General features: G+C 51.6%; 1 protein-coding gene across 3 annotated transcripts; it reads right to left on the bottom strand.

The window, feature by feature from the left end:
- Positions 1–30,318: 30,318 nt before the first annotated feature.
- SLC1A3 (solute carrier family 1 member 3) lies at positions 30,319–118,995 on the bottom strand. Of its 3 annotated transcripts, XM_007532046.3 has the most exons (9): positions 118,717–118,994; positions 85,393–85,530; positions 54,242–54,446; positions 52,077–52,119; positions 46,258–46,550; positions 42,865–43,098; positions 40,727–40,921; positions 35,227–35,361; positions 30,319–32,388 (listed from the first exon to the last, which is right to left on the bottom strand). In XM_007532046.3, the coding sequence occupies exons 1-9, from the start codon at positions 118,895–118,897 to the stop codon at positions 32,178–32,180; spliced, it is 1,635 nt and encodes a 544-aa protein (XP_007532108.1). In that variant the 5' UTR covers positions 118,898–118,994; the 3' UTR covers positions 30,319–32,177. The 3 variants fall into 3 exon arrangements, with proteins under 3 accessions (XP_007532108.1, XP_060046938.1, XP_060046937.1); XM_060190955.1 differs by lacking the exons at positions 85,393–85,530; positions 118,717–118,994 and adding an exon at positions 84,659–84,746; XM_060190954.1 differs by lacking the exons at positions 30,319–32,388; positions 35,227–35,361 and adding an exon at positions 39,134–39,255 and having other exon boundaries at positions 118,717–118,995.
- Between the last annotated feature and the right edge of the window lie 23,454 nt (positions 118,996–142,449).

Here is a 142,449-nt window from a genome sequence, read left to right as displayed (position 1 = left end):
CAGGACCTCGGTTTTGGAGCCACAAGGGAACCTGCAGGGTGACACAGGGTGGTCCCAAGATGCCCAGGTGGGTGGGTCTGTGCTTGCAGGTGTGCGGCCTGGGTCCCGAGCAGTGACGCTGTAGGCCAAGGGTCACTTTATGGCCAACTGCACATCACTACTGCCGATGCTTTAATCTGATTAGCGATTCAACATTGACTTACAAGATCACATGTCCGCAGGGGTAGAGCTCCACACTGTTCCCACCTCCAGAGCTCTGAATCCCAGCCCTCCGCCGCAGGCCACCGCAGTTCTCCTAAGGCTGCAGACTTGGGCTGTCGTCTCCACAGCTGTCTGTCTGCAGCTACATTAGCTGCCCCCTTTCTTCCAGGCCCAGTCCTCTCTTCCCCTCCTAGCCACTCATGGCCCCATCACCCCATCCCAATGTCCCTCCTTCCCCCTCCCTCTGCAGTTCCTGCTGGAGTCCCCCTATCCTCTCCCTCCTGTCACTGCTTCCCCACTGGGAGTGTGGATCAAGGTTATTGGGGGGAGCTGTGATCTGATCATTTGGGGCGAGTTCATATGACAACAATCAGGTCAGCCAGCAGTGAAGGGTGGTGCAGATCTTAGTCATTAAACACACCTTTAAACGCAGACTGAGAGGCGGGGAGACAGCCAAAACACTTTCAAGCCGGAGGCTCTGACGTCCCAGGTTCAATCCCCAGCACCACCAGAAGCCAGAGCAGTGCTCAGGTAAAAAAAAAAAAAAAAAGCCTTAGATGGAAAGGAGCCTGTCAGTGCTTCCCTCTAGATATTGGACGGCTTCTCATCAACACCCACATAGCTTTGATCCATCTGGAGTTGACTTTTGAGTGTGGTCAGACATGGTGGTTCATTTTTAGTCTTCTGTATGTTTTAAGCCATTTTTATCAACACCATTTGTTGAAGAGACTCTCTTTTTTTCATTTCATACTTTAGGCCCCCTTCTCAAATATTAGATGCCCATAGGTGTGGGAGAAATCTGTCCTCTTAATAATCATTCCATAAGGTTCTGATGCAGATGGTTACAGGAAGACAGTGGCACAAACACCACGACATCCTGATGTTTATGGAGGGCCCTTGTCCATCACCAGCTGTCACTGTCACTGTCCCCAGGGCCAGTGAGGAATTCTCTCTGAGTTTGGTGGAGCCGGACTGCTGCGACTGACAGATCCGGCCAGCCTTGATGGTGGTGTGAGTCTGGCATTTGTGTCTCAGGTCAACAAGTCCTGGTCTGGGAGAGCTGGAATCACACAGGGCAGCTGTTCCTCTCAGAAACACTCTGTTTTAGGCTGAGTTGCGACTCCAGAGCCTTCAGGATTTCCAGACAGCTGAAGGCAGGGCCAGAAAGGGGCCATCTTGCAGAAGACAGGTCCACTTCCCTGGGCTTTTCTTGAGGAGAGTAGATTTTTTTTTTTCTGACGAAGAACTTTATTCACAATGTCCAGAATTGTTAATACAAATGTGCATCAGTAGTAGAGTGGATAGACTGTAGAGCACAGAGTGGAGTAAGTCATAACAGTAAGAAATGTGGACCTTCCACAGGTCCAAACATGGGTAGGTCACACTGACCTGACAACAAAGCATGTGTGTGGAATGGTACCATTTATCAGGAAGTCAGATAACAGACAGCATTAAGCTACCATGGTAGATGTTAGATTCATAGATACCTGGAGTAAGGGTTATTTAAATTTTTTTATTAGTGATTTAATAATGATTAAAAAGATTGTAAGATTACAAGGGAATAATTCCATATGGTTTCCACCACCAGCATTCCCTGTCCCCTCCCCTCCACTGGAAGCTTCCCTGTTCTTTATCCCTCTGGAAGGATGGACCCAAATTCTTTATGGGGAGCAGAAGGTGGGAGTTCTGGCTTCTGTCGTTGCTTCTCCGCTGGACATGGGTGTTGGCAGGTGGACCCACACCCCCAGCCTGTGTCTGTCTGTCCCTGGTGGGGCAGGGCTCTGGGGAGGGGAGGCTCCAGGACACATGGGTAAGGGCGTCTGCCCAGGGAAGTCAGGGTGGTGTCATGGTGGCATCTGCAACTTGGAGGCTGAAAGGCAGTAAGATATAAGGCAGGAATTTTTAAAAATTTATTCTTTATTTAAGAAAGGATAAATTAACAAAACCATAGGGTAGGAGGGGTACAACTCCACACAATTCCCACCACCCAATCTCCATATCCCACCCCCTCCCCTGATAGCCTTCCCATTCTCTATCCCTCTGGGAGCATGGACCCAGGGTCATTGTGGGATGCAGAAGGTAGAAGGTCTGGCTTCTGTCATTGCTTCCCTGCTGAACATAGACGTTGACTGGTCGGTCCATACTCCCAGTCTGATAAGGCAGGAATTTTTTAAAAAAATAAATAGGAACCCAAAGATAGGAAAAGAGCAGATGAAACTAGGGGTCTTCATGTGGGAAGAAGCTAGGAAGTCTATTTTAGGTGTATTCCAAGGGGTCCCAGACTTAAGTAATTTTTGCCTGAGCCTGACAGCTCCCATGTGGATGGATTGAAAGTGTTGTCTGGGAAGATGGTGTCAGAGCTGAGAATAGAACTAGAAAGCTGGATTAGGCCAGAGAGAAGCTTCCAAACTTGACGAAAATTTATTAATACCATTAGCTATAAACCCCATCTGTCTGACCCAGGCCCATATCTATTCCTATTAGCACAGGAGCCTGTGTGTCCTCTGAGTCCCTGTCAGTCTGACTCACAGTCCATGGTCACAGCTGGAACATTCCAGGCTGCTCTCATGTCAGGACCCGTCTTCCTCGAGGGGCAGAGCAGGCTGGCCCAGAGAGTGGGGAGTCCCCGCCATGGCTGCTCTCCAGTGAGGACAAGGTCCTGGAGAAGCCACAGAGGGCTTGTTATGACATTCCTGACGGAGGTGAGAACCATCTTCTCTCTCCTTTCCCGCCTTCACTGTTCATTCTGCCTTTTCTCTCTCTTGTTGTCTGTGCTGAGTGGAGTTTCCACGTGAGGCCCCACAGCGGTGCTGACAGGAGCCAGAGCTGCCAGTAGCCTGCCTTTACCTCTGGAGAGGACTGAGTGAAGCACCCTGTACCCATTCCCCGACTCATTCCTCCAGCCAGCCCTCTGGGAGGCGGGCACAGCTGTAAGGAGCCCAGGCCGACATGGCGCGGAACAGCTCAGCGGCGTCCTTGGCAGCCCAACACAGTTACTGGTCTTCTCCGCCTTTCCTGCCTTAGCGCATGTTGGCCAACAGGATCTTGCCTGCAGAGAGGAACCAGCAAGCAGGCTGCGGCGGAAAGGGAGCCGCGCTTCATGTGTGCCTTTAAAAACCTTTATGCGTGGTGCCTGGGGCAAGTGAGGGCGCGGGAGGCTCCTGTTTCCAGCTGAGCTTTAACTGCTTCCCTGCCACCACAAAACAACGCTGGAGGCGGCCGGCCGGCCGGCAAGGGCTCCTTTTCTCCCGTCTTCCCTCCAGGGTTGTCACTGGGACTCGGTGCCAGAAGCACGAGTCCATTGCTCCTGGTGGCCGATTCTTGTTTAACTGGACAGGACAAAGAGAAACTGAGATGGGCGGGGAGAGAGAGGGAGGAGAGACAGAGACACCTGCAGACCCGCTTCGCCACTTGTGAGGCGTCCCCTGCAGGTGGGGAGCCGCGGGCTCGAACTGGGGTCCCTGCGTCCAGTACCGTGTGCCCGCCGCCCGGCCCCCTGCGAGGGCTCCCTGGCCCTGAGGAGGAAGCTCTCGGGTTTGGCAGAGTGCCAGCTTCTGAGGCGGCCTCTTCTGAAAGCTCAGCTCAGCCGCATGGCGGAAGCGCCAGGACCAAGTACTCCAGGGACAGGGGTTGCTGTGGCTTTTGTCTCTAGGGCTGAGCTGCTGAGCTGAATGAGGAGAGAAGCCTGTGGAGGCTGGGCTTGACTTTGGGTTCCTCTCCTCCCGCCTTGCTCAAGAGCGAGCTCTGTGCCTCACAGGCAAAGCCCACGGCTCCTTTCAGAGCCAGACTCCGGGGCCCTGGGGCTGGGCGGACGGTCCCCAGCGGGCAGCGATGGCACGGGGGACAGTCTTGCCTCAGACGGTGAGGCTCTTGCGTCAGCCGGCGAGGCTGGAACAACCACGGTTGAAAACTGAGGCGACAGGCCGGAAGGGGCCGTGCGGGGAGACGGGTCACTTGTGAGGGAGGACGGAAGGACGGTCAGAAACATCACCTTGAGGCGTGGAATTCAGGCGCCAGCCGCCAGGGGCCTGAGGCCTCTCATCTTTCCGGAGGCCGGACCTGCGAGGCCGGACTGGGCACTTGCGCAGGAGAGAGGTGGCGGCTCAGCCCGGGCCAGCTGCCCTCTGAGGGAGGTCTGGGCAGCAGCCGGGCCCTTCGCCGTGCTTCATTCCGCAAAGTGCCCTCACCAGCGTGAGCGTCCACAGCGAGGAACCGACCCCTGTTGGCCGGGGCAGGCGGCATCCTGGCTCTGCAGAGACTCTCATGCCCGAGGCCCCCAAGTCCCAGGTTCAGTCCCCGCACCACCATAAAGCCGAGCTGAGCAGGGCTCTGGTAACACACCAACAACGTAACTGCAGTAGCTCTCGGAGACAGGCATCTGTCCGCATACTGGTTATGGTTGTTGCTACTTTGCCACCAGGGTTATTGCTGGGCCTTGGTGCTTGCCCTACACACCCACCACTCCCGGTGGCTAGTGTTTTCCTTCGCGCAGTTGTTTTTCATATTTTTATTTCTGTATGTTAGGGCAGAGAGAACTTGAGAGGGGAGGGGAGAGAGAGAGGAGACACAGAGAGACACCTGCAGCCCTGCTTCCCTGCCTGAGAAGCTTCCCCTGCAGGTGGGGAGCCGGGACCCTACCCGGGTCCCTGCGCCTGGGGACGTGTCTGCTCAGCTGGTGTAAATCTTAATTTACCTGCCAGCAGATCTTAATTCCTGGACGTCGAACGTCTGCTTACTTTGAACAATTGTCTTCACAGGTGTGACTGAGTTGCTGATCTTGAGAGGGCGAGATCACCCTGGATTGTGCAGCGGGTCTGTCTGCACCACGGGGTAGTCACCGGGGGAGGGGAGCAGGGAGGCCTGCCCGGTAGGTCACAGAGAGGGCGGGAGTGCTTGGCCACCCGCCATGGCGCAGCAAGGGCTAGAGTCTGCTTTTGTTTTTGTTTGTGTTAGTGATTGTAAGGTTGCAGGGCCTAGCTCCACACCACGCCCACCTCCAAGTCCTGTGTCCTCACCGCCACAGTTCCCACAAGCCTCACAGTTTGCTGGCTCCTGTTTGGTTTGGATTTTTTTTTGGCAAGTTCATGTCAATCAGATCTCCAGATTCCACCTGTGAGTGAAACTCTCTGGTAAACTCTCCCATGAACAGGACTCTGCGGACCTCTTCATTCTGGTCCAGTGACACTTATTTAACTTTTTTTTTTGCATTCAGAATTTTAGGGACGGGTGGGGAAGAGAGCCTAATGGTTATGCAGAGAGACTCTCATGCCTGAGGCTCTGAAGTCCCAGGTTCAATCCCCCGCACCACCATAGGTGGAGCTGAGCAGGGCTTTGGTAAAAAGAAAAGAGCTGTAGGGAAATAATCCCACTGTCTTGTCTGAAAGTATGAAGTTTGCGGTAACGTCTCACAGAAGCCAGAAGCAAGTGACGCCGGACTAGCCCAAGCCTCGCAACCCAGAGCCTTCAGAGTGTAGACCTCTCTCTAGGGATAAGTGTCCCTAAGCCCTAGGGCTTAGAGGGGATGCAAGAAATTGGCAGCAAGGGGGCTGGGCAGTGGTGCACCCAGTTAAGTGCACATATTCCAGAGCTCAAGGACCTGGGTTCGAGCCCCTAGTCCCCACCTGCAGGAAAACTTCACAAGCGGTGAAGCAGGTTTGCAGGTCTCTCTCTCTCTCTCTGTCTCTCTGTCTCTCTCTCTCTCTGTCTCTCTCTCTCTTCCCCTCTCCCCTCTCATTTTCTCTCTGTCCTATCCAAGAAAAAAAATTAGAAAGAAAAAAAAAATTGCCAGGAGTGGTGGATTTGTGGTGCTGGCACTGAGCCCCATCAATAACCTTGGCTGCAAGAAGAAAGAAAGGAAGGAAGGAAGGAAGGAAGGAAGGAAGGAAGGAGGGAAGAAGTTCATTGGCAGTAAGGGTTTCCTCTGGGAGAGGCAGCGAAGGACTTAGACCCAAGGAAGACAGAGGCTGCTCACCAGACACACTCCTCCTCTGTTCGAATCTTCCCAAACACAGTGTATTCCTTTTTTATTATTTAAAAACATATTTATTTATTTCCTTCTGTTGCCCTTATTGTTTTATTGTTGTTGTTATTGATGTCATCATGTTGTAAGATAGGACAGAGAGAAATGGAGAGAGGAGGGGAAGACAGAGAGGGGGAGAGAAAGACAGACACCTGCAGACCTGCTTCACCACCTGTGAAGCGACTCCCCTGCAGGTGGGGAGCTGGAGGCTTGAACCGGGATCCTTATGCTGGTCCTTGTGCTTTGAGCCACCTGTGCTTAACCTGCTGCGCTACCGCCCAACTCCCTACAGTGTTTTTCTGTTTAAAATAAAAGATTGGTCTCAATTACAGACTAATTTCAGAATTAACAGGGAAACTGCAGAGACAGTTCAAGGAGCCTCACATCTTTACATCCAGCTTCTGACACTAGTGATAGCCTACAGTAGCATGGTGCATTGGACACAGCGATATTAACTAAAGTCTATGCTATTTGCATGTTGTTATTAATTAAAGTTTATGCTTTATTCAAAGGCCTTAACTTAAAAAATCTTTAAAAGCTTTATTATTGCATAGAGACAGAGATTTATTGAGAGAGGAGGAAAAGACAGACAGAGAGACACCACAGCCCTGCTTCATCACTCCTGAATCTTCCTCCCTGCAGGTGGGGACGAGGCTCAAACCCAGGTCCTTGTGCACCGTAATGTGGGCATTTAACCAGGTGCGCCACCGCCCGGCCCCAAAGGCCTTGCCTTTTTACCCGCAGTCATTTCCTGTCTGCCCAGAGCCCCATCGGGATGCCACACTGACTCAGTGGCCATGCCTGCACAGGGCCCTTTTGGCTAGCACAGTCGCTCAGACTTTGCTCGTTGTTGAGATCAGTAGCTGTGAGCAGTGCCAGTTAGGGGCCGGGCGGCAGCCGCCTGACTAGGTGCGCAGAGCGCCTTGCACGAGGACCTGGGCTCTAACGTTCAAGGTGCGTCTGCGACCCCTCAGCATCCCCACAGCATCTCTCCTGTTATGACCCTTGGGTCCTGGAACTCACAGTAAAGGGGTTTGCGATGCCCAGTTGCACTTCTTCTCTCCTACCCACTGAGGAGTGGGGCCACTTTTCATGTTTTACTTTTGCTGCACCAGCAGTTATTTCTTGACTTGAACCCACATTGGCTGCAATTTCTCCTTGTTGATAGTGCTTTCTTTGTCCACAGCTCCCGCTCCCACGCACCACGACTCACTCACCTACGGTTCCCCAAGCTCACAGGTCAGTCGGGACACTGGCTTCCTCCCGTGGTGACCAGCCTGGCGCCACCGACCACAGCTGACCGCCAGCACTTGAGGTGTGGCGAGTGTAGCCGAAGGACTGGGTTTTCCATTTAACTCACTTCAAAGAAAATCGATGAATTGGCTTAAGAAACCACTGGGGCAACAATTCAACTGGAGTTACCTTGAAACACCCACCACCTCTGGACAGCAGCTCTCCTTGAGTGGAAGCTCAGCCTATCGACAGGCTCGGTTTATTTTTGAAATTCTATTAATTAATATTGACTTAAATTATAAGATAATGGGCACAACTCCACACTGTTCCCACCACCAGAGCTCTGGTCCCCACCCTCCACTGGGAGCCGCAGCAGTTCTCCCAAGCTCACAGGTATGGACTGGCGGTTGTTTCTGCTTCTTCCATGACCCCATCTTCTCTTTGATCTAAGTACACCCACACCTGTCACTACTTCTGAATGTCCCTCCTCCCTCTTTCTTCTTCTCTCTCTGGGTCCTGATGGGGTTGGAGCTCAGAGCCCTCTGGTCATCGTCCCCTGACATTTCTCCCCCTCTGGGAGGAGGGACCCAAATTCTTTATGGGGAGCAGGAGGTGGGAGTTCTGGCTTCCGTCATGGCTTCTCTGCTGGACATGGGTGTTGGCAGGCGGATCCACACGCCAGCCTGGAACAGGTGTTTATAAACATTCACCAAGGAGTTTCTATTTTTTTATTTTTTTGCCTCCAGGTTATCGCTGAGGCTTGATGCCTGCACTATGAATCCACTGCTCCTGGAGGCCATTTTTTTCCATTTTTGTTGCCCATGTTGTTATTGTTTTTGTTACTGTTATTGTTGTTACTGCTGTTGTGGATAGGATAGAGAGAAATGGAGAGAGGAATGGAAGACAGAGAGGGGGAGAGAGAGACACCTGCAGACCTGCTTCGCCACTTGTGAAGCGACTCCTCTGTAGGTGGGAAGCCGGGGCTCAAACCGGGATCCTTGTGCTGGCCCTTGCACTTTGCGCCACCTGCGCTTAACCCGCTGTGCCGCCGCCTGACCCCCGAGGTGTGTTCTTGAGCGCAGAGACAGGTGCAGTGGAAAGCCTTCAGATTCATTTTCAGGCGGCCACTGCTCACAGCTGTTCTCCAGCAAGTAGTCATGCAGCCCCCTCACAGACCAAGCATGTGGACTCCACCTGCTGCCCCCGGGCCGTAGCGGCCCCACAGCAGCTCACACCTGTGGGGCAAACAGAGCAGCCCAGGAAGTGGCCTGGGGGGTGAACTGACCTAACATCCCTCCCAAAGCACTGAGTTGCTAGCTGGGGAAAAACCAAGGAACTTCTCCTCCCCTCCTCCCCCCCTTCTCTCTCTCTTTTATCATTCCTGTCAAATTTAATTTTCTTGTTTTCTTTTCCTGCAACTCCAGGAACTGTCATGGTGCATGGCTGGGAGCCCAGTGTGTGATTTCATCTGGGGCAGTTGGGGAACTGACGGCTTCTCCCCCGGGCCAGGCACAGCTGGGTGGCTCTCACACCTGAGACAAGGTCTGTCCTCCTCCAACTTACCAGAAAGACAGAAGCTCACCAGCCCCACTCGAGATCCCTGGAGTCAGTCATTTTCCACTTTTTGTGTCTCTGTTATTGAATCTGTGTGGCGAGGAAGATGGTGTCAGAGTTGAGAAAAGGGCCAGAAAATTGGATTTTGGCAGAGAGTAGCTCCCAATCTTGAAAACAAAAGCTCTGAATGAAATGAACTGTGCACCTCAGAAGTGTGAAGCAGATCCGCTTGTAGGGAGGGAGATGGGTCGTCTGTCCACGAGGGCTTTGGCGTTTCCAATTCAATGAGAAACCAGCAGTGTTGAATATTCCCCCTAAGTTTTAGGTTTAAGGCGAGCGGGCAAAACTGGTGTGTCTTAGAACCAAGCTGTCAGGATTCCAACTCCAGTTGTATTTAAAGGAATTTAACCTTAGTTGTTTCATCTGCACAGTGGGAAAATGACAACAGTTATTGCAATCTTTTAAAAGTTTTTATCTTTACTTATTTAATAGAGACAACCAGACATTGAGAGGAAGGGGGAGACGCAGAGGGAGAGAGATAGAGAGACGCCTGCAGCCCTGCTTCACTACTTGCAAAGCTTTCTCCCTGCAGGTGGGGAGCAGGGACTTGAACCTGGGTCCTTGTGCCCTGTATCATGTGCACTCAACCAGGTGCACCACCACCCGGCCCCATAACTATTATGATATTTTAAAAATATTTACTTATTGAGAGAGGAAGCATTTGAGAACAGGGTGCCACTCCAGCACACGTGATGCTGAGGCCAGAACCTGGGAGCCAGGGCGTGGAAGCTGCTTTGAAGATCTTAATAAAGATGAAATGAGATGTCAGCAATCTATCAGGAGCTTGACACAAAGTATCTCGGGTATTTTAGTTTTAATATTTATTATTGGATAGAGACAGAGAGAATCTGAGAGGGAGATAGAGAGGGAGAGAAACAGGGAGACACCTGCAGCCCTGCTTCAAAACTTGTGAAGCTTTCCCCCTGCAGGTGGGGTCCAGGGGCTTGAACCCGGGTCCTTGCACACTGTAATGTGTGCGCTCAGTCAGATATGTCACTGCACGGCCTGAGTATTTCACTAGACTCCCAGCACCTCCTTGCCCTCACCAGTAGCATAGAGACAGATGGTCGTAGCCACAGAACTGATGTGACATGGGCGGAGGGTAGATAGCATAATGGTTATGCAAACAGACTCTCATGCCTGAGATTCCAGTGTCCCTGGTTCAACCCCCCACACCACCATAAGCCAGAACTGAACAGTGTTCTGGTAAACTAACTAACTAACTAACTAACTAAATAAATAAATACCAACAAAAAACCTGATGTGATTTGACTTGATCACGTGGCCTCTGGAGCATTCCTTGATTCACCTTAAAATCCTCCTGCACAGAGTAAACTCTTCAAGAAACTTTATCACTATTTCCCTGTTGAGCAAAAGCCAGGCCAACAAAGATAGGAGTGAAGTAAGTTTCCCGGGCTTGAGGGATGACCCGCCAGGGCCTTAGCTACGCTGACGGGATGGGAGAGAGAAGCACTGTTTTCTGATGCTGTGCCTGGAACTGAGCCCCAAAGGTTAAGCAGACAAGATACTCCTGGGGCCAGGCGGCCATATACCTGGTTGAGTGCACATCTTATCATGTGCAAGGACCTGGGTTCGAGCTCTCCGTCCCCACCTGCAGGGGGAAAGCTTTGCGAGTGGTGAAGCAGGGCTGCAGGCATCTCTCTGTCTCTCCTCTATCTCCCCTTCCTCTCAATTTCTCTTTGTCTCTATCTAGTAAATAAATAAATATAATTAAAAATAATTACTAGAAAGGAGGATGAGGAGAAGGGGAAAAAACAGGAGAAGAAGAAAGAGAAGGAGGAGGAGGAGGAGGAGAAAGCAAGGTCCTTGTGCACAGTAACGTGAGCACTTAACCAGGTGTGTCACCACCCAGTGCCTGGCACTCAGGTATTTTCTACTAATTCTGCCCTACCCTGTCCCCCCCCCCCCCATCCTATCCATAGCCGGGCTCGGCAGCGTGGTGGCCGGGAACCTAGCAGCACTCCCCGTGACAGTGCAGACACAGCTGTTGTAGGTGAGGTGCCGAGTCTGTGTGCAGGGCCTGCTCAGAACTCATCTCTGTGGTTAGCGCTGCCTGGGGGAACACCTGCCCCAGATAAGCATCGAGACTCAAACTGCCCGTTGCCACAGCGAGCCACAGACGTTCTGAACCTCGACCTTCTGGGGTGAGCACCGGGCTTGGCACATAAGCCTTTGGTGTGTGCCTCCCTCTGTCCTGGGGTTTCACCTCCTCTGCAGCAGAGAGACTTCACCATGGCTACATGCGGGCATTCGGCCCGGAGAGGAGCCACACAAAACCAGGAATCGCTGCCGAGTCTGCCGCGGAAGCGTCGTACGCTCACGTGTAGCCCGTCCAGCCCGGCGCCTTCCGGAGGCTGGGGAGGAGGCGCTTGTCTGGGGCTCCCTGGCCTGACTCCCATGCTGCCCACCACCACGAGAACGCCCTTACTTATTCAGTGACGGCTCCTTGCTAGCACCTGTGCGTGACTGGCAAGAAGCAGTTGCTCTAAGCTTTGCAGAGTCAGTGATAAGCAAGTGTGGCACCAGTGGGCCAGACACAGTTTGGAGAGATTCAGTCAGGGTGCTGGGGACAGCTGGGAGGCCGACGTTTAAAATCCCAAGGTAGCAAATACTCACAGAAGGATAGGACAAGACAGGACAGAAGGACAGGACAGGACAGAAGGACAGGACAGAAGGATAGGACAGGACAGAAGGATAGGACAGGACAGAAGGACAGGACAGGACAGAAGGACAGGACAGAGGGATAGGACAGGACAGAAGGACAGGACAGGACAGAAGGACAGGACAGGACAGAAGGACAGGACAGGACAGAAGGACAGGACAGAAGGATAGGACAGGACAGAAGGATAGGACAGGACAGAAGGACAGGACAGGACAGAAGGACAGGACAGAAGGATAGGACAGAAGAACAGGACAGAAGGACAGGACAGGACAGAAGGACAGGACAGGACAGAAGAACAGGACAGGACAGAAGGACAGGACAAGACAGAAGGACAGGACAGGACAGAAGGACAGGCAAGTACGTGTTGATGGGCTGACCCGCAGAGACAAGCTGGGACCTGGGCGGCAGTGGGCAGGTCAGGAAGAGGAGGGCGCAGGCTTCTGCCTCCCAGGGGCTCGACGTCGCAGGCTCCGTGCGTGGAGTCAGGAGGAGGGGCAGAGGGGACCTCTCGCAAGGATGGAGTGAAGTCATAACTTGCAGCGAAGAGTGAAGAGAAGGGAGGTGCAGGCTCCCCCGAGGCTCAGGAACACAGCCCCAGACCCCAGGGAGGCTGCAGGCTGCATCCGACGGGAGGGGCTGGTCAGAGGGGCACCGTCTCCCCGTGACAACTGCCGGCCCACTCAGTCCTGCCGGAGACTCAGATGGCCTCCCACAGCAGGGCTCACAGAAAGGGGACACACAGCGAGACTTGGCCCAGCTGTGCTGGCTGCACTGAAGCCAAGGGCTCTGGGAGGAAGGCAGGGCGGGCTGTGGTGGGAGCAGAGCTGAGGGCGGGTGTTCTGCAGACCTGTCATGGAGAGGTGAGACTTCTCAGCCCTCTGCTCAGTTTCTGCCTCTATCATATATATATGATTTTTTATTTTATAGTATAGAAATAAATGGAGATGGAGATGGAAGGAGAGATAGTGAGGGGGAGAGACAGAGACACCTGCAGCCCTGCTCCATCACTCATGCAGGTGGGGGGCAGGGGCTTGAACCTGGGTCCTTGCATGAGTAAAGTGTGAGTCACCGCCCAGCTCCCAAGCAGGTGTGCCACTCAGCCCCTGAAAGATAAAACTCAAAAAATATTAAAAATTTTCTGTTGTTATTTTTAAAGGTACTTACTTATAATATACTCTTGTTTCTTACACACATCATTGTGTTATAAACTATTGCCCCCATTCCCTTGAAACATTACGGTTGTTTTTTCCTCAGGAGACTTCAGAGCTTCACGAACTTCAGAGGCTATCTGCTGCCCTCCTGTGGCAAGCTCTCCCACTTCAGAAACAGTCACTTCTGAGCCCCGTGAAAACGAAAGCGATGCTAGCACATGCAGGGGGACAGAGTCAGTCCATGGCAGCCACCAGCCAGTCTGCAGCCGCATTTACGACGGACCAGTTATGTCACACCCAGCAGCTGCCCACAGGGCTGCAGGAGCCTGGAGGCCTGGCTGGAGGAGGAGGTGAGCTTCTCAGGACAGGAGTCGGGTCTGCAGGTCTGACTGGAAACAGGGGCTCCTGTCTCCGGGTTCCAGCTCGGGTCACCCCGTTGCTGCTACCAGCTTCTTTGCAGCTTGGAGCTGAGGCAGGGAGAGCTGGGAGCGTCTGCGCTGAGACCCGGGGAGGCAGAATCCGCACCCACTGCCCCTTCCTTCCAAGCAGTGCTGCTGAGGACTGGTGCCATCCCTGTTGGGCAGAAAACGAGTGCAGATGCCGCCTCACTCCTATGTCCAGGTTTCCCTTGACCTCTGTGGGGAGAGCGGGGCGGTGACTCGCACTTTACTCATGCAAGGACCCAGGTTCAAGCCCCTGCTCCCCACCTGCATGAGCGATGGAGCAGGGCTGCGGGTGTCTCTGTCTCTCCCCCTCTCTATCTCTCCTTCCATCTCCATCTCAACTTATTTCTATACTATAAAATAAAAAATCATATATATATATATGATAGAGACAGAAATGGAGAGGGAAGGGGGAGATAGAGAGGTAGAGAGACACAGAGACACCTGCAGCCCCACTTCACTACTTGAGAAGCTTTCTCCCTGCAGGTGGGGACCAGGGGCTTGAACCCGGGTCCTTGTGCACGGTAATGTGTGTGCCCAAGCAGGTGTGCCACTCAGCCCCTGAAAGATAAAATTCAAAAAATACTTAATTTTTTCTGTTGTTATTTTTGCAGGTATTTATTTATAATATACTTTTGTTTCTTACACACATTATTTATTGAGAGAGAAGGAATATTTCCTTTGTTTTTACTCGCAGCCTCCCCTGTACTGAAAGGCAGCTCTTACCTGAGAGAAGTGAGCAGCCTTGGTTCCGGCAGGACCCTCAGGAGCCCAAAGCCAGGCATGGCCCCGCCACGGGGCTGAGCTGTCCACCTCCTCTGTGCCAGCTTCTCCGTGAGCCTTTGGTCTTCCTGCGTGCGAGGCTGTGGAGAGGACCCAGCTGACCAGGCAGCGTGAGCTGGGTACCACAGTCTCCCAGGAGGCGTGAGTGAAGGTGATGCAGGAGTACACCAGACAGAAGAGCCCAGGGTAGTTTGGGTCTCACTGTCAAATTCATCTCAGGAAAGTAAAGCAACTCACCACGGACATGAAAGATCAGTTTCTGAGAAAGTACTGGGGCAAAACTCCACTCAGCGAAGAATTGTTTCAAAGATTCTGTGGCCACTAGGCCTCAAATAATAATAATAATGATGCCCCTGGGTTATCGCTGGGGCCCGGTGCTGGCACTACGAATCCACCGCTCCCAGCGGCCACCTTTTTCATGTTTTTTCTTTTTCTTTTTATCTGACAGGACAGAGAGAGGTTGAGAGGGGAGGGGGAGCTAGAGAGGGGGAGAGAGAGAGACACCTGCAGCCCTGCTTCACTGCTTGTGAAGCTTCCCCCTCCAGGTGGGGAGCCGGGACTGGAACCTGGGTCCTTGCGCCCGGTGACGTGAACTCAAGCAGGTGTAGCAAAGCCTGGCCGCCATCATAATAGTTATTATAATTACTTAATCTCTTCGTGGAAAACGCTGAAGTTACTTTTCTCTTTGCTTTCCGGCCTGCTCACCTAGCCAAGGGTACGCACCTGTCTTGCTAAATTAGGAGGATTACAGCAAAAAGACGTTGATAGGATTCAGCTTCTGGCGCTCCAAACGGATCTGATTTCAAGGCGGTAGACTCGAGAGCCATCACTGTGAAGAGAAGTTTTCTAAATCCTCGTTTTACTCCTTGTCTTACTGAGTCTCAGGACTGGCACACCAGGGCGTGGCGTTTCCACTGGGTGATCCAAACCAGGCAAAAACTTGGATGGGCCAGCAGGGCGAGCTGGGGTCAGGCAGGGGTACACCCAGTTAAACGCACATAGTACAGGGCACAAGGACCCCGGTTGGAGCCCCCGGTCCCCACCTGCAGAGGGAAGCTTCATGAGTGGTGAAGCAGGGCTGCAGGAGTCTCTCTGTCTGTCTCCCTCTCTGTCTCCTCCGTTCTTGATTTCTCTCTGTCCTGTCAAAAAAAAAGAAAAGAAAAAAAAAAAGAGGAAATAGCCTCCAGGAACAGTGGATTTGTAGTGCAGGCACCAATACCCAGCAGTAACCCTGGGAACAGACACAAACAAACAAAACAACACCAAAGTAGTAATAATAATACTAGTAACACACGGATGGCAGAAACCCCTGTCTTCCAGGCTGGGGTGACAGGAAGGAGAGGGGAGTCTGTAAGGGAAATATTTTCTCTTTTGTCTGAGTGGACAGAGGCAGCTGGAACTGGGGAGGCAGCAGTCCGCCTGCCACCCTCCCCTCTGCTGTTCAGCAGGCTGGGTGCAGTCCGCGTGTCACCCTCCCCTCTGCTGTTCAGCAGGCTGGGTGCAGTGTGTGTGTCACCCTCCCCTCTGCTGTTCAGCAGGCTGGGTGCAGTGTGTGTGTCACCCTCCCCTCTGCTGTTCAGCAGGCTGGGTGCAGTCTGTGTGTGTCACCCTCCCTTCTGCTGTTCAGCAGGCTGGGTGCAGTCCGTGTGTCACCCTCCTCTCTGCTGTTCAGCAGGCTGGGTGCAGTCCGTGTGTCACCCTCCCCTCTGCTGTTCAGCAGGCTGGGTGCAGTGTGTGTGTCACCCTCCCCTCTGCTGTTCAGCAGGCTGGGTGCAGTCCACGTGTCACCCTCCCCTCTGCTGTTCAGCAGGCTGGGTGCAGTCCCTGTGTCACACTCCCCTCTGCTGTTCAGCAGGCTGGGTGCAGTCCGCCTGCCACCCTCCCCTCTGCTGTTCAGCAGGCTGGGTGCAGTCCGCCTGCCACCCTCCCCTCTGCTGTTCAGCAGGCTGGGTGCAGTCCGTGTGTCACCCTCCCCTCTGCTGTTCAGCAGGCTGGGTGCAGTCCGTGTGTCACCCTCCCCTCTGCTGTTCAGCAGGCTGGGTGCAGCCTGTGTGTCACCCTCCCCTCTGCTGTTCAGCAGGCTGGGTGCAGTCCCTGTGTCACACTCCCCTCTGCTGTTCAGCAGGCTGGGTGCAGTCCGCCTGCCACCCTCCCCTCTGCTGTTCAGCAGGCTGGGTGCAGTCCGCGTGCCACCCTCCCCTCTGCTGTTCAGCAGGCTGGGTGCAGTCCGTGTGTCACCCTCCCCTCTGCTGTTCAGCAGGCTGGGTGCAGTCCGTGTGTCACCCTCCCCTCTGCTGTTCAGCAGGCTGGGTGCAGTCCGCCTGCCACCCTCCCCTCTGCTGTTCAGCAGGCTGGGCGCAGTCTGTGTGTCACCCTCCCCTCTGCTGTTCAGCAGGCTGGGTGCAGCCTGTGTGTCACCCTCCCCTCTACTGTTCAGCAGGCTGGGTGCAGTCCCTGTGTCACACTCCCCTCTGCTGTTCAGCAGGCTGGGTGCAGTCCGCCTGCCACCCTCCCCTCTGCTGTTCAGCAGGCTGGGTGCAGTCCGCCTGCCACCCTCCCCTCTGCTGTTCAGCAGGCTGGGTGCAGTCCCTGTGTCACCCTCCCCTCTGCTGTTCAGCAGGCTGGGTGCAGTCCGTGTGCCACCCTCCCCTCTGCTGTTCAGCAGGCTGGGTGCAGTCCCTGTGTCACCCTCCCCTCTGCTGTTCAGCAGGCTGGGTGCAGTCCGCGTGCCACCCTCCCCTCTGCTGTTCAGCAGGCTGGGTGCAGTCCGTGTGTCACCCTCCCCTCTGCTGTTCAGCAGGCTGGGTGCAGTCCGTGTGTCACCCTCCCCTCTGCTGTTCAGCAGGCTGGGTGCAGTCCGCCTGCCACCCTCCCCTCTGCTGTTCAGCAGGCTGGGCGCAGTCTGTGTGTCACCCTCCCCTCTGCTGTTCAGCAGGCTGGGTGCAGTCTGTGTGTCACCCTCCCCTCTGCTGTTCAGTAGGCTGGGTGCAGTCTGTGTGTCACCCTCCCCTCTGCTGTTCAGCAGGCTGGGTGCAGTGTGTGTGTCACTCTCCCCTCTGCTGTTCAGCAGGCTGGGTGCAGTCCGTGTGTCACCCTCCCCTCTGCTGTTCAGCTGGCTGGGTGCAGTCCATGTGTCACCCTCCCCTCTGCTGTTCAGCAGGCTGGGTGCCATCTGTTCAGCAGGCTGAGGGCTGGTAGGCTCCTCTGTTGTGGAGAAGGGACAATGGAGGGTCTAGGCCCTGCTTGAGTGACAGCACAGCTGTTAGCAGGAGGCTGTGCAGGCATCCAAGACAGGGACTTGCTACCTGGATTTTCTGCAGGACAAAGATGTGCATGAGAGGAGAAGCCTCTGGTCGCTCCATCGCCCAGGCACGCCCCCCAGATCGCGAATCAGGTCCACACTTCACAGGTCGTGTCATATACCTGTACAGACTGGCCTCGCTTCCTTCCCGCAGGCTGGGTTTCTCATGCCAGGCCGGTCTCTCCTCACAAGGCCCCTGACGGCCTATTTATTTGTTTACTTACGTATCCCCCCCTGTCCTGTCACATTAAAAATAAAAAACAATGAATAGGGATCTCACTAAAAGAAACTGAGAGGAGACAGGGAGAGAGACAGATGGAAACTGCTGCCCTGGGAGTCAGGCGGTGGCGCAGCGGGTTAAGTGCAGGTGGCGCAAAGCACCAGGACTGGCATAAGGATCCCGGTTAGAGCCCCTGGCTCCCCACCTGTTGGATAGTATGCCAGCTCCCCCTGGCTTCTGCTTAACCATATGCCTATATAGGGACAGATTTAATCCCATTCAAAGCTTTGGTCTATTTATATAAATCACTTTTACATTTCACTTTTACATTTACATAAAGCACCATACTCCCTCCAGGGCATTGGTGGTTTAGTGGTAGAATTCTCACCTGCTCCACCCCCTCTCCTTGTCAGACCCTGATCCTCTCCTTGTCACACCCTGATCTTCCACCAGTCACTTTTCACTCCACTTTCTCTATATCACATCCTGTTTCCACCCTACTTGGAGAGTATAAAAACAGCTGCTCTTCTGATTAAACACACTTGGAAATTGCTTTCTGGCTCCGAGAGTTCCAGAGTGTATCTCCTGCGAAGTTAGTGTGGCACGAGTTCCTGATCCCTCTGCCACGCAGCAGCCTAGATCGGCTCCAGTTGAGTTCTCTCCAAGCCAGAGAGCACTAGCTCGGGAAGAAGCACCCTCAGGCTATCCCGGCATCTGGCGCCCAGAACAGGGACACGTAAGCAGCAGATTTACAAGAAGACATCTTAGATAAGTACACACCTTTTGTGTATCTGCAATATTGTGTCAAGGCACTGTGATTTTTTTCTTTCTTATTGTTTTCCTGAGATCTCTCCACCATGGAAAATCTTTTCCAAATTCTGCATTCTTTTTCCAGTATACAATTTTTATATATCTGGGACATTTTTCTCGGGGCTGCATCTTATATCCTGTTGATCATCATAGCAGCTTTTAAGGGATATATAGGGCAACCTCTCAAAAGGCTTAAGGACCTAGAGGCTGAGGTCCAAGAGATAAAGGAAGTAATCATAGAACTTAACCAGCACCTTAAAAACAAGAAGAAGCAAAGGCCTGTCGTGATCCTGACCCACCCTAATTCCTCTGCATCTTGCCCTGAGGCCCCTATTTTGGCATCTTGCCCTGAGGCCCCTATTCTGGCAGACATGTGTCCGAATTCTCCTTTCGACTCCACAGCCACTTCTTCAGCCACCCCCATTTTGGCAGACACGTGTCCGGAACCTCCTGCTGCCTCCACGGCTGCTTCTTTGCCCACCCCCGTTTTGACAGACACATGTCCGAATTCTCCTGTAGTCTCCAAAACCACTTCTTCGGCTGCTTGTCCAGAAGCTTCCACTTCGGTGACTCCTCCTACCACTACACACTTATCAGAGCAAGTCCACATATTTCCGGTCAATGTTGCCCCCAATAGACAAAAACCTCAGGCCTGGTATCCATATTCTGCCACAGACCTGAAGGAACTACGCCAGGCTATCAAGGATGATGGTGTTCATGCCCCATGGACCAGGTCCATTTTACAAGGCCTGCTTCAGAACCTTAATAACCCCCTAAGATTGGAGGGATGTAACTCGCACTACGTTCCCAGGCCCCCTCTTCCTGCAATGGGAGGCATTCTTTCGCGACGAATGTTTACAACAATCGCGGAAAAATATTCAAAATCAGCCAGAGGGGAATTTTGATGCATTGTTTGGAACAGGCCCATTAGAAACAGGGATTCAACAGGCAGAAGCCAAGTTTCCACCAGGGTATTTTGATCAGGTACGCCTGTGTGCATTAAAAGCATGGGAGCAATTAACACCACCCATGGGAGCAGCCTCAGCCCCCATTCTCTCCCTGCAACAAGAACCTGATGAATCCCTCGCTAAATTCATTGCCAGGGTCCAGTCGAGTTTGGAAAGGAAGATTTATAATCCTGATGCTCGTTTTCTCTTCCTGCGATCCATAGTCTGGGATGGAATACTTCCACATTTTCGACAGGCCTGTATCACTCTTAAAAATGAACACCCAGATACTTGGTTTATAGCTACACAGGATCTCAGATCAAGCTCTTTTCAAGGACCTTTGTTACAGGCCTATGCAGCTACCTTACATAAGCAAAAAGGGGCTTGCTTTCAGTGCGGTCGCCAAGGGCATTGGCGTAACCAATGTCCAGAAAATAGACCGCAACCCCGCCTCCAGTCAGGGCGACCCCACCTCCAGTCAGGGCGACCCCACCTCCAATCAGGGCAACCCCGCCTCCAGTCAGGGAATCAGAGACCACGAATGCCTTGTCCCAGATGCCAGAAAGGATTTCACTGGAGGAGAGATTGTTGGTCAAGGTTCCATAGGAACAGCACGCCTCTGCCAAATGTAAACAGGGATTTAAACTAGGTGTGGGGCTTCCCTTAGCCCCACCCCCAAGAGGGAAGGAAGCAGGTCGCCCGCTTGGTGCTGTGCCCTTCTTCCACAAATAGAAGCCCAGCTTGGGACCCAATCCATCGCTACACCCACCACGCCAAGTAACAATAACAGAGGGTGAGCAGAAGGAGGAACCTGCGGTATGTGGGAACTTCCAGCATAGAAATAACCGGCTGGAGCAAGAGAACAGCTCAAATTCGGAGCCTGAGATTTTATGGACCACCCATGTTTTAGAAAGGGGTCACCCAACTATGACAGTAAAGATTGGTAATATTCCTTTTAAGTGTTTGATTGACACGGGAGCAGATAAGACAATATTAAGACAAGCAGAGGTTCCCCAGAGTTGGGAACTCCTCCCAGGACCACGCTTACATGGTGTTGGAGGATTGACTCAGGCATTCCGCACACGAGATTCCCTTGTGTGGGAAGATCCAGAAGGGACTACCGGACGCTTTCAGCCTTTAATAGCTGATATAAGCACCAATTTATTGGGAAGAGACTTGCTGGAATCTTTAGATGTAGTGATATCCTCAGACACCTCTGCAGGACACCACACTCACTCCTGTGAGACTGCTAGACCCAACCAGCACCCCCAATACTAACTGCCACTGTTCGTAACAGAACTCCCCGCTTAGATTGGCTTTCTAATGAGCCTGTCTGGGTGGAACAGTGGCCTTTGCCTAGGGAAAAGCTGGAAATTTTAAAAGAACTCGTCCAAGAGCAGTTATTTTTGGGACACATTCGTCATTCTCGGAGCCCATGGAATACTCCAGTCTTTGTGATTAAAAGGCGCTCAGGAAAATGGCGCCTCCTCCAAGATCTTCGTGCAGTTAGTAAAACCACAGCCGCAGGGTCTCAGCAGGCTGCTGTCACAGCACTGGAAGCCCTGCAGGGCCGGGTGCAGGTGCAGGTGCAGGGCCTCAGCAGGCTGCTGTCACAGCACTGGAAGCCCTGCAGGGCCGGGTGCAGGTGCAGGTGCAGGGCCTCAGCAGGCTGCTGTCACAGCACTGGAAGCCCTGCAGGGCCGGGTGCAGGTGCAGGTGCAGGTGCAGGTGCAGGGCCTCAGCAGGCTGCTGTCACAGCACTGGAAGCCCTGCAGGGCCGGGTGCAGGTGCAGGTGCAGGGCCTCTGCAGGCTGCTGTCACAGCGCTGGAAGCCCTGAAGGGCCGGGTGCAGGTGCAGGTGAAGGTGCAGGTGCAGGGCCTCACAGGCTGCTGTCACAGTGCTGGAAGCCCTGCAGGGCCGGGTGCAGGTGCAGGTGCAGGCGCAGGCGCAGGTGCAGGGCCTCAGCAGGCTGCTGTCACAGCGCTGGAAGCCCTGCAGGGCCGGGTGCATGTGCAGGTGCAGGTGCAGGCGCAGGGCCTCAGCAGGCTGCTGTCACAGCACTGGAAGCCCTGCAGGGCCGGGTGCATGTGCATGTGCAGGTGCAGGTGCAGGGCCTCAGCAGGCTGCTATCACAGCGCTGGAAGCCCTGCAGGGCCGGGTGCAGGTGCAGGTGAAGGTGCAGGTGCAGGGCCTCACAGGCTGCTGTCACAGCGCTGGAAGCCCTGCAGGGCCGGGTGCAGGTGCAGGTGCAGGTGCAGGTGCAGGGCCTCACAGGCTGCTGTCACAGCACTGGAAGCCCTGCAGGGCCGGGTGCATGTGCATGTGCAGGTGCATGTGCAGGTGCAGGTGCAGGGCCTCAGCAGGCTGCTATCACAGCGCTGGAAGCCCTGAAGGGCCGGGTGCAGGTGCAGGTGCAGGTGCAGGGCCTCAGCAGGCTGCTATCACAGCGCTGGAAGCCCTGCAGGGCCGGGTGCAGGTGCAGGTGCAGGTGCAGGTGCAGGCGCAGGCGCAGGTGCAGGGCCTCAGCAGGCTGCTGTCACAGCGCTGGAAGCCCTGCAGGGCCAGGTGCAGGTGCAGGTGCAGGCGCAGGTGCAGGTGCAGGGCCTCACAGGCTGCTGTCACAGCGCTGGAAGCCCTGCAGGGCCGGGTGCTGCCGGCCTGACTCCGGTGAGGACGCTGCCTGACCTGAAGATGGCGACCTCCTCCCTCTTCTGCACATGACGCTCCTCAGTTTGTGCACAGAGGGAAAGAAGGCCGGCCTCCTCCTCTCCTCCTTCTCCTACTTCTTCTCCCTCTTCTCTCCCTCCCCCTCCTCCTCCCCTTCCCTCCTCCTCCTCCTCTTCTTCTCTGATAGAACAGAGAAAAATTGAGAGGGGGAGGTAAAGAGAGAGAAAGAGACAGAGACACACCTGATGACGTGCTTCACTGCTCATGAAGTGTCCCCTCTGCAGTTGGGGAGCCGGGGGCTCGAACCTGGGTCCTTGTGCTTGGTGATGCCTGCACTTAACTAGGTGTGCCACTGCCTGGCCTCAGATCGCTATTCTTATTCATTTATTTTTTTATTTTTTAGTGATTTAATGATGAACAAGATTGTGGGATAACAGGAGGACAATCCCACACAGTTCCCACCACCAGAGCTCCGTGTCCCATCCCCGCCACTGGAAGTTTCCCTGCTCTTTATCCCTCTGGGAGCAGGGACCCAAATTCTCTATGGGGAGCAGAAGGGGGGAGTTCTGGCTTCTGTCATTGCTTCTCCACCTGACATGGGTGTTGGCAGGTGGACCCACACCCCCAGCCTGTGTCTGTCTGTCCCTAGTGGGGCAGGGCTCTGGGGAGGGGAGGCTCCAGGACACATGGTGAGGGCGTCTGCCCAGGGAGGTCAGGGTGGCGTCATGGCAGCACCTGGAACCTGGTGGCTGAAAGGTGGTAAGATATAAAGCAGGACAAATTGTTTAATAATCAGGAACCTAAAGGTAAGAATAGAGCAGATGAGATTTTTGGGGTTTTCATGTGGGAAAAAGCTAGGAAGTCTATTTTAAGGTATATTCCAAAGGTCCCATGACTTTACTAATTTTTGCCTGATCCTGACGGCTAACATGCAGGTGGTTAAAAGATTGTCTGAGAAGACGGTGTCAGAGTTGGGAATAGGACCAGAAAGCTGGGTTAGGGCGGAGAGGGTCTCCAAATATGGGAAGAGTATGTAGATACCACTAACTGTAACCCCGCTGATCTGACCCAGGGCCCACGTCTGTTCATATTCAGCACAGGAGCCGGTGGGACCTCTGAGCCCGTCAGTCTGAGCTTGCAGCCCGTGCTGGATCCCTATTGTCATAAGCTCAGCTGACGTCACTGCCTCCTACCAGTCCTGTCTCAAATACATTGGTGCTTAGGGTTTCCCTTTGCAGACTTTGCAGGGGGCGAGATTCAGATCCTGGAGCCTATTCCTCTGCAGAGATGAGGCTATAGCTTCGTGAAGAGACAGTCTGTGCAGCAGGGGCCACAATGTCTCTCATGTGTCGGCACACCGCTGTGAATGGCACTACGATTGCAGAGGAACCAGACTCTGTGTGACCCAGTGGTGTTGTGAGTGACGTGAGCCTGTCACGGTGACTCACGGGCCCCAGGTCCAGCCCCTGAGTGACGTGAGCCTGTCACGGTGGCTCCCGGGCCCCAGGTCCCAGCCCCTGAGTGACGTGAGCCTGTCACGGTGGCTCCCGGGCCCCAGGTCCCAGCCCCTGAGTGACGTGAGCCTGTCACGGTGGCTCCCGGGCCCCAGGTCCCAGCCCCTGAGTGACGTGAGCCTGTCACGGTGGTTCCCGGGCCCCAGGTCCCAGCACGTCCGTGTGGCAGCACCTCACTGCAGTTTCTGTTAATCCACAGGGATCCAGGCACAGGTGTGAGTGTGGCGGGGAGATTGCTGGCCCAGTCTGAAGCTGCTGCTTCTCTCAGACCCCTGAACGCTCTCCTGTTTCTGTGGCATCTGCTGCATCCCTCCTAAAGGTGGATTCTGTTCCCTGTGAACCTCTGCTTCCAGGAGGGTCAGCGGCTCAGGCTCAGGAAGGACTGCCACAGGGTGGCAGCAGCACCCGGCCTCACAGTGGCCTGGGGGGGGCTGGCATCAGCAGAGCAGCGGGGTTCCCAGCTGCCTCTTCCTTGGCAGAGAGGAGGGTGGGAGGGCCCGGCAGAGGGAGGCTCTTGGCACACACAGGGGCTGTTCTATTCCCTGGGAGACGTGGGAGGGAGCTGGGTGGTCTCTTCAGAGTGTGGGATTGTCCCTCACAGCGCCACCATGCAGCGCTGGGTGGCAGGGAGGGCCTGGCCTTTCAGGGGCCTGGAGGAGACTGGCAGGGCCTGCCTGGGCCCCTCGGCCAGAGCCCGGGCAGTTTCTCAGCTGCCGGTTTCGAGGGGAAACACAAAGCTGTGCCCAGAAGCCTCGGGCCTGTGGATCTGCACTGTGTCCCCCTGCTGACAGAGGGCCAGATGCCTCCTAGGTGACACTCGGGTCCTTCACCTTCCCGGGCTTGTTCTAAACAGCCCCCAAGAGTCTTTTTCTCCTTTTTGTTTTGTTTCTTTTATTGCCACAGAGGTTATTTCTGTGGCTCCATACCTCCTGGTAGTCCTCTCTCTCTCTCTCTCTCTGACAGAGACAAGGAAAAACTGTGCGAGGAGGGGATGGCAGAGAGGGAGAGAGAAACAGAAATAAAAAGAGGGAGTCGGGCGGTAGCGCAGTGGGTTAAGTGCACGTGGTGCAAAGCACAAGGACCGGCTCAAGGATCCTGGTTTGAGCCCCCGGCTCCCCACCTGCAGGGGGGTCGCTTCATAGGCGTGCAGGTTCTCTCCCTCTCTGTCTCCCCCCTCTCCATTTCTCTCTGTCCTGTCCAACAACGACAACATCAATTACAACAACAATAATAACCACAACAACAGTAAAAAAACAACAAGGACAACAAAAGGAAAAATAAATAAATATTTTAAAAAAATAAAAGAAAGAAAAAGAGAGACACCCAGGAGTTGGGCGGTAGCACAGCGAGTTATGTGCACATGGCACAAAGCGCAAGGACTGGCGTAAGGATCCTGGTTCGAGCCCCCGGCTCCCCACCCGCAGGGGAGTCATTTCACAGGTAGTGAAGCAGGTCTGCAGGTGTCTGTCTTTCTCTCCCCCTCTGTCTTCCCCTCCTCTCTCCATTTCTCTCTGTCCTATCCAACAACAACGACAACATTAATAACTACAATAATAATACAAGGACAACAAAAGGGAATATATATATATATATATATATATATATATATATATATATATACAGAGAGAGAGAGAGAGACACCCTCAGCACTGCTTCACTGCTCTTGAAGATTCCCCCTGTGTGTGGGGTCTGGGGGCCAAAACCTGGGTCCTGTGCCCTGTGCCCTGTGCCCTGGGTCCCTGTGCCCTGGGTCCCTGTGCCCTGGGTCCCTGTGCCCTGTGCCCTGGGTCCCTGTGCCCTGGGTCCCTGTGCCCTGTGCCCTGGGTCCCTGTGCCCTGGGTCCCTGTGCCCTGGGTCCCTGTGCCCTGTGCCCTGGGTCCCTGTGCCCTGTGCCCTGGGTCCCTGTGCCCTGTGCCCTGGGTCCCTGTGCCCTGGGTCCCTGTGCCCTGTGCCCTGGGTCCCTGTGCATGGATGGGACCATGTGCTCTATCCAGATACACTACTGCCAGTCTCCCCTTACCCTCAAGAATCTTAAGTGTTAGGTCTGAATAGTGCTAGATGTGTGTGATTCTCATGACAGCAACAAGGATATTTTAAATTCATTTATGATGAGGAAGTTGAAGTTTGCCAAGCTCAGCTGACCAAAAACCCCTCTAACAGCTCCTCAGATAGAAGGGAAACGGATGTGGGAAGTGGTTCAGGGATTGTGGGTCTCATCCATGCCTCACGTGTTCAGACGAGGATGCTGAGATTCAGAGAGACTGAGTGACTAGGCCACCAGAGCACAGGCGGCCAGAAGAAACTCTTGTTTCTTGGTCTAAGCCATCTTTCCATTTTGGTGGCCCAGGGAAGAACTACCACGACGGCAGGGGAGAGAGCATAATGGTTCTGCAAAGACACTCACCTGCCTGAGACTCTGAAGTTCCAGGTTCAGTCCCCTACACCACCATCAGCCAGAGCTGAGTAGTGCTCTGGTTAAAAAGAAAAGATTACTTTAACTTTAAACCAATAGCTTCCCTCCGCCTTCTCCTCCTCCTCTTCCTTCTTCTTTTTTTGTCATCACCAGGGCTTCACTGCACAGGGATGACTTTTGTAGACAGAGAGAGACAGAGACAAAAGCAGAAAGAAACAGTGGAAGAGACCAAATATGGTGAGGGCTGGGTTCAAGCCTGGGTCTCCCACATAGCAAAGCAGAGCAAGTTTCACTGCCTGTCAGTAGATCCTTTCCCTTTCCCCTCTTTCTTTCTTTCTTTCTTTCTTTCTTTCTTTCTTTCTTTCTTTCTTTCTTTCTTTCTTTTTCCCAGAGCACTGCTCAACTTTGGCTTTTGGTGGTGTGGGGGATTGAACCTGGGACTTTGGAGCCTAAGGTATGAGCATCTCTCTGTATGACCATTATGCTATCTACCCCTGCCTACCCCACCCCCTTCCCTTTTAGGTTGCCACCAGGGTCATTGTTGGGCCTTGGTGCCTGCACAACAAATCCGTCACTCCCGGCAGCCATTTTTTTCTAAAAAAAAAAATCCAAAAATATATGACAAGACAGAGAGAAATTGAGAAAGGAGGCAGAGAGATAGAGAGGGAGAGGGAGAGAGACAGAGAGACACCTGCAGTCCTACTTCACCGCTCGTGAAGCTTTTCCCCTGCAGGTGGGACGGGGGCTTGAGCCCGGGCCTTTGTGCACTGTGATGGGGGCAATCGCCCCTCCGGGTGCCCACCGCCAGCCCCGGAGCTCGGCGTCTCTGTGTGTGCACTGCCGGGCAGTTGCTGAGCCCAGCGCCTCACACTGTTGCGTCTGAAGCCAAGGGCCTCTGATCTCAGGGCCGTGCTCTGTTCTTCATCTGCAGTTACAGCTGGGCCTTCATTCTGGTCCTCCTCCTCTTCCCCTTCAGTTCTAGACAGCTTATTTCTTTAATAAGATGCAGATAGAGAGCTCTGTCTGGTGGTGGTGCTGGGGATTGTGCGGGGACTTCAGAGCCTCAGGCAGGAGAGCCTTTCGCGGTCTCCGTGCCCTGGGTCTGCCCAGCCCTGGGTCTGCCTTTCTTATCCTCAAGTTGGGTTTAAAGAAGGAGATCCTGCAGTTACAGAAGTCAGAGCCCCTGTCTTCTGCACCCCAAAGGAATTTTGGTCCATACTCCCAGAGTGGTAGACAATAGGGGAAGATGACCAGTGGGCTCAGTATCCCCATGCCACCAGGACCTGAAGTGTCTGTCACCAGGAATCTTGTTTTTATACCATCACTTTGGGGTTCCATGTGCCTCTTCCCCAAGTGAGTTCTTTTCAGGGCAAGTTTTCCTCTCAGTGGAAAGCCCCAAGCCCCCTGGTGACTGTCCTGAATACCCCTCCATCTGTTCCTTTATGCCTGGCATCAGCACCCCTCAGCTCACTGCCTATCCATTTCCTTCATCTTGCTGCCTTGTTCTATTTTCTGCCGACTAATTCATCTGACAAGCTGGGAGCTGACACTTCCCAACTGTTCTGGCCCCTGGGAACAGGCCACCCAGCACTGGTTATTTTGCCCAGTTCTGGGGCCACCCTGGTGGAGAAGGGGGTGGCGGGGAGGCTGGCTGATTGACAGCAGCCTTGGGTTAAGTGCTCAGCGGGCGGCCTGGGGAGGGCTCGCTGGCTGCCCTCACTCCTGCAGCCAAAGCAGCCCTCCTCCAAGTTCACCACTCATGAAGCTTCCCCCTTACAGATGGGGAGGGGGGCCTTGAACCTGAGTGCTTGTGCTTGGTAATATGTGCACTTAACCGGGTGCACCACTGCCCGGCCCTCAGTGGCTTTTAATAAGGAACTGGCAGGTGATCTCATGAAGCCATCTCATGGCTGCCCAGGCTAAAGCTGCACTGGAGACCCTTGAATGTGACACATCGAGACATGACGAGAGCCCCTTTATGACCCAAAACTAAGAAACCACAGATCAGGGCATTTGTGATATTCAAATGGCTGCTGGCCTGAGGGAAGTTCCAGCTCTGGCCACTTGGGATGGGGTGGGGGGCATCCACAGCTGACATTCTGGACTCAGAAGTGACCAGGGAAATTTAAGGATGATCACCCAGCTGCTAGGAAGGACTTCCTCCCAAAGTCACCAATTTCCACTTGCCTGCCCCCTAGCTGGTCTTTGCTCCCCTTCCACAATGTCCATCTAAGAGGCCATTACCAGCCAGCTTTGGGAAGCTCTGTGAAGACTCCCTCATAGCTCAGGGACACAGCAGTCTGCCTGAGAGGATGAGCTGGTCATAGCTTCTTCTCACATGGAAGGAGAGGTTTCCAGGTTCACATAAGTCAGTACATTTCTTAGAAGTTTTTTCTTCTCCTTTTTTGTAAATCTGGCTCATTGAGGAGCCGGGGGTTCAAGTACCCCCTCCTCATATTCATCTATAACAATGTATACTCATCTGTACTCATCTATACTCATGTGTACTCATTATGCTCATCTGTACACATATATAGTAATTCATACTCATCTTCACTCATCTATACACATCTGTACTCATCTATGCTCATCTGCACTCATATATACTCATCTATAGTCATCCATGCTCATATACAGTAATTAATACTCATCTATGCTCATCTGCACTCATATATACTCATCTATAGTCATCTGCACTCATCTATACTAATCTTTACTCATCTGTACTCATCTTTCCTCATCTATGCTCATCTGTACTCATCTATAATCATCTTTACTCATCTATACTTATCTATGCTCATCTGTAGTCATCTTTACTCATCTATGCTCATCTGTACTCATCTATGCTCATCTATACTCACCTATGCTCATCTGTACTCATTTATACTTATCTTTACTTGTCTTTACTTATCTATGCTCATCTATACTCATCTATGCTCATCTATAATCATCTTTACTCATCTATACTCATCTATGCTCATCTGTACTCATCTATACTCATATATGCTCATCTATGCTCATCTGTACTCATCTATGCTCATCTATGCTCATCTGTACTCATCTATGCTCATCTGTACTCATCTATACTCATCTGTGCTCATCGATGCTCATCTATGCTCATCTATACTCATCTATACTCACCTATGCTCATCTATACTCATCTATGCTCATCTGTACTCATCTATACTCATCTATGCTCATCTATACTCATCTATGCTCATCTGTACTCATCTATGCTCATCTATACTCATCTATACTCATCTGTGCTCATCTATGCTCATCTGTACTCATCTATGCTCATCTGTACTCATCTATACTCATCTATGCTCATCTATGCTCATCTGTACTCATCTATGCTCATCTGTACTCATCTATACTCATCTATGCTCATCTATGCTCATCTATACTCATCTATGCTCATCTATGCTCATCTGTACTCATCTATGCTCATCTATACTCATCTATACTCATTTATACTCATCTATGCTCATCTGTACTCATCTATGCCCACAGGAATAAATCAGTCACCCACGGTTGTTCTGTTGTTCTTCACTGAACAGAACGGTTCAGGAGCATTCTGGTTGTTTCCAAAACTGCCTCTGGAATTTTCCTCAGCTCTTTCCTGAAATGACAGCAGATCTGAAAACCAGACAGGAAGCCGCTTCCTTGGAGGGACCACTGGTGGCCTTACACCTTCCCTTAAGCCAGCGTGGAAGTGACTCATTCCATCTGAGACATTTGTATCTAATGCCTACATCCTGTGCCCTCCAGTTCCCACTCCACAGCTCGAGGCTGAGCAAGAACAAGGCCCTCTACTTTTCTGTGACTGGTCCTTCCAAGAGTTTTCTTACCTGCATGGAAGCTGTCCCCAGCAGTTCCCTGAGCTCACCAAACTGTCTCTGCCAGTGGAAGCTTTGCTTCTCTCTCTCTCTTTCTCCTTTTTTTCCTTTTCCTTTCCATTGTACTTGGCAGGGCAGAGAGACATTGAGAGGGAAGGGGAAGATAGAGAGGAAGAGAAACAGAGAGACACCTGTAGCCCTGCTTCACCACTAGAGAAGCTTCTCTCCTGCAGGTGGGGACCAGGAGCTTGAACCCAGGTCCTTGCACATGGTAACATATGCATTCAATCGGGTCCACCACCAGCAGCCCCAGGACTGGTTTCCATCTGTGGGAATTATTCTGGTGGAGCTTTTCCCCTGTAGGTGGGGAGTGAGGGCTTGAACCTGGATCACTGAGCACTGTGACATGTGCACTCAACCACCACCGGTCCCCAGAAGTGTTGCTTCTCTGTAGAAAGAATAACAATACCATGCAAAGATATAATGCAAAACTATTTTCTTTCTTTATTGAAAATGCATCTACAGAGTAATGCTTCTCTGTCCACACTGGGTGCAGCACATGCAGAGCCTGTGAGAGACCGGGGAGAGGGTCGCCTCCAGGACTTGCTTTCAGGAAGAAACCGTTAGTGTAAAAATAGACCACACCACGTAACGAGGTTAATTTGACACGATTAATCCTTGCTCTACTGGTGTCCCCAGATGACAACCACAGACTTTAATGAACCTTTGTAGTGTGATTTCCAAGCAGTGTCTCACAGTTAAATGGTTATTGCACCGCGGTCTAAAGTTAACTTTTGTACACACACAATGTCTCTATGCTGAGAAATTCACTGTGTCTGGAGGCTGTATGTCTAGAATTCCAGTCTTCATGCTTCAGTCAGAACACTAAACATAGCTGGTGTCACCTGACAGCTCCCACTCCCTATTGTGGTCTCCATATTCCTCAGAGGGTGAATGATTTGTCTCCAAACCTAGGACCTGCTTTGCTGAAACTAACGCCCCCGTCTCCCCTGGCCTTCTTAGCTCAGAATCATGCTGACAGGTCCTTCACATTGATTCATTTTCTACCATTTCTGTCAGGACATAATAAAACCCCACTCTAGGGAAAGGTTTTGGCAAAAGGGACTAAAAAAAAAAAAAGGAAGAATGTGTTTCTTTCATTTTACAAGCTTTTGATTATACAGGGCAAAACCTTTTCAAACAAAAGGCTGCACACCCAGCCCACAGACTTCTATGAGAGAGAGCTCATTGACTGAATTCTTTAAAATATATCAAGGAGTGGCTTTATAGCTTCACTTGCGGGCTTCCTTAGGGAATGATTTTGAACTGGAAGGAAAAGGCATGTCGGGCTTGAACCAGTGGACTTCTCTTTGAGAGAGCCTTCCTCAGAGAGGACGTGGGCTGCTGCTGCTTCAGAGCCTCTCCTCACACCGTGGTGACCGTGCTCCCTCTCCCCCAGGTGACTCTGACCGTTCAGGTGAGGCCACAGGACACCTCTTCCTTCACAGCTGTGGAGGGCGGAGTGAGCCCTCCAGGTGGGGCGAGCAGGTGAGAAGGGAGTCCTTCCCTCCCGGGAGGCACTAAGCAGAGGGCTGTGTGTACCCGCACCCTCACCCGTGCCTCAGAAAGCCTCCTGCCTGGTGCGCAGCATGACTGACATTTCGCCTCAGGACCTGGTGACCCCACAGCTGGCCCGGGCAGTGGTGCTCGCTCCAGGCCCCCTCGAGATCCAGGACGGGAGGGCCCACGGAGGCACCTGGGGACATTATTCCTTTCTAAGGGAGGACTCGAGGCCCAGAGAGGAGGCATGGCTGCCGTGGGCACACAGGAGCTTCCCTTGCTGTGCCCACAGGTGCGCCGGACGAGGACGCAGCTCAGCAGGAAGAGGACAGGCCCTCCTGGCTGCACTGCTCCCAGGCTGGAGTTTGTCAGGTCGTCTCTATTTTGATCCCAAGGCTGAACTGCATTCTGAAGAACTTTAAAATTTTGAAAGTTGTTTTAAAAACAACCCCTTTTGCCTACTATTTGATCCTTCACCTTCTAGAGGAAACAATCACATTTGTAGGATGTCTACCATAGAAAGTCTTAAGTTCCGAGGAAGACTGCTCTTGGTGTCAGTACCTTGTTGGAGAGGACTAAGCTCCGGTGACTGAAACGTTTCCAATGCGGGATGAGAGCGAGGCGTTTGGGCCACCAGCGCACCCTCCCTCACACGTGGGTGAACGCTGCCAGTCCTGTCAGAGTGAGGAGGGGGGTGGGGCTGACAGAGAGGTGCAGACGGGGCTGGGAGGGTCGTACTGTCTCAGACACCGTGTTCTGGGCCGCGCTCCGGCCGCGCTCACATCTTGGTCTCGCCGTGGCCGTGGCCGGGCTTCTCGGGCTCGCTGTCCTGAGCGACCAGCTGGTACGACTTCTTCATCTCATTCTCCTCGATCACCGAGTTGCCCAGCTCCACGTCGTGACTCTTGAGTTCGTGTCGTGACAAGTACTCCACGATGCCGGCCCCCAGGGAGTCTCCCAGCACGTTGGTGGTGGTCCGGAGACGGTCCCTGCGGGAAGGGAGGGGAGAGCAGAGGTGAGGCCCCGTGAACCCCGCCACAGCAGCTCCAGTCAGGAGCCGGCCTCTCCGTCTGTGGACATGGCACTAGTCTGTCTGTGGAAGGACCGTTACACTTTTTTTTTTTTTTTTTTAGCGGAGCACTGCTCAGCTCTGGTTTATGGTGGTGCAGAGGGTTGAACCTGGGACTTTGAAGCCTCAGGCATGAGAGTCTCTTTGCATAACCATTATGCTATATGCCCCTGCGCCCCCCCCTTTAAATTAAAATTCATGGTTATTTCGGGCTGGGTACCAGCCCTATGAATCCACCACTCTCAGGGGCCAGGGTCCCCTCCCCCCATTTTATAGGATAGGAGAGAAATGGAGAGAGGAGGGGAAGATAGAGAGGGAGAGAGAAAGACAGACACCTGCAGACCTGCCTCACTGCTTGTGAAGCTTCCCCCCTGCAGGTGGGGATCGGAGGCTGGAACCCAGGTCCTTGTGCTTAGCACTCTGTGTGCTTAACCGGTGTGCCACTGCCCACCTTCACACCCCTGGAATGACCTTTATCCAGCTCCTTCCTTTTGAAAACGCCCATGGGATCTCTTTCCTGCAAGTCACATTCCTTGAGCCCGTTAGTAATTCTCAAAGTGTGGTCCAAAGACTCCTTGACGTTCCCCCCAGCCACGTCTGATTTCCTCACACTCTAAGGAGCTACTTCCTCCTCCCACTTCACTTTCTCATGAATGCTTAGTGGAGAGTCACAAACACTGCATGACATGAAAGCCACCACAGCAGAGGAAACAGTGCAAGTTAGGGTCTGAATTAAGTCAGACACTGAGATATGTGAAAATAGAAATGCTAATGTTCCTCTTGCTGTTTTTTGGTTTGGAAGATGACATTTATTGTCATACAAATGATATTTATGTTTAACATTCAATGAATTTATCATTGTAGCATTTATTTTTCAATTTAGTTTTACAAGGATGAGAGAGAGAGAGAGCTGGGGAGGCAGCATAATCATTCTGCAAGACAGCTTTCAGGCCTGAGGCCCCAAGGTGCCAGGCTCAGTCACAGGTTTCTAGGTTTAATGACACATATACATGGATGTGACCCATGCAGATAAAAGCTTCTGAATCCTCAGTGATTTTCAGCTGTAAATGGTCCTGAAACTAAGGCTTTGAGAACCACCGGCTGACACAACATTTCTCCACTGGCTGAGTACTAGCAGGGCCAGGCAGTGAGTTAATACTGTGCATCATCAGGGGCCGTGTTCTTCAGAGACAAGACAGGCTCACACCATGACCCCCATTCAGTGCTGATGCCAGGCACCCTGCCCAGTGTCGCACGGGTGAACACAGACACAGATCTGAGTGACTGTGGGGCTCACATCCTCAAGGCTCCAGCCCTCCCTCTCCCCTGCCCCATACCCCACCCACCCATTTGTCAGGCCAGGAGCTCACTGCTGGTCTCCTTGGGTGGCCGGGTCTTGCTAACTCACTAGCTGTGGCCCGGGCACCTGCGTGGCCCCCTACACGCACGGCCCTTCTCACCGTGGGACAGCCAGGGGCAGTGTTGAAGGTGGAAGGGAGGTTCTTTGCTGTTGTTGCTCAGAGCTGAGAGGAGGGCTAGAAAGCTGGATCAGGGCAGAGTAGCCCCCAAACATGAGGAAAGTATATAAACACCATTAACTGTGAACCCCATCTGTCAGACCCAGGGCCCATGTCTGTTCCTATTAGCACAGGAGGCTGTGTGACCTCTGAGTCCCTGTCAGTCTGAGCTCACAGTCCCTGGTCACAGCTGGAACATTCCAGGCTGTTCCCATGTCAGGCCCCGTCTTCCTCAAGGGGCAGAGCAGGCTGACCAGCCTCCCTTCAGAGAGTGGGGAGCCCCTGCCATGGCTGCTCTGCAGTGAGAGCAGGTCCTGGAGGGGCCCCAGGAGGGCTTGTGATGACGTTCCTGATGGAGATGACAGTGGAGAGAGAGGTCTAGGCCCATCATATCTGTGTGGGAATCCTAGGATCCCCTGACTAGGACCCTGGGTGATGGGGTGGCCTGGTGGTGACTAAAAGGAGAATCATTAAAGTATGCCGGTCTCTTGCCCTTACCCAGCTTTCGTGGTCCTGTCTTTATCTGACGAGGTGAGACTTAAAGTGATTGGGGGAAGTAAAGAGGGGGTAGGAGAGGGGGGAGCCTAGGCCTAAGTAGAAAATATCTCACCAAGTGCTTTCTGGCGTCTTTTCTAGGTCTTTCCATTTGCTTGTTGCACGTCTTGAGTCTAGGTCTACTCACTGTAGGGAGTTTTAAGGAGAGGCAGACAGACTCCCAGCTGGGAAGGTGGGGCCCGGGGCCCCCAGGGTGGAGCCTGACAGTGTGGAGGGTCCTTCAGAGCTCCCCAGAGCTCCAAGTCCATCCCACCAGTGAGGATCGGAGCCTGCCCCCTGCTGCAAGCTGCCCATTCCGCTGGGCTGGGCTGCACGCCACGGGGCTGGGCAGCTCAGGGAGGGAGCCTCGGAGCCAACGCGAGCCTGCGTTCTGCTCCAGCGGGTTATGCATGAGAACAGGCCTTGCTGACTGACGCACACCAGCTTTCCCGGCCCCTGGGCAGCTTTATGGGGTGACATGTGGAGCAGCCCGCTATGCCTTGGCGGTCGCCAGGGAGGGGCTGGCATGGTGCTGGACCTGTCTCCAGCCACAGGGAGGGCTCGGGTGGCAGGGGGACGGCCCGACAGGACCCGCCCTCCTTGGACAGAAGGACTCCCGGCTGGTGTGCCAGGCTGCCCGGCGCCCTGTGGCGACAGGTGTGTGGGGTCCCTGCGGCGGGGCCCAGAAGACAGCCGCGTGTACTCACAGGAACCAGTCCACGGCGATGATGAGCGTGATGTCGTCAGTGGGCAGGCCCACAGATGTCAGCACAATGACCATGGTGACCAGGCCTGCCTGGGGGATCCCTGCTGCGCCGATGCTGGCGGCTGTGGCCGTGATGCTGTGGAGAGAGCGCAGCAGAAGGGTTCCCAACACCCCTCAAGTGGAAAGTAGCCCACAGCCTGCGAGGCTCAGCTCCTGACTTCCCAGGACGTGCTTAGCAAGTGTGAGTGATATCGCAAAATCTCCACGGAACTAATAATCATAGTAACTAGTGCTTCTTTCTTTTTTTAAGTGACTTTAATGGTAAGATGACTGGTAGCCTGCACCTATAGATAAAAATCCATCTCTTAGGGGGCTGCATGGTAGCACACTGGGTTACGTGCAGGCGGCGCAGAGCGCAAGGATGGGCGTGAGGATCCCGGTTTGAGCCTCCAGCTCCCCATTCACAAGCGGTGAAACAGGCCTGTGGGTGTCTATCTTTCTCTCCTCCTATCTGTCTCCCTCCTTTCTTGATCTATCTCTGTCCTATTCAACAACAGTGACAGCAATAAAAACAACAACGATAGCAACAATGATAAACAACAAGGGCAACAGAAAGGAAAAAACAGCCTCCAGGAACAGTGGATTTGTGGTGCAGGCACTGAGCCCAGCGACAGCCCTGGGGGCAAAACAACAAAACAAGACGGCAGAAAAATCCATCTCTTTCTTTTTTAAAAATTAGCTATATTAAACATGTATAAAATTTCTCTTTGGTGATAGGAGTGGTAAATAATAAAAAGACTTCCTGGGATATATACATATTTATTTTTTAGTATATGTGCTGCCAAAGTGAGCACTATACATATATATTTTTAGAACTACTTTTATGTGTTTTTTGTATGCTTGTATTTATTTATTTTTTTCTATTTTTATTTGATAGAACAGAGAGAAGTTGAGAGGGGTGGGGAGATAGAGAGGGAGAAGGGAAGATAGACACCTCAGAGTGCAGAGATGCAGACAGACTGAGCTTGTGACTCATGTGGTCAGAAGAGCAAACAAACAGATTCACTGAAATGTGAGGTGATTACGAGCAAAGCACAGTTCAGACCGTGCATGAGGTAACGTGGACCTGCTCTGCCAGCCGCACAGCTTCTTGGAACTCCACTTGGTAAATTCATATTTGTATTGTGATGTGGACATAAGATTCTTTAGAAAGAGTAAGGTGGGAGTCGGGCGGTAGTGCAGTGGGTTAAGCGCAGGTGGCGCAAAGTGCAAGGACCAGAGTAAGGATCCCAGTTCGAGCCCCCGGCTCCCCACCTGCAGGGGAGTCGCTTCACAGGCGGTGAAGCAGGTCTGCAGGTGTCTGTCTTTCTCTCCCCCTCTCTGTCTGCCCCTCCTCTCTCCATTTCTCTCTGTCCTATCCAACAACGACATTAATAATGACTACAACAAATAAAACAAGGGCAACAAAAGGGAATAAATAAAATTAATTTAAAAAATTAAAAAAAGAAAGAGTAAGGGAAGAACTTCATAGAAAGTGGCATTGATCACGTGATATGGCTGGGGGCCAGGTAGGGGCGCACCTGGCTGAGCGCACATGTTGCAGGGCACAAGGACCCGGGTTCGAGCCCCTGGTCTCCACCTGCAGGGGGGAAGCTTTGCGAGTGGTGGAGCAGGACTGCAGGTGTCTCTCTGTCTCTCTCCCTCTCTGTCTCCCCCTTCCCTCTCGATTCCTGGCTCTCTCTGTCCAATAAATAAAGATAATAAGGGTCAGTGATAATAAGGGCCATGCTGCTGATAGTCGCCTCCTGTGCTGTTAGAATTTTCTGCAGGTATATGGCTGACCAGAGTGAAGACTACACTTCCCAGCACTCCCTGTGCTACAAAGTCCTGGCTTGTGAGATGGGGATGATGAAGGCCCTGGAGAGGCCTTGCTCCTCTCCGTCTTCTCTGCACAGGCTAAAGCTTGAGTAGAGCAGGCAGCACTGCCCTGGGTCATGGGCATGAGGACGATGCTTCCGGTTTGGAGAAGAACCACAAGCCTCCATCCCTTGCATGGCAGAAGACCTGCCAGCCTTAGTGCTTTGTGGGAACCTTATCCTATCAGACACCTCCAGCCAGGGGGTGTGCAGGGCTCCAGGGGGTGTGCAGGACTCCAGGGAGTTTTCAGGGCTCCAGGGGGTGTTCAGGGCTCCAGGGGGTGTGCAGGGCTCCAGGGAGTGTGCAGGGCTCCAGGGGGTGTGCAGGGCTCCAGGGGGTGTGCAGGGTTCCAGGGGGTGTTCAGGGCTCCAGGGGGTGTGCAGGGCTCTAGGGGGTGTGCAGGGCTTATGGGGGTGTGTGCAGGGCTCCAGGGTGTGTGCAGGGCTCATGGGGATGTGTGCAGGGCTCCAGGGTGTGTGCAGGGCTCCAGGGTGTGTGCAGGGCTCCAGGGAGTGTGCAGGGCTCCAGGGAGTGTGCAGGGCTCCAGGGAGTGTGCAGGGCTCCAGGGTGTGTGCAGGGCTCATGGGAGTGTGCAGGGCTCCAGAGGGTGTGCAGGGCTCATGGGGGTGTGCAGGGATCCAGGGGGTGTGCAGGGCTCCAGGGGGTGTGCAGGACTCCAGGGAGTGTGCAGGGCTCCAGGGAGTGTGCAGGGCTCATGGGGGTGTGTGCAGGGCTCTAGGGAGTGTGCAGGACTCCAGGGGGTGTGCAGGGCTCCAGGTGGGAGACACTGCCCGGGTCATGCCTACACTCACTTTCCTCCCCACTGTGCTCACAGCAACAGCTCTGTCCCAACACACAGAGGAGGCATGCAGTGTCTTCTGAGACTTGCTCTGCACACCAAGTCCTGAGCACAGGGCTCTTTCCTTCCAGAGAGACACACCCGTGGGAATGTGGGGACAGAGGACACACACCAGACAAAGCCAGGAGTCTGGGTCTGGTCACGGTCTGGGAGGAGCTGCAGAAGAGAGTCTGAGCACGGTGGAGAAGTCTGAATACAGACTGGTTAGTCTGGATGCAGTTTTTAGATTCTTACTGTGTGGTGGTTATGTAGAAAAATATTTTTATTCTCAGAAAGTGCTTGCTGAACCATGTACAAGTGAAATGTCACAAAGGGAGAGAAAAAAAGAGAGAGAGGACAAATACACAAATACAAACCATTTTTAAACCTGCTCTAGAACGTAAGTCCTGTCTCTCAGCTTTCCAGTAAGTTGATTTTATAGTAACAAGTCCTGAGAAAAACCTGACTTGTTTTGATCTCCAAAACAAGCGCTAACAGCAGCATACATGTACACAGGAGAGCAGGGTCTCCTGGAGACCCTCTCCCACAGGAGAGAGTGAGGTACAGTTCCTGTCAGGCTGTCCACTGTCTGTACTTAAAGGCTTTCAGGAAGCAGGGCTGTCTGCTCACGCACAAGTAGAGAGTGAGGTACAGTTCCTGTCAGGCTGTCCACTGTCTGTACTTACAGGCTTTCAGGAAGCAGGGCTGTCTGCTCACGCACAAGTAGAGGGTGAGGTACAGTTCCTGTCAGGCTGTCCACTGTCTGTACACACAGGCTTTCAGGAAGCAGGGCTGTCTGCTCACGCACAAGTAGAGGGTGAGGTACAGTTCCTGTCAGGCTGTCCACTGTCTATACATACAGGCTTTCAGGAAGCAGGGCTGTCTGCTCACGCACAAGTAGAGAGTGAGGTACAGTTCCTGTCAGGCTGTCCACTGTACACACAGACTTTCAGGAAGTAGGACTGTCTGCTCACGCACAAGTAGAGAGTGAGGTACAGTTCCTGTCAGGCTGTCCACTGTCTGTATACACAGGCTTTCAGGAAGCAGGACTGTCTGCTCACGCACAAGTAGAGGGTGAGGTACAGTTCCTGTCAGGCTGTCCACTGTCTGTATACACAGGCTTTCAGGAAGCAGGACTGTCTGCTCACGCACAAGTAGAGGGTGAGGTACAGTTCCTGTCAGGCTGTCCACTGTCTGTATACACAGGCTTTCAGGAAGCAGGACTGTCTGCTCACACACAAGGATGCATGTGTCATCTCCAGGTTGTAAAATAAACTGGCAAGTAACCATGACAGGCAGGATGATTAGGGAAATGGCAGTGTGGGGGGGGGCACTTTTTATACATGATAGTTGGAACTCCATAAAAATCAAACTCCAAATTTGTCAATGAAGTACATCATCTATTGATATTGTCTGAAAATCCAAGGGGAAATGTCAGTGCAGGTTGTCAAGTATATATATATTTTTCTAGAGTTTTTTTTTTCTTACAGAGAGAGGAGAGAGAGAGGGAGAGGAAGAGAGAGAAAAATCACAGCACATTATTCTGATCAGTTGTGGTTCTGGGGATGGAACCTAAGTCCTAACGTTTGTAAAGCCTTAGACTCAGGTGGTGGTGCACCTGGTTGAACATACATATTACAGTGTGCAAGGACCCAGGTTCAAGCTCCTGGTCCCCACTTGCAGGGGGAAAGCTTCATGAGTGGTGAAGCAGGTCTGCCGGTATCTCTCTGTCTCTCTCCCTCTCTCTCTCCTCCTCCCCTCTCAACTTATCTCTGTTCTCTATCCAATAATAAATAAATAAAATATTTTAAAAATAAAGCTTGAGTTCTATCAGCTGAACCACTTTCTCAGCTTCAATTTTTATTTTTTAATACTGTCAGTAGAAACTAACATACCTGAGTATCTTTTAAATGAAAGTATAATGTCATTTTTAAAGACATGTCCACATTAGGTAAACTGAACATCTTTAGATTTGCTATATGATTAGTCAGTCAGTCAGGTGGCAGGCAGTATGGGTAGTGTGCTTCCACTGATGATGAGAAAAAGTGTTTGCCTGTGTTTGTCCAGGAAAAGGTGTTTATCCACTGAGCGACCAGCAGTGGCCACCTGCAGGAAGATGGGCATGGGGGTGGCAGGCAAGTCTCACTGTTCACTCCATTCATGTCTTTATCTTTAGAACTTCACTATTTGGGGCTGGGTGGTGGCGCACCTGGTTGAGCGCAAATGTTACATTGTGCAAGGACCTGGGTTCGAGCCCCTGGTCCCCACCTGCAGGGGGAAAGCTTTGCGAGTGGTGAAGCAGGGCTGCGGGTGTCTCTCTGTCTCTCTTCCTTGCTATCTTCCCCCTTCCTTCTCAAATTCTGGCTGTGCCTATCCAATAAGTGAAGAAAGATAATAATAAAAAATTAAAAAATAATTTCACTCTTCATGGGATTTACATCATTAAAAGATGATTACGTCTATCTAAATATACAGACTAAGGCTACTTCCTCCATACCTCAACTTCCACTTATGTGTGACGTCTTCCCAACCATTTTGTTACCCATCTGAACCCTGTCCTCATTATTAAAGTAATGAATCTTTTGGTAAGTAGTAAATGAATGAGAGAGGAGACAGAAGTACCTGTCTCTCTCACGTGGTGCTGGGGGTCGAACCCAGGGCCTCCTTCCTGCGAGGCAGAGGCTCCCCCCACCCCCCTCAGCCAAAGTCGTTCTCCAGAAAGGGTTGTGTGAAGCATTCCTGGTACCTGATTGTGATGATCTGTCCAAAGTTCAGGTCAAAATTGTTGACTTGGGCGATGAAAATGGCAGCCAGAGCCTCGTAGAGGGCTGTGCCGTCCATGTTGATGGTGGCTCCGACTGGGAGCACAAACCTGGTCACGCGCTTGTCCACACCGTTGTTCTCCTCCAGACACTTGAACGTGATGGGCAGCGTGGCGGAGCTGAGGGTGGAGAAAGCACGGGTCAGCTGGCTCGTGTCAGCAGCAGAGGGCGCGCAGGCTGGGCATCTGGGCAGAGCTCCTTCCTGCCCTCGTCCGGACCTCAAGGGAACCGGTCAGCACTCGCGTCCGGGGCAGCCGGGTGGGGACCCGTGTGGCCCCACCTGGCAGCTCTCCTGCTGGGGTTCCTCTGTGAAGCGCCACTGGTGCCTGTTGCTGCATCACAGAGACTGTGCTGTGTCTGCCAGGGCCTCGTTTTTAGATGTTTTCCCCTTTATTGGGGGATTAATGGCTTGCAGTTGGCAGTAAGATACAGTAGCTGGGGCACGGGTAACATTTCTCAGCTCTCCACACCACACTCTTACTGTGTGCACGCAGCCCCTGCACAGAACATTCTAATAACATTTAACATAACACTCTAAGCCCCCTGCCTTGGGCCTCCCCCACCATCATGTTCCAGGACCTGAACACTCCTCCCCCACCCAGAGTCCTTTACTTGGTGCAGCACACCAAACCCAGCCCAAGTTCTGCTCTGTGTTGCTCATTTTTCAGTTTCTTTTTAAAAATATTTATTTATTTTCTCTTTTGTTGCCCTTGTTGTTTTATTGTTGTAGTTATTATTGTTATTGATGTTGTCATTGTTGGATAGTCAGAGAGAAATGGAGAGAGGAGAGGAAGACAGAGAGGGGGAGAGAAAGACAGACACCTGCAGACCTGCTTCACCGCCTGTGAAGCGACTCCCCTGCAGGTGGGGACCTGGGGGCTCGAACCGGGATCCTTACGCCGGTCCTTGCGCTTGGCGCCACATGCGCTTAACCCGCTGTGCCACCGCCCGACCCCCCTGCCATGGCTTCTTAAGGCTCCTGCTGATTGGAAGAGGGAAGAACAGGAGCGCTGGTTTCTATTTTGTCTCCTGAAAAGACTGAGTCCAGCCATTCCTTGAATCCCAAATAGGTCTAATTAACATCAAAATCTATTTATATGCACTTAAGTTTAAGCCCCCTCTTTCCCCACCCCCCAAAATCTGCTATACTCAGCTGTGGATACTGATTCAAAGTAAACTTTGGGGGCCAGGTGGAGGCGCACCTGCTTAAGCACACACTATAGTGAACAAGGACCCGGGTTCAAGCCCCTGGTCCCCACCTGCAGGGAGAAAGCTTCAGGAGTGGTGAGGCAGGGCTGCAGGTGTCTCTTTGTCTCTCTCCCTCTCTATCTCCCTCTTCCCTTTCAATTGTTCTCTGTCTCTATCCAATAATTTAAAAAGATTTAAAAATAATAAAACATTAAAAAGAGTAAAGTTTGGTCTCTCTCTGCCTAGGTGAGACTCCCAACATGTGAGTTCTTCTTCTTTTTCTCTCTCTATTTTTCTCTCTCCCTCCTGGCCTAACGTGAATGTTCTCAATTTTCCTGAATAAAACTTAAAAATTCCTGAAAAAAAATAAAGGAAATTTTGAGCTCAGTTTTACAGGTATGAACCAAGTTGCTACCATGATGCCACCCTGACCTCCCTGGACAGACGCCCTCACCCATGTGTCCTGGAGCCTCCCCTCCCCAGAGCCCTGCCCCACTAGGGACAGACAGACACAGGCTGGGGGTGTGGGTCCACCTGCCAACACCCATGTCCAGTGGAGAAGCAATGACAGAAGCCAGAACTCCCACCTTCTGCTCCCCATAGAGAATTTGGGTCCAGGCTCCCAGAGGGATAAAGAACAGGGAAGCTTCCAATGGAGGGGAGGGGACAGGGAGCTCTGAGGGTGGGAACTGTGTGGGATTGCACCCCTGTTAATTTACAATCTTGTCAATCATTATTAAATCATAAAAAACTGCAAAAAAGAGAAAAGTTATAACAAATGCTTGAGAGTCAGGCTTGAGAGTCTTTTGCATAAACATTATGCCGTCTTCCCAGCCAGGCTCAAGTCTCCTGTGGGTAAGTCAGAGGCACCCACCTGGAGGAGGTGCCAAGAGCTGTGACCAGGGCTTGGAGCAGCCCCCCGATGAAGACCCAGGGGTTTTTCCGAGTCACCAGGAAGTAGAAGAGCGGTAGCACGATGACGCCATGAATGAGCAGGCCCACGATGACCGTCACGGTGTACATGGCCAGCTGCCCCCCAATCACCCCCATGTCCTCCATCTCCACGATCTTCCCTGCGATCAGGAAGAGGATGCCCAGGGGGGCGTACCTGCGGAGAAGCAGGACACGGACAACTGGGAGTCTGCTTTCCCACAAGTCACTCCAGAAAATCACCCAGTGATACGCACAAGAGTAGAGACTTCCACGCCTCACCTGTGGGTGTGAAAGTCCACCTGGAATCGGATGATTTGTCAAACAAGCTTAAGTCAGTAATAAAACAAATAAAGTCAAATCAAAAGGAAAGAAAAATGAGACTTGATTTTCAGACTTTCTGCCCAGGGTATTCTAGGGCTCGTGCCGACTCTAAACTTCCCTCTTTCTTGTAAAGACAAATCTGAGTGTCAGCACTGCAGAGCTGTCTTCCCTCCCATTCTGTCTCTCTCGGCCAGTCCTTCTTCTCCTAGACCTGTGGAAATAGGGCAGGTCTTGTGACCACATTCACCCCACAGCCCCTGCACACTGATTCTCTCACCTTGGGTCACTTCTCCGCTCCAGTGCCTTGTGGCCCCACGGCAAGGTGTGTTGAGGTGCGGGGACCCACTGGGCTGGCAGCCGACTGTGGGGAGCTTTTCCCACATGGGAGCCGGACCAACACAAGATGTGCTCAGGGGCCTTTCACTGCTCCAGACGCAGCCTGCTACCTCCTCCCAAGGCCACTCTGATCTGTGCTATGATCTTTCTATAGCACATCATTCTCAACATTACTTGGCTTTTTTTTTTTTTTTTTTCAAATCACCTCTTAGTTGAGGGGCACTTGGGACTGGTGACACAGTTCATCTGGGAGCATGCCTGTGTTGTCTGTCATGCACACAACCTGGGTTCTAGCCCAGCCTCCCCTGCACTGTGCTACAGTGATGTCTTTCCCATACTCTTCACCTCTTTCCTGTACCCTCCACTTCTCTTTCAACCTCAAAAAATTAAGCCTTGAGAGGTGAAACTCCAGAAATGACAAAAAAAAAAGAGAAATTTTATGTATTAGTGCAAACAGAACACTGGCATTGCTCACCATATTTCAAAGGGATCCTTCTGTCTTCAGCCATGCCGTCATGAATGTCCATCTTCTCTAAGAAGGTAGCCATAAAATACACCCAGCGCGCTTCAAGCCACCCTCCTGCTACTGAGTCGGGCATTTGCTCACTCAGGTGCTGGAAGTTCTCACTAGCTAAAGGCTGCTACATCTGTGACTGGTCCTTGTAGACTCAGCACAAATAACAACCGAGACCAAACTGACTTGTAATATGGAAACAACCTTGGCGGCACCAAGGCCACACTTTCAACTGCCTTTGAGTTCTTGTTACCCCAAACGGAGGCCGGCATTCTTAAGGAGGGGGTCTGCTCTGCTCAGAACTGTGGAGGGCTTACTTCAAATGGAAAAAAAATATACAATGCTTCTTTGAAAAGTTCTTTTAAAACATGGGCTGGGGAGTTCTAAGTACCTGTTTTCTGAAGTGTAATAACTCAACGCTGAATGTGCAAAGCTACATGTGAGCTTCACGCAGTGGCCTTGAATGGGCCCTTTCATAGAAGAGGCGAGAGGTGGAGGCATTTTAATAATACAAAGATAAATATCCATTGTCAGCCCTGCCAGCACTTCAATGGACGGCCCAGAATTCAGTAGGGCTGCCGTGGAGACCATTCCAAACACTTTTTGTACCCAGGTTCAGGTCCATTTTGTACAAACTGTTGAAAAATGAATTTCCCAAGGTTTTGGCTTGCTCTTAAGACCAAGGATTTTTTTTTAATCACAAGTGATTTTCTCTAGAAATGGGTGTCTTCCTGCCTCAGGTGCACACCAAGAAGGAATCTGGATTAAAAAGAAAGGATAAAGGAAAAACACCCCCAGCTCAGACCTGAACCAAGAAAAGGGGTCTCCCTGTTAAACGGGTTCCTTTGGAGGGGAAGGCTCCCCTTTCGATGGAGCTTTTCCCTTTGCCTCCCGCTCTCAGCTCAAGCTGAAGTGAGTTGCTGTGAGCACCCTGGCACCCTCAGCACTTCCTTGAGCCCCCGGGCACATGCAGCTGTCACTGGCATTCCCTTCTTCCAGGATGGGGTAATGACTGGGAGGTCCTGGCTTTCTTGATGGGTGAGGGTCTCTGCACTTGCTTCCCTTCTGTGGGGGATGCTGTTCTCTTAGTGCGCTATCTGGTGGGTTTCTGTTCACTCAGAGGTCACGTAACATTGTCATGTCCCCAGATGTTGTCGGCACCACCCAAGGCCACTTCTAAGCCACCGACAGTTCTTGTCACTTGGTGTTTTATTTCCTTTTCATGGCTATTGTGATTAAAACACAGGATTGACTTATTTTTATTTATTTGTATATCTTAAAAGACTTTTATTTATTAGGAGTCGGGCTGTAGTACAGCGGGCTAAGCGCAGGTGGCGCAAAGCACAAAGACCGGCATAAGGATCCCGGTTTGAACCCCAGCTCTCCACCTGCAGGGGAGTCGCTTCACAGGCGGTGAAGCAGGTCTGCAGGTGTCTGTCTTTCTCTCCTCCTCTCTGTCTTCCCCTCCCTCTCTCCATTTCTCTCTGTCCTATCCAACAACAATGACAACAACAATAATAACTACAACAATAAAACAACAAGGGCAACAAAAGGGAAAAAATAAATAAAATAAATATAAAAAAAGTTAAAAAAAGACTTTTATTTACTTATTATTGACAGAGAGAAATTGAGAAGGGAGGGGAGATAGAGAGGGAGAGAGACAGAGAGACACCTGCAGCCCTGCTTCACCACTCGTGAAGCTTTTCCACTGCAGGTGGGGACTGGGGGCTTGAACCTGGGTCCTCACACACTATAATGGGAGCGCTCAACCAGGTGCGCCACCCAGCCTTTGGTTTATTTGTGTTTGACTTGAAATACTGTAGAATCCAGAGCAGCACCTTTACCACTGTGTCTCTGGACCTGCTACAGGAGGTTTGACACCTCCCAGGCACTTGTTCAATGACGTCTGGAAGGAATAAGATAGATAGCGAGTGGTGAAGTCAGCACCGGGATCAGGAGATGACACCTTTCAAGAACAGAAGCAAACTTACCAAGAGAAGCCTGCAGACAGGTTCAAGATCGCCACAAGCCTAGAGTCACTGACTTGCTCGTGATGGCCAGAAAGTGGGCACTGCAGCTGGCCATCCTGCCTAGTGCCCCCCAGGGGAGGACGCAGGTGGTGCAGTTTTATACTTAGTCTGAGCAGCGAGTAGGGGCACTTACCACATTATCACTGCTACCAGCCTCATGATGGCCTCATTAAGAGAATCAAAGAAGTCTCGCAGAGCCTGGCCCTGCTCCTTCATGTTTCCAATCACGAAGCCAAAACACATAGAGAAGACAACCAGTCCCAGGGCGTTGACGCCGTTCACAGAACCCGCAATGGGCACCAGCTCCTCTCTGACTCGCGTCAGGGTCTCCATGGCCTCTGACACATTGTTTATCACGGCTCCCAGGACGGTTTCGTTGGGCTGGATGGGAACCGTAAAGCTTTTTTTCTCATAGTTGGTTTTAAACTTGGAAAGAAAAACACACAGTAGGGATGAAAGGTGACTATTGTTCTTTTATAATTCTCATAGTTTGATTTTTTGGTAGTGGTATACATCATTTTGCAGTTAGAGAATAAGGTTATAGAAAACATCCATTACCTGTCTTGTCTGTCTGTCTACGCTTCTGTCACTGGACCTTTGATCTACGTACAAGTGGTGAAGCAGGGCTGCAGGTGTCTCTCTCTCTCCCTTTCAATTTCCTCCTGCCTCTCAATTTCTCTCTGTCTCTATCTGATAATACATACATAGCTACATGGACTTTAAAAGATAATAAATCCAGATATTTACAATAGTCTATTCTGCTTGGAGGACAAATTAGCAAACATTCTTTTTTCTCGAGTTGTAACACAGGGTAAGTGTCGGTTATACTCACAGAGTTGTGATGTTCAGAGTAGACACATGCAAGATTCTATACTAATGCTGAGGGGTGTTACTCAGGAACAAAGCTCAATCTGGATATTAAACATTAAACATCCCACACAAAACCTTTTAAGGCATTTCTGACTACCAATTCTTAGGACTAGGGACTGGCTAATAGCTGCTGCTGACAACCCACTTCTCAAGTCTGGAGGGTGTTTTTCTTCTCACTGAAGACATGATGACCTTTCTCCACAGCTCCTGCAAGACACCTGGACAGGAGATGCTGAGAACGTCACCATGACGGCAGGAAACAGTCAGACCCAAGAGCTCAGTGGGGACAGGGCTGCTCTGATGTCGGTGCAGCAAGTGGATGTTGACTGGAGCTAGAGATTCAGGGTGTTGATTAGCAAGAGAAGTGCTTGTTGTTAAGGAAAATGGAGAAATGTAGAATAAAGAGAGGATATACCATTCTGGGAGGCCACAGAGGCTTTTCAAAGGTGACTTAGTCTGTGTGTGATGTGCTAAGCTACTTTTGCTTCGAGAAAAGGGAGACGTCCTAACTTCTATCCTCAGACAAGGCCAGGGCTGTTGTCCACATCACAGATACACGGTTGGACAGTCGGTGCTTTTGCCGGCCATTTCAAAAGGCAAAGAAACCAGTTTTGGGCTAAGATCACACAGTCTATCACCGCACAGTCTGTGTGCCTCAAACTCTCCAGGCTACAGGTTCAAGCCCTGGTACCAGCTCATGTGAGAGCTGAGCAGGACTCTGTCATCCCTCCTCCCCCAGGGTCCACCTGCCAACGCCCAGGTCCAGCGGATAAGCCATGCCAGAAGCCAGAACTCCCACCTTCTGCTCCCCATAAAGAATTGGGGTCCAGACTCCCAGAGGGGTAAAGACCAGGGAAGCTTCCGGTGGAAGGCATAGGATATGGAATCCTGGTGGTGGGAATTGTGTGGAATGTTACCCCTCTTATCCCACAGTTTTGTTAATATTTTCTATTTTATAAATAAATTATATTAAAAAACTAGAAAAAACCCAGCTATTTCTTCCTTGTCACCTACTCCAGTCATCTCCCTAGTCTTATCCCACTAAGTGGATATTTGTGATTTCTAGGTCATCTGAAGTCAGCTTTAATCCTGGTCACCCTTTCGAATGCCCCCAATCTGCAGTTTAGAAGAAACTGAAACTCATCTGCATTTGGCCCAAGACCAATAATCTGGGCAGACACATTTGTTTCCCTTCAAAATCTCGTGAAGGCAACCCAGAGGGTAACACGCCTGAGTCAGCACTTTCCCTGCACTGGAACTCAGTGTGTGGAGGGCTTGTGCCGGCTGCCTGACTGGTGCCCTGGCACTGGGCTTGGCTGGTCACACTGGAAAACTCAGTGTGTGGAGGGCTTGTGCCGGCTGCCTGACTGGTGCCCTGGCACTGGGCTCGGCTGGTCACACTGGAACTCAGTGTGTGGAGGGCTTGTGCCGGCTGCCTGACTGGTGCCCTGGCACTGGGCTCGGCTGGTCACACTGGAACTCAGTGTGTGGAGGGCTTGTGCCGGCTGCCTGACTGGTGCCCTGGCACTGGGCTCGGCTGGTCACACTGGAACTCAGTGTGTGGAGGGCTTGTGCCGGCTGCCTGACTGGTGCCCTGGCACTGGGCTTGGCTGGTCACACTGGAAAACTCAGTGTGTGGAGGGCTTGTGCCGGCTGCCTGACTGGTGCCCTGGCACTGGGCTCGGCTGGTCACACTGGAACTCAGTGTGTGGAGGGCTTGTGCCGGCTGCCTGACTGGTGCCCTGGCACTGGGCTCGGCTGGTCACACTGGAACTCAGTGTGTGGAGGGCTTGTGCCGGCTGCCTGACTGGTGCCCTGGCACTGGGCTCGGCTGGTCACACTGGAACTCAGTGTGTGGAGGGCTTGTGCCGGCTGCCTGACTGGTGCCCTGGCACTGGGCTTGGCTGGTCACACTGGAAAACTCAGTGTGTGGAGGGCTTGTGCCGGCTGCCTGACTGGTGCCCTGGCACTGGGCTCGGCTGGTCACACTGGAACTCAGTGTGTGGAGGGCTTGTGCCGGCTGCCTGACTGGTGCCCTGGCACTGGGCTCGGCTGGTCACACTGGAACTCAGTGTGTGGAGGGCTTGTGCCGGCTGCCTGACTGGTGCCCTGGCACTGGGCTCGGCTGGCCACACTGGAAAACTCAGTGTGTGGAGGGCTTGTGCCGGCTGGCTGACTGGTGCCCTGGCACTGGGCTCGGCTGGCCACACTGGAAAACTCAGTGTGTGGAGGGCTTGTGCCGGCTGGCTGACTGGTGCCCTGGCACTGGGCTCGGCTGGTCACACTGGAACTCAGTGTGTGGAGGGCTTGTGCCAGCTGGCTGACTGGTGCCCTGGCACTGGGCTCGGCTGGTCACACTGGAAAACTCAGTGTGTGGAGGGCTTGTGCCGGCTGGCTGACTGGTGCCCTGGCACTGGGCTCGGCTGGTCACACTGGAACTCAGTGTGTGGAGGGCTTGTGCCGGCTGCCTGACTGGTGCCCTGGCACTGGGCTCGGCTGGTCACACTGGAAAACTCAGTGTGTGGAGGGCTTGTGCCGGCTGGCTGACTGGTGCCCTGGCACTGGGCTCGGCTGGTCACACTGGAACTCAGTGTGTGGAGGGCTTGTGCCGGCTGCCTGACTGGTGCCCTGGCACTGGGCTTGGCTGGTCACACTGGAAAACTCAGTGTGTGGAGGGCTTGTGCCGGCTGCCTGACTGGTGCCCTGGCACTGGGCTCGGCTGGCCACACTGGAAAACTCAGTGTGTGGAGGGCTTGTGCCAGCTGGCTGACTGGTGCCCTGGCACTGGGCTTGGCTGGTCACACTGGAAAACTCAGTGTGTGGAGGGCTTGTGCCGGCTGGCTGACTGGTGCCCTGGCACTGGGCTCGGCTGGTCACACTGGAACTCAGTGTGTGGAGGGCTTGTGCCGGCTGCCTGACTGGTGCCCTGGCACTGGGCTCGGCTGGCCACACTGGAACTCAGTGTGTGGAGGGCTTGGGCTGGCTGGCTGACTGGTACCTGGCACTGGGCTTGACTGGCCACACTGGAAGAAAGGGGGGGGCATTGTTCTTTATGGATAGTTTTTTTTTTTTAATGAAACAGCTAGACTTTGCCTTTTGCTTTTTAAGTGAGAAGGTTCTGTTTGAATGTTGCAGTGTGTGCTCACATACCCTGTTAAAAATAGTCAGTAGAACTTTTTGGAAGGGAGGCAAAGGGCCAAGTTTATAAAACGTGGTGAGGCCAGGATCTCGTTTTCTTTGCTTTAGAGATATTAAGCAGGAGGACTAGGAAATGACTAAAAAGATACAGTGGCAGCATCCGGGGTACATCTGAGCACTATTATTCAACCCAGAATATTTGTTGGTTTCCCTTTTGAGATTTGGGCAACAACATTTTCTTTTTCATTCAAGTGAGATTAGAGTGAACTATACTAACTATATGCCTAAGAGTAAAATGTATTTATATCCACCGAGAGCCAAGAGTTAATTGTTTATGGGCCAAAAGCAACCGGACCTCACTTGTAGCCCCCAAATAAGTGACTCATGACCCTGCCTATCCCCTTATGGGAAACAGGGAGTCAGAATAGAAAGAGGCTAGAATTTGGAGCTGACACAGTGGATTTAAAAATAATAATAATTTATTTTTTATTTTATTTATTTTAATGAGAGAGAGACAGGAAGAGAGAGAAAGAGAAAGAGAGGCCAGAGCCCTGTTCAGCTCTGTTTTGTGGTGGTGCTGGGGATTGAACCTAGGACCCTGGTGACTGGGACATGAGAGTCTCTTCACAGAGCCTCTGTGCTGACCCCAGCCCCCACAATGGATTTGCATCCCGAGTCTGCCAGTAACTTGTGAGATCTCATGACTATGGCGCAACCCTACCCCTCGGCTCTTGCTTTGTCAGTGAAGCGACAGTGATGCCCGTCACATCTCTGTGAGGACTAAGTGCAGCAGTGTCTGACATGTGCTGTGCATTTACTTACCCAACTGGGCAGCTAGTTATGTCTTTATTCATTTTTATTTACGTATTTTGGCCACCAGGATTATTGCTGTGACTCTGGGTCTGCACAGCTCTACCACTCCCAGTGGAAAATGTTCCTTTTACTTTTTCATTTTCTTGATAGCAGGCGAGAGACAGTGAGGTACGGAGAGGGAGGGAGAGACAGATGCCTGCAGAACTGCCTTGCTGCTCCCATTAAGACTGCTTTTTAGATTGCATAAGTCCTGGCTGGCTGTGAAAAAGCAGCACTGAACAATCTTCCTGGTCTTTAAGGCACACTGCAAATTTATCTGAGAATCTGCTAGCTGGGTGTGTGTGTGTATGTAGTGTGGGGAAAGGGAGAGAGTCTTCTGAGAGCTGCCATCTCAGTGAAGAGGCTTAGTGGGCTATGTACAAGCAAGGCAGGCTGTCTGAGAGGCAGATGTATAACCCGACCCCACCCACCCTCCACCCTCCACCCCTTCACCCTCCATCCCTCCACCCTCCATCCCTCCATCCTCCATCCCTCCATCCCTCTACTCTCCACAGTCCATCCTTCCATCCCTCCACCCTCCATCCCTCCACCCCTACAGCCCTCCACCCTCCATCCCTCTACCCTCCACCCCTACATCCCTTCACCCTCCATCCCTTCCACTCTCCATCCCTCCATCCCTCCAGTCCTATATCCTTCTACCCTCCATCCCTCCACTCTCCACTCCTCCATCCCTCCACCTTCCATCCCTCCACCCTCCATCCCTCCATCCCTCCACCCTCCATCCCTCCATCCTCCATCTCTCTACTACTCTCCACAATCCATCCCTCCACCCTCCATCCCTCCACTCTCCATTCCTGCTCTCTCCACCCCTCCATCCCTCCACCCTCCATCCCTCTACTCTCCACAATCCATCCCTCCACCCTCCATCCCTCCACTCTCCATTCCTGCTCTCTCCACCCCTCCATCCCTCCACCCCTCCATCCCTCCACTCTCCACCCCCCACCCCCCCCACCAGAGTTCCCAGAACAACCTTCTGCTTTCCTCTGACTGGCCAGTGAAGGAAATGGAAACTGGCAGAACCAGAAGCGGCCAGAAAGGCTTCAAAGGGACTCTGGGGTGTGGGGCATTTACCTGTTTAAAGCAGGCTTCCACCAGGTTCGGAGGGAACATGTTCCTGTGGAGAGAAATAGCCCTTGAAGAAATCCCCAAGTAGGGAGTGTGACCCCAAATACCTTCTTCACCGTGTTGAGGGTCAAAGATGACAGTGGCCCGAGGGCACAAGGCAACCGAGGAGGGTTTTGGTGGCTCAGTGCCTAGAAGAGGGTGGTGGCCTCCCTGACGTGTGGCCCACACAGTGGTCATTTCTCAGGGAGGCTCCCAGCTCTGGCGCCAGGCCGTGGGACTCTCAGCTGTGGTCCCACCAAACACGGCTGCTATAAACAGAGTGAAAAGGAAGATGCCTTTTGTCAGGCACATTCTGGCTAACTGAGGCATCTTTCAATGATGGTCATTTTTGCAACATGTTACGTGCCCAGTGACCAGATATTCTGATCCGGCTGTCACAGTCAGACTGGGTTGTTCATCAGAAAGTCCTTCCAACACTGTGAGCTGGGCCGATGCCCTTCTACCTACTGAATTTCGTCATCCTGTGAGGAGGGAACCTACGAAAGTAGAACTTGATACAGAAGTTATTTTTCTGGAAAAAAAGGTAGAACTTGAGGGGACCAGGCAGTGATGCACCTGGTTAAGTGCACACACTACAGGGCACAAAGACCTGGGTTCAAGGCCCCGCTCTCCACCTGCAGGGGGAAGCTCCACCACTGGTGAAGCAGGGCTGCAGGTCTCTCTCCCTCTCCCTCTCTTTCTCTCTCCTCCCTTCTCAGGTTCTCTCTGTCTCTGTCCAATAATAATAAATGAATAAATGGATTCTAAGACCATACAGCTTGAACCCAGGTGCCAGGGTTTCCCTCCTTAAAGCAGCTTTGAGCCCATGGGGTGGAGGACCACACTCCAGCCGTGTTTGTTTGCTTATTTGCTTGTTTTGCTTTGTTATCTCCAGAGCACAGCCAAACAGCTAAACTTGGGCTTATGGTGGTGCTAGGGGTCGGAACTGAGACCTCAGAACCGTAGGCGAGGCTGTACAATCACTGTGCTGACTGTCTCTGGCTGGAAATCTCTTGCCTGCTGGTGACCTTAGTCAAGTCCTGACAGCTATTTAGGTCTCAGTTGGCTGATCTATGGAAGAAGACCTCCGTCAAACTGTCAGTAAGTGTCCGAGATCAGATTTAGCTTGGACAGAGATGATCTGGACCATGGGAGAGCCCAAAATGCCAGCAGTTGTGTGTCATCAAAGTCCTGTCTCCAGGCTGTAAACTATGGCCCCTTTCTGGCTCCATGCCACCTCTTTCAATTCGGGGCACTCCCGGGTAAGTGCCCACTCTAAGCACCTGGCTTCTAGCTGTCCTTGGGGCAGAGAGGGGCACACACACACCACACCTTGTGGATGATGTGGGCTGACTGTGAAGAGATCCTCATTCTTCAAACAAGTATACGGAAAGGGGGTTTTCTCAACACAGAAGACCTGAGAGTAAAATTCATGAGAAAAGTGGGAAGAAGCCTTGGCTGTGTGAAGTCAACAAAACCGCAGCTACCGGGTGACGCCCGGGTATGAAATAATGCTTTAGGATGACCATTATGTCCAACTCATTGGGATCAGCTCCCGGGAAAGGGCTCCGAGAACTTCTGAGATACCGGGCCGTGCCAACCCTCACACTGGCTTCAGAGAACGGAGGTGGCTGCTCTGGGTTCAGGCTGTGCCCGGGCCTTTGGACTGACCACTGCAGACGTGTTCTTTGAAAGGGCACATGAGGCCAAGCCCCTCTCGAGTTTCTCTCTCTCTCTCTCTCTCTCTTTTTTGCCTCCTGAGATATTGCTGGGACTTGGTGCTGGCACTATGGATCCACTGCTCCTGGAGGCCATTTTTCCATTTTATTGGACAGGACAGAGAGACATTGAGAAAGGAGGGGGATATAGAGAGGGAGAGAGACAGAGAGATACCTGCAGACCTGCTTCACTCCCTGTGAAGCTTCCCCCCCTGCAGGTGGGAACTGGGGGCTTGAACCTGGATCCTTGCGTGGGTCCTTGTGCTTCATACTATATGTGCTTAACCTGGCGCACCACCACCCGGAAAGCAGGGCTTCCGGTCTCTCCCATCTGAGGCCAGGAGTGCCTTCTGTCAGGAGGCAGCGTAGACACTGCTCAGTCAGCGGCCCCGAGCGGGAGGCCAGGCCGCCTACCTGATGAGGTCCAGGAAGGCGTCTGCTGCGGTCACTTGTACGATCTTCCCTTCTCTGTGCATGTGCTCCTTGGTGCCCTTCCCTGGGTGGATGATGATGACGACCACGATGCCAATCACCACGGCAATGATGGTCGTGGTCATGTAGTAGACCACAGCCCGCATCCCCATCTTTCCCGACGCCTTGCTGTCCAGGGCGGCCATTCCTGGGGAATCAGACACAGGGTGCTCAGCGCGTCAGTGCAGGGTACTCCCGTGGGCCTGCCCTCCCCTGCCCTCGCCCAGCACACCACGGGATCCCACGCCTGGGATGGGAGTTGCCACCTGTTCAGTGGGGCACCTCCACAGGCCACTAGCTGGGGATCCGGCCGCTCAGCAAACTCGGCAGCTCCTGTTTCCTGCCCCCCCCCCCCCCCCCCGCGGGTGGTCACACACGCTCTCCCGTGACTGGGAAAGACCAGACTCTTCCGTAGGTCGCTACTACCTGGGGAAGCCACGGATGTGAGTGGTGAGATGTGTGCAGATGAAGAAGGACTTAAAGAAATCATTCTGGATGATGTAGGGCCGGGGGGTGGCACACCTGGCTGAGCTCACGTGTTACAGTGTATAGGTTCAAGCCCCTGGTCTGCACCTGCTTTGTGAGTGGTGAAGTGGGTCTGCGGGTGTCTCTCTGCCTCTCTTCCTCTCTATCTTCCCTCTGTCCTCTCAATTTGTCTCTGTCTCTATCCAATAAATAAATAAAGATAATAAAAAAATCAAAAATAATTTTTTTGGATCATGTGCAAGCATCTGAAAGTCAACACAACTCCTGTAGATTCATTGCACCGAGTTCTTTGAAAATAATTGTGATTTTGTACCTGCATTTGGAAGTCTTTTTGAAAGTGGGCCTAAAATGTGTTTTTATGACCACCCATCAGTTTGAATCGCTTCAAATACCCGAGTATTTTATGTAACAGTCACTTGAGTGATAAAGAGAATTTCTTTTTTCATTAGTGATTTAATAATGATGAACAAGATTGTAAGATAACAGGGGTACAAGTCCACACAGTTCCCACCACCAGAGTTCTGCATCCTGTCCCCTCCACTGGAAGCTTCCTTCTTTACCTCTGGGTGGATGGGCCAAAATTTAAAGGCAATTTCTTGATGTAAACTGGTAAATATGCATTTTGACATTTTCTTTATTTATGAAGACACTCTTTGGTAACCAATTTAGTGCAACAACAAAAAAAATGTTCCATATTAACTTTTTTTTTGAGTAGTGCGGAATGAATGCTTCATAAATATGTATGTGGAACTCTATAAGTCTGCATTATAAATGAGATTTTTTGGCATGATATTTGGTATGACTTCTTGGGTATATGGAATATGCATTTAGCCAAGTATTAAAGGGTGACAGTTAGCAGCGCCACGTTCCCAAGGTTCTGTTGTCTGCATGGGCTATTCTGCCGTCTGCTAAGAATCTGTCTATACACTATTGTGTCTCAGTGTATTTCCCCAGAAATCTGCCTCTGGAATCTGAAGAAGAGTATTCTGTCAGGAATTCTTTCTCCACCGTCCCTAAGGTGTGTGTGTGTGTGTGTGTGTGTGTGTGTGTGTGTGTGTGTGTGTGTGTGTGTGTGTGTGTATGTGTGTGCGATTTTAGAGCACTGCTCAGCTCTGGTTTTTGGCGGTGCTGGGCACTGAACTTGGGACCTTGGGTTCTCAGGCATGGAAGTCTATTTGCATGACCATTATGCTGTCTCCCCAGCCCCAGCGTCTCACTGCTCTTCCAGGCCCACTGGATCAGGCCCAGAAAGAACGGACAAAGAGAATACCAACGGCTGATCTAAGAATGCTGCTTGATTTCAGCTTTTATTTTATTTTGGGTGTACTCCTTCTCCACAAAGAGCTTTTCAAATACGCAGCTAAGGAAAGCGTCTGTTCTCAACCCTCCTCGAGTTTCAAGATGGGCAACCTTACAGGAGGAACTCAAGGATGATCCCAGGTAAGAACTGCGTTCACCTGAGTACAGGGGTTGGTTTCTTAATAGGCTGAAGTCTAAAAATACACCATACTGATCTTTACAGGCTGGAAAGTAGCTTCCTATTTCCAAAGGCAGCTGCCCGCCGCCACAGGAGCCAGAAACACTGAAGCTGAGAGCCAGTGAAAGAGGGGGGTGGGGGGTGGGGGGTAGCGAGGAGAGAGAGAGAGAGGGAGAGAGGGGGAGAGGGGGGAGAGGTGGGGAGAGAGGAGAGGAGAGGAGAGGAGAGGAGAGGAGAGAGAGAGAGAGAGAGAGAGAGAGAGAGAGAGGAAGGCCTTTAGAACTTAATCTAAAGAGGTCAGAGGAGGGAAAAGTGAGCATGGAGCAGTCCCTCTCAGGACTGTGCCTGAGAGAGAGAGAGAGAGAGAGAGAAAGGCCTTGTCTCAGAACTTAATCTAAAGAGGATACTAAGCTAAGCACGGCTTCTTTTTTTGTAGACACATACCCCTATACAAATGCACAGATTTTTTTTTTCTTTACAGAAGCAAAGGGGAGAGAACAGGACTTGCATGAGGGAGGTCCTGCCTTTGATCTCTGGTATGAACTTTCCTAGAGAAGCAGTGAGGGGAACCTGAGATGGCTTCCCACTTCAGAGAACACCACTGACCGTCTCCTTCACGCGGAGACCTGGCTGTTCTGGGGTAACCGGCTGGGGAGGCACTTGGAGAGAGTTCAGGTCTGGCTTTCTCCACCTGTCTCCCATCTACCATCCTGCCATCTTGGGCCCAGCTCTCAGCCCTGCCGTCGCTGTGGGGATGCAGCTGGCGGGGCCTGGGCAGGCTAGTCTCTCAGGCGCAGGAGGCCCAGGGACGAGGTGGGAGGGCCAGCTCAGAGACCTCCCTGGAGGCGGCTCCAGGGGGCTTAGGACGCCCACCGCCCGTCCGCCCACCCGCTGGCTCCTTGGCTCACAGCGCTGGAATGTGCCTCACAATAGGATTCATCTTTGTGTGTGCTAAGCAGAGCAGCAGCAGGAGGCCAGGCCGGGATGAGCAGGAGGAGTGATTGGTGGCAGCTGACTAGGAGACCCGCCTTTCTTTGGCTAACCACAGCCCAGCACAAAGGAACCCTGTCTTCTCGCCAAGATGTGGGAGCCCAGGATGCAGAAAACAGCGACTGGAGGAACAGAGTCTGGGCTGGGCAGTGGGGACTGGAAGCCAGTGAGATCATCTGGGCTGTACCTGCGTGGCCTGGTTTGAACACAGACCTTTCTCTCTGCCCTGACCCAGCTCTCTAGGCCTATTCTCAACTCTGACACAGTCCTCCCAGACAAGACTTTCAGCCCCCCTGCATGGTAGCTGCCTGGACCAGGCAAAATTAGCAAAGTCACGGGCCCATTGGAATATAGTTAAAACAGACTTCCTGGCTTCTTCCCACACAAAGACCCCCTAGCCTCAACTGCTCTGTTCCTACCTTTAGGTTCCTGATTATTAAACAATTTGTTCTGCGTTATATCTCACTGCTTTTCAGCCACCAAGTTGCAGATGCTACGATGATGCCACCCTGACCTCCCTGGGCAGACGCCCTCACCCATGTGTCCTGGAGCCTCCCCTCCCCAGACCCCTGCCCCACTAGGGACAGACAGACACAGGCTGGGGGTGTGGGTCCACCTGCCAACACCCATGTCCAGCGGAGAAGCAATGACAGAAGCCAGAACTCCCCCCTTCTGCTCCCCATAAAGAATTTGGGTCCATCCTTCCAGAGGGATAAAGAACAGGGCAGCTTCCAGTGGAGGGGATGAGATACAGAACTCTGGTGGTGGGAATTGTACTCCTTTTATCCTACAACCTTATTAATCATCATTAAATCACTCATAAAAATAAAGAGTGAGACCTTGAATCTGTGGAGAGATGGGCCGAGGGTGGGCAGACCATCATCTCCACCTCCAGGAGGTGGCGGAGAGGTGACCTCACAGACGCAGGAGCTGTGCCCAGAGCACCAGATTGCTTTGGCCAAATGAGGGAGTTTTCAACTTCCCTTGCTCCTCCGTCCCAAAGAGTCACGACTGACACCCAGCCACAGCATGAATAGTTAGCCATTTCCACAGCCACAGGCTCTGCTGTAGATGGTGCTTCCTGCAGTGGGAAAGTTCTGGGCCTGGTGTGGATGAGGATGGTCAAGACCGCACGTTTCTGACTTGGCAGAATCCTGAGTGGCGCCAAGTTCTGCGGCTGGGCCAGACTTGCCCAGAGTTAATCACAGAGCATCTCAAGTGAACCGCAGAGCATGTCAGGCTCAAGGGGAGGCCTTTCTTCCCAGGGAAGAACCGGTCTCTCACAGAAGCAAAGCAACTGAAAGCCTCAAAGAAACTCAAGGCGACATACAGACTTTAAAAGCCACTTCGGCTCAAAAGAACAGCTGGTGCAGGAACGCAGAGTCCAGGCCTGGCAGTGACGGGGCAGCCTCAGGGGCTGTGTGGCTCAGTGTGCACCCACCTCCCTTCCTCCTCTGCCATCTGGGGATTTGGCAGCCATGATCCAACTGCAGACCTCTGACGTGGCCTGAGAACAAGCTTGTCACTCAGAACTGAAATCAAGATCCTTTAAAAATGATTCTTTAAAAATCACAAGGACCGGCGTAAGGATCCCGGTTCGAGCCCCCGGCTCCCCACCGGCAGGGGAGTCGCTTCACAGGCGGTGAAGCAGGTCTGCAGGTGTCTGTCTTTCTCTCCCCCTCTCTGTCTTCCCCTCCTCTCTCCATCCTATCCAACAACGATGACAACAACAACAACAATAATAACAACAACGACAATAAAATAAGGGCAACAAAAGGGAAAAAAATAAAGTGAGCTACTTTGTAAAAAAAAGATTTTTCGGGGCTGAGTGGTTGTGCACCTGGTTGAGCACATATGCTACAATGTGCAAGGACCTGGGTTCAAGCCCCCAGTCCCCACCTGTTAGGGGGAAGCTTTGCGAGTGCTGAAGCTGTGTGGCAGGTGTCTCTCTGTCTCTACCACTTCCTTCCCTCTCAATTTCTTGCTGTTTCTATCCAATAAAAAATTAAAAAATCAACTATTAAAAAATGATTTTTCTTTTTATTGGGGAAAAACCCAATAATTGAAGATGCACTCTGTTTACCTCACCAATCTCTTAGATTAAATCTAGAGATGTAAGATCTTCTACACCTGGGGGTCGGGCGGTGGCGCAGTGGGTTAAGTGCACGTGGCGCAAAGCGCAAGGACCGCCGTAAGGATCGAGGTTTGAGCCCCCGGCTCCCCACCTGCAGGGGAGTCGCTTCACAGGTGGTGAAGCAGGTCTGCAGGTGTCTGTCTTTCATTCCCCCTCTCTCTTCATTTCTCCTCTCTCCATTTCTCTCTGTCCTATCCAACAACAATGACATCAACAACAACAATAACTACAACAACAATGAAAAAAACAACAAGGGCAACAAAAGGGAAAATAAATATAAAAAAATAAAAACTTCTACACTCTATAAGAAAATAAATTAAAATTGAATCCATGCTTTTGTCCATCATGAGAGGAAACGCAAAGTCAGGCAGTGGGGAGGGGCTGGGTTTCAGAGGAGGAGGAAGAGAATCCTGTGGAGATAAAGTATGGAAGACAGGGAGACAGAAAACGGAAGAGGGTGAGAAAGGGAGTCTTGTTGTGGTTATTGTTGTTGTTATTGATGTTGTTGTTGTTGGACAGGACAGAGAGAAATGAAGAGAGGAAGGGAAGACAGAGAGGGGAAGAGAAAGACAGACACCTGCAGACCTGCTTCATCACCTGTGAAGTGACTCCCCTGCAGGTGGGGAGGATCCTTACACCGGTCTTTGCGCTTTGCGCCACCTGCACTTAACCCATTGCGCTACCACCCGACTCCCCTATTCTAAACATTATTTCTATTCTACAACTGACTCTTGAGAGCCAGTGTGACTTCCAACAAAGTCGGCGTGTGTCGCCACTACAAAGTCTGTGCTCTTAGTGACCAGGGAGGATCCCCACACACAGGAGCCGCTGAGAGGCACAGCCTGCTGGTTGGCCATTTGCTCTGTGCTCCTGGGTTTCAGATGGGAATTGCAGGGAGAGGCGAGGTTGGTGGCTGTCCAGCTGACGGAAAGAGCTCAGCACTGAGCCAGCGAACAGCCTCAGCTAGACCCCAGCCAGCCTGCAGGACAGCGGCCCAGACGTGAGAGGACGGGGAAGGGAAGGCAGCACGGAAAATGCACCATCAAAACGCAGACAGTTTCACTGTGGGCCCGTGGAGGCACTGGAGCTTCAGGAGCCCTGGGCTGGAAGCAGAAGCCACAGAGTCCAGGCTCCTAGGAGACGACGGTTGGACAGATGGACGGGGGTCAGAGCAAGCACCGCGTGAGGCTGGCGCAGAAACCCTTCCGGAGGAGGAGGAATGTCAAGAGTTTTGAGATGAATGAGAATGGACTACCCCTCACAGGAACCCAGCACCGAGGGCCACAGGACATGTGTGAAGCCTGAGGCGGCTTCCACAGGTCTGAGACTCTCCGGGACTCTCTGAGTGCATGCCTGTCCAAGTGCTCTGCACACCCGCACGGGGCAGCAGACCCGCAGATGCGGATTCTGATGACAGAGGTGAATAAACAGCCTGAAAGGAGCTCCCTGGAGTAGCGCTTCTGTGCCAGGGGAGGGGCCCAGGTGGGACCCAGCCCTCACTGCACTGAAGGGAGCGTCAGTATCGCAGTATCCAGTCAACCTCTCTGTCGTCTACTTATCTGTCAGCTACCGTCTCTCTCCCCCTTTCTATTTGAAAAAGAGTCCTGGAGAAGTGAATCCCCTGAGATGAAAATAAAAAGCAAAAAAGATGAATAAAAGCCATGCTCCAGGAGCCCTCCTGCCCTGCTGGTGGGAATGTCAGTGGGTCCAGCCCCTGTGGAGAGCAGTCTGGAGACTCTCAGAAGCTAGAAGTGGACCTACCCTGTGACCCTGCAGTTCCTCTCCTGGGGAGAGATCCTGAGGAACTCAACACATCCATCCAAAAATATCTGTGTGCATATATGTTCACAGCAGCACAATTTGTAATAGCCGGAACCCGGAAGCAACCCAGGTGTCCAACAACAGACGAGTGGCTGAGCAAGTTCTGGTCTATATACACAGTGGAATACTACGCAGCTATTAAAAATGGTGACTTTGCCTTCTGCACCTCATCTTGGATGGAGCTTGAAGAAATCGTGTGAAGTGAGATAAGTCAGAAACAGAAGGATGAATATGGGATGATCTCACTTATAGACAGAAGTTGAAAAACAAGATGAGAAGGGAAAACACTAAACAGAACTTGGACTGGAGTTGGTGCATTGCACCAAAGTAAAAGACTCTGGAGTGGGGTGGGGGAGGGTTCAGGTCCTGGAAAAGGATGGCAGAGGAGAACCTAGTGGGGGTTGTATGTGGAAAACTGGGAAATGTTATACATGTACAAAATATTGTATTTTACTGTCAACTGTAAACCATTAATCTCCCAATAAAGAACTTAAAAAAAATAGGCCACAAGCATTTGGGGGCTGGGTGGTGGTGTACTGGGTTAAGCGCACACTATGGGGCTCAAGGATTTGCACAAGGATCTGGGTTCGAGGCTGAGGCTCTCCACCTGCAGAGGAGATGTTTCACAAGTGGTGAAGTGGGCCTGCAGGTGTCTGTCTTTCTCTTTCCCTTTCTATCTCCCCTCCTCTCTCAATTTCACTCCATCCTGTCCAATAAAATGGAAAAAATGACCACCAAGAGCAGTGCTGGCATCAAGCCCCTGTGATAACCCTGGAGGCAAAAATCAATCAATCAATCAATCAATCAATCAATCAGTCAACCAACCCCCAAAGCCACAGTCTCCTCAGTCGTCTGCCTTTGGCTCATCTGGGGTAACTTCACTGAGCACCTACAATGGGTCGGGCTCACGGCTGCAAGTGGAAAGGCGGCTGGGTCCTCGCCCTCAGTGCTTCAGGCCCAGGGCCACACAGCAGAGGGTGAGTGGGGAGGGTCCTGGGGAAGGGGACTCCAGAGGTTGCGGTGACCCACGGCTGGGGTTCCGGCAGCACGTGACCTGCTGTCAGGGCAACCGAATGGGGTGTGGAGGACGGGGTGGCTTGGGGGCCAAGTCAGACCTGCCTGAGCCTGTCGGCCTGACCAGACCCTGGGAGCCAAGGATTCTGCGGTGATGCTGTCAGTGGCAACAAGCCTCCGAGAGGACTTGAGGGTGAAGGCGGAGGCGGAGGCTGGGCATCCGGTGTGAGGCATATGGGCTGCAGAAGTCGTCGGGAGACGCAAAGCTGCCCCCAGAGAGAAACCCAGTGCCCTCTCGTGCTGCCAGGCGCCCAGCATCTGTTCAGCCTAGTTGGCATTGTTTCCTGGAGAGGGAACGTGAGAGCAGCACAGGTAGCGGCCCGGGCGGGAAGGGCCTCCCCCAGACGGCCAGGCCACACTGGTGCCGGTCCCGCAGGGCCGTGCGGTGGGCAGGGAGTCAGCCATGGTGAGGAGGACACTCCCCGGGAGGCACATCCCGGCGAACAATCAGACCTGCTTCCCGCAGAGCCAACATCCCCAGCCCGGAGGGCTCGGTGCCCAGGACCCTCTGCGCAGTGCCAGGGTCTGCAGTCTCCTGTAGCCAGGAGCTCCTGGCCCTCGGCTCTGAGATGCGTCTGCTCCGCGTTCTGGTCCAGTAGGAACTGTTCTTGGGGGAAATGTGCCCTCCCGTGCGTTTCCACGGGAGGGGAACCATCAGGCCATGAGACAGGACGGCCCTGGCAGCACAGCTCTGTTGCATCATGTGCCTCTGCCGGACATTTCAAGCCGTGTCCTCGCTCCCTGGGCAAGTCTGGGAATTCTCGGGAGGCGTGCAGAAGACGAGAACCCAGCTCTTTGTGCCTGTAACTATACACCTGGAGCAAACAGCAGACACACTGTTCTATTCTGAACCCCTGTCCCCAGTTCCCAGGGTGGGGAGATACCCTTCCTCCTCGAGAGGGCCGGGAGCCAGCCATTCTGCTGCCCTGGAAAGACCACACCCCAACTTGGAAAACAGAGACTCTTGGGCCTGAGGGGAGATCGTGGGGCGGGGTGGAGGAGCACGTGGCGAGCACCGGAGCGTGGGCATGTCAGTCGGTCGGGGGTGCCAACATCAGTCTTTCTTCACATCTGGAAATGCCGACCAGGGAGGCAAACCAAGTGTGGGCAGCGACTGCCGCGTGACGCTCCTGGCTTGTGCCCCGGGGGCACAGCTGCTCGCGGCTTCTGGGGCATTTCACCAAACACTCGCTGGGCCGTGGAAACCATGGATGGCTGTGGAAGAAGCTCATCAAAGTTCTCTCTGCCTGTTTGGGGTGGGGGCAACCACACAGACTGGCGGAAGGCAGCCATCTCTCTGTCAGGCTTCCACGAGTTGGTTTGTCTGGTCTCAGGCTGTATGGGAAGCAGTGTATGCATTTTAGGAACTGGTGGCCACCCCAGAACTCTGATCTTTATCCCCTCCTGTACTAAGCTTTCTGAAAATGTTACGCCGCATATTATACTTTTTTTTTTTTTTTTTTTTTTTACTTAAAAGCAAAAGCTTCCATGACACTTTCTGAAATAACTGAATTTTCTCTGGGGTCTCAGGAAATAATTATTGTCAGACGTTGCAGATGGTGTGCCAAGTAAGATGACTCCAGATTCTGGAAAATTTATAGTTGTTTGGGGGCTGGGTGGTGTCACACCTGGTTGAGCACTCATATTACAGTGCACAAGGACCCGGGTTCGAGACCTTGGTCCCCACCTGCAGAGGAAAACTTCATGAGTGGTGAAGCAGGGCTGCAGGTGTCCCTCTGGCTCTCTCTCTCCTCCTTCCCTCTCAATTTCTAATTGCCTGTATCTGATAAATAAAGATTTGAAAAAAGAGTGCACGTGTTACAGTTGGTTGGAGCAGGCGGGGCATGAGCAGGGCCCTCTGTCACACTGTGAGGACACGTAAGGGCTCCTCGGGGAACGAGAAAACCCAGGAAGATCTGAGGGGGACGGGAAGCGGCAGGTGGAGAAGCCGGTACTCCAGGGAGAGGGAGAGGCCGTGCGATGAAGGGAGCTGGAGGGGCCACTCAAGACTAGTCAGATGCTCAAGCTTTTCCTCAAAGGAACGTGGGAGCGAAACTCCGAGAGGAGTTGCACGGACTCCAACCTCGGCGGAGATGAGGGAGACACAAGAGCAAAACCCAGATAGCAGGAAACGGACTGTGTGTGACAGACAGTCCGGCCTCTCCAACAGCCAGACCAGAAAAGGAAGGGGTGGAAAGGTAGAAGATGAAAGAGGGGAGTATGGTTGTGTGTACACGGGGAGACACAAAGGAAAAAATGGCCACCAACTTACAGATGCCACCATGACGCCACCCTGACCTGCCTGGGCAGACGCCCTCACCCACGCGTCCTGGAGCCTCCCCTCCCCAGAGCCCTGCCCCACTAGGGACAGACAGACACAGGCTGGGGGTGTGGGTCCACCTGCCAACACCCATGTCCAGTGGAGAAGCAATGACAGAAGCCAGAACTCCCACCTTCTGCTCCCCATAAAGAATTCTGGCCCAGACTCCCAGAGGGATAAAGAACAGGGAAGCTTCCAGTAGAGGGAATGGGACAGGGACTCTGGGGGTGGGAACTGTGTGGAATTGTCCCCCTGTTATCCCACAATCTTGTTAATCATTATTATATCATAATAAAAAAAGAAGTGAATGAGCAGAACAAACCAACACACAGATTTGCTGGGGCACCAACCAACAAGGGAGAGAAAAGGTGGGTCTTTAAAACAATAACCAAACGCTGTTATGAAGGAGCCATCATGGCTGCCCTTCCCCACACACCCGTGTGTGTTATCTCTGGGGTTTGGTGGCTGAGGGATGTACGTGTGTTGGATGGGGTGACCACACCATTCAATCCCTCACTGCTTTTTTTTCTTTTTGAAGATTTTATTTATTTATTAATGAGAAAGATAGGAGGAGGAGAGAGAGGGGGAGAGAGTGAGAGAGGCAGACATCACCCCTGGTACATGTCCTGCAGGGGACTGAACTCAAAAACGCATGCTTGAGAGGTCAATGCTTTATCCACTGAGCCACCTCCCAGTCCACCTCATTACTTTAAAAAATATTTATGGGAGTCGGGCGGTAGCACAGCGGGTTAAGCGCATGTGGCACAAAGCACAAGGACTGGCGTAAGGATCCTGGTTCGAGCCCCCGGCTCCCCACCTGCAGGGGAGTCGCTTCACAGGCGGTGAAGCAGGTCTGCAGGTGTCTGTCTTTCTCTCCTCTCTCTCTGTCTTCCCCTCCTCTCTCCATTTCTCTCTGTTCTATCCAACAACGACATCAGTAACAACAACAATAAGAACTACAACAATAAAACAACAAGGGCAACAAAAGGGAATAAATAAATATTAAAAAAATTTATTTATTTATTATTGGCTAGAGACAGAGAGAAATTTAGAAGGAAGGGGGAGATAGAGAGGGAAAGACACAGAGAGACAGACACCTGCAGCCCTGCTTCACCCCTCGTGAAGCTTCCCCCCTGCAGGTGAGACTGGGGGCTTGAACCTGGGTCCTTGTGCCCTGTAGTGTGAGCGCTCAACCAGGTGCACCACCACCTGGACCCAGCTCTAGGGGAATAATGGTTGTTTAGGGAAAATAATTCTCTTTTTAGAATGAGCAAGTAGGGAGAGAGAGAAAGAGAAAGGGGGGAGGGGGGAGGGGGGAGGGAGAGGGAGAGTGAGAGAGAGGGAGAGAGATAGAAGGAGGGAGAGAGAGAGAGTAGAGAGAGAAAGAGAGAGAGGGAGAGGGAGAGGGGGAGAGAGAGGGAGAGAGAGAGGAGAGAGAGAGAGAGAGGGAGGGAGAGAGAGAGTAGAGAGAGAGAGAGAGGGAGAGGGGGAGAGAGAGGGAGAGAGAGGGGGAAAGAGAGAGAGAGAGACAAAGACAGAGAGAGAGACAGAGAGAGCGCTTGCTCTCTGGGTGAGCAACATGTCCTAGCAGGTTTGAGGCCCAGGCCTGAACTCCAGAAGCACCGGCAGAGGCCAGGGCCCAGGTGAAGCCCTATAGCAGCAAGGCCTTTCCTGTCTCTCTCTGAGTGAAAAGGTGGCTTGGAATGGTGAAATTGTTGATTCCCAAAAGTATGACACCACAAAAATCAGTAAAATAAAATACATAAAAGTGAACCCAACATAAAGCAAGCTTTCCCTCAGGCTGTAGAAAAACCTCTCTCTGTTTTAAGGTTTTTATTTATATGTTCATGAAGAAGATAGGCAGAGAGAGAAGGAACCAGATATCACTTTGGTCCATGTGCAGCCGGGGATTGAACTCAGGACCTCATGCTTGAGAGTCCAGTGCTATATCCACTGTACTGCCTCCCAGGCCACTGGAAAAAAAATCTCTATTTTGTACACAAGAAAGGTTTCCCCTCTCATCCCAGAAGTAAAGGTGGTGTAGAGACTGGAGAAGTTGGGCCCACACCTTCTTGCCCGTCTCTACTGTTAGTCGGGTCTCCTCGATCCGAGTGAGGCTGACTGACAGCAGATGCACCTTCACACTTGCCCACGAGTCCACCCCTCACTGTGAAGTCAACGTTCCGAAAAGTCCCAGGCAATTTTTTTTATTGCCACCAGGTTTATCACTGAGGCTTGTTGCCGGCGCTAAGAATCCACAGTTCCCTGTGGTCATTTTTATTTTTCTCTATATGTCATTGGACGGGATGGAGAGAAATTGAGAGGGAAGGGGGAGATAGAGAGGGAGACACAGAGACACCTGCAGCCCTGCTTCACCCCTCGTGAATCTTTCCCCCTGCGGGGGGGGGGGTGGGGGCTCGAACCTGGATCCTTGTGCATGGTGACGTGCGCGCTCAGCCAGGAGCGCCACCTCCCGGCCCCCCTGCCAGTTTTTAGATGTGCTGAGGTAGCCGCTGGTGAGGCATTTTAAAGCTTATTACTTCTGGAAAACTCACAGTCATTCTGAACCAGGAAGGCCCATCCTCCATAAGGGTTCAGGTGTGGACAGTGTATATGAACGTCTTAGGGTGATATGTATTTCTAAAGATTTTATTTAGTTATTAATGAGAAAGATGGGAGGAGAGAGAGAGAACCAGACATCACTCTGGTCCAGGTGCTACTGGGGATTGAACTGGGGACCTCGTGCTTGAGAGTCCACTGCTCTGTCTACTGACCCACCTCCTGGACCACTCAGGATTAAGTGTAGCCTTCTGTTAAATGCTTGTCTTTGCGGCCTCTCCTGCTCCTCCACAGAATAAAGACAAACTAAGAGGCATTTTCCCTCAAGCCAGGTGGGGCTGGGAAGTCTGGAGAGGTGTGAATCTGGGCCGTCCCTTTCATAGCACATCCTCAGAGCCAGCTCCACCTCACCTCTGAACGCTGCTGAGAACTGTTTCAGAACCAAGCTGCCAGAACCAAATTCCTGACAGGTGGAAGCATCTGACACTTTGACAGACAAACAATAAACGACAGAAGGCTGTGCCTAGCCCCTTATGCCACTTTCCAATCTTAATATTCTTGCCAACCAGCAGAAGACAGAGTTCTGTTTCTTTCTTGGGAAACCTAAAAATGGGAATTTAAGCAAACTGTATGTGTTGGAGATCATGAAATTCTCCAATTATCGTTTACTTATCAGCCTGTCAAATAAATTCATTCAGCTAGGATTGCTTGTGACTTCTGTAATTAAATACATACAGTATTTAAAGAAGTGCTATTATAATTTCCCATTATATGTTGTAGAAAATCAATATATCCTCTATCTATGGTATAAAAGCTCAGTTCTGGGGAGTCGGGCGGTAGCGCAGTGGGTTAAGCGCAAAGCGCAAGGACCCGCGTAAGGATCCCTGTTCGAGCCCCCAGCGGTGAAGCAGGTCTGCAGGTGTCTGTCTTTCTCTCCCTCTCTCTGTCTTCCCCTCCTCTCTCCATTTCTCTCTGTTCTAGCCAGCAGCAGCAGCAACAATGGAAAAAATGGCCCCCAGGAGCAGTGGATTCCTGTTGCAGGCATGGAGCCCCAGCAACAACGCTGGAGGCAAAAACAAAGTCACTGATTCTATCCTGACTTGTGTTGTGAGCGCTTAACCAGGTGCACCACCACCTGGCTCCATCTTCATTTTTGTACGCGCTCTGGTGGGAGTAGACTGGCAGATGAAAAGGCAGAGATGATGTGCCAAAGAAAATCTGATTAAATTGTCTTTGATACATTTCGTCTCCCCTTCTCTCTTTTCAGAGCAAAGTTTGGAATCATTTTGAATGCCAGAGGAAATATTTTACTTCACAAGCGATATATTTGAATTTAAGTGTATCTTGATTAAGTGTCAAAAATGTAAACTTGTATTTGAACAGATCAAGTATGCTTTGCTCCAGAGAATTTGTGGCAGCTAATTTTGCCTCTGGTATATTGAAAATAATGAAATTACTTCCTTCAAGTGCCTGTCGTAAACTGCTTTCTGACTGCCATGCGGCTAAAAAGAGAATTAGGTTAACAGTGAGTGTGTGCTGAACCCTCAACAGGCTCAAAGAATTTCCTGAGAGGCCATTGTCCAGACTAGACTCCTATGTGAAACTTTAAGGAAAAAACATTTCCAGTAGGATAATTAAGGGAAGGGCAGAGGTAGACAGCATATGGTTCTGCAAAAGACCCTCATTCCTGAGGCTGTGAGGCCCCAGGTTCAGTCCCCTGCACCACTGTAAACCAGAACTGAGCAACTGAGCAATACTCTCTCTCTCTTTCTCTCATAAACTATCTAAAATAAATTCATTCCATCTGCAGGTTAGCTATCAAACTCCAGCAAAATTTATCATAGTTATGGGCCTCTAGGTACTAGACTCCTAGCTTCTATCCACACTAACAGCCCTATTCCTGTCTGCTCTATTCCTACTTTATGGTTTCTGTTTATTAAACAATTTGTCCTGCTTTATATTACAGCCTTTCAGCCACTAAGTTACAGATGCTGCCATGACACCATCCTGACTTCCCTGGGCAGACGCCCTCACCCATGTGTCCTGGAACCTCCCTTCCCCAGAGCCCTGCCCCACTAGGGACAGACAGACACAGGCTGGGGGTGTGGGTCCACCTGCCAACACCCATGTCCAGCGGAGAAGCAATGACAGAAGGCAGAACTCCCACCTTCTGCTCCCCATAAAGAATTCTGGTCCACACTTCCATGGTGGGGGAGAAATGTCAGGGGAAGATGACCAGAGGGCTCCGGACCCCAACCCAACTCCATCAGGACAGAGAGAAGAGAAAAAAAGAAAAGAAAGAAAGACTCTCAGAAGTAGTAGTGTGACTTAGAAAGGAAGAAAAGGCAGGACCATAGGGAAAAAATGGGCAAATAGAAATATAGAGGGAGGTGGAGCTACGAGCAGCAGATCGCTTTCTCTCCTCTCCTCTCCTCTCCCGGATCAACTAGGAATACCAAAGGAGACCACCCGGACCGAAACAAGACAGGACTAGAATGACCACAGAAACCCAGTAAATCACCCGTGAGTACAAACACGCGTGGCTGGTGACAGAGAGGAGAGAGGGGCCTAAGGAGAGATTAAGTGACTGCTAACAGTTCGACAGTTTGTCAGTGGAGACACCACCTTCAGTCTGCTCCACCAACAAGGGGACAGCTGAAGGGAGGAAAGGACTCCCCAGAGACTCACCAAGTGCAACTCTGAGTCTCCATTGCTACTACCCTCAGAATCTGGAGCAGCAACAGGGAGGGACACCAGGGTACAGAGATCTAACTGGGAAACTCAGAAGACCTATACCTCGGTGGCATAGCTGAGGGGCTGTGAAAGTCTCTTTGCATAACCACTGGATTATCTCTGCCACACCCTGCTTTATCTCTTGGTCAGGAGTCAGTGATTAAGCTAAGAAGCCTATTGATAGTTTAAAAGCCCTCAGGCTCCCATAGCCTACAGGGGGAAAAAAAAAGGCTTTTATACCACTGAACTCCAACTCAGGGATTGAAAAAACTGTTAACTTATATAAAATGGTTAAAACAACAAGAAAAAATATTGGAGACTCGAACCAGGACAAGAGTCCAGCTAAAAGTCCTCCAGAGGGTGAAGCACAAAACAACGAGTTCAACATCCAAACATTAGCTAAGGAAATAATAACAGGAGTGAGTAAAGAATTTGAAAAAATTGTAATCAGAAATGCAGGAACAACAAATGAGAATATGGAAGAAAATTCTAATTATCTCATGGTTATTAGAGAGCTGAAAGCTGAAATCGCTGAGCTAAGAAGGCAACTAGCTGAACAAGCTAAAACAGTATCACAGCAGGGCAACAAAATAGATGAACTCCAGAAAGCAGTAGAGGGCAGAGAGAATAGAATCAATGAGGCTGAAGACAAAATTAGCAAGATTGAGGATGAATTAGAGACAACTAAAAAAGAAGTAAGAGATCTCAAAAAGAGATTAAGAGATGCTGAAAACAACAACAGAGTCCTATGGGATGACTTCAAAAGAAACAATATACGCATTATTGGCTTACCAGAGGAAGAAAGAGAAGGGGAGGAAGAAAGCGTTCTCCAGGCCATAATAGCTGAAAATTTCTCTAGTCTAGACAACACCAAAGACATAAAGATTCAAGAAGCCCAGAGGGTCCCAAACAGAATTAACCCAGACCTAAAGACACCAAGACATGTCATACTTAGATTGGAAAGGAATAAGGATAAAGAAAGGATCCTCAAGGCTGCAAGAGAAAAACAAAGAGTCACCTACAAAGGAAAACCCATAAGATTAGCAGCAGACTTCTCCATACAAACACTACAGGCCAGAAGAGAATGGCAAGATATCTATCGAGTGCTCAATGAGAAAGGCTTTCAGCCAAGAATACTATATCCTGCTAGATTGTCATTCAGACTAGATGGAAGCATCAAAACCTTCTCAGACAAGCAACAGTTGAAGGAAGCAACCATCACCAAGCCTGCCCTGAAAGAAGTTCTGAAAGGTCTCCTATAAATAGTCAGACCACCACAAATAGGACATATATCAAAACACTCTAAAACTCTACAAGAATAGCGTTAAAATATCTTCAATCTTTGATATCAATAAATGTCAATGGCCTGAATTCACCTATTAAAAGACACAGAGTAGGAAGATGGATCAGAAATATAGACAGACAGTTGTAGAAATAATAGTCAACCAATATCTGTGACCTTGGGAGAACTTCTGTAGTTTCCAACAGAGGGGATGGGACCATAGATCTCTGGTGGTGGGAACAGTGTGGAATTATACCCGTTATCTGTAACTTTGTAAATCAGTATTAAGCCACTAATAAAAAATTAAAAACCAATCAATCATGCCTGAACCCCTGCTCCCCTCACCCCCTAAGTACAATCTGTGCTCCAGGGGGAGCAGGAGTTGTGCCAACAGGATTCAGGGACTCATTCTCTTCTCAGTAGGAGGTTTTGCAGCATTATTTGTGAGTATTCACGGCATGGAAGGATTGGATTGGAAAGGTCTAATTTTTATTTTTTGAACAGACAGTTTTCAAAGACTCAGTTACTACTATAGATTCTGCAAAGTGTTTTCCTCCCAAGAACCAAGCGCAGTTCCCCACAGAGGGAAAGACCGTCGCGATCGCTAGGACACACAGTCACACGGCATCTGAAGGAGCTGGCCTCAGGTAGAGATGTGCTGTCTGCCTTCCTGCAGGCGGTGCCAGGAGAGGGAGCTGGCCCAGCACCCACAGCAAACCGGGCAAGAGCAGAGCCCGCACACCGGCCAAACTGTGGTTCTGTCCAGCCACAGGGGAGGAGACACGGAACTATACCTAACACTTAATTTCCAAAAAATAAACACAAAGATATTGTGTTTATTTTTTCTGAGGGTTTTAATTTTATGCCCCTTGTGTGAGTTTCAACACAAAAAGGATAATCTTAAACAGAAAAATAAACTGAAGAGACCGGCTGTTGGGGGAAAGCCATCCATTGTCATCAAGAGTGACCCTTGCGACTTTCCGTGTTCTTGGAAGTCCCTGAGCCTCTCTGCTCTGACCAAATCCATCTTGTCCTGCCAAGGCATCCCTGCCGGCTCCCTCCTCCAAAGGACTCAACTATCTTAGTTTTTCCAAGCAAAGAGGCTTTTGGAAGTGATCCTTCAGTGGCTTGGTCTTCCTTCCCAAGCTATCCTTGTTTCCTTTCTCCTCCCTCCCTTCCTTCCTCTTCCTTTCCTTCTTCCTTCCTCTTCCTTTCTCATACTTTTATTTTATTTTATTCATTATAGGATAGACAGAGAGAAATCGAGTGGGGAAGGGGAGATAGACTAACAGACAGATGCCTGCAGCCCTGCTTCACCACTCATGAAGCTTTCCCCCTGCAAGTGGGGACCAGGGCTTGAACCTGGGTCCTTGTGCTCTGTGATGTGTGCGCTCAGCCAGGTGCACCACCGCTCAACTCTGAGACTTCAGTTCTTAACACACACTTGAGAATGGTGTGCTCAAAATATAGCTCCCATAAAAATCATCTAAATGAGCAAACATGAAGTGTAAAGCTAAATCCTGGAAGCTCTGACAAGAAGTGTTACTAAGCTTAGAGGTGAGATTAAACAGCGGAATTTTCCAGGAAGGGCTTTCGGAAAACTGAGCGTCTAGAGCTCAGGCACACACACACACACACACACACACACACACACACACCCGTGGGTGTCGCGCTACGCGGGAAGGGTGCCCTCGAGTTCACGGTGCTCTGCTGTTTCCTGCAGAGCTCTGGCAGGAGTTTAGGTGATTAAATAAAGTACCAGGAGACAAATGTATATCACAGATGACAGGAAAGTAAGGACTTTGATTAGCAACAGTCTTCATATGACCAACAGCTCATGGTCAACTCTCTCTCTCTGTGTTGGGATTTTAAAGAATCAAAATTATTTAAATAATATTGAAACAGTACACTTATGCAGCACTTTGGGCCCCTCCTATACACTTCACCACCACTGGGTTATCTTTAAGCAAACAGATACTAGACTTTTAAATTAATTTCTAAAAGGAAAGGAAGTAAGATATCAAGTAAGATGCTGTCTGTGTATTTCTCTAGTCATGTTGACACCCTCAGCAGTGCTGCTGGCACCAGATGGTGCTGGGGAATCATGTAGATGCAGCCACATCTGCCAAGCGGTCCCCTCAGGCTTTGCCACTCCCGCAATATTCTCGCAGTGCCTTTTTCAACCAATCCTGTCCCGACACGTCACTCTTGGTTGTTGCCCTATAAAGCCCTTCTTCTTCTGCCCCTCGTCTCTCTTGCCCACTTTTCACTTTGGCAAACGGACACAAGGTACGGTGATGCGCGTAGCAAGGAGGCGGCCATTTTGGCTACCTCCTCGTGGCCCGAATCACTGCGCTCTCACCCGACTCTGAGGTGCCCGTGTGAATAAAGATTTGTGTTCCCTCTTCGCTCCGAATCTCCTGTCCCTCTCCTCTGCGGCACAGCCCGACAAGCTGGCATCATGGCTGTTGCTTACAGAGGACAGACCTGCGGTTCTCTGAGAGCACTTGTCCTGACTGACATGCCACTCAACCCCCCGGCATCACAGAGCCCAGACACTGGTCACCCACAGCCTGTGTCTTATGGAAGGAAATCCCCTGGGTGTTTTCGGGGAAGTTTCTTCCCTCTGAAGAAAACTCAAATGGAAACTCAATCAGCTGCTGAGGAAACTAAGCTAAGTGCCAAGATGGCGTAAGACCTGTTCCCACAGAGGAAGTGCTGGCAGGGACTTGGACATGTTCCAGGGTCAGGCCCTCGCCGGGGGCTAGTGAAAGAAGACCAGCTGCTCTGGCTTTCACCTGGGGGGTGTGAGAAGATCCCAAGGAACTTCTCCAAGAAGAAGCACAAAGTTTATCTTCCCTGTGAAGATGGGCATGCAGAAACGCAGCCTGGAGGCTTAGATTCCACCGGACTGGACACGGGCTGGTTCATGCCTGCAGGGGACTCCCCCACTAGACAGCACCACCCAGAGCCGTGCGTCTGCTTGTAGCGGGAAGGCCGTTAGACACCCAGCAGGCTGATAGGGCCCTGTCCCCAGAGCCACATGGGCCATGACACTGTCACAGAAAACATCTAGCTGTAGAAATGTCTATAAAAAACAGTTGGTATCCGTAAACTACTGCAAAATATATACCTGAAAGCAGAGGTACCCCCCTAACACTTCCTCACTTGCAGTGAGTACCCCCCTAACACTTCCTCTCCACTATTCCAAGCTTTGGGTCCATGATTGCTCAACAATTTGTTTGGCTTCGTATGTTAACTCTCTTTTCAATCACCAGGTTCCAGATGCCACCAGGATGCTGGCCAGGCTTCCCTGGACTGAAGACCCCACCAATGTGTCCTGGAGCTCAGCTTCCCCAGAGACCCACCTTACTAGGGAAAGAGAGAGGCAGACTGGGAGTATGGACCGACCAGTCAACGCCCATGTTCAGCGGGGAAGCAATGACAGAAGCCAGACCTTCCACCTTCTGCATCCCACAATGACCCTGGGTCCATGCTCCCAGAGGGATAGAGAATGGGAAAGCTATCATGGGAGGGGGTGGGTTATGGAGATTGGGTGGTGGGAATTGTGTGGAGTTGTGCCCCTCCTACCCTATGGTTTTGTTCATTAATCCTTTCTTAAATGAAAAAGAAAAAGAAAAAGAAACCCCCCCAAAAAAACAAACAAAAAAAAAAACCAGTTGGGGAGTCAGGCGGTAGCGCAGCGGGTTAAGCGCAGGTGGCTCAAAGCGCAAGGACCGGCATAAGGATCCCGGTTCGAGCCCCGGCTCCCCACCTGCAGGGGAGTCGCTTCACAGGCGGTGAAGCAGGTCTGCAGGTGTCTGTCTTTCTCTCCCCCTCTGTCTTCCCCTCCTCTCTCCATTTCTCTCTGTCCTACCCAACAATGACGACATCATCAACAACAATAATAATAACTACAACAACAAGGGCAACAAAAGGGAAAATAAATAAATATAAAAAAAGACTGTATTCCAATCAGTTTTCACATGGGTTCCATAAAAATCAATTTATTTAGACCTATGTGAAGGTAATTCCACTATCGTTTAGAAAATAGGTATGACTTTTGTAAACTGATATTAAGTCGCTAGCACAAGACAGTGTCTTGCTCTCAGGCTTTGTTTTTCTGGGGCACCAGCTTGGCCCTGGACACAGATTCCCCGTCGTGTCCAGGGAGTTCTCAAGAAATCTGTTCAAGCAGCAGGAGGGAGAGTGAGGCTTGCTCTGCGTGCTGTGATAGTTTTATAGTTTACTCTTTGTTGTTCTATATGGTTTTATTTATACAAAAAATAAATATTCATTTTTATTTAGATGACTTTAAATAAGCAGTGACCCTCTCCGCATGCTTAGGAAAAGAGAAAGAAACACGTCACGACTTTTCTGACAACCCAAGATTATCGGGAGCTGTGGGAAACTCAGGGGAAGTCTCCCCGAAGAGGAGAGGACTGAATTAATCAGGACCCAAACCAAGTGGTGATACAAATAGTAATTCCAGAAAAAATGGTGGTTCTCAGCCCTGAGGACACAGCAGGATTTACCTGGAGGACCAGAAGGAACCATTCCCTTCTGAGACTGACTCACACACTCATTGGAGGGTTCTGGGTGAAAGGAATGGGGACCACATCTCACAGAATGGAACGCAGCCGGCCCTAGTGTGAAATATGCACTCTGAGGACGTGAACTGGAGCCAGAGGTGTGTGGGTGACGGCGTGGGGATGACGGCTCACCGCACAGGCATCTCCCTGAGGTGCCTATGGCTACTTCTGGTCAGAATGACCGTCCTGCCAACCACCACTGTACAGACAGGAGAAAAGCCTTTCCCAGCACCTTCCACACACTTGCAGCCGGCCAGTGGTCTGGAGAAAAGTATTCAATTGGTGATTTAAGAGAAGCAGTTGATTTTTCTTAGGACAAAATCATTTTTAAAAAGATCTAAAAAATTACTTCTCCTGTATTTGTAAAAAACAAAACAAAACAAAAAACCCAAAACCTTCCAAAAAAAAATCTTCTTACAAACCAGAGCAAATCAAAACCACTTACTTGAGCAGATATGAAATCCTGACTCAACAGTGTGGGAGGAGGCCCAGTGGGTGGAGCCCTGGACGCGACAGTGAGGCCCTGAGTGCGGTGGCACATGGGCCAGCGTGATGTCTGGTTCTTTCTTGCTCTCCTCCTGTCTTCCTCAATAATAAGCAAATAAAATATTTCACAGAAACAAAGAGTGGAGAATGGAAGAAGCCTGACTCACACAGGCCCACAGCTTTGGGATAGTTGCGGGAGACAAAGCCCTGGGCCTGGGCCGGCAGCTTTCTTGGCTGAACCTGTCCCGCGGCCCTGCTCACCTCCCCACGGGGCCACGGGCTGATGGCGCCGGGTCCACGGTGGGTCCAGCGGACAAGAGAGCTGACCCACTGCAGCTGAGACTCGCTGAGCTGGGGCGGCCAGCACCCCAGGCACAGGACACGTGTTAGCTGTTCTGGGAAGCAGTGGGGTGTAGGGGGACGGGGATGGTCTGGAAGGCTTTGCACTTGAGAGAAACCGGGCACCTTGGCTGCCGTTCTGCTGCTGCGAGAAACTCCTCACCCCGTCGCCCCGCAGGGCACAACTGGGCCGTGCAGGGCAGGTGCCCATGCCCTTAGGCCTCGCTGAGGCCTAGCCAGCTTGCCGCCTTCCGTGGGCGCTGGAGGGGCTTCCCGCCCCGCCTCCAGGGGTTGGCTACTAGCCTCCCAGGCCCTCCTCATAGCTGGCGACGGCTTCCCTCTGAGAGGAGGGCTTCTGTGGGTGGAACCTGGTCAGACAGCTCCTGTCCCTGAATGCTGTGAGGGCACATTCTGAGGGTGCCTCCACCTCTCTCAGGGACTTCCCTTTGGCTCTTTCTGCATCTGGTGGGAGAGATTTTGCTGTGAGGAGAACAACGGAGGAAGGAAACCACCAACACACAACAGCAGCAGAGCCAGGTCACTCTCCCCGCCACTCCAGCTTCTTCCTGACCGGGGAGTCCCAAGGCTGCGGCAGCGAGGTACTGCCGGGGGGTCCCACCGTCCTGTTTCTACCCTGCAAGTCGCCTCTTAGCTCTCTGAGGTGAGAGCTTCATGCTGGTCTCTTGTGGCCGCGGAGCGGCACCTGGCACAGGAGACGCCTCAGCGGGAGCTTCGAATGAGCTCGCCGCCAGTGGAGGGGCATCCTTTAGGACTTGGCACTTTCTTTCCTTCCCCTCCAGGTTCTCTCTGGGGCTCGGTGCCAGCACTGTGATTCCACAGCTCCTGGTGGCCATTTTTTCTTTTTATATTGGACAGGACAGAGAGAAATTGAGAGAGGAAGGGGAGGTAGAGCGAGAGAGACAGAAACACCTGCAGCCCTGCTTCACCACTTGTGGAGCTTCCCCCCTGCAGGTGGGGAGCCGGGGGTCAAACCCGGGTCCTTGTGCACTGCACTATGTGCTCTACACCATGGCCTGGCCCCCGACTTATGTGACTTTCTCTGAACTCCTAAAAATAAACACCCTAAGAGCATCTGAGTGCCCAGACCTCCCTTCTATGTGATGGAAAGAGGACAAAGGCCAGGGACCTGTTCACCCCGTAGGTGAGCCCTCCTTGATAAAGTGCAACCTGGCTCTCTGGGGATGCTCCTTCCCTCTCCTCGCATCTGGGAACAGTCCCCAGGCCTCAGCTGGCTTCCTCCTGGCTGGCTGGCTTCCAGGGGGCCGTGCACAGCCTCTGCGTGTCGAGACTCAAATCTGGAGTTTCGGTCGGCTGGAGAGACGGTTCACGGCATGCTTGCGGCATGTGGGATGTGCTGGCTTGTGGGGCCCAGGGAGCTGCAGTGGGGCTGAGTTTCTCAGAAAGACGGGCAGCTGTGTAAGAAACGGTAACATTTACAGCCGTGGAGCTGCGGACAGCTCAGCTCACATCCTGCCGCAGGGCAGAAACCAAGGCTTCCCGATGGGGAGCGAGGACTTGACTCTGGGCCCCAGGTGCTCACCTGACAAACTCCATGGATCCTCTAGTTTACCGTTGAGTTGGACCACAGACAAGGGAGACCAGAGGCCTGGGGGTTTGGCTACGCTGTGCCAAGTGTCAGAGAGACAAGTGTCTCTGTCTCTCTGAGACACTGCAGCTGCCTGCTCTCCTCCTGTTTCTGAAGACACTCCGATCCCTTATGCTGCAACTGAAACTCTCTTCTGGCTCCAGAGTTTTCATTTGCAGCATAAGGACCATCAGGACAGCTTTGCTTGCTAGCATTTTACTGCCAGTAGCTATCACTGAGTAAGCACAAAGTATGCGGCAGGCATAGATAAATCCTCACAGCAATCACTTCACCTCCCTCACCTCATTTTGGACGGAGCTTGAAGGAAGATGAAGGTGGATGATCTCACTTATGGACAGAATTTGAGAAATAGACCAGAAGGGACAGCACACAGCAGAACGTGCACTGGAGGTGCTGCACTGCACCAAGCCAAGGACTCTGGGCTGGGGGGTTCAGGTCCTGGGACATGATGGCAGAGGAGGACCTGGGTGGGGGTAGAGTGTGATGTGGGAAACTGAGATGTGACACATGGACCAGCTCCTGCATTTTACTGCAACTGTAAACCACGAATTTCCAAATAAAGGGGAGAAAGTCTCACAATGGCCCTGTGACAAAAGTGTCCCTAAGACCCCAGGTGTCGAGAGCCCTGCTGAGACATTCTTTCTTTCTTTCTTTCTTTCTTTCTTTCTTTCTTTCTTTCTTTCTTTCTTTCTTTCTTTTTCTTGCCTCCAGGGTTATTGCTGGGGCTCGGTGCCTGCACTACTTGAATCCACTGCTTCTGGAGGCTATCTTTTCCCTTTTGTTGCCTTTGTTGTTTATCATTGTTGTTGTTATCGCTATTGTTGTTGTTATTGCTGTGGTTGTTGGATAGTACAGAGAGAAATGAAGAGAGGAGGGGAAGACAGAGATGGAGAGAGAAAAACAGACACCTGCAGACCTTGTGAAACAACCACCCCCCCCCCCCCGCAGGTGGGGAGCCTGGGGCTCGAACCGGGATCCTTGAGCTGGTCCTCGTGCTTTGCACCACCTGCGCTTAACCCACAGCACTACCGCCCAGCCCTTGAGACATATTTTCTTTTCCTTCTATAGAATGTCTGTGTGAGGGAAGGGGAGAAACCTCTGGCCCTCTCTGCTTTTGCGCATAAGTGCCTGGACTATTTCAGACAGGCCTGGCTGCATTTCAGAGCCATGGGGAGGATGTTGAAACACCACATTCCTCTTGAGTGGCTTTGGCACTGGGTCTTTGCTAGTCCTCAAGGAACTTCTCATGTCCCTCAGTGAAGACGTGCAGCTCACTTTGGGCCTTCCGACATTACATTAAGTGACAAAGCCTCACGTCATTTTATCGTGACTACCACCTTTCTCTGAAGCCAAAAGGCCCTAGTTGGAGACACAGGAACTGCTTCTGTTACTTTTGTTTCCTTGGGCAAGAGGACTTTTGGCTGGTGGATGTGGCTAGCCAGCCCCACATAGTTAAATCCTGTGGCCACTGAATTCATGGGTCTGCAGATCTGGAAGGAAGGTCTCCACAGAGTACGTGGCCTTCTGGAGCTTGTCACATGTAGGAGGGTTATGGGCAGGCAGATGCTTTGCTTTGGCTTGAAAAGATTCATTTTGGAGACAGAAAATTGAATTTGGATGCAGAAAAGAATTGTAAAAAGTTTTCCAAGGATCTCTGGTTCCAAAGATCTTTTGTTCTAAAAAATGTTGAGGCAGGAGCTGGACAATGATTTCGAAGGGATGAATGGACAGACCAGCGTTTCCCAGAGGAGGGTGAGGAGGGTGGCGTTTCCTTATTCTGGGAGTGTGGAAGTCCCTTTAATTAGTGCTGAAACCTGCAGTGATAAAGACGCTTTGATTATGTTTCAGTTCTTCGTATGAGAGGAAGATCAAGTCTCTTGGTGCTGACATTCACGTGGCTCCTCCTTATCTGTCGGCCTGTTTATTTGACAAGAAGGGGCAGCTTAAATCAAGTTCCTGTCAGGCAACTGAGCTGCCTTGAGTGTGACAGCACCATGGCTTCAGCTAAGACCCTCACAAGGCAGGCGGCAGACCCCCACTTCCCTTAGAGGTCTGATGCTACAGAAGAAAAATACTTTGATTGAAAGAAAATTTTAAGTGAATGAGAATAAGGGCAGTTCTCATATCAGGGGTATACAGGTGTCGTGACTAGAAAAATCTGCTTTGGGGTCACACTCGAAAAGCCGATCAGATTCTCTGTTTCTTGTTGGGAACTGAGAGGAGCAGTGTAGCCCCTCATGGTGGGAACTGGAGCTGCTCACAGATAGAACCGCTTAAGGAATGCAGGGAGATTCTCTGTTTCTTGTTGGGAACTGAGAGGAGCAGTGTAGCCCCTCATGGTGGGAACCGGAGCTGCTCACAGATAGAACCGCTTAAGGAATGCAGGGAGATTCTCTGTTTCTTGTTGGGAACTGAGAGGAGCAGTGTAGCCCCTCATGGTGGGAGCTGGAGCTGCTCACAGATAGAACCGCTTAAGGAATGCAGGGAGATTCTGCCCCCGGCCCAACACATTCTTTTTGGGGAATGCATTTTTATTTTTTTTGTTCTTTTTAATTTTATTTATTTATTATTGGACAGGACAGAGAGAAATTGAGAGGGAGGAGGAGACAGAGGGAGAGACACTTGCAGCCCTGCTCCACCACACCTTAAGTCAGGGAATGCATTTTGGCAATCCTGTGTGTGACACAGTAAGGGCTCAGTAAGTAGCTGTGAACGAATGACGATAAAAGACATTATTTCCCCCTTTGTACATAGACCCCACCACAGGCAGGAGACACTGCAGCTATCTGCTCTCTTCCTGTTTCTGAAGACACTTATACTCACAATCTGCCCGCCTTCTCAGAGAATGTGTGTCAGAAGCTAAGCTTGCTTCCACCTCCAGAAAACTGAGAGACGGAAGGTTTAGCTTGAGAGAATCTCGAGGAAGACGGGTCTCTGAGCGAGGGAAGAAGGAGTTCACTTTTGGAGAGGATTGTAAAGCAAGCAGGAGGTAATAGCCACTCTCACATAGCACAAGCTGAAATAGTCTAATTATTATCTAGTGAGTTTAATCTGACTCAGCCAGTCAAACCCACTCATATTTCTGGCCTGAAATATTCTGTCTGGCACCATGCCCTGACCAAATCCACAGACACTGCTGCCAGAGCCTTATTTTATTGTGTGGTGTTGGCAAAGGCGTACACTTCTTGTTTGAGAAGACTTAGTACTGGAGTACAAGTCCAGCCATTAGGCTTCCTCCCGAAACTTCTCTGGGGCAGCGTTGGGAAGGCCATAAACACCAAGGAGATTTGTCAAGACCGGCATTTCGGATTTGAGACGAGCAGGCTTGCACGGATCTGAGAACCACAACTCGCAAAAACCATGCTGTGACTTTAAAAGCCCAGCTCGAACTCCTCAGAGGGTAAACGTGACTTTAGGAAAATCAAAAGCACGGACCTTCCAAGACAAAGTGCCCAGGCCAAGAAAGGCAACGTAGACCTTGTGATTTCAGGTTTGTCTGCACAGGCCCTTTTGAACTTCTGAGCACTAAGTCCACCAGGCATGTTCTGACCGGGAAATACCTTTTATGGGACGTGACCTCTGAGTCACGACGCCATCATACAGTGTGCTACCGGCAGAGTACAGGGAGGCCGTGCTCTCCTAGTAGCTCTTGTTGGCAATGAGCATGGTGCTTGCTGGCTGATGCCACATCTCACCTGGGCATGGGGCTGTCAACAGTGGAGTCAGCCAGGCCGATGGCTGTACACAGGGCTGAGAGCACACACTACAATGCACAGGTCCTGGGTTCAAGCCCCTGGGCCCTACCTGTAGTGGGGAAGCTTCACAAGTGGTGAAGCAGGGCTGCAGGTCTCTCTGTCTCTCTGCCTCTCTGTCTCAACTTCTCCCTGTTCCTATCCTATAGGATAGAAAAATAAAAATAAATAAATAAGAAACAAAAATTTGAAAACGGGCGGATTAAGCTCTTGTGAGTGTCAGTGATGGCTTCGTGGGTACAAAGGCCCGGTGGGGCGTTCCTCACCGCCGACAGAACAGACATTCAAAGTTCAGATCCCAGTGATCGGGGACTGCTGGGGGCTGCCAGCTGTGCTTTGTTTTGTTCTGGTCATGCATCAACACTGAACACTCTGGAGCTTCTTAGAAAGTTTTTTGGTGTCCAGATTCTCTTGAGAAAAAGAAAATCAGATGGCGTTGCCCTTGTTGGTGCGTGGAAGCAGGTGAGCAGGGCTGGCAGGTCTGGGCCGCAGCAGACTCTGCCTCCTTGGCTGTGTGAGGTTACAGTGAGGTCCTTGCAGCTCACCGCCACACTAACCCTGCTATTTCTGTTGAACAGAAACATTGCCCTATGGCCATGACTCCGTCCATGTGTGAGACCAACAGGAACCTCAGGGGCGGCTTCCTCCATGGCCCCTGCACGGCCACCAGGCACACTGACTGACTGTGCTTTTCTGTTCTGATAGTGTCCTCTGACGTTCCCCCTCCTCTCTGTGCACAGATTCTCCGGAAACCTCTCCCAAACACAGTAAGAATCGTCCAGAAATGTGCATGATTTGCACAAGCCTACCTCTCCTTTATTCCTACCAGCCCATACCCTCTCAAAATCACTACACTTAACAATCCTGAAAGAAATTTCTGGAATTAACCACTCATCCCAATCAACTGTCAGTATCCACATTACCGCGTTGCTTAGAAAGCAAGGCCCCTAGAGGTATACCTTAAAGAGAACGTTGGAGGGGGCCAGGCAGTGGCGCACCTGGTTGAGTGCACATGTTACAGTGACAGGGACCCAGGTTTGAGACCCTGGTCCCCACCCGCAGGGGGAACACTGTGTGAGTGGTGAAGCAGGGCTGCAGGAGTCTCTCTGTCTCTCTTCCTCTCTATCTCCCCCTCCCTCTAAATTTCTCTCTGTCTTATCCAATAAATAAAAACCAAAAATACTTAAAGAGAGAGAAAGATATCTTTGGAAAACTAAATCACACCCCCTTCCCCACCAGTTTCTTGTCTTCAGTCCTGGAGAAGAGCCAGGGCTCTCTTAATGGTCTCAAATGACAGTGCTTCTGCTTTGTAACTAGGTTATGTGTGAAAAGCACTTTTTTTAATTTTATTTTTCTACCACCTGAAAGGCACATTTTTAATAGTGTGCAGCTCAGCCACTTTTCTTTTGAATCATGCAAAAAGATTGCATCACAGTGGGTTTTTTTTTTTTTTTTTTTACAAAGTTACTCAAATAATTCTCTTAAGCTTCACACAGGAAGTATTAGGAAACATGAGGAAATTCCACCTCCAGCTACTCATCAGCTAGGATGCTTGAAGGGGAAGCCATGCTTTCTCTAGCTGCACCGGACGAGACCTTTCCTTTACAAAGGGTCATACAGTCATTTTTTGCTCAATTCCAAAAGGCAGAGACCCCTGAACACTCCTGAAGAGACGAACCCACAGCCTGTCTGACTTCAGGTGAACTGCCGCTGTCTGGCTCAGGCCCGGCAAGGACACGTGGTGAGCACTTGAGGGTTTGGTCCTGCCTCTAAGAGCTCGCTGCAAAGAATCTGCTTCTCAGAAAAATGGTGGCAGGTGGGCAGTGAGAATAGGCCTGCCTTCCTGTGAGATCTGATCTAGTCTCTGTCCCGAGGAGCGTGGCGGCCCTGATCACCTTGAGGTGGCAACGGGCCCGGACAGCTCCAACCGTCAGTGCCCTAATCACCCTGTGCCCTAATCACCCTCAAGATTCACGCACGTGCAGCAACTTGCTCAGAGCAGAGACTTGCAAAGCCTTGGAGAAACAGCCAGTGTAGTTTCTGTCCAAGTGATGAGCAGCCCTGCCAGGCATGTGGTGCTCAGAATCTTGCCCGTGATTGGAGCTGATGGGGAACTTCTTACTACACAGGCCTCAGGAGACTCTGAATAGCCTTGGAACGCCCTGGGCGGAGGACAGGAGCTCACCTGGAAGCTCAGTGGTCTGCCCAGGGAGGAGGGTGTGACAAAGGTAGCAGAAAGAACAGGGTCAGTGACATTCGTGAGCTTCAGCTACCAACCCATAAACTTTCCTGCTGGGCCGGTGTCTGTGAAAAGCTCTTCTCCAAGTCAGAGAGTGTGTCACAGGGAAAGACAAGAGCAGGCAGACGGGGTGCACAGTCACAGATTCCTGGGCACTGGTGGAAGTCACCATCACACACACACAGGACTCTCCGAGCATCCCCCATGCAGGGTGACCTGTCACCTCTCTGCCCTAGAAAACAATCCTGTCCTCCCTGCTTCCTCTCATTGCAAGTCCAAGAGTCAAGCCACAGTGTCTGGGTGGGAAATGCCCCCTGCCCGCCCCATTCTCCCCCAGCGTCCAGTCCAGTAAAGGGTGGGTGGGGGCGGCGGAGAAGGAGGTGGCGTCATGCGGGGTCACCGGGGGTGGAGGTGCTGGTCACAGCAGAGCTGAGTGCTGTGGGCATTACCTCGAGGTGAGGTCCCAAGAAGGCTCCCGCTCAAGTCCTGGCGGCTCTGAGAACAAGCGTTCTGGCATCATAGCTAATGGGTGTCCGACCAGATGCTATCTGGGTGGGACAGGGGTGAGAAAACAGACCCGTTGGACACTTGTCAGCTGCAAGGCTGTGAGCACAGAAGGCAGGCTGCATCGTGCTCTCTGCCTGCCTCCATCACGGGGAGGCAGACCAGAGGCCGGACTGTCTACCTGTTTCCTCTCGTGGTTGGTAAGATATGACAGCTAGAGGCATGCATGCATTACGAGAGCCTCTGTGTTATTGTTGTTGTTATTACTACTACAATGCCCCCAGAGCGACCGCTGGGCTCAGTACCAGCACTACAAACCCACTGCTCCTGGAGGCCATGTTCCCCATTTTATTGGACAGGACAGAGAGAAACTGAGAGAGGAGGGGGACAGAGAGGAAGAGAGAAAGACAGACACCTGCAGACCTGCTTCACCACTTGTGAAGTGTCCCCCCTGCAGGTGGGGAGCCGGGGCTCGAACCTGGGTCCTTGCACAGGCCCTTGTTCTTTGTGCACTTAACCTGGTGAGCCAGTGCCTGGCCCCGTCCTTTCTGTAATTTTAAGGGGCTTTTTCTTCTCTAGGACAGAGCATGCGTCCGGCAGGAAGCCACAGCGTTTGCTTTTCTTAGCCGTCTCTCGCAATAAGCACGCTCAAGCCCCAGACGGAAACTGCACATGGTACCTGTGACGAGGCTGGAGATGATCAGAGGCAGCACCAGCATCTGCAGCATCCTCATCAGCAGCTCCCCGGGGAAGGAGAAGTACTTGACCTCCCGGTAGCTCATTCTGTAAGGCCTGAGCGCAAAGCCCAGGATCGTTCCTGAAACGGGAGCAGAGAGCAGACACTGAGTTCTTTGATCTCACTTCTTTAGTCTCCACTGAAGTAATAGTCTTACAAACAAACAAACAAAAGACGTTTGCTGGTGGTCACTTCTGCCGGACACAAGTAAATTTATTTAAGAAGGAAGTATCTATGTTGCCTTGGGAGCAAGGAGCCTGTGTCTGAAAGGGGTCTGGCTGAACCTAGGGACAGAAAAAGAAAGCTCCTGATTTTAGCACATGGAAAAAGTTCTTTATCTGATTTGTAAAATGCCACGGAACCAATTCCGACGTCACTCAGTGCAGTTACAAATACCGGGGCAGAGCTGGGAGACCAGCCAAGTCTCCATGACATCACCATGGATACAGGATACTGTGATGCGCTTTCTTTTAATTTTTCCTGTTTTATTGCCACCAGGATCATCACTGGAGCTTGATGCCTGTGTGGCAAGGGCACCACTCCCAGTGGCCATCTTCCCTTTATCTGATAGAACAGAGAGAAACTGAGAGGAGAGGGGAGGCAGAGAGTGAGAGGAGAGATGGGGAGGGAGGGAGACAGAGAGAGAGAGGGAGACGGAGAGAGAGACAGAGAGAGAGAGGGAGACGGAGAGAGAGACACAGAGAGAGAGGGAGACGGAGAGAGAGACAGAGAGAGAGAGGGAGAGAGAGAGAGAGGTGTAGTACTTATTTCATCACTCATGAAGCTTTCCACTGCAGCTGAAGGTGGGGGCTCTAACCCAGGCCCTTCAGCATGGCAATGTGTGGGTCTACTCAGGGCGCCCCAACCTGCCTCCTAACCTTCCAAAAAGGAGACCCACCTGCCACTGCAGACCCAGTCCATCACCCCACTGCAGACACTGTCCATGACCCCACTGCAGACACTGTCATCCACCCCACAGCAGACCCTGTCCATCACCCCACTGCAGACCCTGTCCATCACCCCACAGCAGACCCTGTCCATCACCCCACTGCAGACACTGTCATCACCCCACTGCAGACCCTGTCATCACCCCACTGCAGACCCTGTCATCACCCCACTGCAGACCCTGTCCATCACCCCACAGCAGACCCTGTCCATCACCCCACTGCAGACACTGTCATCACCCCACTGCAGACCCTGTCCATCACCCCACTGCAGACCCTGTCATCACCCCACTGCAGACCCTGTCCATCACCCCACTGCAGACACTGTCCATCACCCCACTGCAGACACTGCCATCCACCCCACAGCAGACCCTGTCCATCACCCCACTGCAGACCCTGTCCATCACCCCACTGCAGACACTGTCCATCACCCCACTGCAGACACTGTCATCCACCCCACAGCAGACCCTGTCCATCACCCCACAGCAGACCCTGTCCATCACCCCACTGCAGACCCTGTCCATCACCCCACTGCAGACCCTGTCATCACCCCACTGCAGACACTGTGCATCACCCCACTGCAGACACTGTCATCACCCCACTGCAGACACTGTCCATCACCCCACTGCAGATACTGTCATCACCTCACTGCAGACACTGTGCATCACCCCACTGCAGACACTGTCATCACCCCACTGCAGACACTGTCATCACCCCACTGCAGACCCTGTCCATCACCCCACTGCAGACACTGTGCATCACCCCACTGCAGACACTGTGCATCACCCCACTGCAGACACTGTCCATCACCCCACTGCAGACCCTGTCATCACCCCACTGCAGACACTGTCATCACCCCACTGCAGACCCTGTCCATCACCCCACTGCAGACCCTGTCCATCACCCCACTGCAGACCCTGTCATCACCCCACTGCAGACACTGTGCATCACCCCACTGCAGACACTGTCATCACCCCACTGCAGACACTGTCCATCACCCCACTGCAGATACTGTCATCACCTCACTGCAGACACTGTGCATCACCCCACTGCAGACACTGTCATCACCCCACTGCAGACACTGTCATCACCCCACTGCAGACCCTGTCCATCACCCCACTGCAGACACTGTGCATCACCCCACTGCAGACACTGTGCATCACCCCACTGCAGACACTGTCCATCACCCCACTGCAGACCCTGTCATCACCCCACTGCAGACACTGTGCATCACCCCACTGCAGACCCTGTCCATCACCCCACTGCAGACACTGTGCATCACCCCACTGCAGACCCTGTCATCACCCCACTGCAGACACTGTCATCACCCCACTGCAGACACTGTCCATCACCTGCCTGGCCGCACTGCACACACTTGTCTGCAGGGTCTCAGCACTGCCTGGAAGCTGCATTTGAAGACTCATTATCCTCTGGCAGGAGATGGTGGCAGCATGAGTGGACATATTTTTCAGAGACTGTCTCTAAAAACTTGAGGGCTGGGGAGAGGCAAAAAGGAGGAAGAGAAAGTAATTCCTTTTTTCGTTTTCCTTCAACTTCTGAATATTAGAAAAAAAAATTTAAACAGGAAATTTGTGTGGAAATCAGTCTGTGTGGTGCCTTGTGAAATGTTTGTACACTAACAATGATGTTGAATCAATTCAATCTCTCCTCTTCCTAATGCATCTTTCCAAGTGAAGTGTAGAGACCCATCCATTATGCCCTTCTATTATTAGTAAGACGTATGTTTTTATTGGGAGCGAAGGGTCTAGGGAACATGGAGACACAGAGAAAGGGTCTGGAGAGCTCACCCTGAAACAACCTTGTGCAATGCGTGAGGTTCAAGGTACAACTTTTTTCCCTCCAGGGCTTCACACTATTCTACTCTGCTAGGTGGACTCTTTTTTTTTTTTTTCTTTTAATTTCAGATAGAGACAAAAAGAGAACAAAAGACAGAGATGGAGAGACACAGTAAAGGAGAGACAGCATAACACCCTCCCCCAGACTTCTGCTGATGCCATGAGTGGTGCTCTCGGGGGAGCCAGGGACTCACCCTGGCTCCCTGCACATGGCAAGGTCTACAGCTCCCATTTCATTATTCACATCTCAGAAAACAAAGTATCCACTTGCTGATCACATGCTGGGTGAGCCAACCAAGCCCATGAGGAGGGGAGACAGAGTAATGGTTATGCCAACAGCCTCCCTGCCTGAAGCCACAGGGCCCCAGGTTCAGTGCCCCATAAGCAGAGCAGACCAGAGCTGAGCAGGGCTCTGGCTACAGGATTCCCACTGGTGGGTGAATGTGACCAGAAAGTCCTGCTGATCTGACTGCAGAGTCTTCAACAAGAGAGTTGGGTCTTTCCCCAGTGCAACAGTAGTGTGTTCAAGAGAGAGAGGTCCATTCAGAAAATCTAGAAATGAGGAAATATACAAATAGGCAGGGGTGTGGATCCACCTGCCAACCCCCATGTCCACTGGAGAAGCAATGCCAGAAGCCAGAACTCCCACCTCCTGCTCCCCATAAAGAATTCTGGTCCATCCTTCCAGAGGGATAAATACTTGGGGGGGGGGTCGGGCGGTAGTGCAGTGAGTTAAGCGCACGTGGCACAAAGCACAAGGACCCGCAGAAGGATCCCAGTTCAAGCCCCCAGCTCCCCACCTGCACGGGGGGTCACTTCACAAGCGGTGAAGCAGGTCTGCAGGTGTCTATCTTTCTCTCCCCCTCTGTCTTCCCCTCCTCTCTCCATTTCTCTGTCTCCTATACAACAACGATGGCATCAATAACAACGATAATAATAACTACAACAATGATAAAAACAACCAGGGTAACAAAAGGGAAAAAAGGTCTCCAGGAGCAGTGGATTCATGGTACAGGCACCGAGCCCCGGCAATAATCCTGGAGGCAAAAAGAAGAAGACTATTGGGAGTGCAAAGTGATCCAGGCATTGTGGAAGCAATTTGGAGACTTACTGGAGGAGAGCACAGAGTGAGACATGGATGGACATGGGGCACTGCACCACAGCAAAGGACTCTGGGAGGGAGGAGAGCACAGGGTGACACATGGATGGACATGGGGCACTGCACCACAGCAAAGGACTCTGGGAGGGAGGGAGGGAGGGAGGGACGGAGGGAGAGCACAGGGTGAGACATGGATGGACATGGGCCACTGCACCACAGCAAAGGACTCTGGGAGGGAGGGAGGGAGGGAGGGAGGGAGGGACGAAGGGAGAGCACAGGGTGAGACATGGATGGACATGGGCCACTGCACCACAGCAAAGGACTCTGGGAGGGAGGAGAGCACAGGGTGAGACATGGATGGACATGGGGCACTGCACCACAGCAAAGGACTCTGGGAGGGAGGAGAGCACACAGTGAGACATGGATGGACATGGGCACTGCACCACAGCAAAGGACTCTGGGAGGGAGGGAGGGAGGGAGGGACGGAGGGAGAGCACAGGGTGAGACATGGATGGACATGGGCCACTGCACCACAGCAAAGGACTCTGGGAGGGAGGAGAGCACAGGGTGAGACATGGATGGACATGGGGCACTGCACCACAGCAAAGGACTCTGGGAGGGAGGAGAGCACACAGTGAGACATGGATGGACATGGGCACTGCACCACAGCAAAGGACTCTGGGAGGGAGGGAGAGCACAGGGTGAGACATGGATGGACATGGGGCACTGCACCACAGCAAAGGACTCTGGGAGGGAGGAGAGCACAGAGTGAGACATGGATGGACATGGGGCACTGCACCACAGCAAAGGACTCTGGGAGGGAGGAGAGCACAGGGTGACACATGGATGGACATGGGGCACTGCACCACAGCAAAGGACTCTGGGAGCGAGGAGGGAGAGCACAGAGTGACACATGGATGGACATGGGGCACTGCACAGAGCAAAGGACTCTTTGAGGGGGGAAGGGAGAAAACACTGGGGCTGGCACATATGGAAATTGTCTGCATATGTTAGTGATAGCACAGCAAAGCATTAACCCCTCAATAAGAAAATAATTTCCCAAGTCAGAGGACTGCTCCCTCAGTGTCAGATAGAGACCAAGCGGCTAGAATTGAAGTGAAAACCCAGGAAGTTTGCATTCAGGTCTTGCTCCCTTTTCCCCTCCTACTTTTTTTAATTAGTAATTTAACAGAGTTTTATAAAACCCAGAGATTCAGGGGTATAATTTCAGAGCCACAGAGGGTCAGAAAAGTCTCCACAGCCTCCACCACCTCACATACTCTGATGGAGCAAACATTGCTGTTGCTTCCGTGAATTCCTCTGCAAGTGTTCCCACACAGAATCCAATCATGGAAAGTTCACAGAACGTACCTTTCCATATGTAGCCAACATAAACGCCTTTCGTTTTAACGTCTCATGATATCAGATGCAATGATCACATCAAATTTTATGGAGTGCTTCTCCTCTTGGTCAACATTTAGAATTTTCCACATGTGTGAGGAACACTGCTGTGACATGTGCAGGCTCCCTCATAACTAGGGCTGGTTTTCCAAAGCATTTGTCATTTAAAAATCAGATCGACACCACACGTGAACTACAGAGAAACGACGCGGGCGGCAATGATGCGGTGAGCAACCAAGTAGACGCAGCTGCCCCGCACCCAACACCCCGCCACCCCGCGGCCCGCCGGCCCTGCGTCAACGCCGTGCTCAGAGAAGCACAGTGGTCACAGACAGCGGCTGGCTTCGAGTCTCCAGCATCACATCACGGGCCAGCACTGTTGGTATGCATGAGACCCCTCTGTTTCATTTGGTTTAAATCCCTCCTGCTTAACACTATTCTATTTACATAACCACTTCATTCTATTTACATAACCGCTGTTAACAAGTTCCACCCTCCCTCCAGGGCATTTGTGGTTCAGTGATAGGATTCTCGCCTAATCTGCCCCCTCTTTGTCACACTCTGATTTTCACCAGTCACTTTTCTCTCCACCCTCTCTATGTCACATCCTGTTTCCACCTTACTTGGCAAGTATATATAAAGACAGCATTGTGAGTTTTACTGTACCTTTAGTTTAGCTCAGCTCGGCTTAGATTGTGCTGCGTCTTGCATGAATAAAGAGATACTGCCTACAGCTCAACCATGAGTCCCTGGTCGTCTGTTACCCGCCTGTGAAGCCAGCCCGGCGAAAACAACATAACCCGTTGAAAACAACACAGCACCACACTGCGTGGCATCAGCTCCTGCCATCAGCACATCAGTGTGTAGCCCGCTGAGCACTAGTCAGCTGTGGACACCACACAGGAACAAACACTACTTTCTGTGGATGTGCACTTCGCTGCGCTCTTTCGTTACTAGGAGAAGACGTGCTTCAAACATCGTTTCCAGGTTGACGTAGAGAAGCAGTGGCTGACAAGTCGCTGTAGGCACACGGGTCCCGTACTGACAGTGGTCATTTCTCCTGACTGTACTTTCTCTAAGCATTTACTGAACCCTGGTAATTCCTGAGTTTATGTGTATATTCTGTATTGATTCTTTATCCAGTAAAAGCAACTCCCCTTTGCCCACATAGACAGTAACACTCACTGTAACTTTTTCTCACTTGCTGGCCATGTATCAGCACTTCAGAAATATCAGGTGTCCCACACTTACACTTGCATCAAGTGATGTTTTTCAAGCTTAAGATGTTAATTTCCCCTCACTGCCAAGGAGGATTTGCAATGTAGTTGAGTCATTTTCCTATTCAGTTGCTGTTGTGGGGCAGCGCGGGTGCCCACAGCAGACGATGGCCGAGAAAGGCACGTGGTACATCTCACAATGGAGTACTATGCAGACGTTAAAAATGAGGCCATCTCCTTTGTACTGTGACCAGAGCACAAAGCCATCATGATGAGTGAGACAAAGCAGAAAGAGAAAGACCAACACGAGTGATCTCACCTACAGGTGGACCTTTAGAATGAAGGACAGTGAGGGGAACACCAGGTGAATCCTGGACTGGGGGTGGCGTACTGCAGCAAAGCAAAGGAGTCTGGGAAGGAGGAGGAGGGATGGGGTGAGGGGCACTGGGTCCTGCTGTGTCTCCCAGATACCCATTGGGGGAGATGAGAGGCTGTGCCCGTGTGTGCAAGACCAGACGGTAAACCATTAACCCCCAAAGAGGTAATAATAAAAAAATCACCATTTGGTGTCAGTTTGTCTGGGGAGTCTGACAGCTTTACATTTCCCGAGACAGAACATGATTTTCTAAGAGGCCAGCAGCCTTATGTTCTTGTCAGACCTTCTGTAATTTTGTCTTTGACATTCACTGGCAAGGCCCAGCTTCAGGTCAGATGTTTGATGGAGGCCTTGCTGCAAGTGTGCTCTGAATCAGCCTCGCCCCTGGCTCCACTCTGGTCTCCCCACCATCTTCACTCTTCTCTTGCTTCCGGAAGAAGAGCTTATGCTGGGGGCAGGGCGGCACGTTTAACTAACTAATGGGTGTGGCTTGATCCTCGTGGTAGATATCCTTCTTTATTTCCCAGGTGAGTAAAGTGATGTTCAAATGTTACCTTGCTCAGACTGATGAGCTAGTGGTGCTTACGCTAGATGATGCTACGTGAAGCCATTACCAGCCCTCCTCCTGGACTTCAAGAGGCCCCTCTAAGATGTGGCCTTACTACCGGCTACACAGACACCCAACGGTCCTCTAAGCTCTCCCTTTCTGACTGTGGAGAGTGGGGGAGACACGTCCTTTCACAGAAGCTGCTCACTGCCTCTGCAGAGCTGGACACCAGTGGACACTCAGCTGATGTGACCGGCCCACAGCCCGTCAACCCTGGACGGCCACTGGGTTTAAACAAAATGAAACTCAACTAGCCAGTCCTCTGGGTCCGTAGTCCTTGACTGCCCTGCAGAGATGACAGTGAGCAGCAGAACGTCTCCCTGGCAGGACCAGCTGGAGGTGAGGAGAGGTCTGTGTCTCCGTGACCTTGTCTAGGGACGTCCTCACAGCCAGGTGCTCACTCCCGGTTAGTCTTGTCCTAGTTTTGTTTTGTATTTTTCCTCTTTATTGGGGGATCAATGGTTTACAGTCAACAGTAAAATCCAGTAGTTGGTACATGGGTAATTTTCCACATCATGAGCCCCTCTAAGGCTTCCTCCGCCAGGCCTTTACTTCAGTGTAGAACGCCGACTCCAGCCCAGGTTCTACTTAGAGTTTGCCCTTCTGATCTTGTTTTTCAACTCCTTATCTATTTATTCACTTATTTTTGTTTTATTTTGTGCAGTTTCTTCCCTTTTTTCCCTTTATTTTTGGGCTGAACAGTTTAGAGTCGACAGTGCAATGCAGTCATTGGTGCGCGTGTCATATTTCTCAGTGTTCCACAGAACACTCTCCTCTTGTTTTTGTTTTTAATGAGATTTTGAGAATCTAGGATCCAGCTGCACCTGAATTCACAGGATGATCAGAATGACAATGAACTCATCAGATGCTGTGAAAGACTTTCTTCTAAAGTGAAAAACAAACAAACAACAACAACACACTCAAGAAGCTAGTCAAGTCTGTTGGGCAGTTCAGCATCCTCTGGGGAGTTCACGCTTCTTCAGAAGATCAAATGCCTCTTCACTTTCTGAACTAAGATGCAAAGTGCTCTGGCAGCTGCAGAACGAACAGGGCATGGAGTTCACATCTGTGGAGGCTAAAGACCATTTCAAGAATTCTTGTCCGTGTTTGACCTGACGTAGTCACTGGACACATTTAGGAGCCAGAAAGTGCTTGAAAGCAAGAGAATTCACACATTTTGATGTGTGAGAAATCACGAGAGAATCCCATTTTGATCAAATCACTTTAATTTTGGGTAAATGTAGGGGTATGAACTAGCAATTAATCTATTTATTTATATATTTATTTTGCCTTGAGGGTTATCTCTGGGGCTCAGTGCCTGCACAGTGACTCCTTTGTTCCTGAGGAGATAGAGGCAGAGAGACAGAGAGACACCAGAAGCCCTGCTCCACTGCTCATGAGGCTTCCCCCTGCAGGTGGGGACCAGGGGCTTGAACCCATGTCCTTGTGCCCTGTAGTGTGCGCTCAGCGAGGTGCGCCACCACCCGGCCCTAACTGGCTTTTCCTTAAAGACTGGTTCCGCCCTGGATTTGCAAGCACGAGGGCCCGTCTCCTCCCGCATACCACATGAAACATTCCGGCTTTTCTCTTGTGAAACCAATAAGATGAATCTGTTTTTCTGAACGCTTAGTTCAAAGATCACTGTCTTAATGAGGTCTTCCCTGAACTGTCTTCTTCATTATCTTGTCTTCTTTGTTCCCGTAGCTCTTATTGCCATACAAAAACAGCGTTTTGCTCGATCATGCTTGGTGTTTGCTGTTGTCTCTGCCTGTCAGAATGTCACCCCATGCGGTCAAAGTATTTTGGTCAGAGATGTCTCATAAGCCTGTGGGAGCAGTTCCCGGCACACAGCAACTACGGAATTGGACTGGGGGAGAGTTTCTTACGGGCAGAGTTTCTCCCCAGGTGTTTAAAGTCTCCTCACACACAATCCCACCAAGGAGCTGAGAAGGAAGCCCGATTTCCAGGTGTTTAAAGTCTCCTCACACACAATCCCACCAAGGAGCTGAGAAGGAAGCCCGATTTCCAGTGCTGCCCTTAGTTCCGGCAGCTCTGCTTCTCGGGTTGTGCCCTACAGGTATTTCTGACCTGACTGAAGTGACTTTTGCGCACGATTATATTCACTGGTCATTAAAAAGAATGTCTAGTGGTGGTGCACCTGACTGAGTGCACGTCACAGCACCAAGGACCAGCCTTACCCAGCAGGCCCCACATCAGGGGAGCCTCACGAGCGGGAAGCAACACTGCAGGTGCCTGCCTCCCTTTTTTCTTCCCTTCTTCCTTCCTTCCTTCCTTCCTTCCTTCTTTCTTTCTTTTTTTCTTTCTATCTCTCCTTCTTTTCTCGACTTTGCTCTGTCCTATCAAATAAATAGGTAACTAAAGAAATCATTTAAAAAAATACCCCAGGATTGGAATCCCTCTGGTGAGTTGCTTACGCTCTGGCACGCCGCTCACAGCAGCCACAGATGCAGACGCCTTCATGCTCCAGCAAGGAAGAAGCCTGTGGCCTGTGGGCTGGAGTGAGGTGGGGTGGGCCAGTGAGTGGGGCGCTGGCCTCTAGAGCCTGGAGGGAGTCCTGAATGATGCTCTGGTCTCTCCTGTGTCCTCACTCCCTCCTCTCTCCCTCCCTCTTTCTCTCTCACGTTAATAAATGAATAGTTGTAAAATAAAGGGTGATGCTGCCCTGAATATAATGTCCTGTGAAAAGGTCAAAGAGGCCAGGGTGTAACACTACTGCAATGCCACACGACCACGTGCAGCCAGAGGTGTGAATACCTAAAGGCAGACAGGACCGACAAGTCATCTCAGTCACTATGGATAGAGGCAGAGGGATGTGCTGGCACTTTGCACTCCGTGATCCTTTTTATTTAGGAATATCATATTTCCACGACTGAATTCTATTCTCCAGCATTGCCGGCCGGCCCTGGGTCTCTCTAGAGGGTGTTGTGATCCTCCCTGATGGCAAGTCAGCACAGTTGCAGCTGTGTAAGGAGCCACAGCTTGGGCTCAGGTCCACGGACGCCCCTTGGACAAGCTGTGCTGCCCCAGGTTGGAGAAGTGCGTCTGGAACGGCTCTGAGTTCACTGCAGGCCTGGTGACAAGGTGCTCGGCCAGGCCTGCCCAGCCGGCCCCACTGCCGGTGCCACGTCACCACTTGGTTTTGGAGTCGCTGGCCCGCCAGAGCCAGTGGGCGCACCAGAGGCTCCGTCCTCTCCTGCTGTTCCCACGAGCACTCAGTGCCCGCGTCTACTGAGCCCCGGCTCTGTCCACAGGGTCTTCGCTTGCCGTCAGAGAAGTAGAACGAGAATCCAAAGCCCAGTGTGTGTGGGAGACCTTGTCATGAGAGCGTCTCAGAGACTCCTCAGAAGTGTCCCCTCCGCCCTCACACACCCCGCAGGCGCCTCCCTACTTGCTCCAAAGACAGTCTCCAGTGATGCTGCTGGTTCAGAAGCCAGGCCCTCGCTTCAGGGTGGGAAGGGCGGTGCCGACCTCCTCCACGCTCCTTAGGCCAGACGGTCTCTCAACCAGCCTGCGGGCTTCTGCCAGGGAAGCAGCGGGGGTATGGCCTCAAGTCGGAAACCGGAGAAGTCTCTTCAGGGACAAGAATGGAGCTGCCTCTAGGGAGATGGGAACTTGGTCCTGAAACTCAACACTTCAATGTTCCTTTCAGCTTGCTGCTCCCACATTTACCTTTGAATCTTTGATATGAGGGAGTCTTCCCCACCCTTTGCTCAATTCATCTAGGATATCTCTTCTTGACTTAGTTTTGGGATTTATTTTTATTCTTCTCTTTTGGTTCAAAATATTTCCTTTTCTTTTCTTCCTTCCTTGCTTCCTTCCTTCCTTGCTTTTTTACTTTCTTTCTTTTCTTTCTTTTTGTTTTTTCCTCCAGGGTTATCACTGGGGCTTGGTGCCAGCACTATGAATCCACTGCTCCTGGCAGACATCTCTCCCCATTTTATTGGATAAGACAGAGAGAAATTAAGAGAGGAGGGGGAGATGGAGAGACAGATAGACCTGCAGACCTGCTTCACCACTTGGGAAGTGACCACCCTGCAGGTGGAGAGTTGGGGCTTGAACCCAGATCCTTGAGCTTCACACTATGATTGATTAACCCAGTGCACCACCACCTGGCCCCCAAAACATCTCTTGACTGGGTACAGAGACAGGAATTTCTGTGGTGGAGGGAATGAACTCTGGGCAATCTTGGCAGCACTGAAGCTTAACACAGGGTTTGAACGTCCTTACACTGTGAGCAGACGGCTGAGGCTCGTGCCCTGTGTTTCCTCGCCTCTCAGCAACAACGCAGCTCAGCTCCCCGCCCGACAGCACCTCTGTGCCCCACAGAGCACCCTGAGAGGCAGAGCCTGGAGAAGACGGGGCTCAGACCCCGGTGGCATCTTGCAAACGAGATCGGACAGTCACAGCCCTGTTTATTGCAGAGCAGGAGACAAGGCCCCTGGCTCCCCTGCCTCTGGGTCTGTGGGGGACTCTGGGGCAGAAACGGTGTCTGCAGAGCTGCCCCTCACACGTGCCCACAGTCACGGCTCGGAGACATAGCCAGGGTCAGAAACACCGCACGCTTCATGGAGGCAAAGGGGAGAAGGTGGTGGCTTCCTGTTAGACTTGAAACTGGCTGGAACGGACTAGGTGGTCACCAATATAGGAAACAAAAACCAAGCAGTCCATGGGTTGGCGTAGCACCGTGGACTGGGAAGAAAACACCTGTGTGAATATTTCCGCTCTGCTGCAAAGAGAGGCATGCTAGATTTAAGGTGTGCACTCTGCTGGGTGCGTTAAACGCCCCCCCCCCCCGCCACAGACGGAAGCAAATATCATTGTTGTTGCGAACACTCCTGCTCACTTGACTACTGCCTTGAAAGAGAAATGGATTGGAAAGTTCTTGCTCATTGTCTAAATCAAATCAGGGACAGCAGAGCAAGATAAAACCCAGGGATAATTTGAAACAGTCTGCTTTCTGGGGCCTGGTGGCGGCACACCTGACTGAGTGCATGTTACAATGCACAAGGACCTGGGTTCAAGCCCCCTGGTCCCCACCTGCAGGGTGAAGCTTCTGTCAGGTGTCTGTCTCTCTACCTCCCCCTCCCCCTCCTGATATCTGGCTGTCTCTACTTAGTAAATAAACAAGATAATAATAAACATACACACCTACTGAGGGGTAAGGAGATGGCACAGCTGTTATGCCTGCATGCCTGAGACTCTGAGGCCGCAGGTTCAGTCCCTGACACCACCATAAGCCAGAGCTGAGCAGGGCTCCGGTTTAAAACAACTGTGTGAATATTCATGCTGCGTTTCCCTCAGAAACCTCCCATCTTCCCGAGAGAGAGAGAGAGAGAGAGAGAGAGAGAGAGACACCCACTGCAACCTCTGAGTCTGCTGAGGCCGTGTGTGACAAGGGCACTGCTCTGTGCTTTGGCCCAGGCGTCGGGCGGGAAGGACAGACAATAGCATATCGGTTACTCAGACACAGACACTTTCATCTTTCCCTCTCAAAGCCCCTGACAACCATCGTGTCTCTTCCTGAGACTCTCTTGGGTCTCCTGCAGCCAAGGAAACATAATCCATGTCACCTCACAAGCAGGGGTCACCTCCTAGCCCTTTCTCTCCCCGGCTCCCCCATGCGTCTCCCCTCAGTGTCTTAGCAAAGACGGGAACTAAGATGAAGGGTTGCAGGTTCCGGGGTGGTTACACTTGCCAAGCACCTAAGGAAATCATTCCAAGTTACAGGATGCTAAGTGGTAGAACTGGCGAGAAATCTTGGCTGTGAGGCGATGTGATTATCTATTTACACACGGAGAAATATGGGTCTGGTTCTAGAACTGAGACGGGCAGCTCAGTCTGGCTCCAGAACCCCCTGCACCGCAGTGGGCTGGCCACATGCCTGCAACATGTCACAGCTTTCTGAAACATTTTTCTTTTTTTAATATTTATTTATTTATTCCATTTTGTTGCCCTTGTTGTTTCATTGCTGTAGTTATTATTATTATTGTTATTGATGTCATCATTTTTGTTGGATAGGACAGAGAGAAATGGAGAGAGGAGGGGAAGACAGAGAGGGAGAGAAAGACAGACACCTGCAGACCTGCTTCACCGCCTGTGAAGTGACTCCCCTGCAGGTGGGGAGCCGGGGGCTCGAACCAGCATCCTTACGCCAGTCCTTGCGCTTTGTGCCACGTCCGCTTAATCCACTGCGCTACCACCCGACTCCCTTCTGGAACATTTTAAAATTAAATTTTGTTTTATTTCTAAAACATCTTTTGAGAAGATGGCAGAAAGGGCTGGATCCCCAGTGTTCCACTGAGTCTGTGTGGGGTACCTACAGCTTCACCACTCACGAGGACACAGAGCTCGAACCCAGGTCCTTGCACATGGTAACATGTGTTCTCTACTGGGTGTGCCACTGCCTGGCCCCAGATCTGAATCTTTTTTTAAAAAAGGATTTATTATATTTAATAGGAAAGAGGGAAAAAGTTTTGTGAAGGAGAGAGAGAGAGGTCAGTGCGTCACCAGCGTACATGTGAGCTGGGCGTTCTGGACGAGTCTGAGTTCCACCAGCTGAGCAGTCAGCTTGGCTACAGCACTGAAGTGTCTTTGTTTTTAATGACCTTACTCACCAAATAATGAAAATAGCAGACGCCTGTTCCATAGATACGTGAATGTAAGAAAAGAAACGTTTAAACGATATAAAAACTTAGAGGACAGCAGTGTTTCTCCCGGATTCTTCCCCCGACCTCCAATCCTGCCCAGGTGAGTCTCCTCAGGGCGGCTCTGGACACAGGCAGGAGAGGCCCTGGGCTGACAGAAGGGGCCCGAGACGCGGGGTTCACACTCAGGCAGCCTGTCCCCTTTCCAGAAACCTCACTGGCTTCTCTCCAGCTGGGGAGAGGAGAGCCCAGCACGACCCCCTCACGCTCCCCTCGAACCTGCGTGAAGATGGGAGGCAGACAAAGGCACCTGCTGCCGTCCTGCGAATTCCCTCAGGTCAGTCGGTCTTCGAACTCGAGGCAGTTTTACTGACAGTTCCCTCTGCTTGCAGCCACCGTTCATGGCTTTGGCCCGAGACCCTGGCCTTGTCCTGTGACTTCAGCAGCAAAAGGATGGGCGCGAGCCTGCTCTCAGTGACACGCCTGGTGTCACCTAACACACACCCCCGCAGCTGGAGGCCAGACAGGCTCCGAGAGAGACAAGAAGCCACTCTGGGCAGTGCGGCTTCTGTCAGGTGCCTGTGAGGCCCTGAGGAGACGTCTCCTCGGGCTTTGTGATGAGCCCCTTAGGGGACGCCACCCTGTGGCGCTGTCTCCTCTCAGGCCGCTGGTCTGCTCCTGCCACAGACTTTGTCATCACAGGGTGAGCCGGTCTTTGGCTGCGCTTAGAAACGACACCAGAGATGCCCTTGCCTGGGGCCAGGCCGTGGCGCACCAGGTTGATTGAGCACATGTCACGGTGTGCAAGGACCCAGGTTCAAGCCTCTGCTCCCCATCTGCAGAGGGGAGACTCCATGAGTGGTGAAGCAGGGCTGCAGCTGTCTCTCTGTCTCTCCCTCCTCTCAGTTTCTTTGTCTCTGTCCAATAATAACTAGATAAGTATTAAAAATAAAATAATTAGTAATGTCCTTGCATGGAGACAACACTGAGCTGCACAGGCAGCTGGCTCTGTCTGTACGTGTGCAGGTCTGGTCCTTGAGTATTTATAAGTCTTTGCTTTGTTCTGAACAGGCAGATTCGCGTGTGTCTATCCTCCTCTGTAATAGTTTTCTTTATTTGTGATGGAGTTAAGGTTCAGTGAAAAGACTGTAAGTTGAAAATATCTTGAGTCAAAAAGCATTTAGCTATGTGACCTGCTGAATACTGAGCGTAGCCATAGCATGCCTGACATAAAGACTACCATAATTTAACTCACGAGTGCCTGCTTAATAATAGAGTCGGACATCTCGCACAATTTACTGGCTGGTATATAGAAGTGGGGAGCAAAAAGCACTGAACAGCCAGTTTCCATGTATACTGTTTTCGTGCCGTTGTGCTGTGGCAAAGTTACTGATGTAACTTGGAACCATCTGTTGCCTCCAGTTCCACATGCCAACTGCCCATTTTTTCTTATTTCAAAAACCAAAACGTCCTAAATAGGAAACCCACCAAGTGGCCCAGGAGGTGGCGCCGTGGACACAGAATTGGAGTCTCAGGCCATGAGGCCCACGTTCGGTCCTATGCCGGTGACGCTCAGGTCCCGCCGTCCTCCCCTCTCCACCCCTCATTTTATTAATAAACATATATAGGCTTGTTCCAATGCTTTCTAGGTTTTCTTTTTTATATTTTATTTATTTATTTATCACTGGAAAGAGACACAGATTGAGAGGGGGAGGATAAGGGAGAGAGAGGGAGAGAGACAGACACTTGCAGGTGCGGACCGGGGGCTTGAACCCGGGTCTTTGCGCACTGTCATGTGTGTGCTCAACCAGGTGGCCACCTAAGTCCCTTAGGCTTTTTTAAAAAGAGGGAATTCACACAGATATATATATGCCTCCCACTTCTATACTGAAAGTGATCAAAACATAAGAATCTGAAAAAACCAAGCTCATGTCCATGCAAGTTCTTTCTGTCGTTTCTCTCAGGACTCCCTCAGTGACAGACCAGGTGGGCGGCCTCAGGGGGACACAAGGAGAGATGGCGGGAGGCTCTTCCTCCCTCTGGCCCTGCCTGTGAGCCTCTGCTGCGGGCCCACGGCCTGGCTCTCAGCTCTGTCCACGGCCTCCTTGTCGCTACCTGGTCTGCTACCTCTACCCCACGGTTTCCACGAGGAGAGCCGACCAGAAGGCACCCCGCCAAGTCACCTCCCCACCCCCCACCCCCCCCACCCCCCCACCCCCCCCACCCCCCACCCCCGCCTCCGCCAGCTCACTATGGTTCTCACAGAGCTCAACAGCAGAGCCCTCGGCGGGCGGGCTAGGAAGCGGCCCCAGAACCCCAGAGAAGGCCAACTGCTCAGGCCCTTCTCCACCTATTAGAGATGGCACCTTTTTCATAGTCACTTACCACTGGACCACCCACTCCCACCCTACTGGTTCTTTAAGAGAACCCCTCTGTTCTTTAAGAGAATATATTTATATTCTAGAAATTAAACTCTGAACTCTTACAGTTATTTTATTATTTTTTAAAATTTCAAGCTCTCTTTTTAATTTTTTTAATATTATCTCTGTTTATTGGATAGAGACAGCCAGAAATCAAGGAGGGGGGAGACAGAGAGACAGAGAGACACCTGCAGACCTGCTTCACCACTCGCAAAGCTTTCCCCCTGCAGGGGTGGGGGTTGGGGGGACCGGGGACTTGAACCCTGTAACATGTAAGGTGTGTGCTCAACCCGGCCCCCTTAAATATTCTGTTTATTTTGCGTAGAGACAAAGAGAAATTGAGAGGGAAGGGGAAGACAGGGAGAAAGAAACAGAAGCTTGTAGCACTGCTTAACTGCTCATGAGGCCGCCGCACCTCCCGTGTCTCTGCCATGCTCTCCGTAAAGGCTCTGTGGTGAGAGCCTGCGTGTGGAAAGGCGCAGGCAAGCTTCTCAGATGGGCTCTCACCCAGACACACAGAGGGCGGCAGAGACCACGGCAACCATGGAAGGGCATGGCTTCCTCACGTGGAGAGCGTGACTTTTGCTGAGCCTGTGGGGTAGACGTGTAAAGACGGAGCAGTGTGCCGCCCAGCAATGCCTGCCTGATGACACCACGGCACTTCTCTCCCCGGCATCTCTGACAGGGTGGCAGACAGGGTGGCACAGTGGTTAGGGGAGTGGCCCCTAGCTCTACACAGCTGGAGTGACTTTAGTTCTGGCACTGACAAACCACCCGGCTGCCTGTCCTCTCCATGCTCATGTTTCTTCATCATAAAATGAAGATGCTAACAGGCTGGGGGTGTGGGTCCACCTGCCAACACCCATGTCCAGCAGAGAAGCAATGACAGACGCCAGACTCCACCTGCTGCTCCCCATAGAGAATTTGGGTCCCTGCTCCCGGATAAAGAACAGGGGAGCTTCCAGTGGAGGGGAGGGACAGGGACTCTGGTGCTGGGAGCTGTGTGGGGTCTGACCCAGGTGATCCTACTTCACAGAACCACCCACAGACTGCACGGGCGAGCGTGGCCCGGCCACCAGGAGGCACTGGGTGGTGGCAGTACCAGCAGGTGGTCGTGGCAGGCTAGACCACAGACAGAGCAAGAGCGGATGAAGGCACACTGGGCTTTGCAGAGCCCAAGACCAAGTTCTGAACCCCTGCGCGACCTATTCAGACCGCAGGGCGACTGAGGAAGAAGGTCCATGGAGACATCTTCCCTTTGAACACTTGTACAGGGCATGGAGCCACCTTCAGCGCCAGCAGTGCCTGGAGGCAACCAGGACATTCCGAGGGCTGGAAGAGCAGCTCGCATGCATGGCGGGCACTTTGCCACTGCGAGACCCGAATTGACCCCAGTGCCCACCACGCTGGAGGGGCTTCAGGCTGTGGCTTTGCCCCACTGCACTGTCTCCTCTCCATCTTAAACAGTCACCCTGCAGCGGTGATGCCCCGGGGATGACAAGAAAAAACTCACGAGGGGCTTGTGGGAGCTCAGCTTGCGGAGCGCACACATTACCAGGCACCAGGACTTGGGTTCGAGCCCCCAGCCCCCACCTGCAGGGGGAGCTTCATGAGTGGTGAGGCAGGGCTGCGGGTCTCTCCCCTGCCTATCTCTCCCTTCCCCTTCCTCTCGATTTCTCTGCCTCTATCCAGTAATAAATAAGTAATAATATAACACATCATTAAAAAGAAAACATTAAAACAATTAGGGAAACTTCTGTCTCTTCCTTCTCTGTCATGCTATGGCTCTCATCTTTATCAAAAAAAAAAAAAAAAGGAAGGAAGGAAGGAAGGAAGGAAGGAAGGAAGGAAGGAAAGTGGTCACTGAGAGTGCTGAGGATAGAGTCCCAGGAATAACCCTGGTGGCAAACACAGACACAGATGCTCACAGTGAGACACACACTCACACACACACTCACACACACACATACACACACACGCACACTCAAACACAGTCACACACTCATTCACACACATACACACTAACAAACACACTCACACAAACACTCACACACACACACAGTCACAAACTCACTCACACACAAATACATGCACACACATACATACACACACACTCACACAAACATTCACACACTCTCACATTTACACACACACAAACACACACACTCACTCACACACACATTCACACACACTCACACACATTCACACTCACACACTCACACACATTCACACACACACACACTCACACACACATTCACACACACTCACTCACACACACACTCACACACACACACACTCACACATTCACACACATTCACACACACTCACACACACATTCACACACACTCACACAGAAACTCACACACACACTCACACATACTCACACACACTCATTCACACTCACACTCACACACACTCATTCACACACACTCACACACACTCATTCACACACACACACACACTCACACACACTCATTCACACACACTCACACACACACTCATTCACACACACACTCACACACACACACTCACACACATTCACACAAACACTCACACACACACACAGTCACAAACTCACTCACACACAAATACATGCACACACATACATACACACACACTCACACAAACATTTACACACTCACAAACATTTACACACACTCACTCACACACACTCACTCACACACACATTCACACACATACTCACACACATTCACACACACACACTCACACACACATTCACACACACTCACTCACACACACTCACACACACTCACACACACATTCACATACACACTCACTCACACACACTCACACTCACACACTCACACACACTCATTCACACACACACTCACACACATTCACACACACACACACTCACACACATTCACATACACACACTCACACACACTCATTCACACACACACACACTCACACTCATTCACACACACACACACACACACTCACACACACACACTCACACACATTCACACACACTCACACACACACACTCACACATTCACTCACACTCACACACACTCACACACACACACACTCACACACACACACTCACTCTATAGCCTTGTAGCATATACCATTCTGGTGCTATCCTATTTGCTTGCAAGTTAGAAGGCTGACTTTCCAATAAAGTTATATTTATATGCAATATAATTTTCAAATATTTATTTATTTAGTGTGTGTGTAAGAGAGAGAGAAACAGACAGACAGACACTGCTCTGCTCTGGCCTATGGTAGGACTGAGCTGAGCCTGAACTCTCAAGCCAGAACTAAGTTCCACACACACAGCTCCATCCTCCATCCTCCATCGTCTGGGTTCTCACTGTGGTTACCTTTTTCTATTTGGTGGGGACCCTGGGAAGCGCACGCGGAGGCTAATGCAGACATCTAGCGGTTTCAGCTAGCGCATGTCTAATAGCACAGCTGTCGCTTATCATTCACCAGCCCAAGAATTCTTACATTGGGTCAGTCCAAAATTCCAAGTTGGTGTTTCAGCTATATTTCACGGAAGAATCAATGCTTTCCATAAGTGAAAAGCTATAATTTCGGACAGCAATTAGTCGAACAATGATGTCTTATTATATCGCTGTCCGCAATGCTAAATTAGTAAAAGGCTGAAATGTTAAAAAAAAAAAAAAAAAAAAAAAGGTATGGCTATTTAGGGCAGATTTACGGCCGGCGCTGTGAGGCAGTGAGTGAATGAAAGAGATCTGTGTTCAGCTTCCTCTACTAACTGGTGAACCCAGTGACCGGCTGAGAAAGTGCAGATGCAGAAGACTCAGCTCACGTGGCAGCAAGGCCACAGTTGCCACCGGGAGCGCATCTTGTCTGAGGCACTAGCTGCAGGTCATTTCTCTGAGGCACAGGCGGCAGGTCACTAGTCTGAGGCACTAGCTGCAAGTCACTAGTCTGAGGCAGAGGCTGCAGGTCACTAGTCTGAGGCACTAGCTGCAAGTCACTAGTCTGAGGAATTAGCTGTAGGTCACTAGTCTGAGGTACTAGCTGCAGGTCACTAGTCTGAGGCACTAGTTGCAGGTCACTAGTCTGAGGCACTAGCTGCAGGTCACTAGTCTGAAGCACTAGCGGCAGGTCACTTGTCTGAGGCACTAGCTGCAGGACACTAGTCTGAGACACTAGCTACAGGTCACTAGTCTGAGGGCACTAGCTGCAGGTCACTAGTCTGAGGCACTAGCTGCAGGTCACTAGTCTGAGGCACTAGCTATAGGTCACTAGTCTGAGGGCACTAGCTGCAGGTCACTAGTCTGAGGCACTAGCTGCAGGTCACTAGTCTGAGGCACTAGTTGCAGGTCACAGTCTGAGGCACTAGCTGCAGGTCACTAGTCTGAGGCACTAGTTGCAGGTCACTAGTCTGAGGCACTAGCAGCAGGTCACTAGTCTGAGGCACTAGCTACAGGTCAGTAGTCTGAGGGCACTAGATGCAGGTCACTAGTCTGAGGCACTAGCTGCAGGTCACTAGTCTGAGGCACTAGCAGCAGGTCACAAGTCGGAGGCACTAGATGCAGGTCACTTGTCTGAGGCTCTAGCTGCAGGTCACTAGTCTGAGGCACTAGATTCAAGTCACTAGTCTGAGGCACTAGCTGCAGGTCATTAGTCTGAAGCACTAGCTGCAGGTCACTAGTCTGAGGCACTAGTTGCAGGTCACTAGTCTGAGGCACTAGCGGCAGGTCACTTGTCTGAGGCATAGCTGCACGTCACTAGTCTGAGGAACTAGCTGCAGGTCACTAGTCTGAGGCACTAGATGCAGGTCACTAGTCTGAGGCACTAGCTAAAGGTCACTTGTCTGAGGCACTAGCTTCAGGTCACTAGTCTGAGGCACTAGCTGTAGGTCACTAGTCTGAGGCACTAGCTGGAGGTCACTAGTCTGAGGCACTAGCTGCAAGTCACTAGTCTGAGGAACTAGCTGCAGGTCACTAGTCTGAGGCACTAGCTGCAGGTCACTAGTCTGAGGCACTAGCTACAGGTCACTAGTCTGAGGGCACTAGCTGCAGGTCACTAGTCTGAGGCACTAGCAGCAGGTCACTAGTCTGAGGAACTAGTTGCAGGTCACTAGTCTGAGGCACTAGCTGCAGGTCACTTGTCTGAGGCACTAGCTGGAGGTCACTAGTCTGAGGCACTAGCTGCAGGTCACTAGTCTGAGGGCACTAGCTGCAGGTCACTAGTCTGAGGCACTAGCTGCAGGTCACTAGTCTGAGGCACTAGCTAGAAATCACTAGTCTGAGGGTACTAGCTGCAGGTCACTAGTCTGAGGCACTAGCTGCAGGTCATTAGTCTGAGGCACTAGCTGCAGGTCACTAGTCTGAGGCACTAGATGCAGGTCACTAGTCTGAGGCACTAGCTCCAGGTCACTAGTCTGAGGGCACTAGATGCAGGTCACTAGTCTGAGGCTCTAGCTGCAGGTCACTAGTCTGAGGCACTAGCTGCAGGTCACTAGTCTGAGGCACTAGCTGCAGGTCACTAGTCTGAGGGCACTAGCTGCAGGTCACTAGTCTGAGGCACTAGCTGCAGGTCACTAGTCTGAGGCACTAGCTGCAGGTCAGTAGTCTGAGGCACTAGCTGCAGGTCACTAGTCTGAGGCTCTAGCTGGAGGTCACTAGTCTGAGGCACTAGCAGCAGGTCACTAGTCTGAGGCACTAGCTGCAGGTCACTAGTCTGAGGCACTAGCTGCAGGTCACTAGTCTGAGGCACTAGATGCAGGTCACTAGTCTGAGGCACTAGCAGCAGGTCACTAGTCTGAGGGCACTAGATGCAGGTCACTAGTCTGAGGGCACTAGCTGCAGGTCACTAGTCTGAGGCACTAGCTGCAGGTCACTAGTCTGAGGGCACTAGCTGCAGGTCACTTGTCTGAGGGCACTAGCTGCAGGTCACTAGTCTGAGGGCACTAGCTGCAGGTCACTAGTCTGAGGAAGTAGCCTCAGGTCACTAGTTTGAGGGCACTAGCTGCAGGTCACTAGTCTGAGGCACTAGCTGCAGGTCACTAGTCTGAGGCACTAGCTGCAGGTGACTAGTCTGAGGGCACTAGATGCAGGTCACTAGTCTGAGGAAGTAGCTGCAGGTCACTAGTCTGAGGCACTAGCTGTAGGTCACTAGTCTGATGTTCTAGCTGCAGGTCACTAGTCTGAGCCACTAGCTGCAGGTCACTAGTCTGAGGCACTAGCTGCAGGTCACTAGTCTGAGGGCACTAGCTGCAGGTCACTAGTCTGAGCCACTAGATGCAGGTCACTAGTCTGAGGGCACTAGCTGCAGGTCACTAGTCTGAGGCACTAGCTCCAGGTCACTAGTCTGAGGCACTAGCTGCAGGTCACTAGTCTGAGGCACTAGATGCAGGTCACTAGTCTGAGGCACTAGCAGCAGGTCACTAGTCTGAGGCACTAGCTTCAAGTCACTAGTCTGAGGCACTAGCTGTAGGTCACTAGTCTGAGGCACTAGCTGCAGGTCACTAGTCTGAAGCACTAGCTGCAGGTCACTAGTCTGAGGCACTAGTTGCAGGTCACTAGTCTGAGGCACTAGCGGCAGGTCACTTGTCTGAGGCACTAGCTGCACGTCACTAGTCTGAGGAACTAGCTGCAGGTCACTAGTCTGAGGCACTAGATGCAGGTCACTAGTCTGAGGCACTAGCTAAAGGTCACTTGTCTGAGGCACTAGCTTCAGGTCACTAGTCTGAGGCACTAGCTGTAGGTCACTAGTCTGAGGCACTAGCTGGAGGTCACTAGTCTGAGGCACTAGCTGCAAGTCACTAGTCTGAGGAACTAGCTGCAGGTCACTAGTCTGAGGCACTAGCTGCAGGTCACTAGTCTGAGGCACTAGCTGTAGGTCACTAGTCTGAGGCACTAGCTGGAGGTCACTAGTCTGAGGCACTAGCTGCAAGTCACTAGTCTGAGGAACTAGCTGCAGGTCACTAGTCTGAGGCACTAGCTGCAGGTCACTAGTCTGAGGCACTAGCTACAGGTCACTAGTCTGAGGGCACTAGCTGCAGGTCACTAGTCTGAGGCACTAGCAGCAGGTCACTAGTCTGAGGAACTAGTTGCAGGTCACTAGTCTGAGGCACTAGCTGCAGGTCACTAGTCTGAGGCACTAGCTGCAGGTCACTAGTCTGAGGGCAGTAGCTGCAGGTCACTAGTCTGAGGGCACTAGCTGCAGGTAACTAGTCTGGGGGCCCTAGCTGCAGGTCACTAGTCTGAGGCACTAGCTGCAGGTCACAGTCTGAGGCTCTAGCTGCAGGTCACTAGTCTGAGGCACTAGCTGCAGGTCACTAGTCTGAGGCACTAGATGCAGGTCACTAGTCTGAGGGCACTAGATGCAGGTCACTAGTCTGAGGGCACTAGCTGCAGGTCACTAGTCTGAGGAAGTAGCTGCAGGTCACTAGTCTGAGGCACTAGCTGCAGGTCACTTGTCTGAGGCACTAGCTGGAGGTCACTAGTCTGAGGCACTAGCTGCAGGTCACTAGTCTGAGGCACTAGCTGCAGGTCACTAGTCTGAGGCACTAGCTGCAGGTCACTAGTCTGAGGCACTAGCTGCAGGTCACTAGTCTGAGGGCACTAGCTGCAGGTCACTAGTCTGAGGCACTAGCTGCAGGTCACTAGTCTGAGGCAATAGCTGCAGGTCACTAGTCTGAGGCACTAGCAGCAGGTCACAAGTCGGAGGCACTAGATGCAGGTCACTTGTCTGAGGCTCTAGCTGCAGGTCACTAGTCTGAGGCACTAGATTCAAGTCACTAGTCTGAGGCACTAGCTGCAGGTCATTAGTCTGAAGCACTAGCTGCAGGTCACTAGTCTGAGGCACTAGTTGCAGGTCACTAGTCTGAGGCACTAGCGGCAGGTCACTTGTCTGAGGCATAGCTGCACGTCACTAGTCTGAGGAACTAGCTGCAGGTCACTAGTCTGAGGCACTAGATGCAGGTCACTAGTCTGAGGCACTAGCTAAAGGTCACTTGTCTGAGGCACTAGCTTCAGGTCACTAGTCTGAGGCACTAGCTGTAGGTCACTAGTCTGAGGCACTAGCTGGAGGTCACTAGTCTGAGGCACTAGCTGCAAGTCACTAGTCTGAGGAACTATCTGCAGGTCACTAGTCTGAGGCACTAGCTGCAGGTCACTAGTCTGAGGCACTAGCTACAGGTCACTAGTCTGAGGGCACTAGCTGCAGGTCACTAGTCTGAGGCACTAGCAGCAGGTCACTAGTCTGAGGAACTAGTTGCAGGTCACTAGTCTGAGGCACTAGCTGCAGGTCACTTGTCTGAGGCACTAGCTGGAGGTCACTAGTCTGAGGCACTAGCTGCAGGTCACTAGTCTGAGGGCACTAGCTGCAGGTCACTAGTCTGAGGCACTAGCTGCAGGTCACTAGTCTGAGGCACTAGCTAGAAATCACTAGTCTGAGGGTACTAGCTGCAGGTCACTAGTCTGAGGCACTAGCTGCAGGTCATTAGTCTGAGGCACTAGCTGCAGGTCACTAGTCTGAGGCACTAGATGCAGGTCACTAGTCTGAGGCACTAGCTCCAGGTCACTAGTCTGAGGGCACTAGATGCAGGTCACTAGTCTGAGGCTCTAGCTGCAGGTCACTAGTCTGAGGCACTAGCTGCAGGTCACTAGTCTGAGGCACTAGCTGCAGGTCACTAGTCTGAGGGCACTAGCTGCAGGTCACTAGTCTGAGGCACTAGCTGCAGGTCACTAGTCTGAGGCACTAGCTGCAGGTCAGTAGTCTGAGGCACTAGCTGCAGGTCACTAGTCTGAGGCTCTAGCTGGAGGTCACTAGTCTGAGGCACTAGCAGCAGGTCACTAGTCTGAGGCACTAGCTGCAGGTCACTAGTCTGAGGCACTAGCTGCAGGTCACTAGTCTGAGGCTCTAGCTGGAGGTCACTAGTCTGAGGCACTAGCAGCAGGTCACTAGTCTGAGGCACTAGCTGCAGGTCACTAGTCTGAGGCACTAGCTGCAGGTCACTAGTCTGAGGCACTAGATGCAGGTCACTAGTCTGAGGCACTAGCAGCAGGTCACTAGTCTGAGGGCACTAGATGCAGGTCACTAGTCTGAGGGCACTAGCTGCAGGTCACTAGTCTGAGGCACTAGCTGCAGGTCACTAGTCTGAGGGCACTAGCTGCAGGTCACTTGTCTGAGGGCACTAGCTGCAGGTCACTAGTCTGAGGGCACTAGCTGCAGGTCACTAGTCTGAGGAAGTAGCCTCAGGTCACTAGTCTGAGGGCACTAGCTGCAGGTCACTAGTCTGAGGCACTAGCTGCAGGTCACTAGTCTGAGGCACTAGCTGCAGGTGACTAGTCTGAGGGCACTAGATGCAGGTCACTAGTCTGAGGAAGTAGCTGCAGGTCACTAGTCTGAGGCACTAGCTGTAGGTCACTAGTCTGATGTTCTAGCTGCAGGTCACTAGTCTGAGCCACTAGCTGCAGGTCACTAGTCTGAGGCACTAGCTGCAGGTCACTAGTCTGAGGGCACTAGCTGCAGGTCACTAGTCTGAGCCACTAGATGCAGGTCACTAGTCTGAGGGCACTAGCTGCAGGTCACTAGTCTGAGGCACTAGCTCCAGGTCACTAGTCTGAGGCACTAGCTGCAGGTCACTAGTCTGAGGCACTAGATGCAGGTCACTAGTCTGAGGCACTAGCAGCAGGTCACTAGTCTGAGGCACTAGCTTCAAGTCACTAGTCTGAGGCACTAGCTGTAGGTCACTAGTCTGAGGCACTAGCTGCAGGTCACTAGTCTGAAGCACTAGCTGCAGGTCACTAGTCTGAGGCACTAGTTGCAGGTCACTAGTCTGAGGCACTAGCGGCAGGTCACTTGTCTGAGGCACTAGCTGCACGTCACTAGTCTGAGGAACTAGCTGCAGGTCACTAGTCTGAGGCACTAGATGCAGGTCACTAGTCTGAGGCACTAGCTAAAGGTCACTTGTCTGAGGCACTAGCTTCAGGTCACTAGTCTGAGGCACTAGCTGTAGGTCACTAGTCTGAGGCACTAGCTGGAGGTCACTAGTCTGAGGCACTAGCTGCAAGTCACTAGTCTGAGGAACTAGCTGCAGGTCACTAGTCTGAGGCACTAGCTGCAGGTCACTAGTCTGAGGCACTAGCTACAGGTCACTAGTCTGAGGGCACTAGCTGCAGGTCACTAGTCTGAGGCACTAGCAGCAGGTCACTAGTCTGAGGAACTAGTTGCAGGTCACTAGTCTGAGGCACTAGCTGCAGGTCACTAGTCTGAGGCACTAGCTGCAGGTCACTAGTCTGAGGGCAGTAGCTGCAGGTCACTAGTCTGAGGGCACTAGCTGCAGGTAACTAGTCTGGGGGCCCTAGCTGCAGGTCACTAGTCTGAGGCACTAGCTGCAGGTCACAGTCTGAGGCTCTAGCTGCAGGTCACTAGTCTGAGGCACTAGCTGCAGGTCACTAGTCTGAGGCACTAGATGCAGGTCACTAGTCTGAGGGCACTAGATGCAGGTCACTAGTCTGAGGGCACTAGCTGCAGGTCACTAGTCTGAGGAAGTAGCTGCAGGTCACTAGTCTGAGGCACTAGCTGCAGGTCACTTGTCTGAGGCACTAGCTGGAGGTCACTAGTCTGAGGCACTAGCTGCAGGTCACTAGTCTGAGGCACTAGCTGCAGGTCACTAGTCTGAGGCACTAGCTGCAGGTCACTAGTCTGAGGGCACTAGCTGCAGGTCACTAGTCTGAGGCACTAGCTGCAGGTCACTAGTCTGAGGCACTAGATGCAGGTCACTAGTCTGAGGCACTAGCAGCAGGTCACTAGTCTGAGGGCACTAGATGCAGGTCACTAGTCTGAGGGCACTAGCTGCAGGTCACTAGTCTGAGGCACTAGCTGCAGGTCACTAGTCTGAGGGCACTAGCTGCAGGTCACTTGTCTGAGGGCACTAGCTGCAGGTCACTAGTCTGAGGGCACTAGCTGCAGGTCACTAGTCTGAGGAAGTAGCCTCAGGTCACTAGTCTGAGGGCACTAGCTGCAGGTCACTAGTCTGAGGCACTAGCTGCAGGTCACTAGTCTGAGGCACTAGCTGCAGGTGACTAGTCTGAGGGCACTAGAGGCAGGTCACTAGTCTGAGGAAGTAGCTGCAGGTCACTAGTCTGAGGCACTAGCTGTAGGTCACTAGTCTGATGTTCTAGCTGCAGGTCACTAGTCTTAGCCACTAGCTGCAGGTCACTAGTCTGAGGCACTAGCTGCAGGTCACTAGTCTGAGGGCACTAGCTGCAGGTCACTAGTCTGAGCCACTAGATGCAGGTCACTAGTCTGAGGGCACTAGCTGCAGGTCACTAGTCTGAGGCACTAGCTGCAGGTCACTAGTCTGAGGCACTAGCTGCAGGTCACTAGTCTGAGGCACTAGATGCAGGTCACTAGTCTGAGGCACTAGCAGCAGGTCACTAGTCTGAGGCACTAGCTTCAAGTCACTAGTCTGAGGCACTAGCTGTAGGTCACTAGTCTGAGGCACTAGCTGCAGGTCACTAGTCTGAAGCACTAGCTGCAGGTCACTAGTCTGAGGCACTAGTTGCAGGTCACTAGTCTGAGGCACTAGCGGCAGGTCACTTGTCTGAGGCACTAGCTGCACGTCACTAGTCTGAGGAACTAGCTGCAGGTCACTAGTCTGAGGCACTAGATGCAGGTCACTAGTCTGAGGCACTAGCTAAAGGTCACTTGTCTGAGGCACTAGCTTCAGGTCACTAGTCTGAGGCACTAGCTGTAGGTCACTAGTCTGAGGCACTAGCTGGAGGTCACTAGACTGAGGCACTAGCTGCAAGTCACTAGTCTGAGGAACTAGCTGCAGGTCACTAGTCTGAGGCACTAGCTGCAGGTCACTAGTCTGAGGCACTAGCTACAGGTCACTAGTCTGAGGGCACTAGCTGCAGGTCACTAGTCTGAGGCACTAGCAGCAGGTCACTAGTCTGAGGAACTAGTTGCAGGTCACTAGTCTGAGGCACTAGCTGCAGGTCACTAGTCTGAGGCACTAGCTGCAGGTCACTAGTCTGAGGGCAGTAGCTGCAGGTCACTAGTCTGAGGGCACTAGCTGCAGGTCACTAGTCTGGGGGCCCTAGCTGCAGGTCACTAGTCTGAGGCACTAGCTGCAGGTCACAGTCTGAGGCTCTAGCTGCAGGTCACTAGTCTGAGGCACTAGCTGCAGGTCACTAGTCTGAGGCACTAGATGCAGGTCACTAGTCTGAGGGCACTAGATGCAGGTCACTAGTCTGAGGGCACTAGCTGCAGGTCACTAGTCTGAGGAAGTAGCTGCAGGTCACTAGTCTGAGGCACTAGCTGCAGGTCACTTGTCTGAGGCACTAGCTGGAGGTCACTAGTCTGAGGCACTAGCTGCAGGTCACTAGTCTGAGGCACTAGCTGCAGGTCACTAGTCTGAGGCACTAGCTGCAGGTCACTAGTCTGAGGCTCTAGCTGCAGGTCACTAGTCTGAGGGCACTAGCTGCAGGTCACTAGTCTGAGGCACTAGCTGCAGGTCACTAGTCTGAGGCACTAGCTAGAAATCACTAGTCTGAGGGTACTAGCTGCAGGTCACTAGTCTGAGGCACTAGCTGCAGGTCATTAGTCTGAGGCACTAGCTGCAGGTCACTAGTCTGAGGCACTAGATGCAGGTCACTAGTCTGAGGCACTAGCTCCAGGTCACTAGTCTGAGGGCACTAGATGCAGGTCACTAGTCTGAGGCTCTAGCTGCAGGTCACTAGTCTGAGGCACTAGCTGCAGGTCACTAGTCTGAGGCACTAGCTGCAGGTCACTAGTCTGAGGGCACTAGCTGCAGGTCACTAGTCTGAGGCACTAGCTGCCGGTCACTAGTCTGAGGCACTAGCTGCAGGTCAGTAGTCTGAGGCACTAGCTGCAGGTCACTAGTCTGAGGCTCTAGCTGGAGGTCACTAGTCTGAGGCACTAGCAGCAGGTCACTAGTCTGAGGCACTAGCTGCAGGTCACTAGTCTGAGGCACTAGCTGCAGGTCACTAGTCTGAGGCACTAGATGCAGGTCACTAGTCTGAGGCACTAGCAGCAGGTCACTAGTCTGAGGGCACTAGATGCAGGTCACTAGTCTGAGGGCACTAGCTGCAGGTCACTAGTCTGAGGCACTAGCTGCAGGTCACTAGTCTGAGGGCACTAGCTGCAGGTCACTAGTCTGAGGAAGTAGCCTCAGGTCACTAGTCTGAGGGCACTAGCTGCAGGTCACTAGTCTGAGGCACTAGCTGCAGGTCACTAGTCTGAGGCACTAGCTGCAGGTGACTAGTCTGAGGGCACTAGATGCAGGTCACTAGTCTGAGGAAGTAGCTGCAGGTCACTAGTCTGAGGCACTAGCTGTAGGTCACTAGTCTGATGTTCTAGCTGCAGGTCACTAGTCTGAGGCACTAGCTGTAGGTCACTAGTCTGAGGGCACTAGATGCAGGTCACTAGTCTGAGGGCACTAGCTGCAGGTCACTAGTCTGAGGAAGTAGCTGCAGGTCACTAGTCTGAGGCACTAGCTGCAGGTCACTTGTCTGAGGCACTAGCTGGAGGTCACTAGTCTGAGGCACTAGCTGCAGGTCACTAGTCTGAGGCACTAGCTGCAGGTCACTAGTCTGAGGCACTAGCTGCAGGTCACTAGTCTGAGGGCACTAGCTGCAGGTCACTAGTCTGAGGCACTAGCTGCAGGTCACTAGTCTGAGGCACTAGCTAGAAATCACTAGTCTGAGGGTACTAGCTGCAGGTCACTAGTCTGAGGCACTAGCTGCAGGTCATTAGTCTGAGGCACTAGCTGCAGGTCACTAGTCTGAGGCACTAGATGCAGGTCACTAGTCTGAGGCACTAGCTCCAGGTCACTAGTCTGAGGGCACTAGATGCAGGTCACTAGTCTGAGGCTCTAGCTGCAGGTCACTAGTCTGAGGCACTAGCTGCAGGTCATTAGTCTGAGGGCACTAGCTGCAGGTCACTAGTCTGAGGCACTAGCTGCAGGTCACTAGTCTGAGGCACTAGCTGCAGGTCAGTAGTCTGAGGCACTAGCTGCAGGTCACTAGTCTGAGGCTCTAGCTGGAGGTCACTAGTCTGAGGCACTAGCAGCAGGTCACTAGTCTGAGGCACTAGCCGCAGGTCACTAGTCTGAGGCACTAGCTGCAGGTCACTAGTCTGAGGCACTAGATGCAGGTCACTAGTCTGAGGCACTAGCAGCAGGTCACTAGTCTGAGGGCACTAGATGCAGGTCACTAGTCTGAGGGCACTAGCTGCAGGTCACTAGTCTGAGGCACTAGCTGCAGGTCACTAGTCTGAGGGCACTAGCTGCAGGTCACTAGTCTGAGGAAGTAGCCTCAGGTCACTAGTCTGAGGGCACTAGCTGCAGGTCACTAGTCTGAGGCACTAGCTTCAGGTCACTAGTCTGAGGCACTAGCTGCAGGTGACTAGTCTGAGGGCACTAGATGCAGGTCACTAGTCTGAGGAAGTAGCTGCAGGTCACTAGTCTGAGGCACTAGCTGTAGGTCACTAGTCTGATGTTCTAGCTGCAGGTCACTAGTCTGAGGCACTAGCTGTAGGTCACTAGTCTGAGGGCACTAGATGCAGGTCACTAGTCTGAGGGCACTAGCTGCAGGTCACTAGTCTGAGGAAGTAGCTGCAGGTCACTAGTCTGAGGCACTAGCTGCAGGTCACTTGTCTGAGGCACTAGCTGGAGGTCACTAGTCTGAGGCACTAGCTGCAGGTCACTAGTCTGAGGCACTAGCTGCAGGTCACTAGTCTGAGGCACTAGCTGCAGGTCACTAGTCTGAGGGCACTAGCTGCAGGTCACTAGTCTGAGGCACTAGCTGCAGGTCACTAGTCTGAGGCACTAGCTAGAAATCACTAGTCTGAGGGTACTAGCTGCAGGTCACTAGTCTGAGGCACTAGCTGCAGGTCATTAGTCTGAGGCACTAGCTGCAGGTCACTAGTCTGAGGCACTAGATGCAGGTCACTAGTCTGAGGCACTAGCTCCAGGTCACTAGTCTGAGGGCACTAGATGCAGGTCACTAGTCTGAGGCTCTAGCTGCAGGTCACTAGTCTGAGGCACTAGCTGCAGGTCACTAGTCTGAGGCACTAGCTGCAGGTCACTAGTCTGAGGGCACTAGCTGCAGGTCACTAGTCTGAGGCACTAGCTGCAGGTCACTAGTCTGAGGCACTAGCTGCAGGTCAGTAGTCTGAGGCACTAGCTGCAGGTCACTAGTCTGAGGCTCTAGCTGGAGGTCACTAGTCTGAGGCACTAGCAGCAGGTCACTAGTCTGAGGCACTAGCCGCAGGTCACTAGTCTGAGGCACTAGCTGCAGGTCACTAGTCTGAGGCACTAGATGCAGGTCACTAGTCTGAGGCACTAGCAGCAGGTCACTAGTCTGAGGGCACTAGATGCAGGTCACTAGTCTGAGGGCACTAGCTGCAGGTCACTAGTCTGAGGCACTAGCTGCAGGTCACTAGTCTGAGGGCACTAGCTGCAGGTCACTTGTCTGAGGGCACTAGCTGCAGGTCACTAGTCTGAGGGCACTAGCTGCAGGTCACTAGTCTGAGGAAGTAGCCTCAGGTCACTAGTCTGAGGGCACTAGCTGCAGGTCACTAGTCTGAGGCACTAGCTGCAGGTCACTAGTCTGAGGCACTAGCTGCAGGTGACTAGTCTGAGGGCACTAGATGCAGGTCACTAGTCTGAGGAAGTAGCTGCAGGTCACTAGTCTGAGGCACTAGCTGTAGGTCACTAGTCTGATGTTCTAGCTGCAGGTCACTAGTCTGAGCCACTAGCTGCAGGTCACTAGTCTGAGGCACTAGCTGCAGGTCACTAGTCTGAGGGCACTAGCTGCAGGTCACTAGTCTGAGCCACTAGATGCAGGTCACTAGTCTGAGGGCACTAGCTGCAGGTCACTAGTCTGAGGCACTAGCTGCAGGTCAGTAGTCTGAGGCTCTAGCTGCAGGTCACTAGTCTGAGGCACTAGCAGCAGGTCACTAGTCTGAGGCACTAGCTGCAGGTCACTAGTCTGAGGCACTAGCTGCAGGTCACTAGTCTGAGGCAGTAGTTGCAGGTCACTAGTCTGAGGCACTAGCTGCAGGTCACTAGTCTTAGGCACTAGATGCAGGTCACTAGTCTGAGGCACTAGCTGCAGGTCACTAGTCTGAGGCACTAGATGCAGGTCACTAGTCTGAGGCACTAGTTGCAGGTCACTAGTCTGAGGCTCTAGCTGCAGGTCACTAGTCTGAGGCACTAGATGCAGGTCACTAGTCTGAGGCACTAGTTGCAGGTCACTAGTCTGAGGGCACTAGCTGCAGGTCACTAGTCTGAGGCACTAGCTGCAGGTCACTAGTCTGAGGTACTAGCTGCAGCTCACTGTGGAGAGAGCACTGCGGAGGAATGTCACCTCCTACTTTGGCTGAGTGGAGCAGAATCGCTGGTTTTTTTCTGTGCTTGGACCAGCGGGGTCTCAGACTGAATCGCGCGCTTTTGTCCTGAGAGGAGACGGGGAGATACGAGTCTCCCTCTCCAGACGCGGGGCTTGCACGACGCCCGTGCGTGTACCACACGCTGCCCCAAACACGCCAAGGAACTGCCCCGTGCCGGAGACAGCGCACCCTTCGGACTCAGGGTTGCGGCTCTTGCTGGACTTGTGCCGTCCGTCCCACAATGTCCCCGGCGGCGGCCGGAGCCCCACACAGGCCCGTCCCCTCCCCTTGGCGGTCGGCTGACTCACCCACAATGACGGCGGAGACGGTGAGCAGCACGAAGGCGTTCCTGACCAGGCACCCTCTCACGTCCTCCTTGGTGACGCTCTGCACCTTCTTCTTGGCCAGGAGCGTCCGCTTGCGCACCCCTTGCTGGAACCTCTCCACCCTGCCCCCTGCCTTGGGCTCTTCTCCGTTGCTTTTAGTCATGTTTGACTTCTCTAGGGGCACGTCTTCCGGGTACCCCAGCGCCTCGAGATCCCCCGGAACGCCAGACCTCTTTGGTGTCGGAGGGAGGGAGAACGCAGCTAGAATGGGAGAGAGAAAGAGTTAGGGCTCCTGGCTGTGAGAATGGGCTGTGAGGATCTGCCGGCAGACAGCTTGTTGTGAGCAGGACTCGGGGGCTGCAGGGCTGCCTGCCAGGCCTCTCGCCAGATGCCATGGCTGTGTGAGGCCGAGGCCCGGCTACAGCAGATCCCGTGAGCCGACTGTGCCCACTGAGCAAACCTCATCCTCCGTGGGCCCTGGGGTCAGGAAGCGTCCAGGAGCACCGACCTCGGGTGAGCTGCCCCAGCGGGCCAGGCTCTGTGCACAGTGGGGCCTCAGCACGCGCGTGGAGCGTGCCATCTCCAGGCCGACCACAGGCACTGAGGAGCCCGTGTTTCAGCGCCCTCTATTCTGTTACACAGCCGAGTATTTTCTCCATTAAGAAGCAAAGTGCCGGGCCGGGCCACGGTGCGCTTAGTCCAGCACACATACTGCCAAGCCCAAGGACCCGGGTTTAGTCCCAGCTTTGCACCTGCAGAGGGGACGCTTCACGGGTTGGTGAAGCAAGTCTCCAGGCGTCTCTCTCTATCTCCCGTCCCCTCCCCGTACAATTTCTCTCTGTCCTATCTCATAAAGATAAATAAAAAAATAACTGCCAGGAGCAGTGTACTCGCAGTGCCAACACTGAGCCCCAGTGCTAACCCTGAAGGCAAAAAAGCAAAAAAGAGGAAAAAGAAAAGAAAGACAAGTGATGCTGATGGTGATCGTACAGAGAGGACACGGACCCCAGACCCTGAGTAACACCGGCACTCTCCCTGTGCACACATCTGCGAATGGCCTGAAATGCTAAGTCTTGTCCTTTCGTGAGGAGACGTCCAGAATGACGCCGGCCTCTGTGGCAAGCAAGCCTCGGGAAAGCTTCTGAGGAGCCTATCACTGGCTTGGAAGCCTTAAAGCACTTTCGGGCTCGCAGCACAGATGAAACGAATCCAGATTCCATTCCAGACGCTGCGGCCGGTGGTTTCTAGTTTCTCTCGAGCGGCCTTGGGTTTTCAGGTCTCGGTGTGACGCTCCCTGGTGGAGCCCTCTCTCTGGGAGCCTCAGGGACCCCCACCCTTGGCTTCATCAGCTTCATCAGGTGGAGCCGTGGACTCCGCAGCCCTCGTGGCCGTGTGTCTGCGGACGGGGCTCAGCTGCCTCGGCGGCCGCCGGCCAGCCCCAGCATGGGGGCAGGAGAAGCCTCCCAGCGACGTGGCCGTGTGGGGCTCGGGGTCCCCAGTGAGCAGACCCTCAGCCTGCCTGGCTCCACAGCCCTCACCAGCTGGCGGAGACGTGGAGGGCAGACGCCAGCCGCGAGATTCAAAGGCGAGAGACACCTTCCCGTCTGAGTCCCCGGAGGACCCGCGGGGGCCCTGACTCTGGCTCCCGCGCCCCACAGGGCGTTCCAGCTGGATGTGACTCCCAAGATGGCCAGCCCCTCAGCCCGCTCCGCTCCCGCTGCTTCCCGAGGGACGGGACGGGACGGACGGGAGCCCAGAAGACGCGGAGCGCCCACACTCACCTCCGTCCGCGCCTGCGGGGCTGGGTGGGGGCCACGGCCGGGCCTGGCGAGGTGACCGTCCCGGCAGGTCCAGGAGCCACAGTGCGGCCGGCCCGGCGGGAGTGCATGTGCCCAGCGGCCGGGGAAGGGGAGGAGCCGGCGGGCGGGAGGGGGAGTGGTGGGGCGGGCAGGGCCGGGCCTGCGACGATAGGGTGACCGCGGCCCCCTGCGAGCCAGCCGAGCCCACGGCTGCCTGCGGCTGCTCACTGTCCCGGGAGGCAGCAAGGTGCAGGCCTGGCGGGTGGGCGGGTGGGCACAGGGGCGGCAGACCCTCCTCTCGGGCCCCCGCGGCCCGCGGGAAAAGGACACCCTGCCCTTTCGCCAGCTTCTTCAGCTCTTACGAAAGAGCCCTGCTTTCAAGAATTGGGGAAATGGCCGTTACTGAAGACCCAGGACGGAACCGAGTGGGTGGGTGGCTGGGTGGGGAGCCGAGGTCACTCTGAACGCAAGCCGCCCCGCCCGCCCGCCCGCCCGTGCCCGTTGAAGCAGCTGCAGCGAGTCCGACTGCTCTCAGGCCGCCTGCCCTGCGGACTGAGCATCTCTGCTCAGCTCAGAAGGAAACAGCACGGAGACCAGGCGCTAATCGCACCTCCGGGCTTCCTGAGCTCACCAGGTGAGCCACTGCATACAGGTGGCCTCCACACAGGGTGTGAGAAGCCTCCCCACGCCACTGGCTGTGTGAGAGACAGAGACTCCTCACTGGCCTGCAGTGCAACTTGTACCTCTCACTCACTTCCAAGAAGGAGAGGAGATTCTAAAACGTGTTTCAAAGCTACACTCAACATAAAACTTGTGTCACGTCACCAGAATCTAGTGGGGACAAAAACCCAAACGAAACTGGAGCCGGAGAGCTCGTCTCCTCGACGCAGCAGCGTCTGATCCTTATCTTCGGTCCGTCCAGAAATGTGTTTTCCTCTTCAGCGAGCCCAGACTCACCCTGAAGGCACACATCCACTGATGTGTCCTTGGACAAAGTGTTGGCTGGAAAGCAGCGATAACGCAAATTGGCATCTTTAAATTCCTGGTTCACTGGATAGAGACAGGCAGAAATTGAGAGCGGAGGGGGAGACGGAGAGACAGAGAGAGCCCTGCAGCCCTGCTTCATCACTCACAAAGCATTCCCCTTGCAGATGGGACAGGGGCCTTGAACCCAGGTCCTTGTGCACTGTGACATGTGCGCCACCACCTGGCCCCTGGGAGCGTGTGTTTACGTATCTTCAGTTAAAGCGGCTTTTAACCTGCCGCCATTCTAGGATTCCCTCACAAGACGCTCCTGATAGTCCCGGTCCTCAGCCCTCCTCCATTTCCTAGGCCACCTTACACCTGAGCTGTGCTTGACACTAAATAATCTCTGTCTTCTTCTACCCTCGACTAGTCCACTGAATCTCAGGCACGTGAAGGGCAAGGTCTGGGTTTGTGTCTGGTGCTCAAAAGCATCGGTGAACTCAGAAGGGCACACACTCTGCCACCCTGTGCTTTGAAAGGCAGCTGCTTGCTCCTGTGCAGGTGTCCCGTCCAGGTGCGGAGAGCAGGTGCTCTCTCCTCAGCAAGGCCGCCTATGGGAGCGTCTGTGCACCGTGCAGGGCCCTGCCTGAGCTGGCACATGGCGGTCGGTCCACTGCGTGCGGAAGGGGCGCATATTTCAAAGGAAGAGCGAAAACTGTAGGTTAGGCTCCAGCCAAATGACGTTTCCATGACTTACTTTTTCATAAGCAAGAGAAAGGTCTGGTTTGCACGAAGGTCCTGATCAATTTCTTCTTCTTTTTCTTCCCTCTTTTTCTTTTCTTCCCCCCTCACTCCCTCCCTCCCTGCTTCCCTCTTTATTTTCTTTCTCTTTCTCCAGAGCACGCTTAGGCTGGAGCTGAATGCTGAGCTTGGGGCCTCAGGATCCAGCTATGAGAGTCTTGCCCAGGCCTCCCTGACTTTCTAAAGCTTAACCCCATTTCATCTGAGTGGTTTTCACAGACATGGCTGGGGCCTGGTGTGTCCTGGGAAGGGAAGAACCAGCGCTGGAGGCTTTGCTGCAGGTAATAAAGCTAATGAGAACGTGAGAGGCTCAGTTTCAGTTCCGAGTCCATCTGCATCACAAGGCACTAGTGGGGGAGGGGAGGTGTGGCAGGGACTCTGTTTAAGCCCAATTCTTTTTTTTTTTTTTTTCCCTTTTGGAACATTCTAGCAATGGCATCTTGGTGGTGACCTGGGTTTACTTGATGCACCTTTCTCCCTCTCCCCACCTGCTTCATAAATGAGATCTGTGAGCGTCTCCTTCACAGATATACTAGATGTGCAAGGGTTGAAGCAAACGTGAGCAAGTCTTAGTGGCCGCTGTCTGAAGCGAGTCGGCAGAGGAAATTCAGACCGTGGTTCATGTTAATTCTGGTGTCAAGAGAGCTTAAAACAAGACACAGGCCCACCTGGGGAGTGGCAGCTGGTGGCCAGTCCTCAGGCTCAGTGCTCAGCATCTCCACAGGCCAGAGCTGGGGCTCTGGCAAGAGTCAGGCAAACAGAGCACCACGCTGGCTTTCTGGAAGAATCTGCCAAGATTCTTCTTTGAACATTGTACTTAATGTATGTTTTGATACAAAGCCTCTTTCTTTAAGAAAATAAAATGTCACCATAGGACTGGTAAAAAAAAAAAAAAAATCTCACCTGGATAAAAAAAAACTCACCTGGTTAGAGAAAAAAAATCTCACCTGGATAAAAAAACTCACCTGGTTAGAGAAAAAAAATCTCACCTGGTTAAAAGAGCTCATCTGGTTAGAGAAAAGTCTGCCTGGATAGTGACTTGCTATGCCAGCTGCCCCACCTGGCCCTCACCACACTAGAGGACGCTTTGGTGTCTCCCTTCCTCTCTCTCTCTCTCTCTCTCTCTCTCTCTTTCTTTTTTTCTTTCTCACTTTCTCTGTCTCTCCCTTTCTGTCTGAAAGTCAGTCTTGAGCAGTGAATTCTAGGTAACACACACACACACACACACACTAATAATAATAAAGGTATCATTATAGGAAACCGCTCTGTTGACTTGTCCTTAAGTGGGTCCCTGCTGTTAGTCAGCTGATGTGGGAGGGTCAGGAGAACCAGGAGGCGCAGAAATGTCGATGTTCAGTACTTGCGGTAAGAGAATGACAGCGCGGCCCCTTATTCAAGTAGCCGCATCTGAGGTGGGGCCTAAGGAGTGCCAACCCTCTCCTTCCTACAAGTCTGCAAACTCTGGAAGCCGCGACAATGGTTAGGACCCAGCAGGGCACGTCTGTGGCAACACGGTCATCTGTTGTTCATTCTGCCTCTGGGTCTGCCATCTTCGCTTTGAAGGTAACAGGCAAGACAAGATGCCTGACGGGTTTCGTTCCGTTGGATTCAAAAACTTAGTTCTTTGCGGCATGTGAGGTTTGTCTCTGGGCTCAGTGCCTGTTCAGCTTCCCACTGCTGGCGGCCATTTTCCTTCTCTCTAGACAGAAGGTAAGAGGCAGAGTGAGAGACAGACACTTTGCATTAGCCCGCTGTTCACGAAGCTTCCGCCCTCTAGACACTCCTAGGTGGCGGCATGGGGCTCGAACCCTGACATCGCCCTGAGCTCTCTGGTGGGAGACCACCTGCTGGCTCCCTATTTAGCTGGATTTTCAGTTGACTGGGTTTGTTCCACACCCGGCAAAGTCTGACAGGCCCAAAAGCAGAGGTGAACGTCACTGGCCTTTACTGTCCCCTCAACAAACTTGAGCAGCTTCTGTACCAGGCCCTTTCCCCAGGAATGCAGAAGCACTGGTCTCCAATCACGGAGCAGAGCGCCCTGGGGCGGGGCCCGCAGAGACTTCTGGGACAGTTCTGGGAACTGGCTGAAGCTGCTGGTCAGGGTGCCCTCCCCAGGGGACCGGGAACAGGCCATGCCCAGGCCATCCGGGAAGTACAGGGGCCCGAGCCCCACACTGAAGAAGCTGCGCTCTGCCCCGTAGTGCCTAGTTTGTTTATTTCTGAAGCACCGGGCCTTACTCAAGAGCAACGCCACCCCTGCCCTACTGACCTTTTCATTCCTGAAAACAGTTCAGACATGGGGGGGGGGGGAGAGACAGAGAGAGAGAGAGGGAGGGGGGAAGAGAGAGGGAGAGAGAGAGAAGGAGAGAGAGGGAGAGAGAAAGAGAGAGGGAGAGAGAGGGAGAGAGAGAGAAGGAGAGAGAGGGAGAGAGAGAGGGAGAGAGAGAGAAGGAGAGAGAGAGGGAGAGAGAGAGGAGAGAGAGAGGGAGAGAGAGAGGGAGAGAGAGAAGGAGAGAGAGGGAGAGAGAGAGGGAGAGAGAGAGGGAGAGAGAGAGAAGGAGAGAGAGGGAGAGAGAGAGGGAGAGAGAGAGGGAGAGAGAGAGGGAGAGAGAGAGAAGGAGAGAGAGGGAGAGAGGAGAGAGAGAGAGGGAGAGAGAGAGAAGGAGAGAGAGGGAGAGAGGAGAGAGAGAGGGAGAGAGAGAGAAGGAGAGAGAGATGGAGAGAGAGAGGAGAGAGAGAGGGAGAGAGAGAGGGAGAGAGAGAGAAGGAGAGAGAGGGAGAGAGAGAGGGAGAGAGAGAGGGAGAGAGAGAGAAGGAGAGAGAGGGAGAGAGGAGAGAGAGAGAGGGAGAGAGAGAGAAGGAGAGAGAGAGAGAACAGCATCCGGACTTGCCTGTGTGCTGTGACATTGTCACAGAACCATGTAATGCCAGGACCTGAGATACACGGCAGGGTATGCACCTTACCAGCTGAGCTGTCACCCAGTCCCCAGCCACAGGATTGAAATACAGAAAGGATTCTCAGTTTACAGCAATATAGAGCCTCTCAGTGAATACAGTGAGTTAGGAAGCTGAGAGGCAGGAGAGACATGTGTTCACACACCTGGGCAGGTGGTAGACAGCACAGTGGTTCTGCAAAAGACTCTCATGTCTGAGGCTCCAAAGTCCCAGGTTCAACCCCCCACACCACCATAAGCCAGAGCTGAGCAGGGATCTGATAAAAAGGGGGGAAAAAGAGTCATTTTTGGGTCTGGGTGGTGGTGCCCTGATTGTGTGCATATGTCACAGCGCACAAGGACCCAGGTTTAAGCCCCCAGTCCCCACCTGCAGGGGAGAAGGTTTGTGAGTGGTGACACAGGGCTGAAGGTGTCTCTCTCTCTCTTTCTCTCTCTCTCTCTCTCTCCCTTCCCCTTCCTCTCAATTTATGGCTGTCTCTATCCAATAAGTAAATATAGATAACAGAAAAAAATTAAAAAGAGAGTGTTCACACATTTAAAAAATAGATTTTGTGGAAAATACCATCTCCTAAGACTGTGGTCCTTCCAGGGCTGGGCTGGCAGTGGGTCTAGGGGCCTAGCAGGTGGGTGTACACGGTCTGAGCCCCTTGCTCCGCTCGTCAAACTCAGGACATTCACTGCACCACCTCTCAGGCTGTGGGACAGTGTTTTTATAACACCAGGTTTTCTGAAAACTCTTTCCCTGGACTTTCTTTAAAATTTTTTTTTTTTTTTTAGTTATTGAAAATGATTAACAAGACTGTAAGGTAACAGGGGTACAGTTCCCCACAGTTCCTACCACCAGAGTTCCATGTCCCATCCCCGCCACTGGAAGCTTCCCTGTTCTTTATCCCTCTGGCTCGTCGCCATGTGTCCCTGCAGCAAATCCTAGTGCTTTGGTCCCTGTGGGGTCTAAGAAGTGGTCTCTGTAGCCACAGAGACATGGCCACGTTGACTCGATAGACTCTCATGCCTGGTTCAGTCCCTGGCAGCAGCAGCCAGAGCTGAGTAGTGCTCCAGTAAAAAGAGTAGAAAGATAAACAAGCAAAAGTGCTTTGCTGAGGGCAGACACTTCAACAGAGCAGGAGGAGGGGCCAGAGACAAGAAGAGCTCCCTCAGGAGAGCTCTGCGTGGGGAGACGCCGCTGCCACTTCACACAAGTTCTCAAAAGGTTGGACATGACAGCGTCTTCGAGAAACTGAACACTTTCCCCACTGTGAACCCGCAGAGGGTCTGCTTGTAAAAGTTCCGCCGGAGTTCTCGCTGTGCTGGGACTCACACCAGGAAGTGGAGTTTCCCCACGCCTCAGCTTGAGCCAAGCTCCAGAGAGCGAGGCCCTGGCGGAGCCCGCTGGAAACCTCAGCCCCCGGCCAGGGGCGAGGGGGACAGCCAGCGTCTCTGCAGGGCCTTGGCTCCGTGGCTGCTTTGACACAGTTCACCCAGTTTCGCCCCTGAAGCGGCGCTGCCGCCCTGAGGTTTGGAATCAGCCTGTAGACATAACGTTGGCGGCAGATAGACGGCAGCTCAGAGCACCGCGTGCGCATTCTGAATGTATGTTTAGAGTGCAAAGTTTGCTCTGGCCTCCTGTAAATGGCCCTCTGCATCCGATGACCGAAACTTGGTGCGGGCAGCGCGGACGGTTTGTCTTCAGCTCCCAGACGTCCCCCCCATTCACAGGACTCCTCAGCTCAAAGCTGCATTTTCCTCTCGCTCAGAACATTTGCATAGCTTCTCAGTGCCTGTTTCTCACTCACAATAAACAATGCCTGGACCTCCTGCCAAAAAAGTGTCCGAACGCGAAGTAGTTTCTATAATAGTCGCTTTTGTGGTAGCAACTTTGAGCTGTGTGCTTTTACATTATAATTGCTTTCTTTTCTTTACAAAAGATGTGTATCTGTCTTGATTGCTGTGATTATGACTCTGTACCAGTCAACACTCACAAAGGGTTCATGCATCATGTGCTGCAGAAGGCCCACGCCTCTCAGTAGGCCGCTCCTGGTGGCTGTGTGCACGTCTGGTTGAGTCTGTGGCAGGGCCGTCTAAGGAGACGCCAGTGGTCACCGTACGTTTATGGAATGAGCATCTTGAACTACCCAGGCTGAGGGGCGGGATGAATCCATCCTGATGGGATACGATGGAGTCAGAGGCTGTGTAGGGCAAGTAGCTGGAGGGACATGTGGTCTGACCTTGTCCCACAGACGACTTTCAGCTGGAGACCAGGCACCTGTGACTGCAAACAGGGGCAGGGGTGGGATTCCGAGCCCTGGATCCAACACTGAGGAATTATGACTAAGCTCCCTCATTCATCCTGGTCTTCAAGGATACAGAGTAGAGACCACGGGCTGAGAAGGCATCTCAGGGCTGTAGCCGGGGAACAGAAGTGGGGACGAGAAGTAAGATCTGGCCTGAACCCCTGCCCATTCCATTAAAGCAGCCCCAATTTGACCTGCTTTATATCTCCCTGCCTGTCAGCCACCAAGCTGCAGATGCCACCACGACGCCAACCTGACCTCCCTGAGCAGACGCCCTCACCCATGTGTCCTGGAGCCTCCCCTCCCCAGAGCCCTGCCCCACTAGGGACAGACAGACACAGGCTGGGGGTGTGAGTCCACCTGCCAACACCCATGTCCAGCGGAGAAGCAATGACAGAAGCCAGAACTCCCACCTTCCGCTCCCCATAAAGAATTCTGGTCCAGGAGCCAGAGGGATAAAGAACAGGGAAGCTTCCAGTGGCGGGGATGGGACATGGAACTCTGGTGGTAGGAACTGTGGGGAACTGTACCCCTGTTACCTTACAATCTTGTTAATCATTTTCAATAACTAAAAAAAAAAAAAAAATTAAAGAAAGTCCAGGGAAAGAGTTTTCAGAAAACCTGGTGTTATAAAAACACTGTCCCACAGCCTGAGAGGTGGTGCAGTGAATGTCCTGAGTTTGACCCCTGGCATTTTCTGGGCACTCTCATTATCTGATTCCCTCTTTAATGAAGAAATGATATGATCACCACTAGCCATTTGAATGTGACCATTGCAAGTTCAGGTGTGATTTAAGTGTAAAGTTTAACTGACAAATTAATATAAAAAGTATTGTGTCTTAAAAATAATTTTTCATATTGGCTACATGTTATAATGATATTAAGATATTGAGTTTAATAATGTTAGAATGTGTTAAATATGCTAAAAATCAATGGTAGGTTTCTTTTTAACTTTTAATGTGATTAGTGGAAACATTTGTTCTCCTTTTTGATGAAGGGTGAAAAACAGAGATAGAGAGGGAGAGAGGGGAAGAGATAAAAAAGAGAGAACTGGGGATACTGCAGCACTGCAGCACTCATGAAGGCTCCTCTCATGCAGGAGCTCAGACGTGGCACCAGTGCCTTGAACCTGAGTCTTTGAGCATCGTAACGTGCCCTCTACTGGGTGAGCCACCCATCTGCCCAAGTAGAAAACCTTAGATTACATGGTGACACACATTATGATTCTCTTGGACAGCACTACTCTTGCAAAGTGTTGCTCTTTACAGAGAGGAGTCCTTCCAGTTAGAAGAACCAGCAAAATCCTTTCTCCACTCCCACCTCTCCAAACTGTGTGATGAAATTAGTGTGTGGTGAGAATGTTCTGTGTCTTCAAGGGGCTTAACAGTAATGCTAATAATGGTGATGACGATGGCAGAATAGCTACTGTTTGTCAAGTATTTTCAGGTGCCAGGTGCCTCATTTACTTGTCACAACAAGCTGTTGTTACTGATGTTTATTCTTCCCACCTCAGCAGCCAGCTGAGGTCGTGAGCTATTGACTGGGGTTCCATCTTGGCTGTTTGCGCTCAGACTGACCCCTCTGCCAGGCTTCCACTCAAACAGCTGTTCTCAGAACTGTGCAAACTCCGTTTGTGCACTACCTGTATGTAATCCCTGTATTGTTGATGACTGAGAGGAGAAAAGTGACTGCAGCCCTAAGATCTTATAAAATGGTAAGAAAGACTGGCACAACCAAACAGTGTACTTTCTCCTCTACACTAATGTAGGACAGACTCGCAGGAGAACAGAACCAACCTAACTGCATATGTGTGGAGAATCTAGAGAGAAGAGGCCGGGGGAGGGTCTTGATCCTGATCTAGAGTCATGGAATAGGGACCAGGGTTTCCCGGAGGCATGGGGGCTCCCATGACCAAGGGCCAAGTACTCTGTCCCTGAATGTCTCCAACACATAGACTGATGTCGCTGATGGGTTATTCTTAGAGACAGCCAAAGCTGGGGGACACTTTCAGTACACATTTCCCTAGGTAGTAAAGAGAGTGCCACAACTTTCTCTAGAGTCTACAGTCTTGTGTGAAATCATGAATGATTCATTCGCCAAAATGCTGTGTTTTAGGCACCTTGGGGAGGCTGACCCTTCAAACACAGAAAAACAAACAACAAAACAGACACACCCACACACAGAGCAAGCAAACAAAAAAATTGATGAGAAAGAAAAATATTCTCTAGAAAGACAGAAGAGAAATTAATTCCATTTATGGAGGAAAAAAACAAGGATTCATGGAATAGGTGACATTTTGAAAGGAGGCGAAGTATGAGAAAAAATTTCCACAGTTAGGACTAGTTAGGGAGCCATCCCTGGTAGAAGAAATAGTAACAGCAAAGACACAGGACTGGTGAGGACTAGTTGAGTGGATTAGATGAGTGGACTAGTTGAATGGACTAAATAGATGGACTAGATGAATGGAGTAGATTAATGAACTAGTTGAATGGACTAGATGGATGGACTAGTTGAATGGACTAGTTGAGTGGATTAGATGGATGGATGAAATAGATGGACTAGATGAATGGAGTAGATTAATGGACTAGTTGAATGGTCTAGATGAGTGGACTAGATGAATGGACTAGTTGAGTGGACTAGATGGATGGATGAAATAGATGGACTAGATGAATGGAGTAGATTTTTTTTTTTTTTTTTTTTTCCTGCTCTTCTCTTTATTGCCTACCCCTAGGGTGGTGAGGGCAGGGAAAGGTTGGCCCTCACCCCATCCCCCAGTGGGCAGTAGATTAATGGACTAGTTGAATGGTCTAGATGAGTGGACTAGATGAATGAACTAGTTGAATGGGCTATAGGAGTGGACTAGTTGAATGGACTAGATGGATGGACTAGTGAATGGAGTAGATTAATGGACTAGTGAATGGAGTAGATTAATGGACTAGTTGAATGGACTAGTTGAGTGGACTTGATGAGTGGACTAGTTGAATGGTCTAGATGAGTGGACTAGATGAATGGAGTAGTTGAATGGACTAGATGAGTGGACTAGTTGTTTGGACTAGTTGCATGGACTAGTTGAATGGACTAGTGGAGAGCTGGGAGGGGTGAGGGCACAGTATATCTTGGGTAAGCACTGAACAAGGTAGCAGAAACAACTCATAAACTGCATTACTTTGGCAATGCAATTAGCATTTAAAATTTTTAAATTTCTTTATTGGGGGATTAAGTATTACTGTCAACAGTAAATACAATAGTTTGTACATGCATAACATTTCCTGGTGCAATCAAGATCAGCTTGAAATCAAAGTAGCTTTGTATTTATGCTAAATTCTTTTTGTCTTGAATCTGATATAACAGAGACACCAACCACCATACAATTTGCCCCCCAGGCCTTCCTAGAATAAAGAATTTTCATGAGCCAAAAGAAATATACTCAAGTGTGAGAAGAGCTGTTGGTGGCCAGCACTCTTCCGTATTCTATTATCTCTCTGGCAAGAGCAGAGTGACTTCTCACCTACCTTCTCTCCTCCTCAGCCCCTCACCCATACTCTGAATAAATTCCTTTTCTTCCATCCTCTTAAAGGAAAATCTGCCTTCAGCTGGGAAAAAGGCAGACAATAGATTCACCAAAGAATAACAATTACTAACATTTACAAGATCCACTAGACCAGAAAAAAAAAAAGAATGAAAAAAGTAGTTATTACCAGACAGAGAATGAATAGCTCCATTAGTTTATATGTGGGGTTCTCTTCTGAGGGGCCAGCTCTGTTTTTCAAATCTAATATAAAAAATGGAACTTACCTTTCATGCCTTTGACAAAGCAGCTGGAGTTGGGAAGCTTCCCCCTTTCTCTGGAGTGATTTAATCCTTGCATTCTCCCCCTTCACCAAATCCTGTAGGACTCTGGAATCTCACTGTCGGTTCTGCTTACAAATATTTTAGGGAAATTGGAGCCACCAGGTGAGGTCTATTGGTGTAGAAGGATTTGGTGATTAAAATGTCCCGGTCTAATCCCAGCCCATGATCTGCCGGTGTGTAGGTGGGAAAGGAGCTAGCTGTGCGATACATTCACCCTGGGCTAATCACCCTCCTTAGCCTCTCTCTGTGAACTCCCTCCTGTTGACAGGCACTGAGTTCTTCTAACCAGAGCTGGACTATTCCAGGACTAGTCCTCTGACATTCCTTTTCCCCTCCAGGAATGTCTGGTTTTCCCATTTTTCTTATCACACAGAATTCTTTGCTTCCTTGTTGTTCAAGAACTGTTTCTTGGGACTTCTCGCAGAGATTGTAATCTTCACTTGAGATATTGGGGCTTTGTGGAAGAAAGCTCTTCTTTCAGGTTTGACTAAGTCACTGGCATCAGCCTAGAGATTTAAAAATGCTCATGAAATTGGCCTGATGGGGAAGAGAAAATAGAAAAACAGTCGAGAGCTGCAGGAGCACAAATAATCTTCAAAGGGACAGGAAGGCAGTCTGGCTAAAGCCAGGGATTTGATTCTCAACACAAAGTCCATTTAGATGCGAGGAAGCCTTCTCTCTGATCTTTCTCTTAAGTTGATTTGACATTTTCAGGCCCCTCAGTCCCTCCAGTTCTGCCCTACACATTTTTCTGTCTTACTCTGCTGTCCCTCCAGCGCCTATATAGTGCGTGGATCCGACATAGCTAAGCAAAATTTTTACCTTAAAAACCTTTAACTTAGGTCTTCAAAATACCTTCTCTTTGCAAATGAGTAAATAATAATAATAATGTTAGTGTTGCCCTTCTCTCTCCTACTTTCTACTCCTAAGCTTTCTGTATTTAATGGCTATTCACTTCTGATGCAACAAAAATTTCTTAAATTCCCTCTCTTAGAAATAAGGAGAAATCACAGACCCCCAATTGGATGCCAAGCCTCTCCAAGACTTAATACATAATCCAACTGCAGTTTCAGGTCTCGTTCCAAAGTGCAAATTTAAACTAAAATTGAGTTTCCTAGTCATGACTCTTGAGATCATCTTTGTGATAAGACTGTACTGTCTAATTCTAGTGGAAAATAGTTTGGCCTGAAATAATTTCACCTGTTTCATTAATAAGTTGTCCCCATCCCCTTTCTGATATAAAAACTTTCTATTTTTACAACTGTAGCAGTGTCTTATTTGCTATTTAAGATGCTGCCCAGCTCGGGAATCATGCAATAAAGCCAACAAGATCTTTAAAATTAAGTCTTAAGATGAATTTCCTCAGCACTGAGGAGATAGTATAGTGCTCATACAAAGGACGTTCATATTAGAGGCTCTGCTGTCTAGGTTCGAGACGTGGTAGCACCAGACATCAGAGTTAAGCAGTGCTCTAGTTAAAAAATAAGTAAATAAAAAATAAAACAAAATGACTTTCCCTGTACCTCCAAATGGAGACACCCAGGTAGAAATGGTATTCGAGAGACAGACAAATCTGGGATGTGAGACATGTCATATACGTGGGATTACAGCTGAAACTCAGCATCTCGCGGCATTATGGGTGGAGAAGGAGAAGACTTACTGAAATGAAATAAAGTGAGCAGATCTTAAATGGGCTTATTCTGTGTAGTAACACATCTGCTAATACCTGGGCTTATTCTGTGTAGTAACACATCTGCTAATACCTGGGCTTGTTCTGTGTAGTAACACATCTGCTAGTACCTGGGCCTGTTCTGTGTAGTAACACATCTGCTAGTACCTGGGCCTGTTCTGTGTAGTAACACATCTGCTAGTACCTGGGCCTGTTCTGTGTAGTAACACATCTGCTAGTACCTGGGCCTGTTCTGTGTAGTAACACATCTGCTAGTACCTGGGCCTGTTCTGTGTAGTAACACATCTGCTAGTACCTGGGCCTGTTCTGTGTAGTAACACATCTGCTAGTACCTGGGCCTGTTCTGTGTAGTAACACATCTGCTAGTACCTGGGCCTGTTCTGTGTAGTAACACATCTGCTAGTACCTGGGCCTGTTCTGTGTAGTAACACATCCGCTAGTACCTGGGCCTGTTCTGTGTAGTAACACATCCGCTAGTACCTGGGCCTGTTCTGTGTAGTAACACATCCGCTAGTACCTGGGCCTGTTCTGTGCAGTAACACATCCGCTAATACCTGGGCCTGTTCTGTGCAGTAACACATCCGCTAATACCTGGGCCTGTTCTGTGCAGTAACACATCCGCTAATACCTGGGCCTGTTCTGTGCAGTAACACATCCGCTAATACCTGGGCCTGTTCTGTGCAGTAACACATCCGCTAATACCTGGGCCTGTTCTGTGCAGTAACACATCCGCTAATACCTGGGCCTGTTCTGTGCAGTAACACATCTGCTAATACCTGGGCTTATTCTGTGCAGTAACACATCCGCTAATACCTGGGCTTATTCTGTGCAGTAACACATCCGCTAATACCTGGGCTTATTCTGTGTAGTAATACATCCGCTAATACCTGGGCTTATTCTGTGTAGTAATACATGTAGTAATACACAAAAGACTACTGCAAAGATGGGGATTTGCCTAGTGTGACTTCTATTATCCTGCCTCATTCTGTTACTCATTCTTAGGGTAAAAGGGGGTCTTTCATCAAGAGAAAGTAGAAGGATGTGGTTGTGGGGGGATGATCAGGGCAGAAAATGAAAACATTATCAAGTGGAGATGCAAAGTCAGCTATTAGATTAAAAAATAAATAAATAATAGGAATTCAAAGAAGAGGCTGAGCTTGTGGTTAGTGCCATCAAAGTCTAGATGTGCCCAAAGCTTTGTATCGTTCACTATGAAAGACAAGGTCTTCTCCCTGGGTGTGGGAGGAGCAGGAGAAGAGAGTCATGACTTTCTGACTACAGATTGGGCTCAAGAGCTCTGCAAGGTCCAGAGACAGAGAAGATAAAAAGGAATTGAAGGAAGACAATGAATTTAATCTGAAACTTCCAGTTCTGTCCTGGAAAGACAGTCCATCACTCAATTAAGAAAATACTGCAATTTCCAATTTTTTTTAAAAAAATACTTTCCTTCATACAATAATTCAGTGATATTTTTGTTAGTGATTTAATATCAGTTTACAAAAGTATAACAGGGTGAAAGTTCACAATTCCCACCACCAGAGCTCTGTGTCCCCATTCCCTCCACTGGAAACTGCAGTGGGTCTCCCCAGCTCACAGATACGGCTGACGAGTATTTCTGCCACTGTCTGGATTCATGTATACACTTGTCCACAGACGCGGCTGACGAGTATTTCTGCCACTGTCTGGATTCATGTATACACTTGTCCACAGACGCGGCTGACGAGTATTTCTGCCACTGTCTGGATTCATGTATACACGTGTCCACAGACGCGGCTGACGAGTATTTCTGCCACTGTCTGGATTCATGTATACACTTGTCCACAGACACGGCTGACTAGTATTTCTGCCACTGTCTGGATTCATATATACACTTGTCCATTTTTTAATGGTCCTTCTCCTCCTCTCCAAGTCACACTTGCACATATTTCTACATCCACATGTCCCTCCTTTTTTCCTCTTCTCTCTCTGGGTCCTGATGGAGTTGGAGCTCAGAGCCCTCTGGTCATCTTTCCTTATGCTTCTCCCCCTCTGGGAGTCTGGACCCAAATTCTCTATGGGGAGCAGAAGGTGGGAGCTCTGGCTTCTGTCATTGCTTCTCCGCTGGACATGGGTGTTGGCAGGTGGACCCACACCCCCAGCCTGTGTCTGTCTGTCCCTAGTGGGGCAGGGCTCTGGGGAGGGGAGGCTCCAGGACACATGGGGGAGGGCGTCTGCCCAGGGAGGTCAGGTTGGCGTCGTGGTGGCATCTGCAACTTGGTGGCTGACAGGCAGTAAGATATAAAGCAGAACAAATTGTTTAATAAACCGGAACCACAAAAACAGGAATAGAACAGATGGGAGGAGGGATCTTAGGGTGGAAAGAAGCGAGGCTGTCTCCTTTAGGTCTGTTGCAAGGGGCCTGTGACTTTAGTAATTTTTGCTTAAGCTTGATAGTTAACATGGAGGGGGTACTAAAAATATTGTCTGGGATGATGGTGTCAGAGCTGAGAATAGGGACATTGACATCTTGGTGCCATGTCTGCTGTTCTGTAAGGATCTAACATTTTCATTTGTCTTCCTAAAATGGTAAATATTCCCATAGCATTTATTCAGACAGGGCTGACTGCATGGTCAAGCAAAAGTCTAAGGCACCAAGGTCCCAGGTTCAACCCTTGGCACCACTATCAGCCAGAGCTGAACAGCTAGCTTCTCTCTTTAAATTTTTTATTATCTTTATTTATTTATAGGATGGAGACAGCCAGAAATTGAGAGGGAAGGGGGAGATAGGAAGGGGGAGAGAGAGAGAGAGACAGAGACACCTACAGCCCTGTTCCACCGCTCGTGAAGCTTCCCGGTGCTCTCTATATCTTTCTCTCTGCTTCTCTCACTCTTATTAAAATTAAACAAAACATATAAAATATACTTACAAAATACTAGTAGTTAACATTTGCATTATGTCTTCTATTGAAACGTATGGTTTGGCAGTGAGTATATGACTCTGAGATGTCACCGTAGTCTGGACAGCACTCTATTTCCAATGTTGTGTTCGTCTTTTTGAAGTTACGTTCACTCACGCGGCTCAGAGTTCCCGACGCGTGTGCAGCGTCTGTGACTTGGTCTGCCTCAGTGCTAGGTGCTCACCTCCTCTCTGGACGCGGGCTGTGCCACCGGTTCCATGCATCTTTGCTATATCCATCATCGTTCGTTGATCCTGCCTAAGGGACACCACCACACACATGCTACATGTGGAGCTGATTTAAAAACAGAAAATTCTCTGGATGAGAGCTGCTCGGCTTCCTGGCCAGGGAACGTCCACCTTCTAGCAGTCTTCGATGACTCCATGGAGTCTGGAAGCTGAGTCACTTTACATAAGGAAGGAGCCGTGTTTCAGCAGCAGCTGCCATGGGGGCCACAGGCAGAAAGTGCCTACTTCTGAAGGGAGCGGGCGCCTCAAGCAAGTCCTCAGGGCTTTGAGGGCCTACGGGGCAGCACCCTTTGTAGGTGTGGAGAAACAGACTCGCTACCTTTTCCTTCTGATCAGGCTCTGTCATTGGCGTGTATTCCACAAATACTTACTGGAAATGACGGGGTATGAAGCCGTTTTCTAAGCTCTGATATGTCAGAGAATAAAGCAAAGAATTCTTTCCTTATTGCCTCTGTAGTCTGATGAGATCTGTCGCGGTGTGTCTTAGTTGTGGATATGCAAGAGGTTCTTAACCTTCTGCTATTATAAATAGTGCTGTAGTAAGAGCTTTATATGTGATTTTCTAGATATACAAATACATCGGTTGGGGGTAGGGGTAGACAGCATAATGGTTATGCAAAGGGACTCTCAGCCTGAGGCTCCATAGTGCCAGGTTCAATCCTCCAAACCACCATAAGCCAGAGCTGAGCAGTGCTCTGGTAAATAAGAAATTAAAAAAAAATGCATTGCTTGGTTGCATGTAATTCTAGAAGAACTTCTGTGTCAAAGTACGGGTGTATTTATAACTGATGCTGCAAGGGTCGATTTCCAGCCCCACTCACACTGACAGTGCCAGTCTTCTCATGTGCTGTGCAAAGCAAGTGGTTTTTACCAGTTTTTAAAAATAGTATTTTCTAATATTTTATTTTTATTCTTACTGAAAGAATGAAACAGGAAGAGAGAGAGAGAGAGAGCACAGCTTAGACCTGGTTTGTGGTAGTTCTGGGGATTGAACCTGGGATCTCAGACATGAGATATCTGTAGAACCACTATGCTGTTATATGTGTTATATAAAAATATATAACCACAGCATATATTTTTACCAATTTTAATAAGCAAAAAAAGTTTTTTACAAAGCCATTATAGGGTATTTACATGTTTTTTATCCTGAATGATACTACCTTTTCCTATCTTTTAAAATATTATTGATTGATTGATGAGAAAACCAGAGAGCCAGAGAGTCCCCCTGGCAGACGTGGTGCTGAGGACTGAACTCAGGGCCTCATGCCTGCAAGTCAGACACTTTATCCACTGTGCCGCCTCTCCGACCACTCTCCCTATCTTTTATAGTCACTTTCATTTTATATTCTCTGTGTACTTAGCAGTTGGGAATTTGTATTGATTTATAAGCCACATGTACTAAGAAATTCGACCTTTTTCTGTGATCAGATTTCTAATATTTTGGGCAGCTTTTCATTTGTCTCCAAGTGAGTGACAGCTGTTTTAGTCACACTTAAATCTTAATTTTAGTGTAATAGAAATGACCCCTCTTTCCTTTTATCATTTCAGGGAGCCCCACAAGAAGCTTCTAGAAACTTTGTATGCATGTTTTTAAAAATAAGTGTCGAAAATCTCTCTCAGTCTTTGGCCACTCCATGGAAGGCTGTGAGTTCATCCTTGCACCTGCGCCCTGGTTTGGGTGCCTGTGGAAGTTTATTAGAACAAAAGCTGGCTCTTGGGCTTCTGTTTTTTTTTTTCTTTTTGTGCCCCCACTTGAAAGCAAACAAACAGACAAGTCCTGGCTGGCCAAAGACCCTTTTAGACTCACCCCTGGCTTCCTCTTCACTTGCTCACTGAGGATTTCCCAGGGCCGTGCTGGGACGGGCCTGCGTTTCTGTCTGGGGTGGCAGCTGAGGGGCCAGGGGGAGGCACTGCCCACAGCACTTGACAGTCACCTCTCCCACAGCCCCACAGCCCTCACAGTCAGCGCCCACAGTCAGCAGCACAAAGACCGACCGAGTGTCCTGGCCTCTCCCCGCTGAGAGCCCAGGAAGCGGGGACAGGAAGCCCCTGACTGCATTCCTTCTGAGTCCGGTGCTGGAAGGAGGGAGGAGCAGCTGTGTCAACACAGAGGCTGCCTCAGTTGGCGTGTTGTGCTCACACAGTGAGGCTCTAAGCTGGGGATGCGGAGAGTGAATGAAGACGCAGGTCAAAAGGCACTGGAGAGATAGACGGCATTTTATTCCTCGGGGATGGGGGAATGGGTCTGTCGTGACCCGGCAGTGTTCTGTGTGAAGCAGGAGCACAGGGCTACTGGCTGACCAGAAACAGTCAAAGCTGTGCTGTTGCAGGTAGAAGCCTTCAAAATGCCTCCCCACCCCCCAAAAAAAACCAATTCACACAACAAAGAAGCGTTGAGTCTATACATCACGGAGCAAAATGCAAACATGCGAACGCAGCGCACAAGGAGTTGGATAAGCAGGACCACAGTCGCTGTTCTGAGAGTCCGTGGGACTCGTGGTGAACTGGTTTGAGGCCTTCACAAGGAGTTGGACAAGCGGGACCACAGTCGCTGTTCTGAGAGTCCGTGGTGAACTGGTTTGAGGCCCGGCCCGGCCTTCAGGCTGCACAAGGGCAGGGTGGTCAGCGGTTAAAGTTGTGGCTTCTTTGAGAGCAGACGTGAAAGTCGTCAGCACATAAAAAAGAGACGCGACACTGAGCAGGGCCCAGGTCAGCTGTGCCTGTGCCATGGGCGTTCTGCGCACCTGCCCCTCCTGCTGGGGTGGCCGTTTTTTTCTGCGAGATAAAAATGCCGGCCTGGTACTGGGCCCAACATAACAGTTGTCAACATTCCTGAGCTGTGGAGAAGTGTGATTCAGAAGCCACTCGACCTGGGTCTGAATTCCAGCCCCATGACCCACTAGCTGTGTGACTTTGGGTCTTCTCAAGTGTTTCCCAGCTTCTGTTTTCTACTTTTTAATGTTATTTCCCTCATAATATGATTTTAGGGTTTTTTTTTTTCTTTGGAGATTGGGTGGTGTACATTATTCTCAGGGCACCTTCGCTATTCTGGTTTACTTCTGTTTGTTCTGTTAGACAGCTGGACAGACAGCAACATCAGGAGCTTCTCTGGTTCTGAGCCTGGACGCTGGCTCTGAGCCCATCAGGGCACATACCGCCCAGCGAGGTCCTTGGGGTCCGGCACCGTCAGGACTAAACAGTGTTACAGACTCACCATTTTTTTCCTTTTTGTGTCCCCACTTGAAAGCAAACAAACAGACAAGTCCTGGCTGGCCAAAGACCCTTTTAGACTCACCCCTGGCTTCCTCTTCACTTGCTCACTGAGGATTTCCCAGGGCCGCGCTGGGACGGGCCTGCTTTTCTGTCTGGGGTGGCAGCTGAGGGGCCAGGGGGAGGCACTGCCCATAGCACTTGACAGTCACCTCTCCCACAGCCCCACAGCCCTCACAGTCAGCGCCCACAGTCAGCAGCACAAAGACCGAGTGTTCGTCCCCACACAGCATCCTGCTCCCTGCAGGCTTCTCCCTTTCTCTCTGTCTCTGTGTCTCTGTCTCTCTCCCCACTCTGCCCATCAGCCTCTATCAAGAAAACAGCCACTGTGAATGGAGTTGGCCTGGAGCCTCAGCACCACGATGAGCCCAGGGATGATGGAGTGATGGGGCAGAAGGGAGAACATGGGGTGAAGGCAGAACCAGTCCAGGAACACAGCTACCTGACAGGTGTGCCGGGGGGACAAAGCAGGGAGATTAGAAGGAGGACGAGGGGAAGATAAAGAGACTGGAGAAGAGACCTGACCTGCCACCAGGCTTAGACGACTCCGGGCTGTCGTAATCAGTCACTGATTCTGCTCTCCAGCACAAAGTCCCGTCGTCAGAATGCGCGTCGAGGGCTCTCGATTGTTTGCTCCTTTCTCAGAACAGTCACATCCTTCCCAGTCCCAAGGCCTTTGCTCCAGTGCTAATCTCTCCAAAGACAGGTGATGCCACTTCTCTGTAAGGGCTGGTCGCATCCATTCATTTCAGGCTTTATCTACAGAGACTTGCTTGTTCATTTACTCATTGAGCCATTGTGTGTGAGAGAGGCAGACAGACAGACAGACAGAGGGAGCCTGAGCTCCACCCCACTCCCTGGTATCTGATCTGAGGATCACACAGGCCAGGAGGGCAGCTGCTCACTGACCTACAGCCGGATGCTGAGGAGTGCCGCCGAGGCCATTCTCCACGTCACTGGGATTGAGGCCGTCTTCCAAGTCCTCACTCAGGATGGCAGAGTGAGCGCCTGCCCTCCCTTCCTCCCTCCGGCAGCCTGCGTGATGGGGCAATATGCAGTGCAGTGCCGTCCAGTGCCTCCTCTGTCTGTCTTTCACTCTGTCAGGGTGGAGCTGGGACAGTATGGAGCCGAAGCAGCAGCAACAGCAAAGTAAATAAGTGCATGAGGACCTCAGCCGGGCCTGGCTCTGCTGGTGTCTGCCCAGGGCTCTTCAGTGGGGACTGGGGCAGGAACAGCTCACTGGGGCCCTGCTGGGGCCTGGCAGACATCGACCAACACCCAGGTCCAGCGGAGAAGCAGTGACAGACGCCAGAACTCCCACCTCCTGCTCCCCATACAGAATTCTGGTCCATCCTCCCAGAGGGGCAGAAATGTCAGGGGACAATGCCCAGAGGGCTCTGAACCCCAACTCCATCAGGACCCGGAGAGAGAAGAGGGAAAGGGAGGGACATGTGGATGCAGTAACAGGTGTCGGTATGACTTGGAAAGGAAGAGAAGGCAGGACCACAGGAAAAATGGGCAAATATAGGCAGATGGTTGTAGAAATAAGCCAGCCGTGTCTGTGAGCTTGGGAGAATGGCTGCAGCTTCCAGCGGAGGCGGTGGGGACACAGAGCTCTGGTGGTGGGAACAGGGCAGAGTCATATCTCATAATTTTGTAGATCAATATTGCCTTTTAAAAAAGCAGCCATGGACACCCCGGAGAAGGTCCTGGAGGTGGTGCATCCACACCAGATAGCCACTCCCACACTGACGCATGTTGCTGCCGGCAGGGTCATTGCTGGGGCTTAGTGCTTGCACGGCAAATCCACCACTCCCATACCATGCTCCCCGCTTCTTTTCTGGATAGAGACAGAGAGAAACTGAGAGGGAAGGGGAGACAGAGAGGGGGAGATAGTCACCTGCAGCCCTGCTTCACTGCCCATGCAGCCCCCGGTCCCCCAGCAGATGGGGAGGGAGTCGAACCCGGGGCCTTGGGCATCATAACGTGTGTGCTCCACCCCCATGGCAAGACGCAGCCTGTCTTTTCATGAGGGATGAGTCACAGGGGCGGCCTTGTGTGTGCACCCAAGGCTTCATGGGAAGAACGCTAGAGAATTTCTGGACATGTTCTAACACACTCCGTGAGGGCAGGCTTTGGCTTTTCTCCTCTCTCTCTCTTCTCTTCTCAAATGACTATACTGTTATTATTTAGGAAAAGGTCACATGTTTGGTCATTGAAAGTCTGTCGAACAAATGAATGAAGAAGACACTCCCGAGGCTTCTGTGCCATAGACTACTCAGGGAGAGGAGTAGGAGCTGTTCCCTTTTATGACTGGGTGGCCAGAAAAATCTTTTCTTTCTATGAAAAAATGCCTCACGGCTTTTCTGAAACCCAGTATTTTGCCACCTCTAAGCCCTAAGTTGTAGGAGGGGAGCTGGAGTTTTAGCAGACACACGACACTCAGGAAGGGAGACCAGCACGTCCCTTCCTTGGTGGGCGACTGGCGCCGAGTGGGCCGGGACCTGAGGGCAGAGCCTCGGGGGACGCCCATGTCTCCAGGGGGGTCCCCAGGGCTGTTTGCTTTCACTCCGGTGAATGGCGAGGGCTGAAGTTGGTTTCTCTGCTGGTACCACAGGGGCACGGGCTTCAGACATATGTTTGTTGGCTCCTGGTTCTGTGGGTCAGAAGTCTGAGCTCAGCTCCGGCCCTCGGGGCCTCTCAAACCTCAAGTCGAGGCACCGGCAGACCGCTGTCCTCTGGAGCGTCTAGTCTTTCCCCAGAGGACAGGCTGTGAGTAAACCCAGGTGCTTGGAGGAGTGACACTGAGCTCTCTTAGGGACTAGAGGCTTCTGAATTCCCCGCATGTATCTCCTCTCTCCTCAAAGCCAACAACCAAGAGTTTCTGTGTCGCTGAATCACTCTCCTG

Source organism: Erinaceus europaeus, chromosome 5, assembly GCF_950295315.1.
Source record: "Erinaceus europaeus chromosome 5, mEriEur2.1, whole genome shotgun sequence".
NCBI classification, from domain to species: Eukaryota; Metazoa; Chordata; class Mammalia; order Eulipotyphla; family Erinaceidae; genus Erinaceus; species Erinaceus europaeus.
This window is presented reverse-complemented; position numbering and strand designations above follow the sequence as displayed.

What these genes read in the sequence shown, in the direction of transcription:
- SLC1A3 (XM_007532046.3), bottom strand. Translation starts at nt 118,897, where the DNA reads ATGACTAAAAGCAACGGAGAAGAGCCCAAGGCAGGGGGCAGGGTGGAG. An exon ending in CGTCTCCGCCGTCATTGTGG is followed by an intron (nt 85,531 to 118,716) that starts GTGAGTCAGCCG and finishes CTCCCGTTTCAG; the next exon opens with GAACGATCCTGGGCTTTGCG. An exon ending in GCTCTTGGCACCTCCTCCAG is followed by an intron (nt 40,922 to 42,864) that starts GTGGGTGCCTCT and finishes CTCCACCCTCAG; the next exon opens with CTCCGCCACGCTGCCCATCA.